General features: G+C 42.8%; 3 protein-coding genes across 31 annotated transcripts in view; 1 reads left to right on the top strand and 2 right to left on the bottom strand.

The window, feature by feature from the left end:
- Positions 1-3,604: 3,604 nt before the first annotated feature.
- Positions 3,605-43,623, bottom strand: GEMIN8 (gem nuclear organelle associated protein 8). The gene is made up of 5 exons (XM_069972449.1): positions 43,534-43,623; positions 38,666-38,710; positions 29,349-29,383; positions 27,038-27,476; positions 3,605-4,378 (listed from the first exon to the last, which is right to left on the bottom strand). Exons 3-5 carry the CDS (start codon positions 29,349-29,351, stop codon positions 4,122-4,124), a joined length of 699 nt encoding a protein of 232 aa, XP_069828550.1. The 5' UTR covers positions 29,352-29,383; positions 38,666-38,710; positions 43,534-43,623; the 3' UTR covers positions 3,605-4,121.
- Positions 43,624-47,166: 3,543 nt separating this feature from the next.
- On the top strand, positions 47,167-78,107 carry TFG (trafficking from ER to golgi regulator). Of its 4 annotated transcripts, XM_069971077.1 has the most exons (9): positions 47,167-47,256; positions 47,874-48,025; positions 57,651-57,860; positions 62,068-62,151; positions 74,269-74,415; positions 74,530-74,697; positions 75,420-75,557; positions 77,062-77,160; positions 77,333-78,107. In XM_069971077.1, the coding sequence occupies exons 3-9, from the start codon at positions 57,677-57,679 to the stop codon at positions 77,704-77,706; spliced, it is 1,194 nt and encodes a 397-aa protein (XP_069827178.1). In that variant the 5' UTR covers positions 47,167-47,256; positions 47,874-48,025; positions 57,651-57,676; the 3' UTR covers positions 77,707-78,107. The 4 variants fall into 4 exon arrangements, with proteins under 4 accessions (XP_069827178.1, XP_069827180.1, XP_069827177.1 ...); XM_069971079.1 differs by lacking the exons at positions 47,167-47,256; positions 47,874-48,025 and adding an exon at positions 51,877-52,048 and having other exon boundaries at positions 75,420-75,545; XM_069971076.1 differs by lacking the exons at positions 47,167-47,256; positions 47,874-48,025 and adding an exon at positions 51,877-52,048.
- A 7,780-nt stretch (positions 78,108-85,887) lies between these two features.
- Positions 85,888-121,896, bottom strand: part of ABI3BP (ABI family member 3 binding protein) — a 234,331-nt gene continuing 198,322 nt past the window's right edge. For all 26 annotated transcript variants that reach the window (XM_069971043.1, XM_069971056.1, XM_069971054.1 and 23 more), the window contains 6 exons: positions 121,426-121,534; positions 101,253-101,332; positions 99,553-99,582; positions 96,254-96,415; positions 90,525-90,647; positions 85,888-86,871 (listed from right to left, as the gene is read on the bottom strand). In XM_069971043.1, coding sequence (XP_069827144.1) covers positions 86,756-86,871; positions 90,525-90,647; positions 96,254-96,415; positions 99,553-99,582; positions 101,253-101,332; positions 121,426-121,534 — 620 coding nt within the window. In that variant the 3' untranslated portion in view covers positions 85,888-86,755. The remainder of the gene's footprint in view (positions 86,872-90,524; positions 90,648-96,253; positions 96,416-99,552; positions 99,583-101,252; positions 101,333-121,425; positions 121,535-121,896) is intronic.

Genomic DNA, 121,896 nt, shown 5'->3' with positions numbered 1-121,896 from the left:
CGCTCCAGAAAATGCCCTGGCAGATGATGGCAGAGGGATGCTCAGTGTCCCTCCAGTGCCCTGTGTCCCTCAGTGTCTTGATGCAGTAGTAAGTGCAGGGGAAAAAACACTTTGGGGGACATATATGAAAGGTCCGGTCAAGGCGTACACCATGGAGAAGGTGCAGATTTGGCGTACACCTGCCGTATGCCCCGTTCGCCTGATGGGCAGGCAGGGGGAGCCTGACAAGGTGGGGAGGAAGCGTGGCAGGTGTAGATTTGGTACGCCTGGCACAGGTTCAGACGCCCGGCTGTCCAGATTCACGTGTGCCTCTTAGTGAATCCTGCCGGGAAAAGGGGGCGGGGCCTTATATAACACTGGCGGTCTTCATAAATCTCCCCCTTTATGTGCAAGTGTATAGTGGTGATTTGTACAACTTTTTTTTTTTTTTTGGGGGGGGGGGGGGGGGTAACAATACTTAAATAAAAATTTGTGCCGGAATTCTCCATTAAAAAGAGCCACCAGTGCAACCAGGCGGTAGAGAAAGCTACTTGTATGCTGGGCTGTATAGCTAGAGGTACAACCAGTAGCAAGAGGGAGATTGTGATCCCGCTGTATAGAGCTGTGTCCAGTTCTGGAGGCCTAAATAAAGTTCAAGAGGGAAGTGCTTTAAGAAAAAACTGAACAAAGGGACACAGAGTTAGTTGGGGGAAAGATAAGAGGCAATGCGAGAAAATATTAGTTTACTGAAAGAGTAGTGCACTGTATATATATATATATATATATATATATATATATATATATATATATATATCCTAAGATAATAAGAAAGGAATTACTAAGAAGGCAAAGTGGTCTTTTTCTGCCAACAATCTTCTATGCTTCTATTTACACAGAGCACTACTATAGATGCCACATGGGAAAGAAAGACTTATTGATGCACAGGTTCTGTAATGTCCATAGTCAAACAGCAGCAGCACAGCAAGGAAGGGGTGACAATAAGCACTGTGCAGCACTGTGGACTTATGGTAGTAGGTACACTGGCATTTACATAACAGACAGCTGCCCTGAACTTTATGGGTGGTGACAAATAAAAGGAAAAGTTTGAGCTACCTTTCAGGAGCAGTAAGGATCATCTTCTGCAGGCAGACTGACTCAATCTGCAAGTGCTAAGCCCCACCCCATCCCTTTATGTGTTTTTCCAAATGTGATCTGTAATTTATTTACAAATTTATCAAACAGAGGTGAATTGCTTTAAATGACAGTGACCATTTAAAGTGACTCTGTACCCACAATCTGTCCCCCCCAAACCACTTGTACCTTCGGATAGCTGCTTTTAATCCAAAATCTGTCCTGGGGTCCGTTCGGCAGATTATACAGTTATTGTCCTAAAAAAACAACTTTTAAACTTTAAGCCCTGTGTCAAACAGCCGTGACCTAGAGTGATTGTGCATTAGGCTGGCACACCCTCTCTGTCCCTCCTCCCCACCGTCTTCATCATTAGGAATGCCCCTAGAACATTTTCTCCTGTCTGAACATTGCACAGGTGCCCTAATGATCCAGCCCATGTGCCGTGCTTACACAGGTGAGGAATAGGAGACAATCTGCCAATGGCATTCCTAAAGATGATGAGGGCAGGGAGGAGGGACAGAATGGGTGTGCCAGCCTAAGGGTACAAACACACACACCGTATATGCAGCAGATGCGCAGCAAATACGCAGCAGATTTGATGCGGTGTTCAGTTATTTAGATCTAATCTGCTGCGTATCGCAGCAGTAAATACGCTGCGTATACGGTGTGTGTGTTTGTACCCTAATGCATACACAATCTAGGCCATGGCGGTTGGACACAGGGCTGCAAGTTGTTTTTTAGGACAATAACTGCATCACTGAACAGACCCCAGGACAGATCTTGGATTAAAAGCAGCTATCTGAAGGTACAAGTGGTTTGGAGGGGACAGATTGTGGGTAGAGAGTCGCCTTAAACGGTGCCATTGGGGACAGGGACTTATTTGAGTCAACAGTGACTGTAATTAGCTACAGAATAAAGTAGTCCTATATACCTACAGGGAAATATAAATATATATATATATATATATATATATATTGAATTCAAACTGTTAATCCTTTTTTTTCCCCTAGACTATGAAGTAGTAGTGGAAAATAGTCTATAATACAGAACTTAAGACAATAATTCAGCTTTTTATTTTTCTAGCAAAACTTACGTAGCCAAAGGCACATTGTGACCAATAAGAACACAAACATGCGTTGGTACTTTTTAGGCAGCACTATGTTTACAACAAAAATGCAAATTCTCAGATTTTGTTAAAAGCAATGTATCAGAAAATTATCTATTGTTTAAATACAATAGGTTAAACATATCTTTCAAGAATTTTGGTGACGTTTTTGCAGTCTTCAGTGTGGCCACTAGGCGTAATATTAGGACGAGACATCCTGTTCTTCCTGTGATGACAAGAAAGTAGCTCTATACAGAAGTACAGCAGTACATAAAAAGGAAGCTCAGCCTCCTCTCCCTTTGTGCAATACAAAAATTAGGGTCTAAAGAGGTTCATTGTATCACTAAACGCTGTTAAAACAATAAAATCTAGATGACACATTCACTTTAAGGCTACATATAGACATCATAGGAAAGGTCCATCATTGATTTGCCACAAATTTTTTTAAAAAAATCTGTGTGTATTAAGCTTGGTTCACACTAAGTTTTTTTTTTTCATCTGTTTTTGCAAAAAATGGACGCATGTGTGTGCATCTGTTTTGATTTGTTTGTCCATAGACTTCCATTATACACAACGGCTAAGTTTTTGTGTACGTTGAAAAAAACAAAAACAACAAAAAAAAAACAGATGTTTTGATCTTTTTTTATAATGAAAGTCAATGGAAAAAAGGATGCACACAAAAGCAAAAAAAAAGCAAAAACAAAACAAAACAACAACTTAGTACCTGCAAGGCAAATGGTAAAATACACAGTGAAAATCTTTGACAATTCTGCAAGCTGCATATTTGAGAATTTTCAGGATTTCCTAAAACCCATGCAGGTCTTTTCCTTTACATGAATTTTGTAAACATATTCACCACTGTAATTTGTTCAGGTTTTTGAGTCCGAAATATATATGAATATGTGACTTGTACTTCTCTTTCCGGCTCAAGTCACTTCTGGTTTTGGCACAAAAACTGCAGTGGCAGTTTTCCAAAACACTGCCATGTGTGAAAACCAGCATCATGCTGTTTCTGGAAGAAAACAGACATTTTATTCTTAGCCTCGATAAGGTACATTGCTTTAAGGTTTTCACAGGAATAGACTGGCGCTGGTGCCACAGTCATCTTTTTAAACCGTGGCCCGCTTCCCGTGCGTGACGCTGGTCTATTCCTGAACACCGGCCCAGTCTTAAGCAATGGCAGTGAGCCCGCCCGCCCCCAGTGTGACAATCTGCCCTCCCCTTTGTGACGCGGCTCCACTGATTCTGATGGAGATGCGTCAGAGTGGCAGGCGCACCGTCACACTGAGGGCGGGCGGGCCCACTTCCAGTGCTTCATGCCAGGCTGGTGCCCAGGAATAGACTGGCACCATGCACGGGAACTGGGCCGCAGTTAAAAAAAAGAGGACCACAGCAGTGGTGCCAGTCTATTCATGTAAAAACCTGAAAATGATGTACCTGATCGTATGTTTGCTTTAAATAAACCAATACAAAACAGCTGTCTAATGTTTTTTCTAAAGCAGCCGCTTGCTAGTTTTAGCAACCTATAAGCAAAGTTTGCCAAACTGATAAAATGTAACACCAAACGCTCCGCTCCTATTATAAAATACTGTAAGCTGTAAGTTACAGTTGCAACATTATTAATTAGAACCTAATGGCCATCTCTCACTCACATTCTTTATTTTTTGCACACGTTCAAATACAGTTCATGTATAAAAAAAAAGGTAGAATGTAAATATTACAAGTGAAAATACATAATGTAGATGAAACATTCAGTACCAAAATTAAACAGTTCAATGTGGAAATCTATTGCTTAGTATATGAACACCCAGCAGTATGATTTACTTTACAAGCTAATACAGCTGTTGGGTTTTGACATAGCTGTTATATACAGTAATGCAAACTGTTCACATCTCTTCCCTGACACTTATAGCTTTAATGGGATGATAGGCCAGTACTTCGGTTGCTTTTTATCACAATGTCTATCAAAGTTGAGTTGCATTGCAGTTTCCATTCCTTGGATCTGAGCGGCATCTTCGCCAAAAAGCTTCTTCATTTCTACTCGACGTCTTTCTCCAGGTCTTTCTGAAGGAGGCTGGGTTGATCTTTTAGTGGGGATGTGTAGATCGTGACCGGCATCTACGTATTGCTCATGGATTTCTTCTTCAAGCTTCTGCTGCCTCTCTGAAATAGAAAGGTAGATTTTTTTTTAGAAAAATAAAAAGCCCATTGCCGCTTTCCACATACGCATTTAGAATGTGTTCCACACCAATAGCCGCACGACATTGCCGATACTTTGAAATGTATGAATTGAATGGCCATTAGATTTGTCACCACTGTACATTGACCAACATAATACAAAGTCATTTCAATTGACCACAAGGTGCTTCTTCGTGGGGAAAATGTAGTGATTTCCTGCCATGTTCTTTTCTCTTTGAAAGCACACTTGTAACTAATGTAGGTGCCAAAATCATGTTTGAGAAGCTGCTTTCATTTTCTTTGAAGCCCCTAGCCACGTTGTTCATGGCGATGCAGTTTGACAAAAGTCTATACCAGTGATTTAATAGAAGTTACAAGTTACAGATGGTGAACTGAGAACACAAGTTCCATTTGTGAAGCTTAGACGGATGACCCATTACATTATATTGGTTGAACATGGCCATACTTTCAATAAAGTGCTGAAAACTCATTTGTAAGTTTATTAATACAAACCTATTGTTCACAAAACATCTGATACATCATCTCTATTCTGCATTGTAATATAAAAGTCTATTCCTAAAAATGAAAGATGACCAGTTCCCATTCTCTATCACTGATGGAAGAAAGGCTGTATTCACACAGGGTAAGGCCATGTTCCCACTGCGCAAGTTTTGTAATAATCACGACCGTCGTAACAATCCCTTCTAAAGGAATCTCGGCCGGAGTGTATACACATAGTATACGCCCTGGCCATGATCCTTAGCGGCGCCACAAGAAACTGACATGTCAGTTCACACAATGGAGTCTCCATTTTGTGCAGTGAGGAATTCGGATGCGAGTGCGCACGGATGTGTCCACATCCGAATTCAGCAGCAGTGAAGATCATTTAGCCGGTACTGCAGTACCGTCCGTTAAGCGACCCGGTGTCATACAAAGTGGGAACATGGCCTAAAAGTATGCTATGGCCCAGCTTTAAAATTCACATCAAGCTTTTACAGAATCCACTATAAACTTTTTTATACTATTTTTAAGTGCGGTTTAAATCTTAAAGTGTGCTTTAATTAGATACAGGAGATGTCACTTCCGGGAGTATGATGTGGCCTGGTTCTGGAGATCTAACTAGACTGCAAGCCCACAAACGCTTCCAGCTGCAACACTGGCGCCTACCCCATAGCTCTGTAGAGAATTGCGCTGCCCCCTCCATGGAACCAATGGCCCATGCCACACCACAGCCTGAAGGCACTGCCAGTTTCCAGCAGGAAGTTTGTGATAACCTTGTTCGATCCCTTGCAGGTAATCTTTCAAGCATCTGTTCGGGGGGCGGCATCTTCTCATTTCATGACAGCCCCCCAATCTCTCATGCCTGCCCTAAGGGACAGAAAAAAACACAACCTCCTGCTGTTTCGCAGCATACTTTAAGAAAAACAAAGTGTGTCACGAAAAATATGGGCTCATATGGGTCTGTAGGCGAGGGTGAGGGATTTTTGAGGGTTGGACAGACATAGGTAGGAACGCTAACTCGGGGACAAGTTTTAATTGGAAAACCCCTTTAATTAAATATGTTGTATTGTATCAGTACAACAGCCAAGGTGAGACACGCAAAGATGATGAGTGTTTCAGACCCAAGTGTTTGCCTCAGTTGTGTTGCTCCTTCATACGTTCTTCCTGGTATCATGTCTCAGATTTGCAAAATTTTTCTGTCAGCACAAATCTTTACATTAACCACAGTAAGGTCAATCTGTGATCGCAAACTTCTAGCAACCAAGCTATGGTTATACTAAGCACTTCAGAGTCCAACACAGTAAAATCTCCAGTTAATCTGCTATCGGTAGCTATAAAAATGGGATAGTGACCAAATGATCCATCTTTCAAGCAGAAACACTGTCATTTTCCTGCTGCCATAAAAGACTGTGGCCCCAATTTACTGTGTAAACTAGAAACTTGTGTATACTGCCCGTAGCAACCAATCACAGCTCAGCTTCAGGCTCTGGTAAGCTGTGATTGGTTGCTAAAGGCAGTTTACACGATTTGATAAACAGGGGTGTATGACTATACATAGGTGGGCCGATAGGGGATTATTACTAAACGGGGGGGAGTGAGCGGACAGGGGTGTATGACTATACGGGAGGGGGGGTGGGGTGGATAGGGGTGTGTAACTTTACAGGGGGCACATAGGGATGGCAAGCGGATAGAGGTGTATTGCTATATAGGGGGTGCAGATAGGGGTGTATTATTGTACAGGGAGGTGCATGCTGGGACCTGTAGTCCCCTCAGTAACAGTACAGGGCTGTAACATAGGAGGAATGAATGTGGCAGGATGCCACACACAGCAATAACTTATCCTGCCTGCTGCAGCACATCTATTTCTCCTATGTTACAGCCCTGTTCTGTTACTGTGACTACAGGGCAGCTACTCCTCCAGCCGTGACATGCCGGCGTCACTGCACACACAGCACAATAACATGTGCAGCTCTCACTGGCCGGGTGTGTATGAGGGGCGCCGGACGGGTCCGGATTTGACGGGTGGGGGCATTGATGGGACAGGTGCGGTGGGACAGGGCCTCGGACCGGACGAATGGGGGGGGGGGGGGGGGGGGAGGGTGCACGGACAGGATGGGGGGGGGGCGCTTAGACTGGACACTCGGGCATTTTCACCTGGGCCCTGCTGCTCCTCCACCTCCCGCTCTGATACCGGCGTCCCTGCACATAACGTGCAGCGCTCGCGCCGTGCGGGGGCGCTCTGACGGGACAGTTGAGGGGAGACGGCGCTCTGACAGGGGAAAAATACAAAAATGCCGCAGATACCGTCCTGGCTAAGTTGAGGTCGGTTAACCGACGCCAGTGACTGTATCGGTATTTTTGCGGTATACTGCCCAGCCCTATTTTATGGGAAGTTCAAAAGATGCGATCAAATGCGTATTAACAAATTTTCGTTAGTGGTTTGATCATTGCCTGCATACACGGAAAGATTATTGATTAAATGCAAAACGATATAACGAATATTCACACAAAAATCTTCCTAACTTGACAACTAATCTTAGCCCTTAGGAAATCTCAGCTCTTTTACATCAGTCAAGCCCTGTGTAACCTATGGAGAGGGGAGGGGGAGGAGAGAGATTAGTCGCCAGCAGAGAGCAGAAAACCAACTATTACACAGCGGGACCTGTGTGAAAGCAGGTATTCAGAGGTCAGTGCTGACTTCAGAGGAGATAGCCTGGTGATGTAGCTGTAAATTAACTCTTTGTTGTCCTGTTTTGGTGCCTCACCTCCCCTCCACCCCTCCTCTCTCCATAGAAAACCATGAAGACAGGAAGGAGAGCTTCAAACTGCTTTTTCATGATAAATATGCATAAATTTTCGGCTAATAAACCCAATTACAAAGTTTCTTAAAATTGCTTGTACTACTGATTTTTGCAAAAAGAATTTAAACAACAGTGACACTTTAAGGCACAATGAGACAGAAATTTCTTTGTAAAAACTGATGCTAGACTGGAGGCCAGAACCAGACTCGTCCTAAGTGATCCCCAGCATAAGAGGTGAATTTAGAGGACCTGCAAGAAGCCTTCGCACACAGCAAATCCTGGCATGAGTCATAATTTCCCTGGTAAATGGCAGCAGATGCACAGTTAAAGCATACAAAAGGGTGATGAGGGGGAAGTGGGAGGTGGGATGTGGGAATGTAGAAAAATCTCTTGTATCACAAGTGCCAGGTTGGAAAAAGGAAAGCATCAAGTGGAAAAAATGAAGTGGTCCTGCCAAGCCATGAGCCAATTCCTGACAACCTCATTTTTTGAAGCAAGAGTATTTGGTTTTAATTTTTTAAACATGTTTCTATCACAACAAGGCAGGTCTGTGTACTTGTGTGCATGTATAACTGTTGTCACAGAAGCGTATCTGTTGCTGTACAGGAACACGGCCACTGACATGAGAGCTCTGTATAGGAAACAACAAAAGTTAAAGGGGTTATCCAGATAATCTTTTGCATATTTAAAAATATCCACGTTACTCTCCTAGTCAATCCCTGCTGCTGACAGTGTATTTATTATGTGTCCAAACACATGCAGGAGAAGCACAACAGCAAGAATTGTTATTTGTTGGGTGAAATTGTGGAAAAGAAAAAAAAATTATTTAGTTTCCCAAACCATCAGATTTAATAATGTGTCTCATGCCATTAGTTAATCTGGTAGGTTTTTTCAAAGGACAAAACTAAAACCCAATCTTCCCGCCACACTAGAGATGGCTGATTCTTAGAATGCACAACCTGTAAAAGAAAAAAATAAAGATTAAAAAAGTTTAGACAAAAAAAAAAGTATGGGTGAGTCAGGTTTCTGGGACGGAAAAGCGGCAGCGAAAATGGACAAAAAAAATCTGTCATTTTTTAAACATTTATAAACTAGCCCCACTGCCTTTAACCATTAGACCCAAAAAGAACAATCTTGCTTTCACGTGTTCACAAAATGTTGCACCATTTCTCTTTGGACCAGTCAATGTGTTTCTTGGCAAATTTTAACCTATTCAAAATGTCTTTTTTCAAACACAAAAAAAAGCTTTGCAGGGAGATCTTGTTTTTTTTTTTTTTTTTTTTAAACCAAATTTTATTGGCACGAGTTTGCAGAGAAAGAGAACATAGCAATACAAGATGAACAATGATACATATAACATACCAAAAAGTTCCGCGCTATTCGAGTTGTTCACCCTATATAGTCCAGGTTGCATAGTCCTCGTATTTTCCATTTTTTGTGGCGTTCACCACTCTAGCGTCGTCACATCTGCACAATGTGGTGCCATAAACCATACATAGGTCTATATAACCGTTAACAAACATAACCAGCCGTTAACATAAACATACAAAAACACCCAAAAACATAAAAATATATAAAGGCCAAGGAGATCCCCCTTCCACCCTTTTCCTTGTCAGGTAATTTTTAGTGGACCCAGTGTGTCCTTCAAATCTTCAGTATAATACCATTCAGTATGTCTAAAGGGACTCATAAGGTGTTTGATCTCTTCCCTCGAGAAGGTGTGGATTATAAAGGTTCTCCATTTTGCAAAGAAAGTTTTTGTGGACTGTTCCTTGTTGAGAAGTGTATGTATCTTATCCATGTTAACCAAGTGTTTTAGAGTGTCACTAATGTCCTGTATCGATGGGACCTTGTCTATCAGCCAGTTCCGCAATAAACACTTAACCACAACCAGTAATACATTGTGAATGGCTTTATTAGCTACGAGAGGTGGTTCGGGATCATCCGACCGTTCACAGGTATAATGAAGCAAGCAACTAACCGGGTCAATCTTAACAGACTTTTGCCATATTCGCTTAATAAAATTTCCGACTTCATTCCATAGCGGGGTCACTTGTGAGCATGCCCATAGGGCGTGGAATAAATCCGCCTTGGGAGTCTTGCACTTAGGACAGTGACGTAGATAGTGTGCAGGAGCCTCTTTGTAAGTGAGATTGAAGGCATAAATGGCCCTGTGAATAAGCCGTATGTGCATCTCTCTCCACCTCTCGCTTACAATGGATTGGCGAACAAGCCTTATACCCTGACAAATTTTGGTATGTAAGTCAGCGTCCTCTATATGCATCGACCAGGCTGTAAACAGAGTGTGACCTAACCTGTCCAAGGTGTGTGAGGCCAGATGTTTATAGGAATCAGATAAGGACAGCTTAGTACCTGTGGTCCCCATTAGCTGATCAAACCTGTTGGTTCGCTCAGCTTTAGCAAAATCTAACACTAAGCTTTTACAGTGACTTATAAGCTGTAGATATTGGAGTCTGTGATGTTGCGGAAGGTCAAATTTTGCGGACACATGTTCCCAAGAGTGGAGAGTTCCCCTCTCGACATCTATCAGATCGTTAACAGATAGAACCCCTTTGGATCTCCAAGTGCCGAATAATTTATTTTGATTCCCTAACGGGAAGGAAGGTGAGTTCCAGAAAGGCATGTACTTGGAGATACAATAAGGTGTCGAGTACAGTTTCCTGATTGCTTTCCACGCGGCTATGGTATCGGTCATTAGCAGACTAGTCCTGATGGGGCGAGGTAAGTCTGCACGTTTGGTATGTAAGAGCGCTCCAAGGTTCCATGGATGTGCAAAGCTGCGTTCTAAGGGTAGATTGGAGTACCATGATGTGCCCCAGATCCAATCCCGTACATGTCTAGACAGTGATGCCAAGTTATACAGTCGGATGTCAGGGAGCTGCAGACCCCCGCTACTTTTAGGTAGGCAGAGTTTCCTGTATGCTATGCGTGGACGTTTACCTTGCCACAGAAATGCAATAAAAGCAGATTGCAGCTGCCTGACATCCAAGTGGCGTAACAGGAGAGGTAATGTTTGCAAGGGGTATAGAAGTCTCGCAAAGCTCACCATTTTAAGTAAGTGCGCTCTGCCCGTGAGAGACAATGGCAGGGTTCGCCACCGCTCTAATTCCCTAACAATTTTAGTGATCAGTGGGGCGTAATTGAGTCTATAGAGGGATTGGGGATACTTGCCTATTTTTATCCCCAAGTATGTGAGGTATGTGGATACCACCTCTATTCCCTGTGGGGGTGTAAAAGACGAGGTGCGAGTATCCAGATACATCAGCTGACACTTTGTGGGATTTATCTTATATCCTGAAAAGGATTCATATCGGGTGAAAGCAGTGAACACTTGATGAAGGTGTTTGGAGGGGGACTTTAAAAAGAGCAAAAGATCGTCGGCAAAACAGGTAAGACGGACCTCCCTTTCTCCTACCCGGATCCCCTCATATACTGAGGAGGAGAGGAGGTGGCGTGCTAACGGTTCCAATGCGAGATCGAACAAGAGTGGAGACAGCGGGCAGCCCTGACGTGTGCCTTTCTGCAGGTGGATCACATCCGACAAGAAGCCCGTTGTAAAGACTCTGGCCTTGGGTGTTCTGTACAAGGCGTTAACATAGGATCTTAACATGCCAGAAACCCCAAAGCGGTCTAGTACTAGTTGCATCCAACTCCAGTTGATGTTATCGAATGCCTTCTCTGCGTCAATCCCTAACAAGGCAGGGGGTTCCTCGCCGTCTCCACTCCCCGCCACCGTATCCTGTACTGCCAAGACCGTTCTTATATTAGTAACTGCCGCTCGCCCCGATACAAAGCCCACCTGGTGAGGACCTACAAGAGAGGGGAGGACAGCGGCTAGCCTATCCGCCATTATTTTTGACAATATTTTGACATCTTGATTTATCAATGATATCGGGCGGTAGGCAGTAGGGTCGGAAAGATCTTTTCCTTGCTTCGGCAGCACCTTAATATACGCCATATCCCCGGTAGGCAGGTTTTCTTCCCTAGCTAATATATGATTATATACTGACAGCAAAGTGGGTGTGATGTCTTGTCTGAGGGACTTATAAAATTCACTAGTGAAGCCGTCAGGCCCTGGCGCTTTGTGAGTCGGTAAGTGTTGAATAGTGTGTTCGATTTCTTGTATTGTCAGTGGTGCATTTAAAATATCTAATTGCTCCGGGGTAACTGACGGGAGATCTAACAGGTCAAGAAACGCTTTACCCTCTGAGATGTTTTGTGTGCCTTGGGTGTACAGCGTTTTATAATATTGCTGGAATCGGGAATTAATAGTTTTGGGATCATGTTGGGGGGTGCCATGTTCGTCTCTAATGTACGATATATTTGTTGTCCGTCTTTGGCCTGACGCAAGATTTGCCAGCAGTCTACCGGCCTTGTCTCCAAATCTGAAGAACTCAGCCTGTTTTTGATCTCTAATGAAACTTTCCAGCACATCTTGCGCCAGATCAAACTCCTTTTTGGCGGCAACCCACTTCTCTTTATTATCAGTAGTGTGGATTTGTAGGTAATTAGTGTATGCCGCTCTTAGGGTTTGTGTGGAGGAGTTGAAGTGTAGGACTGCAGCCTTCTTTTTCGCAGAGTAGTGAGAAATAATTCTCCCTCTCAACACAGCTTTTGCTGTTTCCCACATCAGAAAAGGATTATCTGTATGTTCCCTATTGTCTGCACAATATTCAGCCCACCACCCTTTCAAAAACAGGAGAAAATCTGCGTCTTTGGCCAAAGTCGTGGGGTACCGCCACAAGATGTCTGTGCCTTTGGGATAGTCCGGGCGGATGGTGATGCTGATCGGAGCGTGATCTGAAATAGCTAAGTCATGGATTTCCGCTGCTAATATTTTGGGTAGTAGGTGTGGTGACAGGAGCAAGTAGTCTATACGGGACCACATGTCGTGTGCGTAAGAATAGTGGGTGTATTCCCTGTCATCGGGGTGAAGGTGGCGCCAGGCATCAACTAGGTGGGTGGATGTGAGGATGGTTTGAAGGAGTTGGTCCCTGCTAGTCATGGATGTGTTGGGGGTACGTGTGCGTTTTCTATCTTCCAGATTATGTAATACCACATTAAAATCCCCTCCCACTATTAAACTGCTCCCTTTGTTTTGCAGTACCTCCGACTCTAGATGTTGTAAAAAGGTCTTACTATGATCATTTGGGCCATAGATATTAAAAATGTGCAATTTACCTGAAGGTGAGTCAAGTACCACTTGTGACATCCTGCCTTGATCATCCGCTTCCGAGTGCAGAATAGTGTATGATAGCTTCCTGCTTAACAATATCATTACTCCTGCCTTCCCTCTCACCGCCGAGGATCCCAGGACATCACCCACCCACAGCTTCTTCATTCGAAAAAATTCCGACTCGGTTAGGTGAGTTTCCTGGAGCAACGCTATATCCGTTTTTAACCGTTTTAGATGTCTAAGCACGCTCATCCGCTTGTTAGGGGAATGTAGTCCCTTAACATTCCATGATGTTATGTGCGTGAATGGGTTACCTCTGGGGGGGTGATGTCACTGGATCCAAAACAACCAGACGTCAGCAGGTGGGGTGAATCTCCTTGGCAACAGAAAAAAACAATATAACCATAAGTACATACAATTTGTACAACATGAAAACGCCACAGAATCGTGACAAAATAGCAGATAATAGTAATGACATTAGTCAAATAAATCAAAGTACGAGTGAAAGTAGTCGTGGACTTCACTTCTTTCGCTGCCCTGGAGGAGCCTCGTGAACTCCCCATAATAACCTAAATTATCTGAAATAACAAGTATGGCGCCCCAGCCCTCCCCGGGCCCTATTGGTTACCCCATAATATCAGGGAGATATGAAATCAACTAGGCCCCATTCGAAACTAAACATAGAGTAAGAGAATAAAGGAGTAGAGAGCTAAACCATAACTATACTATTATAAGCCGTAGCACAGCTGAACCCGCATAAGTGCTTCCAAGCACTACAATACTTATCACATGTCCTGGATCAGTCCATTGCTTCTGGGGCTGAATGCGGACTTTGTGTACGTCTCCTCTTGATCGTATCAGACGGCACTGCAGAATCCACCTCTTTCTTCAGCGAATCCACAAAAGAGGACGCAGCCAACGGTGATCGTAAGGTTTCCATGGATCCATCTTGATGAAAGATCCTAAGGACTGCCGGGTACTGTAAAGCAAACTTGACCTGATGTTTCACCAGTAGCGTGCAGATGGGTGCGAATGCCTTCCTCTGTTTGGTCACCTCAGCCGAGTAGTCGTTGAATAGTAGTACCTTCGCACCACGTATGGCGACCTCCGCTCTTGTCTTCTTGTACGCTTGTATAATCATTTGTTTATCAGCAAAGTTGAGAAATCACCTGACGCGGCCTGTTCCCCAGGCGTTTGGTCACTGCGTCTGTCACTGATGGAGGGGGGGGCCCCATACGGTGGGCTCGTTCTACTGGGCAGGAACCGGTGAGGCCCAGAGCAGCCGGTAGTTCGGCGGAGCATATCTGTAGTAGTTGTGACACTGGCACCGACTCGGGCAGTCCCACCATCCGCAGGTTGCTCCTACGGGAGCGATTTTCAAGGTCCTCTGTTTTCACCCTAAGGTATTCACATTCTCTGACTACATTGATCAGGCAATTTTTAGTCTCCATTAGCTCCCCCTCCGTTCTCTGCATCCTCCCTTCCAGCTCTGAAATCTGAGTAGCATGCGTTGTCAGTGTGTTTTGCATTTGCGCCAAAGATGTGGCCACTGTAGATTCCAGAGAGGCAACCAGGTCAGGCACCAATATCTTAGCTACCTCTATCGCCATCTGTTTGCAGGTTACCTGTAGCCCTGGAAGAAGGTCCTCTCCCCCTGGGGTGAAGAGATCTTGTGAGGTCGGGAGCTGAGTATCAAGCTGACTAGGCACATGGTGTATCTGCGCCACAGTTTCTGTCAGCGGTGCTGCTGGCGCCATCTTGCCTCTCTCCGCCTCCCTCTGGGGCCGTGGATCGGCGGCTGCAGCCGGCTCCCCGCCGCGGGTAATAAACTTCTCCATCCGATTACCGGAGCAAGGATGGAGTGATGTGCGGGTTTGGAGACCCTGGCGAGCGATGTGAGTGGCGGGGCAGCCCTCGGCAGTCGGGTCCGGGGACGGAGCTCTGGCGCGCACGTCCTCACATCAGCGAGCCGGAACCGGAAGTCTCGAGATCTTGTTTTTAACTTGGCTTCAGATCTTCTGTGATCTTTCTGAGGGTGATCACTAGAGATGATCGAACAGGGCCGAAGTATAGATTCCTACCAACCCAAACCATCGGCATTTGAGTCCCACTGCCTTCCCGTTCCGTGGGGAAGGTGGAGACTGCCCGAGTACCGCCTGGACTCGGGCTCGCAAAGACCTGAACCTCGGCCCTGTTCGATCATCTCTAGTGATCACTGGCTGTACCTTTGGCATTATGGCTGTCCTTTAATCCATTTGAATAACAGTTCCCTGTTTCCTTCTACATCTTTCAGGTATTAGTTGCCACTTCAAGGTATTTGTGATAATAATAGCTGGGCAGCCTATTATATGCTGCACTCCATTATATGTTTTAACCCCTCCAAACAAGTTGTTTTTTTTGTCAGAACAATGTCTGGAACAACCCATTCAGATAGGCTGCTTCTGAAAGCCGTAGCTCTACTACAAATGTAGTATCACCACTTGCCAATAGGAGGGTTCATAAGCATAAATAGCGGGGGAGGAGTGCTGCCAAGAAAAGAGTGTACCTGTCCACTTCACCTTATGGGCATTGTGACTGTTAGGAGGCAGGATCATGTGACTGGCTATGACTATTCAGCATCAAAGCAGGGGAGCAGCACCCTTAGGGCCCTATTCCACCGGACGATTATCGTTCAGATTATCGTTAAATCGTTCGAATCTAAACGATAATCGTTCGGTTGAAATGCAGTTAACGATTAACGACCGAACAAGAAATCGTTGATCGCTTTATAAGACCTGGACCTATTTTTATCGTTGCTCGTTCACAAAACGTTAGCAAACGTTCGCATTGAATAAGACATCGTTCGGTCGTTCACAGTAGATACGAACGCAATAGCGAATAAATAGCGAAGGAAAAACGATCGCAATTACGATCATAAGTAACGATTATCGTTCCATGGAAATGAGTGAACGTTTCAGGTCTTTCGCAATAGCAGTTGTTTGAGATCGTTAACGATTATGCAAACGATAATCGTCCGGTGAAATAGGGCCCTTACACATGGCCAGAATTCTGAGCCATGTTTGTGGTCCCCATAAAGAGCTAATCCTCTATACTGAATATTTAAAGTGACACTGTCACCCCCTTTTTTTGCATTATGACTTCTCTACACAGGTGTAAAGGGTAAATTTTTCATACCTTATTTTATATCATATGTCACGGTGCTTGTTCCAGTAAAAAGGGATCTTTTCCATCTGCGGATTGTACCACCTTGGCGGGGCCATATAACCCTCCCCTGTGACTTCATCACTGTATAGGCCCTGCCCCCTCGACGACCATTGGAACAGGCCAGCCTTAAGTTCTATGTGGCAATGACATCAGATAAGGGTGTGACCTACTAGGGCGATGCAGCCATGAAGCCCTGCCTAGGTAGCACAATCCGCAGATGATAAAAGATCACTTTTTACTGGAACAAGCACCATGACATATCATATAAATTAAAGGGGTTCCCCCCAAAATTATTTTTGCATTAATACGTTGCTCACCCGTAGCTTTCTATCTTTCCAATATAAAGTTATTATGGATTCTGCACAGTTGTGCTGTTATCTAGGTGCACTCACCCCCACAGATTGCATAGAATCATCAGCTCTCAGTCCACTCCGACACGCTCCCTGCTCCTGGCCCCGACCCTCCGAGACGGCATCACATGTCCTCAGTCTTTTTAATGAGCCGGGTTAGCGCTTCTAACCCACCACACTGAAGAGAGGGAGAACACAGAGACAGTGACAGCAGCTGCTGCTGTTCACTGTATCCCTTCTCTGACAGCAGCCCCCCACTGTGTGCACCCCCTTGCCCGGAGCTCACCCTGTATCCCCCTGTAGCTCACCCGGAGCGCCGCCCCCACCCTCAGAACAGGCCGTGCCACCCTCCATCGCTAATCCCCCCCTGCCCGGAGCTCAGCCCTCCTGCGGCTCACCCGGCTGTAGTGAGTGCAGCAACCCCTTGTAGAATTAGAGCTCTCAGCATGCTCAGCCTTCTCTCCGTGCATGCTGAGAGTTGTAGTTCTGCATGAGGGGGCCTCCCCCCCCCTTCACTGAGCTCACGGTGGCCAACCGCGGTCCACACAACACTTTATGCATAAGATATATCATGACAGAACATGGGACAGACATCTGTCGTTCTTCTTGTCATTACAGTAAAAGGTTATTATATGAAGATATATAATGAAGATATATGCCACTGCTATGTCAATATAACAACTCTTCGCTATTACAACTCCGCTATGCCACTCACTCAACTCCGCTATGCCACTCACTCAACTCCGCTATGCCACTCATTCAACTGCACTATGCAACTCACTCAACTCCGCTATATCTTGGTGATATCAGCTCTGCTACATCATGGACCAATCAGGCATAAGCAATGCATGATGGGAGATGTAGTTTTCTGGCCAGCACCATGTTGGATATAGATCGGCTTTTCAAAAAACTTGTAACTATGGAATGGAAGCAGCTAGAAATACAGGAGACGGCTCAAAATTCTCAGGGGGACTTGGTGAGTAAGACTGGCTAGGTTTGGTATCATTTTATTTTTTTGGCTCTTGGGGGGAATACCCCTTTAAGGTATGAGAACTACAAAATTTACCATTTACACCTATGTAGATAAGTCATAATGCAAAAAGGGGGTGACAGTGTCACTTTAAGGTGGAAAACTCCTTTAACAAAACCATAGGGTATGTCCACAGGGGAAAAAACACATCAACGACTTTTCCACAGGGGCAAATTTGCCCTTGCAGTTTTTATTGCAGATCCACAATGTGTCATTGATGTTAAACAGATTCCATGGGGATTTTTTTCTGCAGTGCATGGGATGGCATTTCTTAGAATTCCTTTCACTTTGCTGCTGATGTGCTGCAAATGTTTTGCAGAAAATGCAAAAAATAATCTATGCAGCACACATCTAACGTGACTGAAAACGTACCTTGCCCTATATGTTCCACCAAATCCTACTATGCTAAAATGAGCCATAGGTGCTGACAAAGTCTATTTTCCAAGAACTGGGATTCTACAACAAACTTGATCATGAATTAATATATATATATATATATATATATATATATATATATATATATATATATATATACACACACACACACACACACACACACACACACACATACACACACTACCGTTCAAAAGTTTGGGGTCACATTGGAATGTCCTTATTTTTGAAGGAAAAGTACTGTACTTTTCAATGACGATAACTTTAAACTAGTCCTAACTTTAAAGAAATACACTCTATACATTGCTAATGTGGTAAATAACTATTCTAGCTGCAAATGTCTGGTTTTTGGTGCAATATCTACATAGGTGTATAGAGGCCCATTTCCAGCAACTATCACTCCAGTGTTCTAATGGTACAATGTGTTTGCTCATTGGCTCAGAAGGCTAATTGATGATTAGAAAACCCTTGTGCAATCATGTTCACACATCTGAAAACAGTCTAGCTCGTTACAGAAGCTACAAAACTGACCTTCCTTTGAGCAGATTGTGTTTCTGGAGCATCACATTTGTGGAGTCAATTTAATGCTCAAAATGGCCAGAAAAAGAGAACTTTCATCTGAAACTCGACAGTCTATTTTTGTTCTTAGAAATTAAGGCTATTCCATGCGAGAAATTGCTAAGAAACTGAAGATCTCCTACAACAGTGTGTACTACCCCCTTCAGAGAACAGCACAAACAGGCTCTAACCAGAGTAGAAAAAGAAGTGGGAGACCGCGTTGCACAACTAAGCAAGAAGATAAGCACATTAGATTCTCTAGTTTGAGAAACAGACGCCTCACAGGTCCCCAACTGGCATCTTCATTAAATAGTACCCGCAAAACACCAGTGTCAACATCTACAGTGAAGAGGCAGCTGCAGGATTTTGGGCTTCAGGGCAGAGTGGCAAAGAAAAAGCCATATCTGAGACTGGCCAATAAAAGAAAAAGATTAAGATGGGCAAAAGAACACAGACATTGGACAGAGGAAGACTGGAAAAAAGTGTTGCGGATGGATGAATCCAAGTTTGAGGTGTTTGGATCACAAAGAAGAACGTTTGTGAGACGCAGAACAAATGAAAAGATGCTGGAAGAATGCCTGACGCCATCTGTTAAGCATGGTAGAGGTAATGTGATGGTCTGGGGTTGCTTTGGAGCTGGTAAGGTGGGAGATTTGTACAGGGTAAAAGGGATTCTGAATAAGGAAGGCTATCACTCAATTTTGCAGCGCCATGCCATGCCCAGTGGACAGCGCTTGATTGGAGACAATTTCATCCTACAACAGGAGAATGACCCTAAACACACCTCCAAATTGTGCAAGAACTATTTACAGCAGAAGCAGGCAGCTGGTATTCTATCGGTAATGGAGTGGCCAGCGCAGTCACCAGATCTGAACCCCATTGAGCTGTTGTGGGAGCACCTTGACCGTATGGTACGCCAGAAGTGCCCATCCAACCAATCCAACTTGTGGGAGCTGCTTCTAGAAGCGTGGGGTGCAATTTCTCCAGCTTACCTCAACAGATTAATAGCTAGAATGCCAAAGGTGTGCAATGCTGGAATTGCTGCAAAAGGTGGATTCTTTGATGTAAAAACAATGTTATTTCAAATACAAATCATTATTTCTAACCTTGTCAATGTCTTGACTCTATTTTCTATTCATTTCACAACGTATGGTGGTGAATAAGTGTGACTTTTCATGGAAAACACAAAATTGTTCGGGTGACCCTACACATTTCCTGGGTGGGGGAGGAGGAGAGAGGTACAGCTTGGTCAATATGAAGAGTATACATAGCTTCAGCAAGAAATCCATGGGAACAACTTTTGTCTTAAACATGCGACTGAAGAAACGTGGATAAAACCACAAGCAGTATTCCTTAGGGGAGGTTATAGACCCCTCCAGAGGAACAGTAACAAATACAGTACAACCAGCATAGAGGAAAACATACTTAGGTCTATAAAAAAGAATTAGACCAGAAGATTTCACTTCAAGGGTACAAACACACACACCGTATACGCAGCAGATCTGCAGCAGATTTGATGGTGCAGATTTGATGCTGTGTTCAGTTATTTAGATCTAATCTGCTGCAGATCTGCTGCGTATCACAGCAGAAAATATGCTGCGTATACGGTGTGTGTGTTTGTACCCTAAGGGTGCGTTCACACCTACAGGATCCGCAGCAGATCTGCAGCATATCCGCAGCAGATTTATGCTGTGTTTAGTTATTTAAATGAAATCTGCTGCAGATCCGCAGCAGAAAATCAGCTGCGGATCCGGTAAGTGTGAATGTACCCTAAGGGTACGTGAACACATCAGCTCCAGTTAGTGAGCACTTCCTGATCACTTGCATACGTGAAATACAGAAATTGCTTGCCACACAAGCAGGAGCTGACCTAAAAGTACGGCTGAAGGTGCATTTAACCTGTACCTGGAACTATGTTTAGTTATGATGTGTGGAACTATTACACATAACCTGGTATTTAGCAATGCTTGTGTCTGGTATACAGGAAAATTTATGCTATATCCTATTTAATTTATGGACAACAATATGGAGCAGAAAAGCAGATCTATTAACAGGTATTTCCTATATTTACTTTCTATACAGGAAAATAATAATAATAAAAAACATGGTTCCTGTTGAGCCTTGTACCCCCTGAGGGAGCAATTTCCCATCAGCATATTGCAGAGATAAGCAGCTGCCAGGGACTGAGAAGACTCCTCATTATAACCTGTTCAGTCTGGATGGTTTCATGAGAGTTTCTTCTCTGTGCATATCTATGGTAGGGGGTGGCTGCCTGCTAGGTCATAAGCAATATGGGGAATTGCAATGGTCAATTAGGGTAAAAAGATGGACATCTTCCTCCTGACATTTATCCCTATTCCTGACATTTAAAGCCCTATAACACAGGCCTATCTGGAGGAGCAAGCGAGTGCCGACCTGTCAGATCAGCATTCACTTGCTTCTCGTTCCCCGTTCGCTGCCGGCGATATTACATGCGCCAACAGTAAGTGGGCAAGAGTGGGGAGGGGGCGCAGGGAGCTGCAGGAGGCGCTTCCTGGGTGATTTTTAGATCCTCTAGGAAGCCCTAGGAGGTAGTGGCAGTCGGCTGCCGCCGCTCCTGTTGCGCGGAGTGGGGGCCAGCAGACCATCACTATCGTTCTAGTTTTTTTCAACATGCTGAAAGACAAAGATCAGCTGATATTGTGTATAGGTGATCCTTGCCTTTTAACAGGAGCTATCACGCCAAGCAATTATGGCCGGTAACAGCCAAATATGTCCGATAATTGCTTGGTGTAATAGGGCCTTTCAAGTGTACCTGCCATTAAAACTTTCAAATTTAAAACAGTAGATGTGATATAAAGAAAGTGCAATTTACATTATTTTTTTTTGTTATGAAAAACATGGCACTTCCTGTGTTTAGAATTTTTTTTATTTTTACAAAGAGTCCGAAAACAGGAAGTGCCGTATTTCACAGGTCATCTGACCCCTATCAGAGAAGGCAGTCATGTGACTGATGGACACATTGAGCTGTGACTCTCTGTACTGGCCAGAATTCCTGTGTTTAGTCTTTTTTTTCCAACCAGCACAAGTCAGATAATCTGCCAGTTCGGAGACGGGACCTGGATTTCTGGTAAGTTCAGCTTTGTTTTACAGCATGATGATAAAAAAAAATAAGGAATGTAAATTGCTAACTTGCTTTATATCACATCTACTGTTAATTTAAACTTTAAAAGTTATAACAACAGATACACTTTAAAGCCTTTTTACACAGCCTGATCCACACTCTAAACGAGTGCTGATCTGCTAGATTTCTGCCTGCCTACCAATCCTTGGCTCAATAATCTGACAGTCAGGGCTGCACAAACATTGCTAGCGATGTCTGTGCAGCTCTTTCCTGTCATTGGCAGCAGATTATCCTTTAACATGTTAAAAGTCAGTTAACACACTGTTTTAGTAAGTCTTATTTTGAGCTGTAAATGGCTGTAAAACTGACAAAAAGCAAAAAATGGCTGAACTGAGCGTGAAAAAAAAAAAAAAACAGCTGAAAGAAAGGCCAAAAAAATGTCACATGAACACAGTCTTAATGTTAAATTTAGCTTTGAATGGGAACTTAATATAACTACTAAGGAATGAATATGGATAGATGGATGGATAACCATAAATCTGCACGCACAGAGTATTTATTTGGAGAGCTATGACTCCATTTTGCTGTGTTTGTCTCCCTTTTGTTTCTTCAGAGCTTCCAGTTCTCTCCTACTTAAAGAGGCCCTATTGAGTCCTGTCAATGGAGCCTTTCTAAGCGCTCTGTACTGTTGTTATGGAAACTTTAAAGAGTGGGATTGCAATGTTTTAAAGGAAGCTGAACATCATGATGTCTTGGAAGAATTATCAGTGATTCTATAAAGCTAAAGCTGTATCCCCCCTTAGTGCAATGTGCTCTAGGCTTACAGGGAATATGCGCTCGCTGCAAGGTATTTCCCCAGAAAAAGAGAAAATTGGCTTGGACATGAAACAAGTGAAGGGAATTTCTGTCACCTTACAATAAGCTGTCTCATCCTGTATAGTACAACATTGCAAAAGTAGTAAGAAATGAGACAATAAAAAAAAAAAAAAAAAAAAAAAAAAGGCTATTCACACGGACACAGTCCAATCTCCATTAAGTAATCTGGGGATTGGATTGGAATAATGTTATAAGGGGGAAGCGAGTGCCGACCTGTCAGGTCTGTGCTCGCTTGCCCCTCGTTCCCCGCTCGCTGCCTGTGCTATTACACACACAGACATTGAGCAACAGAGGAGCAGGGGGAAGGGCTGCAGAGGGCAGCAGGAGGGGCTGACGGACAATCGTGTCAGCAGTGATCCTATTACACAGAGCGACAAGCAGCCGACCATCACTGACCTGATCGTAATTTTTCAACATGTTGAAAGATCACGGTCAGCGATATCATGCAAGTGCAGTCTTCTGATTCAGTGGCGTTGGTGGAGTGAGGCAGGGCAGTCGCTGTGTTCAGAGGAGTTGTGCGCTCGGACCGGCTGGTGTGTGACAGCTGACAGCATGAGGCTCCAAGCGGTGGATGACTAGTACCAGACACGTAACGTGCAGCGCTGCTGAGACATGTCTGGGGGTAGATGAGGGGGAGTGGGGGGCCTGGCTGCAGCAGCACCTCTGTACGGATCGTTTATTAGAAGCCATGATCAATGCCTGCCCTGTGCCTGGACAGCTGTGAGCAGGGGCTGCAGGGTATGGGACAGTTACTATGGGGACAACAGCAGGGGGTATTAGTACTATATGTGGGGGGCACACCAGTAGGCTCACTTTTTGGTTCAAAATATTTTTTCCCTATTTTCCCCCTCTAAAACCAGAGAATGGTTTATGGAAGAAGCAAGAAATTTTTTTTAAATTAAAGATTCACATGCAGGTACAGATTTGACAAAAATAACTGACTTGTTTTGATCAACAGGTGATCTTACTCATAGTCCCTATAAGACTAGGACTATGAGTACGATTACCTGTTGATTGAAATGCATCAGTCATTTTTGCCAAGTCTGTATCTGCATGTGAAGCTTCACTAAAGAATAAGATTTTTTACCCGGGATCGCTGGCTCTTTCCATATACTGCTCTCTGTGGAGGGTGGATTGCTAGCTCCTTCCATATACTGCTCTCTGTGGAGGGTGGATTGCTGCAGATGTGGTGAGCTGAACTTGTACGTCTTATAAAGCAGAAAATATGGTAACTAAAACATCACCCAATCTCCATCACTCCAACCGGAGCATGTAGCACCCTGGACAGCATTTATTTAAAGCTACAGGGGACTTTGATGGGTCCTCTGTGGCTCCAAGTTCCACCAATATTTTTATATTTAAAGGGAACCAATTCACCCCGTGGCCCCAGGCAGAAACTGACATACAGTGACATAAAGGTCAATATACTTACCACATCGCTCCTGGTCCCGTCCCGAATCCCGTTGTTGACCTGGAGAAATCGACGATTCTTCTTTTCGCGCCCATTATGGTAATGAGCCGAGATGAGTCCAACTTATTCATGAGGTCCTCTTCTCGTCGCCGCCCATCCACGCCTTCTGGAACTTGATTGACGTCTTCAGTCTTCTGACGAATTCCCGCGCAGGCGCAGAAGAGGTGACGGGACCATCGCAACGGCGCCTGCGCGGGAATTCGTCAGGATACGTGCTCGAGACAATCGGCGCACGAGCAGTAAACAGTGAAGCTGCGGAGTGGCTTCAATTGTGAACTTCGCATGCGCCGAAAACGACCGTCATGGCGCCTGCGCAGGATCCGGCGAGAAGAAAGAAGACGAGGAGGAAGAAGACCCGGCGTCAATCAAGTGTCGGAGGCGGGGAGAAGGCTGGACTTCGGGCCCGGCGGCACTCATTACCATAATGGGTGCGAGAAGAAGAATCGGAGATTTCTCCGTGTCAACAAGGGGATCTGGGACGGGACTTAGAGCGATGTGGTAAGTATATTGACCTTTATGTCACTGTATGTCAGTTTCTGCCTGGGGCCACGGGGTGAATGGTTCCCTTTAAGGAAGAATATGTCTGGTCACAGTGTTATCCTATAACCCTCTGGCTGCGTTATGTACATGATGTCTTTGTCCTATGGACCGGGATTTCTCCACAGTTAGATGAATATGTTAGCCATCTGAATGACCATCATTCGTTGACAGAGTTCGCCTTAAAATACAGCAAGGGCTGCACAGACATCGTTAGCAATGTCTGTGCTGCCCTTGCCTTAAGGGTAAAATAGTAAACTTTATCCATACCTGTCCCCAATCCCCAGTGTTCTTCTAGTTTCTGCCCGCTCCCCGCAGCTGGCAATGAAGCTTCTGAGCTGGTCTCTGAAGTGACAGGCCGCTCAGTCAATCACTTGCTGCGGCAACATTTATAAGCGTAAACAGTCGGTTTTGTTCTCATTTCTGATGGATATCTTGTTATATGTACTCATGATATGTTGTTATTTGTTGTGTTCATTTTTGATAATGTAGTTCTTGGTTTTCAAATTTCTCAATCTACTATTTTTCGGTCTACTCTCTAATTTCTCAGTCTACTATTTTTCGGTCTACTCTCTAATTTCTCAGTCTACTATTTTTCACAATCATGGAAATGACCGGGTGGAATAATAGCTTATTATTGCTTTACAGTCAAGAAAACTAGAAGGATCTGTAGCTCTGATATTATGAGACAAATATCAGAAAAAAAGTTGATGGTCAAGAAATTTGTACAGATGAGATATTCATCAAGCATGATGAACAAAATTTTTTGAAAGCTAAAGAGTCAGGAATATTTCTGTAATGCCGTCATCAAGGGGGAATCAGGTGATTGATCCCACAAGGGGGTCACCGATTAAAATAAGGGGATGGTTTTCTTGCGATACTAAGCAAGTTGTAGATCTATTAATATAGCCCTGTAAGTTAAAACGAGACTACTTCAACGCAAAGTATATTGGAGGCTTGATGCATTAAACCCCAAAAGGTTTAAATGAAGTATGCAGTATGGATATTATGTGTATGTAAATGAAGTATGCAATTGTAATGTTTTCCTTTGAATACTTACTATGTTGTAAGTTTTGTATTTTGGTTAAGTTTGATGTACTTTGACATCCTCTTTGTTTTTACCAGAGATAATCTCGCAAGATGTTAGGTTAACTGGTGGTGGGTGCACTTTCACTACGCATGACAAAGGGCACTTTGCCCTTAAAAGATTGCTCACTCAACGTGGTTGCATCATGCCAATTGTACAAATCCTCACTGTGAACGTCGTCTGAAATGCCATGTGCTCCATATAGAATAAAGTTTTTTATGGACAACTAGGTTCTCCGGACACTGGAACACTGGGTGATGGAATATTTATATGGCTATGTGTATATGCTGCATAATTACTAAACACAAGTTTTAATTAAGAGGTAAAAAAAAATAAGTGGTTATATGCATGTTTTTTGGATGATTCAGCTCTATAAGAAGGGGCTTCCTCTCAGGTGTGCCTTAAGTGACACTGTCACCCCCTTTTTGCATTATGACTTTTCTACACAGGTGGAAAGGGTAAATTTTGCCGTTTTCATACCTTATTTGATATCATACATCATGGTGCTTGTTCCAGTAAAAAGTGATATTTTATAATCTGCGGATTGTGATACCTGGGCAGGACCTCACGGCCACAGCGCTACTTAGCCCCGCCCACATCACCACCATATGCCCTGTCCCTCGGTGACGTCATTGGTGCATAGACCCGCCCCCTCTGTGACCATTGGTATGGGCCGACCTAGAGGGGGTGGGGCCTAGACCATTAGGGCACAATTTATGGCGGCACATCTGGGTTACAGGGTGGTGCACGTAAAATGAATAAATCCTCATGTAATAGTCCAAAACAAATTCCGGCACCTACCAGTCGATGCTTGAAGTATTTACTAATCACTTATCCAATCGTAACAACATGGCATGCGTTTCGGCATGAGGCAGCTGATAAAGCCTGACGCTGAAACGCGTCCTGTGCTATGTTGTTACGATTGGATATGTGATTAATAAATACAAGCATCGACTGGTAAGTGCCACTGAGGGGACGGGGCCTATTGTGGTGATGTGGGCGGAGCTAAGCGGCGCTGCGGTCATGAAGCCCTGCCAAGCAGCACAATCCGCAGATGATAAAAGATCACTTTTTACTGGAATAAGCACCATGATGTATGATATAAAATAAGGTATGAAAACCGCAAAATTTACCCTTTGCACCTGTGTAGAGAAATCATAATATAAAAAGGGGGCGACAGTGTTACTTTAAGACTCCCATGAATTAAATTCCCATGAATTAAATTTACACTATCTTCCCACACTGCCTTTATTTGGCCGTTTGACAGACGTCTTTTTTGGATAGCCCTCATTTTGAGGCCATTGTTATTTGTATAATCAAGGCCATCTTTATAAATAAAATAATGGCTTTTATTTTGCTTCAAATGGCCAAAAAAAGACGCTGTGTGAACATAGCCACCCTCTGCAAATCAGATGTTTGACTAGGGTGTCAGGAGCTAGAGCTGCAGCGTATGCTTCAGGTTGTCTATGCAGCAAGTATTTAGTCACCATTACATATTTACCACCAAAACTTGCATGTAATGTAACCAGTCCTTACTTAGCTCTTCTCGATGTCTCTCCGTCTCTGCAAAGTATTGGCGCAGCTCCTCTGTTATCTCCATGTTACTCATGTCACATTCTATTCCTTCCTCCTCAGAATCAGAAGACACAGCCTCTTCTTGTTCCATCGCAGACTCCTCATCTTTAGAGCATGATACCTTTAAACAGGGGCGATCCCTGCGTGGTTGCACAGGGTGTTTCGGTGGCCTTGCATAAAAGGAAGGATAAGAGGACTCCCCTCCTTCCCAATCTGTATAACGAGTATTATGGAAGGTTTCAGCCAGGTACCAGGGGGGATAACAGGTAGATGCCACGGCCATTCTGTATGCTCTCTTATGCCTGTACAGCCACTGCATTGCTTGACTGTAATGCTTCCAGTACCTAGAATATACCCGTCCAGCATACCAGGGCTCAGATTCTTGAAAACGTATGCTTGCCTAGGAACAAAGTGACAATTACAAAAAAAAAATACTTATGGTTCTGTGCATTACTATGATATAACACTTAATCTCAGTAAACATCATCTATTCTAGTATCTGTTACGGATAGGAAATTGTTAACAGAGTATATTTTGTTATTCCTTAGGTCCCGGGGAAAAACACTTTAGTGAGATGACACAGCACATTGAAGTAGTTGTGTGAAGTCCCAAGCTTAAAGGGGTGGCTTTGTGGCAGGTATTTCTGCATGTTCCATAAATTGTGTATGGGGTTGTATGCAGAACCAGACTACAGTGTTTGCTTGTAGTCTGTTACCATGGAGACATAGGGGTCTGTAAAAGAGCTATAGAACAAAAATGTTTTATTCTGACCTATTACATTTAAGATGCATTGGTGCAATAAAAAATGGTTGTGAATGTAGACATAGCCTTCAAATATTTTTTATCTTTGACATGAAATGTTCTACAGCTGTAGTAACTCTCAAGTGCCTTGATCACTGCCCTGTATCATTAAATCCACAAATGTCAAACACTATCTTCTGTATAACATGTCAGGGTTGTAAGAACGAGACATTTTCACGTATAGTATAATTTCTACTTCCCATACATTCATGTAAACCAAAGCGTCAAAGCAAACATCCAACTTAACATTTGGGACTCTTCTGAAAGCCCCAAACACATCTGTAGAGCAGCTGTCCAGCACTGTTAAACATACTAAAATGACATACGTGTGTTATCAAACTACTAAAACTATTCCAGAATATTGTGTATAACGGTCTACAATACCGAACAACAACAGAATTGTAAGTGATGTAAAGAAACAGCCCTACTACTACTACTAAGATTACGGACACAGCTGTTGTTCACACGGGAGGATGGGAAGATATGTAGACACTGTGGGAAAACTGTACTCCACATCCTGCTGTATATGGTTCCGGACTATGAAACTTCAACCTCCAGTGTTTACTATCGGCAGCCCGGGACAGATCATTACAGTTCCTTAGGAACCTCTCATGGGCCTTAAGGGTACGAAGAGAAACTCTGACTTACAATACAAACACAACAATAAAATCCATATGGTGATTATTATTATTATGTATTGGTAAGAGCAATGGGAAATAGATGATCTCCTCTCTGTACATACAGCTGGGACCACATCCTGCTCTCACAGTACATGGGGGCTCTATTTGTTGTATTAATGGCATTTAACTATTAAATATAAGTCCCCAAACAAGTGCACAACCCCAATCTGTTAAGGAACTTCTTAACGAAGCAGTTCACAAATTTTTTTTTCTTGCCCCCCGACCCCCCTAGACGCTGGCGTTTATACTCACTGCAGGTGATCTGTGTCCCACGTCGCGGCTCCGGTCCAGTTCTGCGGCACCATTCAAATCCGATCACATCAGCCGCTGCTGTGACTCCTCTTCTGTGATCCTGTGATTGAACACGCTTCCATAGAGAATGCATTGAAGCACATGATTTCCATCGTTCAATCACAGGAGAAGGGGAGAGCGCGTCGGATATGAGCGCGCGTCGGATTTGAACGACATCCCAGGACCAGAACAGAGCCGTGGGACACCAATCACATGCGGTGAGGGGGGGGGGGGGGGGGGGGCGGTGTTAGGGCAATAAAAAAATCTTTAAGCAACTCCTTAAGGCCTGTTTTCATATGTAGCATTTTCGGTATGTTTTCGGTGAAATCCCAGCAAAAAAAAATGCACTATTTGACGTTAATGGCAGTAAAACTGTGTCATTGTTTCCACAACTACCAAAATTGCGTCAAAATTGCATGAAAAATGCATCAAAAATATGATGTATGAACACAACTGTAAGATGGGAACAGCCCTATCATAGAGCATATATTACTACTCACCATTTTAATGACTTTTTTAATCAGTTCTCAAGATCCTATAATGGAAAAAAAGAAAAAAACAGAATGAAAGCATTTATGGCAAAGTTATACATTAAATTAGAATTAGTTACCAACTGCACAAGACTTTTTGTTGTTTTTGCCCCCCACGACCACAGAAAATGAGGTTGAACACTCCAGACAAGAAACCTGGACCCACAACTACTGCATTTCCATATGCTCCAGACCGACCTTACCTTCTCATTCAGATCTTCAGATTGTTACTCACTCACAAAGTTTCGTAATAAAAAAGAACAAACAAACAGATGAATTGGACCAAAAAAAACGAATCAAACGCCATATCTTCTCATCTGTTTATTGCTCTATTTTCATTCTGAGTAATGAAATCTGAGCTGTGATTCATAAACCTGGGCTGATGAGTGTGAACTGAGTTTAAGACGTAAAGCCAAATTACACTGCAGGTTGCCTTCTCCATCCCCCAGTGTACACATCAAACAAACCCACAGGGTACAAGAGTGTCTTTTTGGCTTCCATCAGGTTGGTATGTAGATATATATAATTAATTTTTTTTTTTTTTTTTAAACAGCCAGGAGGCTTCCCTTACAAATATACCACACGGTATATACTGATTTAGGCTATGTGCACACACTGTTGAACTTACAGCTCTTTTTTTTTTTTTTTGGGGGGGGGGGGGACTGGACGGCTAGTCATTTACAACAAATAACGGCCGTTTTTATGACAGCGGACATTATTTGTATAACTTTTATAGACTAACGGTCGTTATATGACGGCCGCCCAACAAAAGTCATTTTGATGGTGTGTGAAGATAGCCGAATACTGCAAAAAGCGTAAACAGTCCTAGACTTGCATAGATTTTTGCCCAAATCATAAACCATACACTATGGGGGAGATTTATCAAACATGGTGTAAAGTGAAACTGGCTCAGTTGCCCCTAGCAACCAGATTCCACCTTTTATTTTCCAAAGAGTCTGTGAGGAATGAAAAGTGGAATCTGATTGGTTGCTAGGGGCAACTGAGCCAGTTGCACTTTACACCATGTTTGATAAATCTCCCCCTATGACTCTCGTCACATCACATGTTGTTGGGTGTATACACATCAGCAGGGTACCACTCACTCAGCCGAGGTCAAAGGAGTGCCCTGTAGGTCTACTTTTAGCTAGTATACGTTGATATACATTTTTGTGTGGTACACAACAGCACAGTAAATTATAGAAAAATATATGCCTATACAGTGAGCCCATCAGAGGTTCTCGTTGGGAGATCTTCCTGCTATAGATCTCCGACATGGACTTGGGCAGCTTTAGCCTCAACAAATTTTAGATCATCAAAGGCGAGAGAGAACGAAGCCAACTTGATATAGTGAAAATCCTACAGGGCATTGACTTAAAGTGGGCTGACTGTCAAATGCAAAACAACTCCTCTTGAATACAATGCAACTCAATGCTGCAATTGTGCTCTACTCTGAATAGCAGACACTGAATTCATTATACATTGTAACTCATCCCAGAAGAGATGACGGCTTTTGTGCATCAAGATCAAGGTCTTGTGTAGCACAGGGTGCGCTTTATCATGTGTTTTCCAGAAACACTACTGCACAAAGAACCAAATCTGAGATAAGGAATGGCCAAAGCCACCGACTACCCAAGAAAGAGAGAATGAAACACTTTCCGTAATTCATTGTGACATAGACCATAAGAGATCACAGTGTATAATATATACTGACACGTTCCAGATATGCAATATAAAGATGGATATATCCTGGAGTTATACTTCCGTCTTCTGTCTCACAGGTCTTGGCTTCTTTCCCAATTCCTTTTCCAGATCTATTTCTTGGCATGGTTTCTTTGGCCGTTTGCCTTCAATTCTACTTTTGACTACTAGATCTTGTAACTTGCTTCAGTAGCCTAGCAATATTATTTGATCAAAATGGTCTTGCCTTCCTGTTTGACGGCACTAAAAGATGGTTGTCTGTAAATATCCAAGTACAGAACTGGCCAATCACTATTACTAATCAATCATATTCCTACGATCAGAACAACAACTGCCCACTATGTATAAAGGAAACCAAATGGTAGCACAACTGGCAAAAGAAGCTACACTAACAATAGACACACTGGGAGGACATTAAACATGGCCTAAGGCTGCCTGGAAAACATGGATATAGCCATAGGCTGTTTCCATGTTTTCCAGGACTCCCTAGGGCCGCATCCAACCTCTTTAGCCACCGCCAATCGAATGCCAAGAGTTTGGGTTCAGACAAACCCATACATACATGAGGTTTAATCATCTTTACTGGGGTTGGCCACTTTATAGTGAAGTTGTTCAGTGTACACAATTACTAAGTGTACTCACTGCACTTATTGCCACCAGCTCACTATGTGCCAGTGGTAACCTCACCTCCAGGCTGTTCTGTCCTGCTCTGTGACGATTCTGTCCATAAGATGGCTGACAAGGAGGAGCATGTAAATTCTGAAAATTCTGGAAGACAATCTGGCATGTATGAACAACATATGTTTAACCCCTTAACGACCGCGGGCATACATGTACGCCCCCGCAGGTTGGACCTTAACACAAGCAGGTGTACAAGAACACCTCTCTGGGGTAACGAGCTATGAAGCGAGCTCACTTCATAGCAGGTGAGGACCAGCTGCTATCAGCAGCCAGGTCCTCACCATCAATGACAGGCTGCCGCGATTGTGCAGCCACCCATCATTAACTCCTTAAACACTGCTATGCAATGGAAACAAGAATCCCCTCCCAAAATTTGCTGAATTGCATTTTTTATCCCAATTTCACTCCATAAATGATATTTTGGGGGTTTCATCATTACTTTATGGTGGATTGAAAGTTGCCATTATAAAGTACACCTGTTCCTAAAAAAAAACAAGCCCTTACATGGCCCTGTAGATGGAAAATTAAGAGTTACAGCAAGGAGGAAAAACGGAAATGCAAAAATGAAAATTGGCACGATCCACTTAAGGCCACTTTAGGCTCTGTCTTTAAGGGGTTAAAAAGGCAAAATGTGCATGGCTGTGTCTATGGGACTTTATTAAGGTGAATTATTAAAATGTAACAAAAAGTGAACAATTATTTAAATCAAGTTTTACATTTTACCTTTTGGATTCATTTTTGGTGATTTTTTTCTTTCTAATTTTACGTTTATATCTTAAATAAAAGCTGGAATCTTGCAATTTTCCCTTAACCCACTGCGACTTCTAACACTTTCTGTTGTGTAGTATGATCACCACAAGCAGAGATAATAGATATAACACCTCTAATATAAAAATAGAGGGAGAGAACACAGGAACTGACAATAGGTGATGGTTACAGTTCTCCACCTCCTCCCTGCAGGTCGTAGAGCATGCCCAAAACACTGTCTCCCACAGCAATAATACAGCTATAAAAAGTACTCCGGATACAGGTTGGGAAGAGCTGCACTGGTCATGGGTTTTAAAAACAGATTTTGATGTGTGATGGTAAACTGTGTAGTCCATCCACATAAAGTCGGGTGCCTTCAAGTGGGCCCCTCTCTGCACTGTTCCACTGAAAACAAAAAAAAAATCCATTCATTAGAAAATGTAGAAATATTAGATCAACATTTCTTCTAAAAATGCAATACAGGAGAGTAAAGAGCGCTGCACCTCACACCTATGGCTGACACTAGTGCCTCACGGCTGCATAAAAAACATCAGAATTTTGTGTATGAATTGATCAAGCCACACTGCCCCATGTACCGCGTGCAGGTATTTCTTCTAAAAACCCTTGGCTGGAAAGCTACTATTGCACAAGATCAGTAGAGATCCTTTTACTGCTACACAACTGCCCATAGTAATGAGGTAAACACAAGTATCCCCCACTAGAATACTATAAGCTTTGGTTGCTTATGCAGGGGATTCCAACAATAATAAAATAAATGCTAAACGTGCATAACTTCCTCAGAAGGATTTTACAGTATTAATGGAAGGTTACAATTCGAGAGGAAAGAAAAAAAATCACAATGGTTTATAATGGGTGTGGGCCCTCCTTCCTTTATATTTATTGTCTGGCACCATCTAGTGGAATAAGAAAGAATCAAGAAATGGCTTTTAGTACTCCGACCTGTAATCCTGCCAAATATAAGAGCTGGGATTTATAGCTAAATAGATACCAGCCAACCCACTGCTTTTAGAGCAGAGTGGTGGTAGGTAACCTACACAACGAGCTGCCAACAATGAGAGGGAAAGAGCAGCATATGAAAAGAAGGTGGCATATTTGTCAAATAAATGTATGTTCAAAAATCTTTAACTTAACCACCCCTATAAGCCGAGATGGGAATATGCCGATAGGGAGCGTTCACACGTACTGGATCTGAAGCAGATTTGCTTTGAATATGGGATTTCAAATCTGCTGCAGATCCTGTATGTGTGAATGCCAAAAATATTAATTTTCACATTTCCCCTTATATTTAATATATATGGACATAAGCGTTCAGGGGCATGTTAATGGACCGTGAAGTGCAAATGAATTTTGTGGAATATTATCAGCTTCTGGTGCCACTTATTTATAGTAAAAAGGATCAGAGAGGTTTACAGCTATCATAGCCGTTTACCAGGATTGAATTTCAGCAAGCTGGCAGTACAAGTAGTTTTTGCCTGGACAACACCTTTAAAAGACAGACGGCAGAACAACATGACAGTAGAATTACTAGAATATGATGCATGCAACTTTAAAATGTTATTTTCTGCAGATATCTTCTGCTTGCCACTTCTTGCCCTAGGAAATGCCCGATCAGCCAATCATTGGCTTAGATGGGTCAGTCACCACTGTGACAAAAGATTGGCTATCGTGCATTTCCTTGTGTTGAGAAGAGAACACAAAATGGTGAGCAGCTGTGACTGGGCGCTGGTGGGAGAATCAAGGAAGGTTGTAGGTATATTTTTCAGCCTGGGAGTAAATAAAAAAAGTAAAGGCGGCAGAAACTACACTGAGAACAGGTCAGATATAAGGGGTTATCCAGGAGTAACAAAAGAAAAGCTTCTTTCTTGCAGCACCACCAAGTTGTGTGTGGTATTACAAATCAGCTTCATTCACTTCAATAGAGCTGCCATACCAGACCCAAACTGAGGACAAGAAAGCGGCCATGGATAATCCCTTTAAGTTTTTTCTACCACACACATTTCTGGAATAATTTCACATAGGACAAGGTAAAACGCCCTAAATAGAAAGTCTCCATTTAGGTTATGGACGATTCCCAATTTTAATCTTGCTCTTCCGAATTTTGTGTAGCAAACTAGAGAAATACCAAAGCTAAATTCGCTCATGTATAAATTTAGGAGACATGATTTTTTTTTTAATGTTAACAGAAAATCCCACACACCTATACATGCTGACTGTCATCGCTGGGGCGAATGAGATTTTCCAGCAAGATAAAGTAACATGTCACACAGCTAGAAATGTTCCACATTCCATCCTCCACAGCGCCCCCTCCAGCAGCTAGGGGATGCAGGAGGCTTCAGACCATCTAGCTGTGGTTACTCTGGATATTAGCTGGTGGTCATTATAATGTGACTTCACTGTATATTATTCATTTCATAAGAAAATAATAATTTCACCACTAGCAGAGATATGGCATCACTCCCGTCAAAATACGGATAACAATAAGCCTGGTGTATTCTCTCAAGGATACTATTAGCCCACCAACAAAATATTTTTGCCATTTTTGGCTAATGGAATAGCGTTCCTGTCCCAATTCTATGCTGCCCTTTAAAAAGACTGACAGATCTCTTTTACCGGGCTATTTCCTACTTGAAAAATGAATCCCTCCACAGGGTGGGGAACAGCACGTTGGTCAGTAGGATGCTCACTAATGTATAGAAGTCCCATAGAGAAGAATGAATGGAGCACTCCCTGTGCTGCATTAATTTTCAGCTCGCTATCCCCTATCCTGCACTACTGGGAAAACCCTCTCACAATTGTGTTTTTTTTTTATTTTTATTTTAGCAGATGGTACTAAAAGTCTCAGAAAGCATAAGGGTATGTGCACACTACGGAATTGCGACGGGAAACCCGCCCGTGCATAGAATGGAGTCTATGACACAGATGGAGACGCGTGCAGCCTCCAGAGTCTGAGTGGGTGCGAGCTGCGGAATCCGCGACGGGTTTTCCATTGCGATTCCGTAGAGTGCACGTACCCTTATTGTTTTTAAAGACAGTCTTTGAATGACAATGTGCAAAAGTAAAAGGGTTCTTCCTCTTCTGGCAGCTTTTCAGGATGATGCACTAAGCTGGCTGCACGACACCCTGGGGAGTGTGCAATGATGGGAAACAGCCGAAGTTTATAAGCAGTGATATAATGGCTGTGATCTAAGCTTCAGGATCTGTGTTCTCTGGTCGGCTGCCCATTCACAGACAGACTCAAGACTCACAGGCACTAAATCTTGTCAGTGCTGACGGCGCTGCCTCTTATCTTTACACATGTGATGAATCTCCCCCAGTTAGTGACATTGGTTCCAGCTAAAATAATTACAGTGTTAACAGCTGCTGTCCGGACGTGTATAGTAAGGTACTGCTGCACACTGTAATACACCTGTAGATCTGCCAGGTGATAGTGTTTACCACTGAGCAAATGTACTGTCACATTTAACTAGAAAATGTTGCCTAAGCGGGCATTTGCACGTCCCGTGATTACAGTCCGTGTACAGAAACACAGTACACCCGGCATCATGAATCGGTACAGTAGTGCGAAGATTTTCAGATGGATATAAAGGCGCAGCAGTCCTTTTCTTGAACCGTGGCCCGGTTCCCACAGATGGCTTTGTTTCATTTCTCCCGCCCTCAGTGGGAGGAAGCCCTCGCCCCTCTATAATGGGGCTCCATTGCTTCTAATTGGGAGGTGAGGGGATTCAGTGCTTCTAATAGTGGGGCGGGGTGGTATGGGTTAAAAGTGCCACATGGGTAAGGGGGGCAGGAATGGTAACAGGACTGCTGCACTGTGGCGTTGGTTTCCTACAGGTGTAGTAGTATGTATTTCTGCATTGCTATGTTAGTTTAGTACATTTGGAGGAGAATGTGTTGCTACATTACGGTGTTGGGTTACTACAGGTGGAGCAGTATTTATTTCTGCACTGCTGTGTTGATTTACTGCAGGTGGAGCAGTATTTATTTCTGCACTGCTATGGTTTTGTAGTACAGATGGAAGAGTATGTGTTGCTACATTGCAGTGTTGGGTTACTACAGGTGGAGCAGTATTTCTGCACTATTGTGTCGATTTACTACAGGTGAAGAAGTATATATTTCTGCAAAGTGGTTCTGTTTTATTACTGGTGGCGAAGTATTCATTGCTGAACTGTGGAGCTGCTTTGGCACTACTAATGGCTATTATGTGCACTATGCGGTGGTATTTGAAGCTGTACTGTAGTATTTGTTTTTGACACTCCAGCATTAACATAGATTAAGCTCCGATGATAAAGTTTGTGTGTGTACCTTCTGCTTACCTGTATTAGCTAATAGGACCAGCATAGATTTTCAGCCATGCTCATGCTGCCTACATTTGCTGGTGGTGAAGTCCAGCTAAGTGAACTTACTAGACTCAGTATCATATGTCTCAGGGGAGGTGTATAACTACTATTTATCTTGATCCTATAAAGGGCAGCAGCAGTGGTATACAGATCTGGGTGGGGAGGGGTCTGAAAGGTGATAATGTCATCCTGTAGTCAGGTGACAAAGATCAGGCTAATTCTTCTGACACATTAAGCACTAATGGTGCGTTTACACAGAGATTTATCTGACAGGATTAGACTATAAACAGGGAACAGATCATAAAGGAAAGACTGAGATTTCTCCTCTTTTCAAATCCGTTCCTGGCTTTGGCTTCAGAAATCTGTCAGAGAAATCTCTGTGCAAACACAACTTTAGATTTCTGGGTCAGATTGGTAATAACATGTCCCATTACCATAATAAAATGCATGGATACAGCTGTGTGGAAATTAAACAGATGAGAGGAGAGTTATGAAACTGGTGTAAAGTAGAATTGTCTTAAGGTGCGTTTACACGTAACGATTATTTTGCAAATTTGCACGATAACGATCGAATTCGAACGATAATCGTATGTGTAAACGCAGCGAACGATCAAACGACGAATGAGAAATCTTTCAACATGTTCTCAAATTGTCGTTCACAAAAAATTCGCAGATCGTTCCGTGTGAACAGTCGTTCGCCGATTTAACCAGTGTGTGAGATAACAAAACACAGTAATCACTGAACTCAAGGAGAACAGCGAAAAAAATTCCAATGAAGTACTCAATCAAGAGTCTCCACTGATGCCCCCAAAAATTTAAATATGCAAAACAAGAGTCCGTGGAGCCTCAGTTACGAGTCTCAAAACACGGGATAGCCAGATATCTCTAGCCTGTTGCCAACGGGGTGCCTCCATGATGGGGAGAGCACCACACCACCCCGATAAATAACCCCTCAAGTCCCACTCAGTTGCGAGTATTGGAACATAGACAGTGATTACTGTGTTTTGTTGGTTGATTTGTCATTGCTCCAACTAGCCAGAATCCTACCCCACACTGACGAGGGGCAAATACCCCGAAACAGCTGTCTGTGGGTGGAGGCCTGCCTTTGCAAGCCCTTGTCATGATCGCAATACTCGCACCTTGAGTTAGACATTGACAAAAGGGGCCACCCTGTTGTTTCCCTGTCTATGTTCCAATACTTGCAACCGAGTGGGACTTGAGGGGTTATTTATCGGGGTGGTGTGGTGCTCTCCCCATCATGGATGCACCCCGTTGGCAACAGGCTAGAGATATCTGGCTATCCCGTGTTTTGAGACTCGTAACTGAGACTCCACTGACTCTTGTTTTGCAATGTGTGAGATAGGTTTAAGCGATCGCAAAACGATCGCAAAATGAATTTTCCGTACGATATATCGTACCGTCTAAACGCTGATCGTTATGAAAAAAAATCGTTACTCCGACATCGTTAATCGTACGATCGGGCCAATTATCGTTTTGTGTAAACGCACCTTTAGTTCCCCCTAACAACCAATCAGATCCCACTTTTCATTCCTCACAGATTCTTTGAAAAATGAATGGTGGAATCACCACTTTACACCAGTTAGATAAATCTCCCCCATGGTGCTTTGGGATGACGAGTGTTCTTGACATGGGCAACAATGATGTTGTCACCAGAGGTAACCCAGGCAGCATCAAACTATGTGCCATTATGCTGGTTTATTCTCTGTAAGATACAGCACAGGCTACAGAGTAAGTGGGTAATAGACAAGAAACAAAGCAATAAATACATAACAAAAATCTCACATGAACTCTGTCTGTCTGAATTTCTATTCAACTCTTCAGTCGTGTCTGAAAAAAAGAAAAAAACAAGCAAACATTAGGCTACACTAATGTTAGACTCGGCCGTGTCACACAATGGCCGCTGTTCTTGCAGCATCTGAATATGGCCTAAATTTAGACTTAAGTTTTCCAATTATGTCCTTTACTTTCTGCATGGTCTCCTCAAAATAGAGAAGACCACAGGGGCTAATAAATCACTGTTACAGCTGAAAAGGCTTTTAAAGGGGTACTCCAGCAAAAATCTTTTTCTTTCAAGTCAAGTGGTTTCAGTAAGTTATATAGATGTGTAATTTACTTCTGTTTAAAAATCCTAAGTCTTCCCATACTTAACAGTTGCTGTATGTCGTGCAGGAAGTGTTCTTTTCTTTTCAGTGTGACACACTGCTCTCTGCTGACATCTCTCGCCGTGACAGGAACTCTGTCTCGGTTTTTTATGAATCCCCATAGCAAACCTCTCCTGCTCTGGACAGTTCCTGTCTCGGCCAGAGATGTCAGCAGAGAGCACTGCATCAGACTGAAAATAAAACAACATTTCCTGCAGGACATACAGCAGCTGATAATTATGGGAAGACTTGAGATTTTTTAACTGAAGTAAATTACAAATCTTTATAACTTTCTGACACCAGTTGATTTGAAAGAAAAAGATTTTTGCTAGACGACAGGATTTGCTGCTACTCTGGACAGTTCCTGTCTCGTCCAGATATGTCAGCAGAGAGCACTGTGTCAGACTGAAAAAAACATTTCTTGCAGGACATATAGTATGGGAAGACTTAAAGGGGTTGTCCAGCCTAAAGCTTTTTCTTTCAAATCAACTGATGTCAGAAAGTTATACAGATTTGTAATTTACTTCTGTTAAAAAATCTCAAGTCTTCCCATACTTATCAGCTGCTGTATGTCATGCAGGAAATGTTTTATTTTCAGTCTGACACACTGCTCTCTGCTGACATCTCTGCCCGAGACAGGAACTGGAACATAGGTTTTCTATGGGGATTCATAGAAAACCGAGACTCGGCCAGAGATGTCAGCGGAGAACACTGTGTCAGACTGAAAATAAAACATTTCCTGCATAACATACAGTAGTTGATAAGTATGGGAAGAATTGAGATTTTTGAAATAGAAATAAATTACAAATCTATATAACTTTCTGACACCAGTTGATTTGAAAGAAAAAGATTTTCGCTGGACAACCCCTTTAAGATTTTTAATTAAAGTAAATTGCAAATCTATATAACTTTCTGAACTTTCTAAATACCAGGCGTTGTTGTGAATCTTCTTTTTATCCTCCTATGTCAGCCCTAACTACTTTATTCTTAAATTATTATAATTTTACCACATATTTAAGGTGGCGACAGTCAGATATGATTCCTATGGAAAATACCAATATTATCAATCTTATCACTGAGTGGGTGCAATTTCTAAATGTTCCATGAGATGAATTTTTAGAGGTCTCTGAAGGAACCCTCTATGTAATAGCTTGCCTCTCCTAGTAGTGTCCTAGAGCAGCGTTTCCCAACCGGGGTGCCGCGGCACACTGGTGTGCCGTGAGAACCCGCCAGCTGTGCCGCGGGATCCCGGTCGGAAATTAGAAACTGTCCCTTTAATATCCCTAGAAGCTGCGGCCGCGCAGCTTCTAGGGATATGCTGATGGATTGATGTTCCGCCCGCTCACACAGTGAGCGGGCGAAACATTCAATCGCGCACAATGTCAGAGCAGGACCTGTCAGCGTCCTGCTCTGACATTGACTCCCATAGGCCGCGGCACTTCATGCCAGCAGCCTATGGGAGGCCGGGACGTGACCTCTCCGGCAGGCGTGATGATGTGACGTCATCACGCCTGCCGGAGGTTCAGTCGCCGCGGCTCACAGGACGGAGCCTGAAGAGGAGGGAGAACACACAGCGCCGATTAGGTGAGTATGATGGTTTGTTGTTTTTTTTTTTTTTTAAACTATTGGTGCATATTGGCATACTGCAGGGGGCATTATATGGGGGCATACTGCAGGGGGCATTATATGGGGGCATACTGCAGGGGGCATTATATGGGGGGCATACTGCAGGGGGCATTATATGGGGGCATACTGCAGGGGGCATTATATGGGGGCATACTGCAGGGGGCATTATATGGGGGGCATACTGCAGGGGGCATTATATGGGGGCATACTGCAGGGGGCATTATATGGGGGCATACTGCAGAGGGCATTATATGGGGGCATACTGCAGGGGGCATTATATGGGGGCATACTGCAGGGGGCATTATATGGGGGCATACTGCAGGGGGCATTAATATATGGGGGCATACTGCAGGGGGCATTAATATATGGGGGCATACTGCAGGGGGCATTATATGGGGGCATACTGCAGGGGGCATTATATGGGGCATACTGCAGGGGGCATTAATATATGGGGGCATACTGCAGAGGGCATTATTAATATATGGGGGCATACTGCAGGGGGCATTATATGGGGGCATACTGCAGGGGGCATTATATGGGGGCATACTGCAGGGGGCATTAATATATGGGGGCATACTGCAGGGGGCATTAATATATGGGGGCATACTGCAGAGGGCATTATTAATATGTGGGGGCATACTGCAGGGGGCATTATATGGGGGCATACTGCAGGGGGCATTATTATTATTTTATGGGGGCATACTGCAGGGGGCATTATTATTTTATGGGGCATACTGCAGGGGGCATTATTACTGTATGAGGGCAAAGCAGGGGGCACTTGTACTCTGGCCTCATGGCCATAGTACGTCTCATTGTACCCCTTTATACTGCAGTTATATGAGCCACATAATTATCAGCACCATATACTGTGGCGCTATACAGTGCACATCACCACAGTATATGGTGCTGATAATTATGTGCTCATATACGTGGGACTGTATGTATGAGTTTTCATGGGACTGTTTATATATATATATATATATATATATATATATATATATATATATGGGAATACATGGGACTGTATGTATGAGGTTACATGGGATTGTATATATGAGGGGGTTATCCTTTTTTATTTCACTTTTTTAGAATGAATAATTTATTGAAAGGATCTCTGCCCGGCATATGTCACTCTTGAGGGCTTAAAAAGCAGCTCTTGTGGTGATAAGAAGCTGATTTAAAACCCCCAAGAGTGAACTCCGTGAACTATATGTATAACATGTCCTGTTTTAGTGTCATTTTGTGCCATTTTGGTTGGTGGTGTGCCCCGGGATTTTTTAAGTATAAAAAGTGTGCCGCGGCTCAAAAAAGGTTGAAAATCACTGTCCTAGAGTAACCTCTCTCCATAATCTGGGAATTTCTATATCAGAAGCTGTGTGTTGGGACGGCAGGGTGGCTCAGTGGTTAGCACTGTTACTTTGCATTACATCTGCATGGAGTTGTATGGGTTTCCTCTAGGTGTCACTCGCTCTAATGCTGCATTTACACAGAACGATTATCGTGCAAATTTGCACGATAACAATCGAATTTGAACGATAATTGTACGTGTAAATGCAGCGAGCGATCGAACGACGAGCGAGAAATCGTTCATTTTGATCTTTGAACATGTTCTTAAATCGTGGTTTGTCGTTCGCAAAAAAATTCGCAGATCGTTCCGTGTAAACAGTCGTTCATCGATTAAAGGGGTAGTGCCGCGGTAAAAAATTATTCACAGACTAACACACATTACAAAGTTATACAACTTTGTAATGTATGTTATGTCTGTGAATCACCCCATTTCCCGTGTCCCCCCACCCCCGCACATGTACCCGGAAGTGTGGTGCATTATACATTACCTGATCCGTGTCGAGGGCCGTCCGCCATCTTGTGCCAAACGTCATCTTCGGACGGACGGCCGAGTCGCTGCCGCCCGTCCACCCTCCGCCTCGTCACAACTGTGCTCAGCATCGGATGACGCTGCAGAGGGCGGCTGGCATTCGGGACAGTCGGAGCTGTTCGCCGTCCGCCCGAAGAAGACGTAGAAGAGTATAGCGCACCACACTTCCGGGTACACGGGTGGGGGTGCTGGGACACGGGGAAGGGGGCCATTCACAGACATAACATACATTACAGAGTTGTATAACTTTGTAATGTGTGTTAGTCTGTCAATAATTTTTTACCGCTGCACTACCTCTTTAAACCCATGTGCGAGATAGGCTTAAGCGATCACAAAACGATTTTTCTGTACTATATATCGTTCCGTCTAAACGCTGATAGTTATAATAAAAAAAAAAAAAAAATCGCTACTTTAAAATCATTCATCGTACGATCGGGCGAATTATTGCTCCGTTTAAACCCAGCATTACATTATGTATTAAAGAATTATTACGAATACCCCAAAAAAAAAAAAAAAAAAAAAAAAGTCTGACATTTTAAAAACTACATAATAAAAATCATGTTTTTCAAAAACTTTGTTGCAAGATGTTAGTGGGTGCAGCGTTACAGGGGCCTCCCCATACAGAGAGCAGGGGCAGCAGCAATGCTGAAATCCACATCATAATCAGCACCAATATCCGCCTGGTGGATTGTGCAGCCAGTCTGTTTTCAGCATGGGCTTTGCAGGTGTGAACACGCACTTATATGATTTGTAGATGGTTTTACATAGTGTAACTACTGACAGTAACCTATATGTGTGAGCATGACAAGTATGAGTGACCACTCCACTCCCCAGCACAGGAAGGAGGGAAGGAAGAGCTCACATACTGCTTCATGTCACTGCTGCCTGAGCCAGACCCCCTATTACTGACCACTGCATCCCCGAGCTGTGACTGCAGCTTATGCAGGAGGAGTAATAGACACTGCAGCAATGTCTGTCATCCCGCCGCTCATAGTGAAGAGCCGTACCTCAGCAGCTGTGCACCAGGGAGCAGCATGAGCCGCAGGCTGTACACACCAGGACCTTCATGCTTCCACAGGCTACGTCCTAGTGTGCGAAAGGACCTTTGATGACGTCATGGCCATGTGATCAGTGACATGCCAGGGATGAGTCAGACTCTAGGTGGCGCTGTTGGACAGGTTTCATGCAGTTCCTTCTTGATTACCTGCCACTAGTCACATGACGAAGTAATAGAGATGTATAAACAATAACGAGGATAGTCTGTATGTCCTGAGGCAGCTATATACCAGCTGACATTGCTTCAGGTAATACTGACTTCTAATAATTGATTGCATTTCTGCTTATAGTAAAACTAAAACTGCATGCAGTACCTGTTGTGATTGAGAAATCACACTTCAACTGAACTGCTACATGTGAACAAAGCCTTAGGGCCAGTTCACACGGAGTAAAACTGCAGAAATCCTGCGGCGGAACTGGAGAGAGGAGGAGCGCGAGCCTCCCATAGACTGCCAGTATGACACGGAGGCTGGCGGGATTCCACCAGTTTTAGGGTTCCTTGACACACACCGGATCCTCGAATTTTATGCTGTGAATTTTGCAGTGAATTCTGCTGCGGATCCAGGGCCAGTTCATCCCTATGAGAATAAATACAGCGGAATTTAAATCGAGTATGTAAGTTAACCCCACGCCGGCCGGAGCATACATCACCTGCTCCACGCTCCGGCTTGCTAAGGGGGTTCACTGATTGGCTGAGCCGTCCAGTCGTGGGGTTCTCGGCTGGACGACTCAGCCAATCAGTAACTGCGTTGGGGCAGCGCACCGATTGACTGAGCGGGACGAGCAGACGTCGGGAACCCCCTTAGCAAGCCGGAGAGTGGAGCAGGTGATGCATGCTCCGGCCGGCGTGGGGTTAACTTACATACTCTCAGCGGGATGTCAATCCCGCTGTGAGTATTTATTCTCATAGGGATGATCTGGCACTGGATCTGCAGTGGAATTCACTGCAAATTCGAGGCATGAAATCCGCTGCGGTTCTGGTGTGTGTGAAGGCACCCTTACTCTGTGTGAACTGGCCCTTAGGGAAAAACAACTCTGCTGTCTGATGTACTAAGCTCTGCACTTTAGCCTTGTACACATAGCTCTGCACTGTATACTTGTACTGTATGTGTTGTACACATAGCTCTGCACCATATGCTTTGTACACACAGCTCTGCACCATATGCTTTGTACACACAGCTCTGCCCCATATGCTTTGTACACATGGCTCTGCTCTGTAAGCTTGTTCTGTATGTTTTGTACACACAGCTCTGCATAGCTCATAGAATAGATACCAGTGTGACCCAATGACCCCTCCATGACCTGTCAGAATGTAGTTCATCAGGTTCTACCAAGGTATGTATTGTCTCACACTCAACAGAATCTGTGACAAAGGCTTCTAATGGAGACTCTGGTGCAGATGTGAGCATAGCCATAGTCTATTTTCACAAGACAGTATTTTGCATCAGTATTTATCGCTTCGTCTAGACGCTGATCGTTATATAAAACCAAATCGTTTCTTCAAAATCGGTAAACGATTGATTGGGCGAATAATCGCTGCGTGTAAACGGACCATTACTAAACGGTGTGCTCCTGTTATGGTGCGTTTACACAGAGAGATTTATCTGCCAGGAATGGATTTGAAAAGAGGATAGATCCCAGTCTTTCCTTTATGACCTAATGCTGGATTATAGTCTGTTCCTGGCTTTGGCTTCAAAGATCTGTCAGATAAATCTGTCTGTGTAAACGCACCATTAGTAAATCAGGCATGATTTTATTTAAAACTGATGTACGGGTACACCAGTCTTCATAAATCCCCCCATCTGTTTTTCACTTTCTCTCATCTGATCTGATCCTTTATATAACATTACTTATCACAAGATTGTGGAGGGGGACAATTGATACTTTATAGATATAAAAAGCAGCTAGTGAAATTAAAGGGGTTATACAGCGCTACAAAAACATGGCCACTTTCTTCCAGAGACAACTCCACTCTTGTTTCCAGCTTGGGCGGGGTTTTGCTGCTCAGTTCCATTGAAGTAAATAGAGCATAAAGCGACTCCGTATCCACAATCTGACCCCCCCAAACCACTTTTACCTTCGGATAGCTGCTTTTAATCCAAGATCTGTCCTGGGGTCCGTTCGGCAGGGGATGCATTTATTGTCATAAAAACAACTTTTAATCCGGCAGCGCTGTGTCTAACGGCCGGGGCTTACATTTGTATATGCATTAGGCTGGAACCACCTCTATGTCCTTCCTCCCCACCCTCCTCATCATTAGGAATACTCCAGGCAGATTGCTTCTTATTCCCCACCTGTGGCAGCCAGGCACATGGGCTGGATTGTTAATACACCTGTGCAAAGCTCATACAGCAGTAAATGTTCCTGGATCATTCCTTATGATGAGGAGGGTGGGGAGGAAGGACAAAGAGGTTGTGCCAGCCCACTGCATATACAAATGTAAGCCCCGGCCGTTAGACACAGCGCTGCCGGATTAAAAGTTGTTTCTATGACCATAACTGCATCCCCTGCCAAACGGACCCCAGGACAGATCTTGGATTAAAAGCAGCTATCTGAAGGTACAAGTGGTTTGGGGGGTCAGATTGTGGGTACAGAGTCGCTTTAAAGGGGTTATCCAGCGCTTTAAAAACATGGCCACTTTTTCCTCTCTCTTGACTCCAGTTCAGGTGCGGTTTGCAATTAAAGGGGTTGTCCAGCGAAAATCTTTTTCTTTCAAATCAACTGGTGTCAGAAAGTTATATAGATTTGTAATTTACTTCTATTAAAAAAATCTCAAGTCTTCCCATACTTATTAGCTACTGTATGTCATGCAGAAAATGTTTTATTTTCAGTGTGACACACTGCTCTCTGCTGACATCTCTGGCCGAGAAAGGAAGTCTGTCTCAGTTTTTTATGAATCCCCATAAAAAACCTCTCCTGGTCCGGACAGTTCCATGCCAGCAGAGAGCGCTGTGTCAGGCTGAAAATAAAACAACACTTCCTGCAGGACATACAGCAGCTAATAAGTATTGGAAGACTTAAGATTTTTTAACTGAAGTAAATTACAAATCTTTATAACTTTCTGACACCAGTTGATTTAAAAGAAAAAGATTTTTTGCTGGATGACCCCTTTAGGCTCCATTTACTTCAATAGAACTGAGTTTGAAACCCCACCCAATCTAGAGACGAGAGAGGGGGAAAAGTAGCCATGTTTTTGGAGCGCTGGATAACCCCTTTAATTGCAAACCGCACCTGAACTGGAGACAAGAGTTGTGTTGTCTCTGAAAGAAAGTGGCCATGTTTTTATAGCACTGGATAATGTGAGACGGAGACATGGAATATTTGTATCCTAAGGGGGGATAGCAGAAGGAGCAGGAGACAATGTGAATTGGCACAGAGGCCATTTTTCTTAACTTCCTGGATTTCTATCTGGCAGAACCGCACAGATACGGTAATACATTGTATAGACACATCTATATAATTTTTAATGTACTTTTAATAGAAAACAAATTTTCTTTATGTATAGTTCCCCTCTAATTGTAGGACAACCACTTTACCATTAGCATGTTTATTATTTACTGTTATTTTATCAGATGCTCGAAGGATCTGTTGTACACCTCAATTTCAGCATGCCCAATCCGTCATTTCCTTGGAAGATCAATAAGAAGGCAGCTCTGAAGGCGATATAATATACGGTAAAATGTCAAACATATCCAGCATGAAAAACCATAAGTGTCCATTCACATCTACAGGATTTGCTGTAGAATTGATGCTGTCTGTGATTTGATCATTGACTAACCGAAATATCTGCAGCAGATTCTATCTTTGTGAATGGACCCTTAAGGTATGTTCACACATAACAAAGTTCTCAGCTATATGTTCAAACATGCTGCAAAGAAAGTAGGTGTGAATGTACCCTGAGAGGGAATCTGTCAGCCCATCTGTGTGCTATGATGGGGCAATAAACCAAATCAGGTTATCAAATCAGGTTTTTATCCTGGGCCAAAGTGTCAGAGAGGCGGACCACAGCATTGGACCCCCCTCCCCTCAGGCATGTTGGAAATTGTAGTTTTTTAGCAGCTGGAGGGCTGGTCTGACACCTCTGGTTTATGCTATCAATCATTCACCTGTAGCTGAGGGACTGATGAATCATGGTGCATTAGTTCAGTATTTATCTCACTGTCCGAGATCCTTGTTACACGTGGAATATCATTGATTACAAGCACTTCTACCGCCATTGTGAATCCAAGTGACCTCATTTTAATTGCAGTTTCTCAAGGTTACCTGTTCTGTCATCTCATATTATTTACAGGCTGCATATAAAAGTTTTTATGCACTAGCCTGGAGAGACAGAAATGGCTGCACATCACAACCATGGTTGACACGAATGCCTGTTCAGCTACATGAAAAACCAACATCAGAAGGATCATCCTCGATAAAGCAAGTACGCGAAACGCGCGTCGGGTGAGTGGTATGGTGGCCGTTGCACTAAGGACACATGGACACATCTAAATATGTACTTTATGGTTTTGCATGCACTCTATATAGCACTATGCTTAAAGTGTCACTGTCGTGAATTTTTTTGTTGCAGAAATCAATAGTCCAGGCGATTTTAAGAAACTTTGTAATTGGGTTTATTATCCGAAAAATGCATTTTTATCATGAAAAAGCAGTTTGAAGCTCTCCCCCCTGTCTTCATTGTTCTCCTATGGAGAGAGCTAAAGAAAAGACCAAAACAGGACAACAAAGAGTTAATCTACAAATCCCTAACGGGATATCTCCTGTGACAGTCACCAGTGACCTGTCTGAGCTCGGATTACAGCTGTCACCCAGCTCTGTGCCTGTAATCCTCTGTTATCTGCTTTCTGCTGTCAGCTAACTCCCTCCTTCCTCCTCCCCCCTCCCCTCTCCCTAGAGCAGACAGGGTACGACTCATGCAACAAGTCACAATTTCCTGATTTTTCAGAGTGGATGAAAAAGAGGAAGGAGGGGGGGGACCTGGGAAAAGGCTTTTTACATGCAGATAATGGCAGATTTGGCTAATAAACCCAATTACAAAGTTTCTTAAAATCGCCTGGACTATTGATTTCTGCAAAAAAAAAAAATACGACAGTGACTCTTTAAATGTAACTAATTACATGCCCAATGCCCAGTGCTTCGTTTGTGTAAATTAATTTATTCCCTTTGTATTTTGCATATATATTGTTTTGTATTATTTACCACCACCATTGTTCTGGGGATCTGTTTATGTGTCAGTTCCTTTACTGTTTTAAATTTTTGCTTTGTAAATATATATTTTTCTATATATACAAATAAAGATACATGACATATATATTTTGTGATTTTTTTTGGTCCTGCATGTTTTGTTAGTGGGGTGGTTTTTTCCCCTTCCTTTTTTGGTTTAGGTATTGTAGTGTGCACAAGGACCCTAGGATATTTATTGGATCATATATAGGTATATATACTCAGTTTAACCCTCCCAGAATTACACAGAAACTACAAAGTTGCAGATACAACTGTCTCAGAAGGGAGGGGGATGAGGGGGAGAAGCTATGACACAATTTTTTGTGTCTTCAGCAGAAAGCTGTGCGCCCATGTCAATTCTTTGGGCGGGGCTGATGACGAAATCTGCCTGAACTTATAATGGAGCCTATTGAGTCAGCGGCGAGGGAAGCGGGTGCGCGTAGGGACGAGCGGCGGATTCCGCACAGAGTATTCCGCCAGAATTACTCCATGTCCATATACCCTTAAGGCTGGAGACACACACAGCAGTTATTTGGAAAACTGCCAGTGCAATATTTGTGCCAAAACCAGAAGAGGATCCAACAGGAAATAGAGGTCCAAGTCCTCCCTTTATATTTTCCATCCCATTTGAATCCACTTCTGGTTTTGGCACAAATACTTCAGTGACAGTTCTCCAAATAACTGCTGTGCGCGCCTTCACCTCAGTAAACCATTGCCAATCTAGCAATTCGGCACTTGTTTAAAGTTTATGATCGGGTTGTCTAATAGGACCCTAAGGCCGACCCTGGTAAGACCTACCCCTCCTACACTTTCCCCGCCTTCAAAAAAAGTGTGGTCTACTGCGCCCCAAGCTGGTCAAAAATTCCACTATGGCGACCATGGCAATTTGGATCTTTAAATTCTGTCTCTATAATTGATTTTTGTGCCACCAATCACCTGTAATATATCCACAGATTTCCGGTTGTGTCACTGCAGGTCACAGTGGGGCTCCTTTTGATTTCCTTAGAGGCAATTCAGTGCAATTATAAACTGTGATTTCTAATGGTGCGTTTACACAGAGAGATTTATCTGACAGATTTTTGAAGCCAAAACTAGGAACAGACTATAAACAGAGAACAGGTTATAAAGGAAAGACTGAGATTTCTCCTCTTTCCAAATCCATTCCTGGCTTTGGCTTCCGAAATCTGCCAGATAAATCTCTCTGTGTAAACGCACCAAAAGGCTATGTTCCCACTGCCTCATAATATCAGTGGAAGGTGACCATCTTGTTAAATAGACAGCCGGAAATAATGACCATGATCATTATTAGTGGCCATCTATGTTACAAGATGGCCGCTTCCCGATATTTTCCCAAAATGAAAACATAGCCCACACATGCAAATAGCATTATAACATATCAATAATTTTGCCACGATTCTGGCAAAATCATGTAGAAAATGCCTTGTGTGAACATAGCCTCAGGGTACGTTCGTATCTGTTGCGTTTACACAATGAAGGATGGCAAGACAGATGTTAAGAGATTAAATGCTGCAATGAAGAGATGCAGTAAGGCTGTGTTCACACATGGCGTTTATATTGCATTAATGATGCCATTTTATCTCTATTTTGCAGTGAATTGCGCAGTATAATACCAATTTTGCGCAGATTTTGATGGAATTGCGGCAAAATAATCATGCCATAAATGCATCATTAACACTGAATAAACGTTAGGCCCCGTTCCCACTGAGGAAAGGTAGTGGAATTCCGCGACGGAATTGTCCGCCGCGGAATGCCGTTAGCCTCCCGCTCATAATGGGAGTCTATGGGAGGCGCGCGCTCCTGCCCTGTCCGCGCTGAAGAATGAACATGTTCATTCTTCAGCGCGTACAGAGCAGGAGCGCGCGCCTCCCATAGACTCCCATTATGAGCGGGAGGCTAACGGCATTCCGCGGCGGACAATTCCGTCGCGGAATTCCGCTACCTTTCCTCAGTGGGAACAGGGCCTTATGTGAGAACTCTGCCTGAGGGTCCATTTACACAGAAAGATTATTTGACAGATTATCGGCCAAAGATCTGAAGCCAAAGCCAGGAATGGATTGGAAAAGAGGAGAAATCTCAGTCTTTTCTTTATGACCTGATCTCTGATTATAGTCTGTTTCTGGCTTTGGCTTCAAATCTTTGGCAGATAATCTTTCTGTGTAAATGGACCCTAAGGGCGGGTTTACACTACGGAATTCTCGCGGACAATGTCCGCGGAATTCCGTCAGCTGTCCGCCCGCACATCTGGGCGCCTTTCCGCCGGCCCTATAGACACCATTCTATGGGCCGGCGTATTCCACTATACGCTGAAAGAAGTGTCATGTCACTTCTTTTAGCGGATTGCGGAATACGCTGGCCCATAGAATGGTGTCTATGGAGCCGGCGGAAAAGGGCGTGCCCGTGCGGGTGGACAGCTGACGGAATTCCGCGGACATTGCCCGCGAGAATTCCGTAGTGTGAACCCGCCCTAATGGTGCGTTTACACAGAGAGATTTATCTGACAGATCTTTGAAGCCAAAGCTAGGAACAGACTATAAACAGAGATCAGGTCATAAAGGAAAGACCAATATTTCTTCTCTTTTCAAATCCATTACTCGCTTTGGCTTCAAAAATCTGTCAGATAAATCTGTCTGTGTAAACGCACCATAACGCAATGAAATGATGTGCCGCTGCAAACAAATGATCAATTACTGCAATTAAAGGATGCATTCACATTGTGTTTTCATTGGGTCCCATGAAATATGCCCATGCAGCCAGCCAGCCAGCCGTCCTCTTCTCCATGGACCTGACCCTCAGTGTTCGCTTCCCCGGCTGACCACTGGCTGCCACTCATCCCCTTATTAGACTACAGCCTCCTATGGGGATAGTTTATAATGTAGAAGAAACTGAACACGGTAGAGACAAGCTAATGCTTTTTGTTGAATGAATTGGTATCAATAAAGTTACATGGAAAAAAAAAACTAAACTTGTTCTCCGGAGCGCCTGCGCAGCGTGCTGGCGCTCATGCCACGTACAGAATGCGTGTTGGGTCCGTCACCTGTGGGGCTGCTCCTGATTTCTGATTGGTTGTTAGAGAGGGGTGACGCCAGCAGACAGACAGCGGACAGAGGGCAGAAGCCGTACAAGTGCTCCAGTCATTGTCCTGCTGCTGTCCCTCGCCGGCCTGTGTGTGCGCCGCTGCCGGCCTTGTTTCTTCCAGCGGAGGAGCGCGAGCAGCTGCGCCAGGTGAGTGAGGGGTGTGCGAGGCAAGAGCGGGGGGAGCCCGGGGTGTGGCGGAGGCTTCACCGGGCCAGTGCGGGGCATGTGCGGGCCTGTCAGTGCAGCCAGTACAGGGGCCACACCCCAGCCCGCCCCATAGTGACAGGCAGCCGGGGCCTCTAGGCTGGTGCGGGACTACACGGCCCATCATTCCCCACCAGGTATATTCCCTTATCATTCCTCACATGGACTGAGATTTTATATATATATATATATATATATATATATATATATATCTCAGTGTCAGTCACTGGGCTGTTGGTGCTGCGGCTGTATAGCAGCGCCTGCGACGTGCTGCGGCTGTATAGCAGCGCCTGCGACGTGCTGCGGCTGTATAGCAGCGCCTGCGACGTGCTGCGGCTGTATAGCAGCGCCTGCGACGTGCTGCGGCTGTATAGCAGCGCCTGCGACGTGCTGCGGCTGTATAGCAGCGCCTGCGACGTGCTGCGGCTGTATAGCAGCAGCGCGGCCCCCCCGCGGCTGTATAGCAGTGCCCCCCCCCCCCGCTGCGGCTGTATAGCAGTGCCCCCCCCCCCCCGCTGCGGCTGTATAGCAGTGCCCCCCCCCCCCCCCGGCGTGCTGCGGCTGTATAGCAGCGCCCGCGGCGCCCCAGGGGCAGTCTAGTGCAAGGGGCTTCACTGGGGATAAACCTGTCACTTCTCCAATATTGCTTATATACTATATACTATCCATACTGTTACCGGAAGCATTTCCTTCTCCAGCCACACCAATGTAGATCCCTTAGCATCGGTTTACACCATATGATCATCACATTAGAGGGATGGCCAATCACAGGCTGTCACAGTGACTTATTGTCATCTCTATGGACACAGTGATGGGAGGGCTGAAATCATATTATGTTGGGCATGATGGAAAATCAACACCTCACCCTTTTGTTCTGGGAGAGATAAGCTGCAGCCAGAGCTCTCTCCTCATAGAGAACACAGTAACGCTTGTCCATGCCGTGTATGGGGAAGATGGGCAGCGGACGGGAGAGATTATAGAAGGTGTTTGGCCAGCATAAGAAAGGGACAAGATACAAAGGAACAGAGAGACAGGAAGTATCAGCTGTCAGTGTCTCCCAATGGCATACAGACTGGACTACTGTCATATAGTCTGACTTCTATAAGGTTTATGTTGCTGCTGTAGAGAGACATAACCAGCTGAATAGGTATGAAGTGGAATATTCATTCTCAGATCCAATTTTCCAAGTTCTCCCCAACACGTCCGATATAAAGACACCTCTGCAGGACTAGGGAAATCCTCAGCACATGAGATACTGGGGCGGAATCATACTGACCTAGATGGGTTGCTGTATAGTTTAGCTAGGACAACCTCCATTCCTGAGGCTGCACGCCTGGCAGCTGGAATAACCAGTTGTCAGCTGGAATAACCAGTTAGGGCACTAACTGTTCACATGTTCCATTATGATGCCGGGAGCTAAGCAAGTGTTTACATCTTTGCGGGACTGTACACCTGTGGCACTCCTGGCATCATAATGGTACATGAAGCTGGGACGTTCATGAATCCGATCCGTTGCAAGTCTTCCTTGTGAATGCCCCTGTACTGTAGACCTGTGGTTCCCAAGCCTTCTGAGGCCGGGACCTAACTTTAGTCGAGAACTGTGCCTAGCTCCATTAGAGAAGTATACTCCTGTATACAGTGTCTGCTCTTCTCTCCCCTCCTCCTGTCGGCTGCCTCTATACTCGTTATCGTTTACCTCTGTCATACGATCTTCTGCTACTTTGATATTCATGGTATTCCTGATACTCTGCACAGCATGTGCTGCAACCAGCACTAATACTGATGGCAGCACTAACTATCACACTACTACCAAGAGGTGGGAGGTCACATGAGGAGCGGCGCCCATCTTTATTGGCTCTTGCATATTCCTGTGGCAGAGGGACCTGTAATGAAACCAGAGCACATGAAGAATGGTGTCCGCAGATTAACACATCCGTGACCCACCTGTTCCCACGGCAATATGACATGAGCCCGCCCCTCCCTGCCCGCATACTAATGCATGCAGGGGGTAGGCAGAGGAAGCAATGTGTGGTTTGCGGCGGCCCAACATATCAATAGAAAAAAAGTATGTGATTATTTTTTATTTTCAGTTCAGCAAATGTATAATGGTCACATAGACTGTATTTACAGAAAAAAAAATATACCCAATCCCCCCCCCCCCAATAATGTGGCCATACAGTGGTAGATACTAGTATTATATGGGAGCTCTGCAGTCAGTACAAGTGATCATCGCAGTTACAGTGACTCACATGATGTCCTCTATTTCCATGTTTAGACTCTTTCATGGTTCCCCGATTTGTAATAATGCTTTTATGCAGTATTAGTGTTCCATGTGCCCAATAATGGTAGTAATTACCTCCATATAGTAGTAATGTCCCCCTGTACTAATAATGCTGTTTTTGAGCACATGCTGTACTCGGCTCTCTCTGGCAGCTCTAGAGGAATGAATAGAGCCGCGGGTCACATGACATTCCCGCGGCTGTATTCAAAACAAAGGAGCAATGGGCCCGATATGGAGCCTACAGCTTCGCCCAGCTCCAGTCTGTGACCTCCTCGTAGATCAGGGATGTGGAACCTTCTGCCCTCCAGCTGTTGCAAAACTACAATTCCAATCATGCCTGGACAGCCGAAGCTGTAGTAGTTTTGCAACAGCTGGAGGGCCAAAGGTTCCCCATCCCTGTCATACATGCTGATCAGATTAGTCTGACATGACAGATTCTTTATAAACCCATGCGGGTGCTGTGTGATAAGATTATTTTCATGAAGATACTCCAGTATAGCATCTCTTATAAAACCCTCAAATACTTGACCCACTATAGATGTTAGACTTACAGGCCTATAGTTTCCAGGATCACTTTTTGATCCCTTCTTGAATATTGGTACAATGTCATGTGGAACAATCCCTGTTATCGTTTTGATTTCAAGCACATTGTTATGTAGGGGGATAAAATGGTAAAAACACTTTATAGAAAGAGTTGCTATCAATTGTTGGGAAAACTTCAGTTTGTTTCACTGCCAGGACAATATTTCTAAATATCCATACGTTCTGATATTCGAAACCTGACACATAGGAAAAATGCCACCCAGCACTTCATAGGAAACTATTAGAAGGTTAGACAACTATAACCTGCTGATGGCTTCCCATTGAGCATGGGGCTCGGAGGATGAAGGTTACATTTTATCTTCATCCTCAGCGTCCTTTTCATGCAGTTTTAATATAGTCCTCTCTGTAGTCACACTGTCAGTATCTGCCAACAGAGGGACTGATCTGCAATCAGATATAGTTGAGCGTCCTGGCCTGTGTTGGAGCTATGGTCTGGGGGTAAATTAACTGTCTAGAGACCAGCAACAGTTGTTTTTGTTCAATTCCTGTGATAGAAATGAAATATAGTTATTTCTTTTTTTTCTTATTGTATCATTTTTAACCCCTGTACGCCCTGGGCTGCCTACGGGTGTTCAGAGCGGGGCCGCAGTCCTGGGTGCCGCATGTAACCCTGGGCCGCGACTATTAGCGGGCACTGTCCGATCGCCGTGCCAGCTAATAAGGTAATCGGATGCAGCTGTCAAAGATGACAGCTGCATCCGATTACCTGATGCAGCACTTTCCTGGTGCCTAGTGGGGTGGATCGATCCTCCGGACGTTTTCCTGGAGGAGCGATCCACAAGTCTATGCCGTCCGGGTGTCTGCTCCAAAATGGCGCTGATCCCGGCTCGGCACTCGATTGCTGCCGGCAATCAAAGTGCCTATCTCATTGATCTATGCAGCATAGATCTCAATGAGAGATCAGAGTGCATATACTAGAAGTCCCCCAGGGGGACTTCCCGTATATGTGTTAAAGTAAAAAAAAAAAGTGTTATTAATAAAACTCCCTCCCCTAATAAAAGTTTGATTCACCCCCCCCCCCCCTTTTCCCATGTTATGAATAAAAATAAATAAACATGTTTAGTATCGCAGTGTGCGTAATCGTGCGAACTATTAATTAATCACATTCCTGATCTCGCACGGTAAACGGCGTAAGTGCAAAAAAATCCCAAAGTGCAAAATTGCCCATTTTTGGTCACATCAAATCCAGAAAAATTGTAATTAAAAACTATCAAAAAGTCGCCTATACGCAATCAAGGTACTGATAGAAAGTAAACATCATGGTGCAAAAATTGACACCTCACACAGCCCCATAGACCAAAGGATAAAAGTGCTATAAGCCTGGGAATGGAGCGATTTTAAGGAACATATATTTGTTAACAATGTTTTTTTTTTTGTTTGTTTTTTTTACAAACCATCAGATACAATAAAAGTTATACATGTTACATATCGATGTAATCGTAACGACTTGAGGAACATATATAACAAGTCAGTTTTACCCCAAGGAGAACGGCGCAAAAACACATACCCCCCAAATAAGAGATGCATTTTGAATTTTTTCCTGCTTTTTCAGTGTACTTTATAAAAAAAAATTCAGCCTATCATTGAAAGTACAATTAGTGGCGCAAAAAATAAGGGCTCATGTGGGTTTCTTGGAAAAAACAAACGCAAAAATTGAAATTGGCCCGGTCCTCTAAGGGTTAAGGCCATGTTCACACACTGTATTTGTTAGTAAAATAACGGCCGTTGTTAACTGACAGTACTTGATTGCATTGACGTGTATAGACCAATGGCCATAGTGTATACACCCTGTATACCTGTGGCTGCACGAAATAATTGCCTGGTCTGTTTTGTACGGCTGCAGTTTAGTGAACAGAGGCTGTACAAAATAGGCTGTGCTCACAGTGTAAAGTACGGTTCCCGGCTGTACTTTACACTGTGGTCTCTGGCAAATTGGAGTGCAGACACGCCCAAATGTGCCCGCATCAAGTGATGTTCATCCGGCCGATACTGCAATATACATACATCGGCCGTTGTGTGGGCTCCATTATAAGTCTGTGTGACTCATCTGCTACAAGTTGGTGTGAGCAGGGCGCCAGGGAGTAAAACAATGCTGTATGTCACAACACTGTGACCCTGACTGATCAAAACTTGTGACACATCTGTGTGACAGGTAATCTTTTAAAGGGTTTCTCCAATTTAAATAAAAGATTGCCTTCTATGGTGTAAAATTAAAAAATAAAATACAATATATTCCTTTAGTATTGTTAATGGTGCTTTTTGCAGGGTTTACCCTGGCCTCTGTATGATGCCTAAGCTACACTGTGTTTGGAATGTCCTCAGGAGAGCCAGGCCAGCTTACCATTGCGGTAGACCAGTGCACTGGACTTGTACTCTGTTTTTGTTTGATCCCCCTAGCAGCTTGTAAATTTTTTTTTTTTTAATTTATATTAGAAAACCCTTTAAGATCTCATGCTCAAAGGGCTGTTCTATTCTGAGGGCTCCTGTGCCCTGATCTTCATAGCTTTTGCATTAGCAGTAGTCTTGTTTGGTGTTGGGGCTAAAGGGCTACGACCATTTTTTTCATGACTGACCGTATTTTTTTTCTATTGCATATAATAAGGGATTAATGTGGTTTGAAAATTATATTATGTCTAAATGATCTTATTCTATTCCATAAAGCTGCCTCAGTCATCACGGAGTCCACCATGAATGGACAACTGGACCTAAGCGGCAAGCTGATTATCAAAGCTCAGCTTGGGGAAGACATCCGCAGGATTCCCATTCACAATGAGGACATCACCTATGATGAGCTGGTCCTGATGATGCAGAGGGTCTTCCGAGGGAAGCTCTTGACTAATGATGAAGTTACCATCAAATATAAAGATGAAGGTGTGTTTCTCCATGATTCATTTATTCGTGTTCATATTCATTGTTTATCATAAAGCCACAGTAAGTCTTCAGTGTTAAAGAGAATACATGGTCAGTCACCTTTTTATAAGTGGTAAATACATTTGTTCTGCTGTTCCTAACATTATAGTAAGGCTCCTTTCACTCCAATGATAAATGAAGCCTTCCCATTATGCAAATTATTGTCACATTAAAGGGAGCTATACTGTTGTACAAGAAATACAAGTTCTTAGGTATCTCAGTGCCACCTATTCATTTTCACCATATAGCCCCCAATGATAAGACTCCTGATAAGACCTTGTGCACATGCGTATCTTGCTGCTTTTATCTTTGACCCTGTATTTTCAGGTGTGGCTCCAGATTTATGTGGGTCATAGGGTAATGGTCACACCTAAAATTGTGTTTCTAAAATGCTGTGCTGTAGAGTACTTTATTATTATTGGGGAGCCTGATAGTATTTTGTGCTGTCTGTGAATAGGTCAGAACATATCTACTGACATATTCCCTTTAACCCCTTAATGACGAGCCAATTTGCATCCTTGTTTTTAAAAGGGGGTGGTTGTCTTTACACCTTTTACCATGTGGTAAAACTGACATGTTATCTATGTTTAAGTCGGTACGATCACGATATCCAATTTATATAACTTATAAAATTTTATTTCACTACTTTTAAAAATTAAAACTATAAAAAAAAAACATCGGTCTTGTTGTTTTTACACAGTTGACCGTGCAAGATCATGAATGTAATAATTTAATCCTTTGCTCAAATGGTTTTTTGTTTATATTTATTTAAAAAATAGGAAAAGGAGGTGATTTTAAACTATGCATCAGATCGACTTTCCACAATCTTGCTGTGGGGAGCTGATACGGCTATGAGACTACCAATGCAGGTATGCTAAGCAGTTTTAATTCTGCTGTCACTTCTGCGCCATCTATGGGTATATTCATACTGAGCAAAAATGGTGGAATTCGCGAAATCCTGCCATGCTCAGTGTCCTGCAGTGAGTGAATGGGAGGGTGCACGTCCGCTTCCTCCCCTTTCCACTCAAAGAAGTGACATATCACTTCCTCGAGCGGAGAGCCGCGGCAGCAGAGGAGTGCGCTCTCTCCCATAGACGGGCAATAAAACACTTGAGACAGATTCCAGGATTCCACGACGGAAAGTACTGCAGCGGAATTCCGCCTATTTTACTCAGTGTGAACATACCCTAAGTGGTTAAATAGCTGACTAGTAGGGGCAGCCCCCAGCTTCTGATCATAGCTGAGAGCCACAAGGTATAGAGAGGGGTCACTTTGTGTACCCTCTATACCCCCCTAATGGTGTCATGCCTGGTATACCTAATTAGGACAGTTAAATTCAGCTGTCAAACATGATGGCTGCCTCTAACTGTCTTGTGTCCCCCTCTCCCTGGTGTATAGTGGCTGGATCTCCCTCCCCCCCCCCCCCCCCCCCCCCAAAAAAAAAAAAAAATCCCCAAAAAATCCCAAAGTGCAAAATTGTGCATTTTTGGACACCTCACACAGCCCCATAGACCAAAAGATAACAGTGCTATAAGCCTGGGAATGGAGCGATTTTATGAAACATTTAGTTTTTTTGAAAGGTTTAGATTTTTTACAAGCCATCAAATAATATAAAAGTTATACATGTTACATATCGTTGTAATTGTATCGACCTGAGGAACATGCATAACAAGTCAGCTTTACCATAGGGCGCATGGCGTAAACACAAAACCATCCCAAATAAAAAATATTGCGTTTTATTTTCAGTTTCACTGCATATAATTTTTTTTTTCTAGTTTCACAATATATTTTATGCAAAAATTAAGTCATTGCAAAGTACAATTAGTTGCACAAAAAATAAGGGCTCATGTGGGTCTGTAGGTGAAAAAATACAAGTGCTATGGCCTTTTAAACACTAAGGAAAAAAACTAAAGCAAAAAAAACAAACAGAAATTTGCTTGCCCCTTAAGGGGTTAAAGCTCTTTTAGGGTCCATTTACACAAAAAGATTATCTTACAGATTATCTGCCAAAGATTTGAAGCCGAAGCCAGAAACAGACTCTAAACAGAGATCAGGTCATAAAGGAAAGCCTGAGATTTCTCCTTTTCAAATCCATTCCTGGCTTTGGCTTCAAATCTTTGGCAGATAATCTGTCAGATAATCTTTCTGTGTAAATGGACCCTTATGCTGCGTTTACACAGGCAGATTTATCTGACAGATTTTTGAAGCTAAAGCCAGGAACAGACCATAAACAGGGAACGGGTCATAAAGGAAAGGCTGAGATTTCTGCTCTTTTCAAATCCATTCCTGGCTTTGGCTTCCAAAATCTGTCAGATAAATCTGCCTGTGTATACACACCATTATATGGGCCAATTATTGGGCAAATAAGTCTTTTGTAGGCTGATTGGATCTTACATGCAGCTAGTAAAATTATCGTTAGTATCCAAACATTTAACCTGTGTAAACAGTGATGTGCAGCTGAAAATTATGACCTTCATGAGCCGCATGATTGATCAAGCTGTGTAAGGGCTGGTAACCCACTGACCAGCCAAGTGTGCCTGTACAATCCACCACAACTAAGGACCTTGCTTCACTATCCCAAGGGTATCTCTGGATTGGGTCAGGGATGCAACGTAATCTTATTAGTTTCCCCAGTTGCCATATATAGCAATGAAAACCACACCTTTTGACCAACTCCATACCTGACAGGCCGAGGGGTTAACATGTTTCCCCAGCATTAGAGAGTTGATCAGTAACTTAGACAGTGAGCGGACATATCAGGAGAAGCTGGGAAGTTTGTAAATGAATATATTTGCTAAATATTTAACTGTATAGGTGCCTTTTGATATAGCATGCTGGAAGCTTTTATGGCACATATACCAAACATACATAGTAAACACAGTAAGAATATTTAATGTGTCTGTCATAGAGTAGGGCAAATCTCAGGAGCCTGCATAAAAGTTTGCATTTGGAGCTAACCTATGAACTGGCTTTATGAGGTGCATGGAGGGGCCTGCCTCTGTTATACTGTATGTAACTATCAGCCCATGTTTACCTTTAGGATTTAGTCACTGGAGCATTGTATGGCTTTGTCCTTTCATGTCTGGCATAGGTTTACAATGTAAAAATTAATATGTTAAGCAAACACCCTGCACAGGCCAACATTTCATCATGCCACATCACCATACAGCGTGGAAATGTAAACTAACCAGGATTTCCACAAGGTGGAGCCAGCAGGATGTTCTCTACACTATGGGACCGTCAACTCAACAGTTTTCCTTCTGTATATTTTGTGTTGATCAGAATGACAGGGTGTACTGCTGCTCTTGGAGAGTAAATCTGCCCTTTATGATGAAACTCTGCCCTGGGCTACAACAAAAATGTAAACCAGCCCCACAGATATCATTGCAGGAATGCATATACGTATGGTGCATGATGTTCATCTTTTCAGATCTAGAAAAACCTTTTATTGTTCTTTTGTTTCAGAGAGACGGGTGGTCAGTTCTACAATCTGGGAAACATGAAGAACCTAGCCTTGGTTTTTCCCTTGTCATTACATTGACTTATAGGGCCACTTAATATGGTGGTTTTGGTGGTTTCCTTAAAGGAGCCACCCCTTGGCTGGGTCCTTCCCGGAGGGATGTCTGGCTAGTCCTGTGTTTTGAGACTCTTTGATGAGGCTCCACAGGCTCTTCTTTTGCATATTCGTGTTTCCCAGGGGGCAATGCACACTGTATTGAGTGCTTTCTCTAGAAGCCGGCAGTGTTTTCTTTGGATGGTCTCCAGAGATCAGCGATCTGTTTCTCTTATGGGTTACTAGGCATTGCTCCCATCTAGACAGAATCCTGCTCCACACTGATGAGGGGCAACACCCCGAAACAGCTGTATGTGGATGGTTACCTGGCCTTGGTTTTTCCCTTGTCATTACACTGACTTATAGGGCCACTTAATATGGTGTTTTCCTTACAGGAGCTTCACCTTGGCTGGGTCCTTCCCGGAGGGATATCTGGCTAGTCGTGTGTTTTAAGACTTTGAGGTTTCAGGGACTCTTCTTTTGCATACTCATTAACTATACTGTGAAAGCCACCTTCTTATTCAGGCCAACTTGCACATGTAAATGACACACAACTGGTAACTTGTTTTTCTACTGTCTATTAATCTTTTTGTATGTTTTTTTTTCTGTCTACAGATGGAGACCTTATTACTATTTTTGACAGCTCTGATTTATCCTTCGCCATCCAGTGCAGTAGGATATTGAAACTGACTCTGTTTGGTAAGTGGAAGCTTTATGCTACGTTCATCATTAGGGATAGGTTCTCACTCCTTCTGGGCTATGTCGAAAAGTCTGTTCAGCACCACAGACTTACAGTAACAGACTTTAACTGACACAGACCGAGACCTGTGAGATCCCATTGACTTCAGTATTTCAATCTGGTGTCCAAATACTGCCTGCAGTGGTGAACCGTAAACTGCAGCTAAGCTATGGTTACAGGTCACAACAGATAGCTCATCAGTCTGTTTTTCCTGAGAAATCCCCTTAACCTTTGATTTGTCTGAATGACATGTCAAATGTTGTGTAGAATTGCAGTGTGTCTTAAAATGCAGCAGTTGTGAATTAGTCAAAGAGAGTGCATGGCAACTAGGGATGCACGATGCACTGAAATATCGATACTACTATCGATATTTCGGGCAAAAAAAACGATTCAATACCAGGATTTCCTGGTATCGATACTTCATGTTACGCTGCATAATAGTGCAGTGCATAAAGTACAGTGCAGAGAACACGGCCGGCGGCTATCTGAGCGCCGGCCGTGTTCTCTGTATGCCTCTCCCTGCCCCCTGCGGTCACCTCCGCTGCGTGGCTCTCCCTCAGCTCCCAGCGGCGCCATTTTCAAATAGCCGGCACTTGTGTAGATGCGGCTGTCACACTGACAGCGGCATCTAACCACTCCGTATGCAGCAGGGGTCGGCTACTGTGTGTAGCAGACCCCCGCTGCCGGTGTCTCTCTGATAATAAGAGTCCGGCTCGGCCAGACTCTGTTATCAGGGAAATGATTTATGCAGCGGAGCCGCAGCTGCACAGAGGTCTGGGGGCTGGGGAGAGAAGACTGAGAGCAGGAGGTCCCGGAGAGGAGGACGGAGGAGGCATGTGGATGTGCAGCACATGTGAGGATAGAGCCGGCTGGCAGGGGGGGGAGGGGACGGGGCTGTGAGGAGCAGACATCAGTGATGTGGGGGGTGACAAGGGGGGGGGGTCGGCCTTGCTCTGGCTATAGTCTGTGTGCGATCCTGTGTGACCTCCTCTTCCTTAGCAATTTTGGTGATTGGTGCAGATAGCAGCTGTGTGGGCAGTCAAGGTATCTGATGCAGCAGAGCTGTCTTAGTGATAGCTGATGCAGCAGAGCTGTCTTAGTGATAGCTGATGCAGCAGAGCTGTCTTAGTGATAGCTGATGCAGCAGAGCTGTCTTAGACAGATAGCTGATGCAGCAGAGCTGTCTTAGACAGATAGCTGATGCAGCAGAGCTGTCTTAGACAGATAGCTGATGCAGCAGAGCTGTCTTAGACAGATAGCTGATGCAGCAGAGCTGTCTTAGACAGATAGCTGATGCAGCAGAGCTGTCTTAGACAGATAGCTGATGCAGCAGAGCTGTCTTAGACAGATAGCTGATGCAGCAGAGCTGTCTTAGACAGATAGCTGATGCAGCAGAGCTGTCTTAGACAGATAGCTGATGCAGCAGAGCTGTCTTAGACAGATAGCTGATGCAGCAGAGCTGTCTTAGACAGATAGCTGATGCAGCAGAGCTGTCTTAGACAGATAGCTGATGCAGCAGAGCTGTCTTAGACAGATAGCTGATGCAGCAGAGCTGTCTTAGACAGATATCACTAACTTTATTTTTAACACAATAAAATAAAAAAAGTCCAAAAATTGGTATCACTGTAATAGTGCAGGGGTATTATATTTCTACCACTGTATTTTTTATTTTTTTTTATACTTTACTAAGTATCGAACTGGTATTGAGTATCGAAATAAAAAAGTTAGTATCGGTATCGAACTCAAAATTCTGGTATCGTGACATCACTAATGGCAACACACGCCACATGCCGGCTGCCCAGTCCGACTGATGGCAGGAGTTGGATTTTATTATGTCTTTGAAGCTCAACTCCTCTTTCCTGATGGATCAGATGGCCTGCCTTGGCTATAATTCAGTTGTCAGGTCTTGGGACTGAGACCTGATGCGATTTTAACTTTTGATGTCAAGACGACATGTCAGAATTGACTATAAATGAGACTAACATTTTACTGTTAGATAATTATTTTTGAAAGGTGACTTGCTTTATACATTTTAGTTCATTTAGATATAGTTAGGGGCAATCAGCTGACCATTGAGCAACCTCTTTAAGGGTGCCTTCACATGTACCGTATTGCTGCATATTTATCGCTCTGAACCTGCTCGAAAGTAGCTGCATTTTTTGTGGTGTTGAACTCGCATGTGAAAATCATTGGCAAATCAAAATACTCGCATGTAAAAATTGCACCAAACATGCAGCGAGAATACACATATATTTACTTGATAGCAATCAGTATCGCTGCAGATTTATGTGTGAGAAACTTGCAACGATACGGTACGTGTGAAGGCACCCTTAGGCTACACTCACATGTGCCCTATCACAGCGAGTTTCTCCCAGTGAAATCCGCCGAGATACTGATTACCAATAAAGTCTGTAGCACTCAATTCTCACAGCGAATTTACATTCTAGTGCGAGAATGGAGTCCAGAGTGGTGTAAAAGTTAAGATGCAGAGCGGCTGTTATATTAAAAAATAATAAATTAGTCAATCTTGCCTGTCTGCGCTCCCACAATGCCCTCCAGTGCCGTCCCCGGGTCCCCCGCTCAGTAACAGCCTACTCAGCCAGTCCCTGGGAAGGTTACCTAATTGGTCCTCTGTGGATAGTAATCTATGGGACCGCAGTTACGGGAACATACTCTTCCTTATACAACCCTCCTTCATTCAAAAGTATTCCTATAGGCCTTATTACATGGAACGATTATCGGCACTTGCACTTTATTTTGTAAACATATACCTCCCCTCATGCTTGGTCTCCCACCTCCCAGGTCTTTGTTTGTTTTTATATTTAATTTTTCTTTCTTGTCCTTATTTGTTGTTGCGATATTTCTCAATAAAGTTCTTTTGTACCAATTCATTTGATATTTTTTATCATTTGTATATCGGATGGGTCTTATAGGTGTTTAGTTCTTCCTTATACAACCCTCCTTCATTCAAAAGTATTCCTATAGGCCTTATTACATGGAACGATTATCGGCCGTTACGGCTGATAATCATCCTGTGTAATAGAACACAATATTACACAATATTACACACAGCGGGAGTGAGTGAGACCCCCCCCCCCCCCCCGGCTCTCTCTCACTCCCGCTGTATGTAATATCGGCGGCCCGAGAACAAGGAGCGCTGTGAGCATCTGCATATCCACTATATTGATGGATGTGATATATAGATATAGATATATTATATAAAAATTTCGTCATCTTGCTTATGTTCATATGCCATGGATGTGTATTTTGGATCTTAAAAGGAAAAATACCTGTTTACACAGATGCTAAGCTTCTCACAAAAAAGCCTCCCCTTCAAATGTTTTAGCTGTATAGTCTGGGCATGTATGTATAGTAGTGTAATAGAGCAGTCATCAGCCCTTTTAACACTTAAGGTGCCCATAGACCTTCATTAGCTGTCCCACTCCTCCTATGCTTGGCTAACCATTCACATGTTCTAAATTGAAAGACTAGGGTAAGGCCACTGCGGTGTGTGTATGTTTCCCCTTTATCAGGATTATCTTTACAAGAACTAAACTATTGGAGAGTTCTAGTTCATCATGCTGGATCCTTGTATTCAAAGTGTCATGAGTCACTTAGTGTCATGCGTGTTAGGAGGCTCTTATACACACTAGACCAGTCCTGTCAAACTCTGGCCTACAGCGCCATTATTTTTTGCCCGCCTAGGAAATCGATTGAATTTCTAGAGCTGGCCCGCCGATAGGACATCACTACAGATTATAATATGGGCGATGTGCTAAAGGGAACGTGTCACCCCTTCCTGTTGGGCCCGCTGCGGAGATACGACCACCGTGGCGGGACTGGCAGGATGGGGTAAGCATGGGGGCCTTATCCAGGGGTAGGGTGGGTTCCAGGGGGGACAGGTTCCCTTAAAGGAGAAGTCCGGCCAAAATTAATTTTTGATATGTTGTTACTTATGAAAAGTTATACAAATTTCTAATGTACATTAATTATGGGAAATGCACATATAGAGCTATTTCCCTTAATTTAGTAGATCAGGAAGTGTTAGAAATATCTCTGAAGAAGTGACGTCACGACCCAGGGTGTAATTCCTATGGAGTGTCCAGCAGGGGGCGCTCTCTATATAGAAGTCTATGGGACTTTATTGTTTCTATGGGTTTCTATGTAATGTAATGTAATGTAATGTAGTGTACAGTGCTTTATTGAATGAATACATCTATGGAATACTTTGGGGAGCAAGTGTCCTTGCTCCCCAAAGTATTGCATAAATGTATTCATTCAATACATTCAATACACAGTAAGCCCGCCGATCCGCCGCATTTCCGCCGAATTTCCGCCGATCCGCCACACGCTGATCCGCCGCATTCCCGCCGATCCGGACCATATACATTGAACTACAGCTCCCATCATCTGCTTCTAGTATGAACAGGTGATGGGAGCTGTAGCTGGGTAATGGATATGACATGCCGCCGGGCGCAGGGGGGAGCCGCTCAGTACACAGGAGCGCTCCCCCCTCCTCCTCCTCCTTCCGGGATAACTTCCGCCTATAGCACTGCTGAGTCCCTGCCTGGCCGCCGCTCTCCGCTCTCCCCCCCATACATACCGGCTCCCGATGCATCCTGGTGTCCGCGCTGATGCCGGGAGCCGGTATATGTGAGCGGAGAGCGGCGGCCAGGCAGGGACTCAGCATTGGTATAGGCGGAAGTTATCACTGAAGGAGGAGGAGGAGGGGGGAGCGCTCCTGTGTACTGAGCGGCTCCCCCTGCGCCCGGCGGCATGTGATATCCATTACCCAGCTACAGCTCCCATCACCTGTTCATACTAGAAGCAGATGATGGGAGCTGTAGTTCAATGTATATGGTCCGGATCGGCGGGAATGCGGCGGATCAGCGTGTGGCGGATCGGCGGAAATGCGGCGGATCGGCGGGCTTACTGTGTATTGAATGTATTGAATGAATACATTTATGCAATACTTTGGGGAGCAAGGACACTTGCTCCCCAAAGTATTCCATAGATGTATTCATTCAATAAAGCACTGTACACTACATTACATTACATTACATAGAAACCCATAGAAACAATAAAGTCCCATAGACTTCTATATAGAGAGCGCCCCCTGCTGGACACTCCATAGGAATTACACCCTGGGTCGTGACGTCACTTCTTCAGAGATATTTCTAACACTTCCTGATCTACTAAATTAAGGGAAATAGCAGTATATGTGCATTTCCCATAATTAATGTACATTAGAAATTTGTATAACTTTTCATAAGTAACAACATATCAAAAATTAATTTTGGCCGGACTTCTCCTTTAACTGTTAGGCCGCAGGCAGGGCCGTTCTGAAAATTCCAGAAATGCTGCTTGTGCGCTTTTAATGTATATCATGGTTGGCCCTCGACTTTGCACAAGCTTTTAATTTTGTCCCACTGTCTATTTGAGTTTGACCCCCCCTGCTCTAGACGAGTCTCTTTTTCCTGATAATTCTAAGGGCCGTTCCCTCCAGTGATAGGACGACTCCCATCTTAGCCTGCACATCACAGGTAACAGCCAAGTTACCCCCCCCCCCCCGTCTGCTTGATTGACACCTGGAACCCCAAGCAGGGTCAGGTATGGAGGGGGAGTAGAGAGGTGTTACAGCTCACTGCTCTTCAGGAGCTCAGAGAGAACTCTTGACTATAGAGTAAAAGCATTTTCCTACATTGTGTCAGCACGAATAGATAAATGTAAGGTACCAGGTGTCTACTTGACCTACCAGCTATGTAACCGTGTCAGCAGATTGGAATGTGAATTGCAGCTGACTGATTCCCTTTAAGTTACTATATAGACATGTATAGTAAAATTGTTGGGCTACTCCTATCTGTATTCCTCCGGGATCTTCGCAAGTTAGACACATTGACCCTCTGTAAGGGTAAGGAATAATTTCCGAGTACACACAAGGATCTGCCACTAGGTGGTGGTAGTCATGTTATCCAGAACGTCTAGTCATGGCCATATCCTGCTCTAACATTAATATGAGGTTAGATTATTAAATCTTTGTATTGCGGCCTATTACTGCCATCTACTGCTATAAAGTAATACAGTACATATATGGTGTTTTCTGTTTAACCCCTCCATTTGGATACATTCGACTCATATTTTATTCAAAAAGCTTGGGCTCTGGCATATGACTGCCTATATTGGCAGGTGACTCCAATGGCTATGCTCTTCAGTACAATGAGAATTTAGGTCTTTGCTGATAGCAGTTTTCACATCTACAAATAAAACCTATATTGCAAAATAACAAACCTCTATCTATTTTCTGAAAGTAGTCGCCTAGCACATAGTCTGAATGCTAATAAAATTTGGTATTTCTGAATCAAATTTGATTAAAATGGATATTTAGACAAAAATTGGAATATGTAGAAAACTGAAGCACCTTCTTAATGGTAAGAATACACACTGCATAGCTCTAGGTGTGATCCAACCTGATTTATAACCTTTCGGAGCAAAGCTGCATCTTATATGTCCTTGGCTGTCCAGTTGGTTCCTAGCATGGGCATAGGAGATAAGGTTATGGACTAGTAATGGTGGGGGACCTGTCAGTGGAAGTGTAGGATTCTGTTGTGCTAGGCCCACCCTGTCTATGTATTGTATGATTGCTCTGCTCTACATTATGTAAAATTATATGGCAACCTTTTACAGGGCTCCAGACTAAAAAATTTACCTAGGAGCCATTGGCTCCTAACCTGAAAAATGTAGGCGCCAAATAGAATATTTGGTTGCCCAACATTTTAAAACATGTAAAATTAATGTTATGTTAAATGGGACTTACTGTGTGCAGAGGCCACGGCAGCCTCCTCCTCCTTTAGATTCTCTCTTTTCTTAGTTTGAAAACGTTCCACATGGAAACTTGCAACTTGACAACCATATACAGTCTGACTCAGTACTTCAGCTTCACTTGGCTAGCCTTTTAATGAGGCTTACTCTTCTGAACTTGAACTTAAAAGCTTGCAACTTGACAACAATATACAGTCCACTAGAATGTGTGAGGTGGTCTACAAGTCAGGTTCTGAGTCAGTGTATATACATACAGACACTGAGGGAAGTGGTACTGTGCAGTGTGTGTGTGTATATATATATATATATATATATATATATACACACACACACTGAGGGAAGAGGTACTGTGCAGTGTATACATACAGATACTGAGGGAAGTGGTACTGTGCAGTGTATACACACACACACACACACACACACACACTCTGAGGGAAGAGGTACTGTGCAGTCTATACATACTGACACTGAGGGAAGTGGTACTGTGCAGTGTATACATACACACACACTGAGGGAAGTGGTACTGTGCAGTGTATACATACACACACACTGAGGGAAGTGGTACTGTGCAGTGTATACATACACACACACTGAGGGAAGTGGTACTGTGCAGTGTATACATACACACACACTGAGGGAAGTGGTACTGTGCAGTGTATACATACACACACACTGAGGGAAGTGGTACTGTGCAGTGTATACATACACACACACTGAGGGAAGTGGTACTGTGCAGTGTATACATACACACACACTGAGGGAAGTGGTACTGTGCAGTGTATACATACACACACACTGAGGGAAGTGGTACTGTGCAGTGTATACATACACACACACTGAGGGAAGTGGTACTGTGCAGTGTATACATACACACACACTGAGGGAAGTGGTACTGTGCAGTGTATACATACACACACACTGAGGGAAGTGGTACTGTGCAGTGTATACATACACACACACTGAGGGAAGTGGTACTGTGCAGTGTATACATACACACACACTGAGGGAAGTGGTACTGTGCAGTGTATACATACACACACACTGAGGGAAGTGGTACTGTGCAGTGTATACATACACACACACTGAGGGAAGTGGTACTGTGCAGTGTATACATACACACACACTGAGGGAAGTGGTACTGTGCAGTGTATACATACACACACACTGAGGGAAGTGGTACTGTGCAGTGTATACATACACAGACACTGAGGGAAGTGGTACTGTGCAGTCTATACATACACAGACACTGAGGGAAGTGGTACTGTGCAGTCTATACATACACAGACACTGAGGGAAGTGGTACTGTGCAGTCTATACATACAGACACTGAGGGAGGTGGTACTGTGCAGTCTATACATACCCCCCCCCCCCCCCCTGCACCCCACACGCACTGACTACCGCACCTGGCCGCCATCACAACAGACACTACCAATCAGCCGCCCAGGCCGCGGTCCCCCCACACAGATTAGTGGCCGGCCGCCACCCCTGCCGTCCCTCCGGTTGTACTCACACACACTATCCACAAATTGGTGCTGCTGGGGTGCACTTGAAGAACCGCCGGGTGAGGAGAGGCGGGAGAGAGGCGCTGGAGGAGTGTGGCGCCTCTGCAGCCGTCCGTCCAATGAATGACGGACGTGCTGGATGACGTCACTGGAGAAGCGTGTCCCCGCACACGTCATCCAGCACGTCCGTCATTCATTGGACGGACGGCCGCAGAGGCGCCACGTGCTTCGGTGCAGCGTGCGGAAGTCCTTAAAGAGACAGCCGCCGCCGGGGCCAGTCGCAAATGGCGCCCAAATTAATAAATCTTGGTCGCCATCTGGAGTCCTGTTTTAGCTGAAGAATAATAATACATTTATTAATCTGGGCGCCATTTTCAAGATATCAGTCGCATTGGCGACCATTTTGGTCGCCATCTGGAGCCCTGTTTTAGCTGAAGAATAATAATACATTTATACAATTCCATCCTATTTGGCAGCACTTTACATAGCTTGTCATCACTCAGATCAGTCTCTCTCCCTATTTGGGATCTCAATCTGAATCCCACATTCACCTGTGTATTTTGGATATGGGAGGAAACTGAAATACCCAAAGGAATCCTCCACAAGCACAGTGAGAACATACAAGCCTCTTGCAGATGTTGTCCTTGCTGGGTCTCTCGGAGCAGGAGCCAGTGTCTCTATGGAGCAGTTTTCGCTTGTGCAGGGGGGTTCCTGAGTGCTGGGACCCCCCCAGATGACATTCAGATGCCCTTTAGTGCTATGTACTGAATGCTCGGAGAGCCCTTTCTGACAAACACATTTTATGTTGCTCGTATGTTGTGGATTTTCTTTGTGCACATTTTTCTTGCATTGCCTCAGTTTTCCCTGCTCCACATTACAGTTGTTCTCTCTTGGCATCATGTTGTCTAATTATATCATCCAGATGCCTTCTCTGAAAACCTCATACAACATCTTGTTGTCAGTTTCATGCTGAATAATGAGGCATATAAAACTTAAAGCTTTGCTTACTTTTTAATTGAACCATGGAAACACATGGGTTACAATGGCCTCAAACATTGCAGTCATTCCTGACCCGTCTGAGGGTGAAGAGACCTGCTTTGGTGTTAATGGTTTGGTGGCAATAGTTGTTTTGTGCATCTCCAGTTTTACAAGAAATGTTGGCAATATATTTTTATTTTTATTTATTGTATTTGGACATGCTGTTGTGAACAAGTTTGTGTTGGGAGGGTTGCACTTTATTGGACAGGTTCCTTCTCTGGCTGCTAGGCTGCCATCTTTATTGTGTTGTAGGATTCCATGATACTGACTTCTGCACTGAAGACGGCAACCTAGCAGCCAAAGTAAGATGCTGCATAGCCAGTCCATTGACCGGTCTAATTTGTTGATTTAAAGCAGGGGTGGGGAACCTCCGGCCCGCGGGCCGCATCCGGCCCCTGAGACCTCCCGATGCGGCCCGCAGCTCCCCTGTGATGCGCGCCGCTCTAGAGGAGGAAGGAGCCGGCATACACAGCATCCTCCGGTGTCTGTGACAGCTGCCGGACACAGGAGGATGCTGTCTATGCCGGCTTCTTCCCCAGCAGAGCGGCGCGTGTCTTCAGTCTCCTGCGGGCCGCGCGCGATGACATCATTTCATCGCGCGCCGCCTGCAGAAGAAAGACCGGCACAGAGGACCTGGGACAGAAGAGGACATGGGCAGCGTGGGAACGGAGGTAAGGTGAGTGGGATGTTTATTTTTTTATTTGGGGGTTAACTAGGCCACCAGGGACATGCCTGATGGGGGTTAACTAGGCCACCAGGGACATGCCTGATGGGGGTTAACTAGGCCACCAGGGACATGCCTGATGGGGGTTAACTAGGCCACCAGGGACATGCCTGATGGGGGTTAACTAGGCCACCAGGGACATGCCTGATGGGGGTTAACTAGGCCACCAGGGACATGCCTGATGGGGGTTAACTACAATAGCAGGGGAACTAGGGGAACAATACTTTGCCTTGCCCTGGGTGCTGTAAACCCACGCTACTAACTGCCGCACACGGTATGCGGCCCTCGAATGATTTTATTAATGCCCGACCGGCCCTCGACATGGAAAAGGTTCCCCACCCCTGATTTAAAGGGTCACCTCTTCTCTCCCCGCCTGACCGTAACATGTGCTCCCTAAAGGGTACCTATTGCAAAGAAATCTGTGTAGGTTGACATACGTCCACAGCTAATGTCAGGATTTGCCATGGTTGGCTTTATCTTCTGGTTAAGGACAATGTTCCAGTCCACACAGCAATAGCTGTAGGATTCAGATAGTCACCGCACATCTGTAAGATGTATATTGAAGGATTGTCGACTTCTATAATTGCTTTTTGAAGACCATTTTGGAGAATTGTTATGCGGATTGCCATCTTTTTCCTTGAACATCTGTTGCAGGATTAAAATCCTTTGTCTGAAGATCTGCACAGCATAGTCCACAGTTGTAGTTGTGGAGGGTACAATAGGTAAACCAACTGGGTACCCATACACCCTATTTAATAAGCCAGAGAACATACCCATTTGTACACTTTTTTTCTTTAGCATCTTCCAGCTCCTCTTTTCTCAGTTTTATATAAGTTTAATTAGGAATAATTAATTTCTCTCATGTTTTTTACAATGGAGACATACAGATTAGCATTAAAGCGTAACTGTCATTTCAGGCCAGGTCATTTTTCTGAAAACATTAAATATCTATAGTACAAGCGATTTTAAGAAACTTTGTAATAGGTTTTATGTACTAAAAGAGTTTCCTTCTGTATTAAATATCTATAGTACAAGCGATTTTAAGAAACTTTGTAATAGGTTTTATGTACTAAAAGAGTTTCCTTCTGTACTGAAAAAGCAATCTCCTAGCCTCCCCCCTCACATCAGATGAAGCAGGATTTCTGTCTCCATTATGTGGCTATGGAGAGGGGAGGGGCTGTTAGGAGTGACTGAGCACGGAGCAGTCTTGCACAGCACAACACCCTGCAATCTTCTCTCAGTAAGTTCATAGACAAGCACTGACCTTTCTGACACCTGAATTTAGCGTTTTAGGTGCCCAGAGAGTATACAAACAGCTGACCTTCATGTCACCTCTTCCTGCTCCCTCATCTCCCTCGGCCCCTCCCCCCTTCATAGGCTTACAATGGAGAGAGCAGAGCCCGTCTTCACTGGCTTCTCTGTAATGAAGACGTGTTTGCCTAATAATGCACAGATAAGAAGTCAGGGGGGGAGGCAGGGAGATTGCTTCTTGAGTACAGAAGGAGGCTTTTTTGGCTGATGAAACCTATTACAGAGTTTCTTATACTACTGATTTCTGCAATAAAAAAAAACATGACAGTTACGCTTTAAGTGTTTGAAGAGCCTTTTGCACAGGATGACTATTGCCCATGTGTAAGGCCACGCTAGGCTGTCTTTCCACATTTGCATATGACAATAAGCATATTGTTTATCGTAGCGGTTAGCTGTATAACTCTGCATATATTTTTGATGCAGTACCGCACTGTGGAAGGGGGCGGCATACAGGCCTTATTACAGTCATAATCTGCCCAATCAGGCCAATCCAGCATATTCTTGTTCTATGTAATTAAGACAACGATCAGCTGCAGAAATAGTCACCGTACATTAGTTGTTGTCCTGCTATGAGTTGTAGAAGAAATGAAAATCTTATCACAGCTCAGATGTGTACCACCTCTATAACTTTGTATATACTTGTAATGTTTTTGTACTCATGTATGTATTCTTTTGCCCCTTAGTTAATGGACAGCCTCGCCCTCTAGAGTCCAGTCAGGTGAAGTATCTTCGACGGGAGTTGATAGAATTACGCAACAAGGTCAATCGCTTGTTGGACTGTTTAGAGCCGCCTGCTGAACCTGGGATCCCAGTCAGCATACCGGACACAGGTATTCCTGCCTCCTTACTTTGTCCGTCAGATAACACCACCATTGCTTGATGCTTATGTTTTCTTATTACCTTTTTTTTTTATTTTTTACTCTTTTTCTTATCTAATGAACCAGAAACTGTAGATGGTAGAGAAGAGAAACCTGCTGCTCCCGACTCTTCAGTCAAGCCCTCTAACCAGGTTATGGCTGCCAGCATGTCTGCTTTTGATCCACTGAAGAATCCAGAGGAAATTAACAAAAATGTCATGTCCGCCTTTGGACTAACAGAGGACCAAGTCACTGGTGGGTCTTGAGATGTAATACAAAGCTGTGAATGTGATATAACCTTTTATAGAAATCCCAAGTGGCCATGTCTTAAGGATTACTTTTAAATGTAGTTAGAGGTAATGGTGTTAAAAAATCTGCGATTGTGGGATTTCTCTATAGAAAATCTTCCAGTGAAGCTAATTGATGATGGAAAAACATTTGTACCGTTCCTTCTGTGGTGGTGATGTGAATTAGTGACTAAATACGTTTATTTATTTATTTTTTTAAATGTTGCGAGTGGCTCACTAATAGTAATAGTGGAGAGTCTGAGTCGCAAAGCGATAATGTCAGGCAGCTTCCCCCAGGAACCATATATTCTAATAAGAATTATTAGGGGGGACCCTGCTCTCTATCAATTACACTGTGCATCAGTGCGGGATCAGAGCAGGGGATCAGGAATTGCAGGGCTTAGACAGCCCTGCAGTTCCTAATGAGAATGTCAGTGGCAGCAGAAGGACTTGTCTCTTCCCTTATTGCTGCCAGTCAACATAAGTTGGTGTAAAAAAATTATTATTTTTTTTTAAGCACATTACTTAACTAAGGTTCTTTTACTCTCTGGAAAACCCCCTTAGTACTTCAGCAGATAAATACATTTCAAAATGTATGTGACAAATGCCTTTTTAGGATGACAAAACAAAGAAAATTGTTGCAGAAAAGGTCTTTACCTACCTATGTTAAGACTTGTCTCTCATATTTAGGCCCACCCAGTGCTCCAGTAGAGGAACGTTCCAGTACACCAGATAGTATTGCCTCTTCCTCCTCAGCTCATCCGCCAGGAGTCCAACAACAACAGCAACAGCCGTACCCAGGAGCTCAGCAGCCAGGTCAGATGGAAGGTCAGCTTATATGTTTAACATGTACCTTTCTCTTAAATAGTATACACTGCTCGGTGACTGTTCTGTCAGAGCTTTCTTTCTGGCTATTGGCAGTAATATATATACTGCTTGCTTACAGATGGCAGCCGGCAGCAAAAAGTACGTGTAGTGGTGGTCTTGTGACATCTCCCCTTTTATACCTATGGAGCTTGTCCAGCTATGCTCAGATTTGTGATGTCCATTACCTCCTAAGAGCTTCACTTTGAAACTCACGAATAGTGGTTTGCAGCATGTATTTCTGGAATATTGGTGTTGAGCTTCTTTTCAAGCCAGCACTTTCAAAGCCAAAATAAAACGGATTATCTGTCTCAACTGAGACTATATTTCCTGGTTTATCTTTGTTTTTCAGAACATGTTTTCTGTGCACAATGCATTATATTTGTGCTTTGTAATGGGAACACGCCTGTCTTGTATTACTCACGGGAGACTTTCGATTATTTCAAGGGAAAAAAAAGAGGACACCAAGTGTTTGGTTGTGTGCTTATGTGATAAACCAGCAGTAGAGATCTGTCTGATTATTCATAATAATAATAATAATTCTATATATAAACTCAGATTACACAGAAATCGTCTGTTTTGGTATGTGGAGGAAAGCAGAGTACCTACACAAACATGGGGAGAGCATACAAACTCGGCAGAAGTTGGCGTGGGCATTAATCCCCAGACCCCAGTGCTACAGGGGAACAGGACTGCTGTATAAATCTATGTTTCTATAGAGCAACTGTGCCAAAGTCTTCAGTATACAGCTATGTCTAATATAACAGCTGAGTGCTAGAACAGCAGCAGCCTGGTGATCAGAAGCGTTCTGCTCTTATGTCCATAGCTGCAATATTTAAAGTTGAAGCTGTCTCCTATAAAATGAGACAATGGCGTTCTTTCTCCTTATAATTGAAAGAAATGTCTGGAAAATGTTTGAGATTATCCTTCCAGTATACACAGGATAAAACCTTGTCTCTGGTTTATGTTGGCGTCTTTCTTGGCAGCACTAATGTGACTGATCCTTCTTGTCGCCAGCCTGTATTTATGTGGGTAGCATGCCATTGTGTTCTGCTCTCATTTGGAACACTTTAGAGCATTGTAAATGTGTAGACTCCTCTAATCATATTTTAGCCCATGGGTAGGAGACTATGTATGTGCTAAAGTATGTTAAAAATTATTTTGCATGTTATTTTCCATTGTATGGAGACTATTCCTGATTTATTTAATTTCAGATGTCCCCAGCAAAGTGCATGCTATATTTATTTCTATCATTATGATTTGTTTTGCTTTCCCAGAAAGCTAAAACAGTGGATTATGGATTCTCACCTTATCGTTGAAACTGGAGGAACATTTATTTTTTTCAACAGGAACCTAATTCTTCTCTCTGTGCAGCATGTAGTTCTGAATCTAACCTCATGGGTAGAACTGCATTGTTCGTGGTGTAGACTGTACTTTTAGTCATACGAAAATACCTTTAATTTTATAGGGCAAATCTATCAGCAGTATCCACAACAGCCTGGGTATCCAACAGCCCAGAGTCAGCCTCAGGCTCAGCCCCAGCAGCAGTATGGCATGCAGTATCCCGGTAAGTCTTCATCATTGTTGCACAGTCACACTAGCAGCAGTAGACTTTGTGTGCCTTTTGGGAGCAATGAAATGAAGTTAAGCATGTGTTGAGGATAAACTACATTAATACTATGTACAGTAATGTATGGTTTTCTACAGCAAAACTTTGAATGTGTGTTTATATGTTCCAGGTTATAATCAACAAACAGCCCAAGCGGCTCAGCAGTTCCCAGGTTACAGTCAGCAAGCTGCTCAGGCTCCTGCCCCTGGCTTTCAAGGCCAGCCACAGCAACTGCCAGCCCAGGCTCCTCAACAGTACCCAGCTGGCTCCTACCCACCACAAACCTACACTACACAAGCGTCCCAGCCTGCTAACTATAATGTCCCCCCTGCTTCTCAGCCTGGCATGGCACCCAGCCAGCCAGGGAGCTATCAGCCTAGGCCAGGATTTACCCCTCCACCTGGTAGTACTGTAACTCCTCCTCCAAGTGGGCCTAACCCATATGCCCGTAACCGTCCCCCATTTGGTCAGGGATACACCCAACCAGGACCTGGATACCGATAATTGCACTATTACCAAGGCAAAGGCTGCTAGATCTGTTTCCATCCCAACAGACTTCAATGTAATGCTTACAATTGTAATCTTGCTTCAGACAGCAGAAGAAAAGCATTTTGTGCTTTTTGGTGTTGTCTCTCTTTACTGGAGGAGAAGACCAAATGATTATTTCTTGCATTTGATTGTATCTGCTCTCTAGTTTAAAAATTAAATCCACGATCAGAAAACAAGTGTTTGACCCAACTAGTCAGCCTTGTCAGATACGGGAAATCTGCAAATTAAACCCCCCACTTATTTGGCTTGTTTTTAATGATCTGATGTGTTCATATAGAGCTCTTCTGAGTTATAAACTAGGTATTATGTACACATTCTAACACACTGAAACCTAATAAAATGTTCAACTCGTTTAATCCTTGGTGGCGTCTGAATAAACTGTGTCCTCTTTGGAAGTGGAACTGTGTTCCTGTTGTTGGAGCTTCTGTATTTTGGGATCTATAGAATTATAGCAAAATCTGCACTTCTCAAGTGGGCCGTTTGGACAGGTTTTGTTTAAAGATGAACAAAAATAAGGCATGTTATATACAGTTGTGCTCAAAAGTTTACACATTTACAGAATTTTTGCTTTCTTGTCCTTTTTTTCAGAGATTATGAATGATAACAGAAACTTTTTTCTGCTCACTTTTAAGTGACTGGGTGAAACCATTTATTGTCAAACTACTGTGTTTTCTCTTTTTTTTTAAATTGTAATGACAACTAAAACATCCAATTGACCCTGATTAAAAGTTTACATACCTCAGTTCTCAATTGCCCCCTCTAACGTCAATGACAGCTTGAAGTCTTTTGTGGTAATTGTGGATGTGGCTCTTTATTTTCTCAGATGGTAAAGCTGCCCATTCTTCTTGGCAAAAGAGCTCCAGCTCCAGCAAATTCCTGGGCTGTCTTGCATGAACTGCACGCTGGAGATCTCCCCAGAGTGGTTTAATGATATTGGGGTCAGAAGACTGAGATTTTGCCACTCCAGAACCTTCACTTTGTTCTGCAGTAGCCAATGACAGGTTGATCATGACAACCAAAAACATCCAAAAGACCCTTATCAAAAGTTCACATACCCTTGTGATTTTGGCCTGATAACATGCACAGAAGTTGACAAAACTTTTGTCTATAACTGACAGGAAAATTTTTGGGGTGCAAAGAAAAACCCGCAAACATCAGCTAGAATACAGATCTCTGAAGACTAGCAGTGTGGCTGTTTCAAGATGCAGACTCAGGCACTTGAAAAATGGCTGCATGGTTGACTCACCAGAAGAAAGCCATTACTGTGCAAATGCCACAAAGTCTCTTGCCTACAATACACCAAACAGCAAAGAGACATGCCTCAAAACTTCTGAAATAAGGTAATTTGAAGTGATGAGACCAAAATTGAACTTTACATTTGGAGAGTTGCCAACAAGGCCTGGCGGGCAGGGTTCTCTTCCCCCGTGTACCAGTCTGCCATTTGCCTTCATGTCATGTGTTTTGATCTTGTATTGTTCCTTTTTGTTACCCCCATCGCTTGTATAGCGCTCTGGAATTAAGGGCACTTTATAAATAAATATGATGAAAGGAACACCATTCCTACTGTAAAGCTTGTAGGTGAATGGCTGATGTTTTGGGGATGTGTGAGCTACAAAGGCACAGGAAACTTGGTCAAAGTTGAAGGAAAGATAAATGCATAATGTTATTAGCAAATACTGGAGGTAAACTTGCACTCATGAGTGCGGAAACTGCGCATGGGACGTACCTGGACGTTCCAACATGACAACCAGCCGAAACACAAGACCAAGTGAAGGTTCTGGAGTGGCCATCTGAGTCTCCTCACCTCAGTAGCATTGAGCTGTTCTGGGGAGATCCCAAGCGTGCAGTTCATGCAAGACAGCCCAGGAATTTACAGGAACTGGAGGCTTTTATTTGCCAAGAAGAATGGGCAGCTTTATCATCTGAGAAAATAAAGCGCCTCATCCACAATTACCACAAAAGACTTCAAGCTGTCATTGATCAGGATAATTTGGATGTTTTTGGTTGTCATTATGATTTAAAAAGAGAAAACACAGTAGTTTGACAATGAATGGCTTCCCCAACCACTAAGTATGAGTGGGGAAAAAAACTTGTGTGATCATTCATTCAAGAAAGCTGAAATTCTGCCGAGGTATGTAAACTTTTGAGCACAACTGTATGTAGACAGGTCAAAAAGTGGAGGTTCACTACAGGAAATCTGTGGGTCACCCCATGTCTGCTGATGTCAAACTGAATATTTTCAAGCACAGCTGGAAAATTATGACTGGGATGACAGAAAAAGCTGCAGTCATTATTCCTTCTGCAGCGTTATACAATTCCTAGCTTTATAGTCACAATGTAGAACCCATAAATAAATTAGTCTTTTGGTAAGGCTCTGTTATGGAATGTATGGTGCCTACCTGCAACCATCTAAAAAGCAGCCGGACTATACACTATACACTGGAATGAATAGATGTACACTTGTTCATCACCTCAAAAAGACTAATATTTGGGATTGGTAACATAACCAGAAGTGTTTGCTACATGCCCTAGGTTCACTTACAGGCTGTACAAAGAGAGAGATGGTTGGGACAGACTAATGTTTCCTCCTGCTCCTTTCTGCAGCTCTCCTACACAAACAATACTTTGAAGTAAAACAGTTATTCTGCTCACTGACGTCACATGGGTATTTTGTTCTGAAGACTTTAACCCATTAAGGACAGAGCCAATTTCGATTTTTGCGTTTTCGTTTTTTCCTCCTTGTGCATCAAAGGTCATAGCACTTGCATTTTTCCACCTAGAAACCCACATGAGCCCTTATTTTTTGCGTCACTAATTGTACTTTGCAATGACAGGCTGAATTTTTGCATAAAGTACACTGTGAAACCAGAAAAAAATTCAAAGTGTGGTGAAATTGAAAAAAAAAAAACGCTTTTTGTTTATTTGGGGGAAATGTGTTTTTACGCCATTTGCCCTGGGGTAAAACTGACTTGTTATGCATGTTCCTCAAGTCGTTACGATTAAAACTATATATAACATGTATAACTTATATTGTATCGGATGGCCTGTAAAAAATTCAAACCATTGTCAACAAATATACGTCACTTAAAACGGCTCCATTCCCAGGCTTATAGCGTTTTTATCCTTTGGTCTATGGGGCTGTGTGAGGTGTCATTTTTTGCGCCATGTGTTCTTTCTATCGGTACCTTGATTGCGCATATACGACTTTTTGATCGCTTTTTATTACAATTTTTCTGGATTTGATGCGACCAAAAATGCGCAATTTTGCACTTTGGGATTTTTTGGCGCTTACGCCGTTCACCGTACGAGATCAGGAATGTGATTAATTAATAATTCGGGCGATTACGCTCGTGGCGATAGCAAACATGTTTATTTATTTGTTTACTTTTATTTATAACCTGGGAAAAGGGGGGTGATTCAGACTTTTATTAGGGGAGGGGGCTTTTTATTGACAACAACACTATATATTTTTTTTTTTTACACATATACTAGAAGCCCCCCTAGGGGACTTCTAGTATATACACTTTGATCTCTCATTGAGATCTCTGCAGCATAGATATGCTGCAGAGATCAATGAGATAGGCACTCGTTTACTTCCGGCTGCTGCAGCCGGAAGTAAATGAGTGCCGAGCCGGGGACGGCGCCATCTTGGAGCGGTCCCCGGCCGGCTTCAGAAATGGAGATCGCTCCTCCGGGATAACATCCCGGAGGAGCGATCTCCGCCACTAGACACCAGGGAGACTCTGGATCCGGTAATCGGATGCAGTTGTCATGTCTGACAGCTGCATCTGATTACTGTATTAGCGGGCACGGCGATCGGACCGTGCCCGCTAATACCTACGGTCCCGGGCTACGAGCGGCACCCGGGACCGCCGCGGTTCAGAGCGGGGTCGCCGTGCGGCCCCGCTCTGAACGCCCTTACCGGCAATAGGGCGTACCTATACGCCCTTTGTCGTTAAGGGGTTAAAGCACAACTATAAAAAAAAAAAATTATTTTAATTTTTAGTTAGCCTAGGTCATGATAATTTTTGCAATTTATTGTAATGACGAAAAGTGAACCGTTTTTTTAAATACATGCAGATGAATGTTCCCTCAGAGCTGTGTTTGGCTCTGAGCTACTTGTTCAAAACTGTCACATTCCTGAGAATCCGTACTCTGCCTGAGCAGCAGCTTTGTATGGATTCTCAGACAGGTACCCGCCCAAGTCCCGCCCCCTCCATCCATACCTTCCCTGCAGCCCTGGCACTGTGGCTGCTGTCTTCGTGGCTGCTGTCTTCATGGCTACCCTGCTAGTGTGGCCGGTCCCCCCTTCAGTCTCATCACTGCTCATTCATGACGACTGGTGTCTGGCAAGGGTGTGCCTGAGCCAGCTGTGCCCTGGGCACCCCTCCGGCGCCGGCCGCCATGTTACTGGGCCCTCTGCAATGCCGTCGTTACTGCTGCTCCCCCCCCCCCTCCCTCTCATGACACCCAGTGTATAGTTGGCAATAGTCCCGAGTACGACGTGATAAGCCCTGTCCCCATCGCAGTAAGCCCCGCCCCACAGTGGGCGCTGCGGCTTCCCGCGATGGGGCGGGGCTTATAGCTTCATACTCGGGACTATTGCCAACTATGCCAGTGCCGCTCCCATGCCCGGTGACAGGTCCTGGAGCCCTGCCACAGCGGGCAGGGGTGCGCCAGAGCCGGCGGGGCTGCTGCCATATACCTGGGTCTGAGCAATGGCACTCTCTGCTCTGCCCCCGCGTTTGCCGGGCCCCAGTGAGCCTGGCTCACTCCTTCTTCTCATCATCCACCCTCACTCTCATCATTCACTCTCATGCTCATCATCCCTCTTATTATGCCCACTCCCCCCTCCACCTTGCCCCCTCATCACCTCTTACACCCCCAACCTTTCTTCTCCACCTTGCCACCCCTCTCCATCCCCCTTCCCCTTCTCATTCTCAAAAAATTTGCACACAAAAAAAAAAAGTTGATAGGGGAGATTATCAAACATGGTGTAAAGTAAAACTGGCTCAGTTGCCCCTAGCAACCAATCAGATTCCACCTTTCATTTTGCAAAGAGTCTGTGAGGAATGAAAGGTAGAATCTGATTGGTTGCTAGGGCCAGTTTCACTTTACACCAGTTTGATAAATCTCCCCCGAAAAGTTTATACAATTCTCCTCCACTTGCTTTTATTTCAGTTAACCACCTAAAAGGGTTAATAAAGGTCCCATGGCTTGTTTTGAATTCTTTGAGGGGTAAAGTTTCAAAATGATGTGCTTTAGGGTACAAACACACATGACGTATCCGCAGCGAGTTTCTCAGGTACTGTTTAGTCTCCGGTGGCTGGCGGGTTAACGAGGCGGGCTGCGGACAAACTCGCAGCATGGATGATCATCCCTGCTGGGTGTTTGTCTGCCATTGACTAAACAGGGACAGGGTCCGCAGCGAGTTTCGCTGCGGATACGTCGTGTGTGTTTGTACCCTTAGGGTGCATTCACACACAACAGATCCGCAGCAGATTTGATGCTGTGTTCAGTTATTTAGATCTAATCTGCTGCGGATCCGCTGCAATACAGTGTGTGTGAAGCTACTCTTATGGGGTTTCTATCACACTTCAGAAATAAACTAGTGCGGAGGGCGGGGCAGGGGAGGAGATAAGGTGGAAGGGGGAGGAGAGGAGACCACGCCTACTTTCAGTCAGCCAGAATCAAAGTTCATTTACTCTTCTGAGCCAAACAGCTAGTGATATCTCAGCAAGCGCACAAGATAGGAACGCAGTTTATGGCTCTTTTTAAATTTAAAGGCTTTTTATCTGAGAAATTTCATTTTTTGCCTATCTAAACTATAGTTACGCTTTAAAGGCACATCCATGCAGGGTAGATTTGTTGAAGGAATTTCTGTATCTAAAAAGCAGGGCTGTGGAGTCGGAGTAGGAGTCGAGGAGTCGGAGTTGGAGTTAGTATTGGCTGGAGTCTGAGTCGGGGAAAAAAATGTACCGACTCCAACTTTAAAAAAATCTTAAAACAATTTAGAATTGAGTTTTGATATGAATTTTATAAGTTTTGATCATCAATATATTTTATGAGCAACATTCTAATAGATCACTGGCTCTATTACATAGGGATGGTCAGGGAAAAGTTGTCAGCCACTATTTGGCAGTTTGTTTCTAAGCTGGAAGAGTCCATTGTGTGGGGGGAGATCTGTGATGTTCTCTTCCTGGATGCTGGATGACTGTATATGAGCAGCAGTTTAATATGAAGATATCCTGTGTAATATAGAGGAGGAGGAGAAGACATAAGTAGTGTAGCTGTAACCTCTGTCCTCAGTGTGGTGTTTTCTCTCTGGGAGAAGATTGTGTGTTTTTCTTCAGTGTTCTATGGCAGCAGCTGTGTGTGTGTGTGTGTGTGTGCGCTTTGGCTGCAGCAGGCTGTGTACGTGTGTGTATATATGTGTGCTATGGCTGCAGCAGGCTGTGTGTGTATGCTATGGCTGCAGCAGGCTTTTTGTGTGTGTGTGTTTATATGCTATGGCTGCAGCAGGCTTTTTGTGTGTGTGTGTGTGTATATGCTATGGCTGCAGCAGGCTGTGTGTGTGTGTGTCCATGTGTGTCCGCGCTATTGCTTGCCCCCACAGTGACCCTCAACATTACTATGTGTGACTATCAGTATGGCTGACCCCTCTGTATCACAGGGATTTGGCAGTGTTAGCAGTGTTTCTTTGTGTATGGTGAATATTATTTAGAAACATCCAAGATTGTCAGCAGGAAAAACCACCTGCTCCATCTAGTCTAGTTCTGAGTTGTTCAGGACATGGAGACTGGCTAAATCCTCTGCACACACAGAAGAAGCTGCTTTATGTACAGTATTCCTTTATTCACTCAGAAGTTGCACCAGGATCATGTAGGACATTAGGGAGAAGCTGCTGAGCCAGTGTGATAAATAACTCCCCTGGTATATGACTGGCCATTTATGAAGGAGCAGGAGTCGGAGCCCTGCTAAAAAGTCAATCCCATACCTCTCATTGAGCTTGTTTCTGTCCCTTTTGCATGTATTTCTGTAAGTCCAATCAGCTTAACGGAGTTAAAATGTCTTTGTTGAATATCATGTGAATTTATCATTAATCTCTACACACAGGCAATACATTCCCCTGCCGCTCTTAGAGGGGCGGCTTTATATACACAAATAAAGTCCATTCATTGCAGCAAACTAATCAAATGATTGCTTTTAGATTACCACTATAAATCAAACATTTTGGATCTTGAGACCATAACTAGAGATTGCATATGAAGCCTCAAAAATGTGGATAATAGATATTAGTGAAGGGGTAAATTGATCAATGTCTACGCCAGACAACAAAAATTGCTAATTTTCAAATAAAATAAGGCTTTTTTTTTTTTTTTTTTTTTTTTTTTTTACACCAGATAACTGGTATTCAAGCCCTGCTACGTTTCTCCCCAGAGCCTTTACATTTAAGGGTCAGTCATTGCCGATACAAGCTGGAGCATATCTTTCTTTAAGGACAGGAGCTACTACTTTGTCCTGTACAGCAAAAGAAAAAAAACAAAAAACTCTTGCTTGGTGTAAAAGGAGTTTATGGTGCTTGTAGGAAGCCGCACAATTAGTATACAGTAGGTAGACAGCTGAACCGTATATATTTTGCACAGGTAGATGGCAGTACACTACTGTAATTCATAGAGCTGCTACTAGCCTGCCAGTCAGTGAATACAAGTCAATATTAGAGCTGGATGGATCTACTTTCTCTACCCTGATTCACATGTAACCTATTGTGGGTCGGTGTTATATTGGCCCAGGAAAAGTTGTGTATCAAAAAGATTATAACTGAAGGCCACTTTAAATTGAGTGACCACTTTATACAAAGGAGTAAAGTCAGGAGAGGACTAGCAGTATAGCACAAAACATCAATGTGGATATTTGTCAGGCTAATGTATTTTTCCTTTGTAATCTGCAGCCTTTCATTGGTCTGGTATAACTCTTTCCAGGGAATCGGACCACTTACAAAGCAGAACTACTTTGTTTAATGCAAACTAATTGACCCCCAATGTTTAAGATTTAGACTTGGCCATTCCTACCATCCTTACCCCATATATCGAGTGGTAACGTTTCATAAGAGCAACACAAAATACAACAGCAGTGTTTAAAAAAACGATCAATATCTTTATTGTAGAGTTCATATACTGCTCTCTTCAGATACAAAACCAGGTTGCATTTGGAAATAAAGCTATACTGGATATACTGTACATTCTGTAAAAAGTTAATTACAAATCTATTTATAAATCACATGCTTATGTTAATCTTAAAATATCTGCAGCCATTAAAGTAAAATGTAATCTTGCACCAAAGTCTAAACACATGTAAGTACCTGCCTTGTTTGTTTTTTCCATCTAATGTCACAACACTGTGAAAGAACCTGCGAAGAGATGCCTATTGCCAAATAGGACTGAGACTGGGGGATAGATGGGGACTTGTTGGTCACTGAAGGTATGTGCATAAAATGTGATGGTAGTGATTTTCCTGCCTTACAAGGTGTCAGACTTTGCTAACAAACAGGAAATACTTTCACCGTTCTATGATGAAGAGGTTGTATAGACTGAAATGACAGACACTTGATGAAATAAATTAAAACATTGGCGTTAATGACACTAGATGAAAGTTCTCATGGAGAGAAACATTAAACCTTGCTCTTTAAACTATGTAGTTGGATAAAAAATCTGCTTCAAAATATTTCTTACAACATTGTGATAAATAACATAGACGCTGCTTTTCTTAAAATACCAGAAACAGGGAGCCAGCTTCCCGAGGTTTTCTCCTATGAAGACAATATCCTTCTCTGTATATTGATAAATATGGAAGCAGTCTGTTAACTTTGTAACATGTAGAACTATTTAAAACATATCTTACATTAGTAGAACTGAGAGTAGATTGAAGCTAGCACGGTGTCTATAGAACGGATGGTGGTTGATGATGTAGATGAGTCCATGAAGTCATTGTGGTATCACTGTTCTTACCACTTCCCAGGTATAGATATTCCACATTCATACCAGTGGACATAGCTGATGTGTGTACGACCACCAATCTCCCCAAATTCAACTGGCTGCTGGCGGACGGCTCTGTAGAATCCTGTGTAAATGTGATATTATTATAACACAATGTCAATTTCTCATCTGCTCTGTATTGTTTTCATTGTGCAGCTGTCTTTGTGCAATCCATAACCGTAATGCTGTGATGAATAAATAAAGGACATATACATGGATGTAGACACTAATGGTTCATCTCTGGTTCAGTGTATCCTTGTCATGATTCACTAAAAGAAGTTGATGATCCAGCACTATATAACATCTTGCAGTCTTTATTTCATACAATTAAAAGCACCATCACAAGTTCAGCCAGACATCTACACGTTTTGAGCACATGTGTTCTTAGTCACAGATGAGCGCATGATCTCGTAACGTGTGGATGTTTAGCTGAACTTCCTGATGGTGTATGCCACTTTTAAAGGGAAACTAACAGCAGGGTAGACCAATTTAACCTGCTAATATGTCCCTATTGCACAGGAGATGCCGAGGAGGTATGTGCCTGGTGCAGTGAGCACTGCCTGCCTGCATAGTGGCAATCCGGCCTGCCCCTGGCCCACCTGCTCCATTATCATTAGAAAGGGGTAGATCAGGGCCATGGGGGGTGGGCAGCACAACTAACTGCACCGGAGCGGTGCCGAGGAGGAAGGTAAGACCTTTCTCCTGGGTGTCTCCTGTGCAATAGGGACATAGCAGGTTACATTCATCTGCCCTGCTGATAGTTCCTCTTTAATTGCATGAACTTATGCTGCGTTTACACAGAGAGATTTATCTGACAGATTTTGGAAGCCAAAGCCAGCAATGGATTTGGAAAGAGGAGAAATCTCAGTCTTTCCTTTATGACCTGTTCCCTGTTCAGTGCCTGTTCCTGGCTTTGGCTTCAAAAATCTGTCAGATAAATCTGTCTGTGTAAACACACCATTACAGTGCTGGATCATCTACTTTTAAGCAAAGAGAGGTTTTTTGTTATATGCGTGGTGCTTTATATGGACTGTGAATCAGAGTAAGGAGCCTCCTAGTGCACTTGCGCTACACCCGAGTGCAATTCCCAGCTAATCACTATTTGGAAAAGAAGCACAGATGGTGTAGTGGTGTAGTGTAGTTTTGGTGTAGTGCAAGAAAACATTTCCTAACCTTTTTTTTTTCTATTTGCATAATGGGTTCCCTTTCTCGATCTTGTGTGGTGCCCCAGTGGTCAAACCCCCTGCAAACTGAGACGTATCCCCTATTTAAAAATATACTGTGAAGAAATGGTAAAAAAAAATTGCACCAAACTGTGCTGTATGGACCAGGAATAAGATACATGTGACGTTTGGATCTGTGAAGATTAGAGTTGAGCGCAACTCATCATGCTTGAGTATGATCATTCGGCGTTTTCTTACCGGTGGATGCATTCCTATGGAGTCCTGGAAAATATGGATACAGCATATGGCTGTAGCCATGTTTTCCAGGCAACCCTACAGCTGCATCCAACTTTTTTAGCCACCGCTATTCAAATGCCAAATGATCGGATTTGAGCATGCTGAATTGCGCTCAACTCTAATAAAAAAAAAATGTGCCTGTTTAATCGTGACATAAGGTGATTGTGTGACCATGTGTATTAAAGTACCATATAATAACCAATCTCTGTTGTGCACTGTAAAGAATTGCTTATGACTAGAAAATATTGCATGTAACATGTGCTGACAACTATCAATAACTTACATATTTCACCAATCTACTATTCTTATGGATTTGTGTAGTATGCTTTTAATTAACCACCTTATTACATGACATTTTTCCTGGAAATGAAACCAAGCCTGCCCTCCCAGCTAAACTATTTTAATACATGAATCTCTTGGCTTTATGTCTTTCATTATATCCTTGTTTGATTAAATGACACCATATATTTTACTATATTATTACTCAGGATGATATAATATGGAATACCATATTTTTTCCAGTGTACAACTACAAGTACTTCCTATAATCCTCATTCTTTCTAACTTTCAATTAGCATGAAGTCAGCAAACTAGAGTAAACTGTGTAAAATAGGAATACTTTTGTGTGCTTCGGCAACTACAATCTTATCTTTATAAAATATACACCACAGGTAGATGCTGGCTACATCCATGTACCATTTTTGGTGTAGTGTATGGATCAGGATTTGAGATTAAACATGTAGTAAGACTGATAATTTTGGCACTATCTGTATGAGTGAACATACCCATAATCTGGTGTCATTAGCTGAACACGGGTGTAAATCATGTACACAATTTGTTGCATTTTTTTTTTTTTTTTTAACTAGACAGAGAATGTATTTATTCCTTTTTAGAGCAAGAAGAAGAGGAAACATCCAAAGATCCAAATCTGTTTTAAATAAAAAAAAAAAAAAAAAATGATATATATGTTAGGCACTTATAGTCCTGTGCCCAGGGTAGCAGTGTTAGGGTGCGTTCACACCTACAGGATCTGCAGCAGATTTGATGCTGTGTTCAGTTATTTAAATGAAATCTGCTGCAGAAAATCAGCTGCAGATCCTGTAGGTGTGAACGCACCATTAAAGGGAAACTGTCACCGAGACAATACTATTTAATCTATCACCATCATATTATAGAGAAGGAAGAACTGAGCAGACTGACATATAACTTGTAACATGTTGATAGAAATCCCTGCTCATTCTGTGTTAAGGTGTCACTGGATGGACTCGATTCTTAAGCCTATAACATCAGACGTTTCAATCAATAAATTACAAGTTATACTAAATCTTTTTCCATAAAGATATAATATATATATATATATATCTATATATATATATCAATTGGCTCAGCTCCTTCTGCTCTATAACATGATGCCAATAGGTTAGCTAGCATTTTCATAGTGACTAGTTCCCTTTAAGGGGGGCAGCAGTTTAGTGAATAATAGGAAAACAAAACTTTAGATGTAAATGCTGCTGGCATGCTGTGAGCTGTAGGGGAAAAAAAATTATTTATCCATATGGTTGAATCCACATGGATCAGAACTGATGAGCATTTGTATTAGTGGTGCCCAATGAATATAGGCAGTCACATTCACCCATTAAGTTGTGGATTTGTGATTTATTTCATTGCCTTCTGTGTTATGTGTGAGATCGTCAGTGAATCTGCATGTAAAATGCGATTTTTGCTGTGTATTTCTGAGACATCTGAATTAAAAAAATTTGCATACTTGTGGAATTGTGGTAATGGGTTATATTTAGTCCAAGTGTCTAAGGCAACACCGACTGTTTATACAGCCCTGATTCTGATATTCATATTAAGGCTAGGCTCTTACTATGTAAAAACATAACAGCCGTTATGATCTACATAGCCATAGTGGCTATGTTCCCACACAGTATTTTTGCTCAGTAGTTTGATCGTTATTTTGGAACCAAAACCAGGAGTGGATTGAAAACACAGGCTATGTTCGCACACTAATAAAATTGTGTGTGTGAGTGGATGGCCTTTATTTAATGGCAAAACAATAGCGGTTGTTTTAAAATAACAGCAATTATTTGCCATTAAATGGCGTCCATCCACTCAATTTTATTAGTGTGCGAACATAGCCTTTCTGTGTTTTCAATCCACTCCTGGTTTTGGTTGCATAATACTGACCAAAATACTGGGCAAAAATACTGTGTGAGAACATAGCCTATAGAATGAAAAAGAGCAAAGGGAAAGAATATAAAAAATTGTTATTTACCTTTCTTGGGTTCCAGTTCATTGGACTGTATCTGCTGTCCTGTCCTCCCTTCAAGAAATGAGTCTACAAACTGACAGTGATCTTCCCCAAATCCTGACTGATCACCTATATTATAAAATGTGCCTGAAAAATGACAAAGAAAAACTCAAATAGTGGAGAATTTATCAAAGCTTTCACCAGAAACCCAGTGTAGAAAAAGTTGCCAATCTTTGCCCCACACCGTCATTTTTTGTGCAGTGCTCTCAAATCTTTGCACAAAAAGAAAAGTCACAAACTTTTAAGCAAATAAAATATTGCTCAAAAATTTGTGACAGACTAAAAAAACTAACAAAAAACCTAAGCAAAACCATTTAAAAATTCCCCCCATAGAATTTTAAAATAATTTTCTTTTTTTCACTTTTAATATCTATAAAAAAAATAAGTAATAACATAAATAAAACTTTTACCATAGTAGGGGCTTACAGTTTACAGGTTATTATGCAAAAAGGTGATTTTTTTTTTTCCCACTTTTGGCTCACGTTTTCTTTATCTTCACCTTCTAAAATGTCTGACACAGACGTATGGGAGCTTACTTTTTATGGTATTCTTTAATTTATTTGTTTTATTTTTATAGACAGACTATCAGAGCAGTCACAACAAGCCCCAAGGCCTATCAGAAGCCTGGAAATGATATGACAACTTGGTAGCACCCTGCAATTACATTGCGTGAGTGCCAGTAAGGCCACTGGACCACCAGTCATTACCATCTTCCTTACCTGACCTAAGTGAATGTCATGGGGTCAGGAGAGGGGTTAAATAGGGGTTTCCATGTCTGCTCTTTTATACCATGCACCATGTGGAATATGTAGGTACAGTAAATATTAACCTAATATGGAATAATATTTATACTGAATTATTGTCTCTATTTGCTCGCACTGTATGACATGTTGTAATACTTGGACCCAGATGTATACATCTGTGTAAAATGGAAACTGGTGTAGCTAACCAGGGCCGTCTTTCCCATTGGGCAGGGTAGGCGGCTGCCCGGGGGCCTATGACCCAGTGGCAGCCGCCCACCCTGCAGAAAGGAAGGGAAGCTGATGAGCCACGCTGTGCCCCCTCTCCCCAGTATATTACAGGCCGCACTGACCAAGCGCTCTCCTCTCCTCACATAAATAAGCTGCAGGGCCGCCCTGTGATGTGGGCGGCTGAAGCTCCCCCCCCCCTCTGTTAAGCCCCGTCCACTGTGGACTGGTCCCATGTTCCTCCTGGCCTGGGACTTCCTGCCCCCAGCAGGCCTTGGGATGGTTATGTGCGGGCCTCACAGCAGCTGCAGCCTGTGCTGCCATAGCAGGAGATCAGCAGTGTGGAGAGCAGGAGGCTACAGGCTGCTAACCTACAGCTACACAGTGGCCTCCAGCTACAGGGCTTCCTGACCATCCCCCTCCTGTCCTGGGCTCCACTGCAGGAAATGTCAGGTACCTGGGGTTGTAGATAGCAGAGAGGTCGGGACAGAGAAGAGGGAGGAGTGTGCAGAGCTGGGCTGAGAGAAGAACACACACACACCCCTACCCCTGTTCCCCCATAGCTGCCCCCTCTCCCCCAGGCTGCTTTGCCCCTGTCCACCTGTAGCTGATCTGTACCTCCCAAGCTGCAATGTGCACCCCTCCCCCCCAGACTGCTGTGTTCTGCCCTTCAGGCTGCTGTACCCCCATACACTTGAGGCTGCTGTACCCCCATACACTTGAGGCTGCTGTACCCCCATACACCTGAGGCTGCTGTACCCCCCCCCCCAGACTGCATGTATGGCCAGGTTTGCACTATGTAAAAACAAGCCTAACATGTGTAAAGATTATTTATATATATAATATATAGTGTGTGTGTGTGAAGATTATATATATATATATATATATATATATATATATATATATATATAATCTATATATCTTTACACATGTTAGGCTTGGTTCCTGTTTGTGGTTTTGTTTTGTTTTTTCTGCTCCTGAGCATTGAAGGAGAGGAATGAACCCCCCCCCCCCCCCCACATATGCTGCAAAACTGCTCCAGATAGAAGGATACACACATACAGAACAATATACACCCATACAGAACGATGCACACCCATACAGAACCATACAGTACAATATACACCCATACAGAATTATACAGTACAATATACACCCATACAGAACCATACAGTACAATATACACCCATACAGAACTATACAGTACAATATACACCCATACAGAACCATACAGTACAATATACACCCGTACAGTACAGTATATACACCCATACAGAACCATACAGTACAATATACACCCATACAGAACCATACAGTACAATATACACCCATACAGTACAATATACACCCATACAGAATTATACAGTACAATATACACCCATACAGAACCATACAGCACAATATACACCCATACAGAACCATACAGTACAATATACACCCATACAGAACCATACAGTACAATATACACCCATACAGAACCATACAGTGCAATATAAACCCATACAGTACAATATACACCCATACAGAACAATACACACTCATACAGAACTATACAGTACAATATACACCCATACAGTACAATATAGACCCATACAATACAATATACACCCATACAGAACCATACAGTACAATATACACCCATACAGAACCATACAGAACCATACAGTACAATATACACCCATACAGAACCATACAGTACAATATACACCCATACAGAACCATACAGTACAATATACACCCATACAGAATTATACAGTACAATATACACCCATACAGAACCATACAGTACAATATACACCCATACAGAACCATACAGTACAATATACACCCATACAGAATTATACAGTACAATATACACCCATACAGAACCATACAGTACAATATACACCCATACAGAATTATACAGTACAATATACACCCATACAGAACCATACAGTACAATATACACCCATACAGAACCATACAGAACAGTATACACCCATACAGAACCATACTGTACAATATACACCCATACAGAACCATACAGTACAATATACACCCATACAGAATTATACTAGTGATGCACGATGCACCGAAATATCGATACTACTATCGATATTTCGGGCAAAAAAACGGTTCGATACCAGGATTTCCTGGTATCGATACTTCATGTTAATCTGCATAATAGTGCAGATTAACATGAAGTATGGTGCAGAGAACACTGCCGGCAGCTACCTGAGCGCCGGCCGTGTGCTCTGTGTGCCTCCCCCTGCCCCCTGTCGTCCCCTCCTCCACCCGCACGCTCTCTGCTCCCGGCGGCGCCAAATTTAAATAGCCGGCACATAGCGATCGCTAGTGCCGGCTATTTTAAAGGGTAGATGCCGCTGTCATAACCGACAGCGGCATTTAACCCCCGCAGGACGCCGGCCCCGAGTCTGCTGCATATGGATCGGCCCCTCACTGCTAATGACTGCGGCCCGCAATCCCGCGGGCGGCAGTCATTCAACCATTCCAAATACGGGACCCGCCGGTGCTGCGGCAGCGGTCCCTTACACCAGCCAGTTCCCCAACCTCCGGGTCCACAATCCTGTCGCCCCCCCCCCCCCCTTCCCACGGGGCCCACCGATACAGTGGCACAACAACTCCCAGAATACCTTCTTGTGGGGAGTTGTTGTTCACAAGGAGGCATGCTGGGAGTTGTTGTGCCAGGAGGCTGCTTCCTCCTTGTGCACTACATCCCCCAGCATACCTCCTTGTGCACTACAACTCCCAGCATACCTTCTTGTGGGGAGTTGCAAAGCACAAGGAATTATGCTGGAAGTTGTTGTTCACCAGGAGGTATGCTGGGAGTTGTAGTGCACCAGGAGGTATGCTGAGAGGTGTAGTGCACAAGGAGTTATGCTGGGAGTTGTAGTGCACAAGGAGGTATGCTGGGAGTTGCAGTTGCGCGGCAGCAGCCTTTCAAAACATCCCAGCATACCTTCTTATGCATTACAACTCCTAGCATACCTCCCTGTGCACTACAACTCCCCACAAGAAGGTATTCTGGGAGTTGTTGTGCACAGGGAGGTATGTTTGAGGTTAGAGGGGAATTAAAAAATGTAAAAAAAAGTGTTTTTAAAATAAAACAAAAAAAAAAATAATAAAGGTTCTAATAATCCCCCCTTTTCCCTTTTTAAAAAAAAAACAAAAAAAAACATACATGTATTTGGCATCCATTACATGTAAAATTGTCCGAACTATAAAATGTAACAAAGTGATCAAGAAGTCACATAAATAAAAATGTTGTGCATGGGGGGAACATATCTGTAGTAGAACTTTTTATTTAGTATCGAATTGGTATTGAGTATCGAAATCCGAAAGCTGGTATCGGTATCGAACTCAAAATTTTGGTATCGTGACATCCCTAAACCATACAGTACAATATACACCCATACAGAACCATACAGCACAATATACACCCATACAGAACCATACAGTACAATATACTCCCATACTGAACCATACAGCACAATATACACCCATACAGAACCATACAGTACAATATACACCCATACAGAATCATACAGTACAATATACACCCATACAGAGCAATACACCCATACAGAACTATACAGAACAATATACACCCATACAGAACCATACAGTACAATATACTCCCATACTGAACCATACAGCACAATATACACCCATACAGAACCATACAGTACAATATACACCCATACAGAACCATACAGTACAATATACTCCCATACAGAACCATGCAGTACAATATACACCCATACAGTACAATATACACCCATACAGAACCATACAGCACAATATACACCCATACAGAACCATACAGCACAATATACACCCATACAGAACCATACAGTACAATACACTCCCATACAGAACCATGCAGTACAATATACACCCATACAGTACAATATACACCCATACAGAACCATACAGCACAATATACACCCATACAGAACCATACAGCACAATATACACCCATACAGAACCATACAGTACAATATACACCCATACAGAACCATACAGTACAATATACACCCATACAGTACAATATAGACCCATACAGAACCATACAGCACAATACACAACCATACAGCACAATATACACCCATACAGAACCATACAGTACAATATACGCCCATACAGAACCATACAGTACAATACACACCCATATAGAACCATACAGTACAATATACACCCATACAGAACCATACAGTACAATATACACCCATACAGAACTATACAGTACAATATACACCCACATGGGGCTGCACTGCACAAGGTTGGGGGTAGGGGGGATGCGGGGACTTGATCTTGGGTCGGGGGGCCCAGTTCACAGCTATGCCCAGGGGCCCATCGTTTTGTTAAGACGGCCCTGTAGCTGACCACAACAACCAATCACAGCTCAGCTTTTGGTTCTGGTAAAATGAAGCTAAGCTGTGATTGGCTGTTGTGGACAGTTTACGCCAGTTTCCATTTTAGGGTGCGTTCACACGTACAGGATCTGCAGCAGATTTGATGGCGCAGATTTGAATCTGCAGCAGGTCCGCAGCAGACACAGTTTCATAAATCTGGTTGGGGGATAACTGATGGCCGAATGATTGTTAGGCCGTCAGTTATTGAAGGTGTATAGGGACCTTTACAGACTGAGCAGATGAGATTGTGCCAAGAGATTACAGTTTTCCTTGTGTAGTAATACAGAGAATATTATATACACAAGATTACCTGAAAGGGTATCGCTGAGGTAAATCTTATATCTGAGAGAGTTACAGAGCTGAATTCCAACAAACTTCTTATACCAGGTTCTCTTGACATATTGTTTTCCTCTGCAATCTGAATAGGAATCTGCTTTGAATTTAATTTCCGTCCATATAGCATCCTTTCCTCCTATATAACAAACATAGGCTCAGTAGCAAAAACAGCTTGTAAGAAAAGAAATACATGATTTTAACTTTAAATGATTTTTACTTTAAATAATGTCAAGATCAGTGAGAGTATATACTGGATGAGCTCTTTCAGCATTTTTTTCTTTTTACGTGTTTTACTTATGTGTTTGCCTTCTTACTAGGGATGGTCCGAACCGAGTTCGGTTCGGGTTCGTACGAACCCGAACTCTCGGTAATGATTCCCGCTGTCTGCCCGCTCCGTGCAGCGGTCGGATCCAGCGGGAGGACCGCCTGGAAAACTGGGATATAGCCATAGCCATAGCCATAGGCTGTATCCCAGTTTTCCAGGTGGTCCTCCCGCTGTATCCACCCACTCCACGGAGCGGGCAGACAGCGGGAATCTGATGCCGAGCGTTCGGGTTCATAGGAACCCGAACCTCGGAGAGTTTGGACTATCCCTACTTCTTACCATGCCTACAAACCATAGTTACCATGAAAATGCTGTTTAATCAATAGGATCATGGGTGAAATCCAACATGGATATAACTCTTCTCTACCCCATCTTCTTCTGTTGAGGGAGAGTTGAGAAACCGCCATGGACGTTGGACAGCCAGCTGAATTTTTTCCACAGATTAAGCAGGGAAATTATTCAGCTGGTTCCCTCTGGCTTTCCCAAACCAGTTGTTAAACCTTGGAGCAGCACAGTATACATGTCAAGTTTATCGGGCACCATTTGTATTAGAATGAATTTCAGGAGGCACCTGTATTATATTGTCTTTCAGGGGCACAGTGTGTATTATAATAATATAAGGGGGCATGATGTGTATTGCATTTATATCATGGCTAATGGTGTGTATTATGTGAGAGCCCGACACTCACCAATAGGTTTGCTTATTTATTCAAGTGCAGCAGTCATATTTACAGCAAGTACGTGTTTCAGACGGACGTGGCTTTCATCAAGGCTAAGCTGATGAAGGCAATGTCTGTCTAAAAAAGCGTACTAGCTGTAATTATGACTGCTGCACTTGAATAAATAAGCAAACCTATTGGTGAGTGCCGGGCTCTTCTATGTACCTAAAGGCAAACCAAGAATATTCTTATAATTAACAAAAGTATGTACTTAATCCCATGTATTATCCAGCACATGTATTTAGCTGTTGTATTTTACCCCCACAATAATGAATTTGTGTTATCAACATGATTATATATATATATGATAGAAGTCTATATGAGGCCAAAACCAGAATATATATTGCAAAGAGTGTACAGGCATATGCTTACACTAATAAAATCACTCTCTTCCACACATGCGATACAGAATTTCAGTTTACAGACCACATCTCATAACTGATGTCATTCTGGAATGTACCCCCTTTGTTCTGTCATGTTCTTAAATCTAATTTATTTTCTCTAAGCTCCATGGCTGCCCTTTGAAATACCATGGGAACTTTAAGATATATAGTTGTTGAATAGAAATAATACTATAGTTTAAATAGTCGTGACTTTCTAACTTATTTATACCTTTCATTTATTTCAGCAATACACTGTGGCAGCGGGTGTTAATGTCAGATTTTTGTACTAATCTAAGCAAGCAGCAAAGGAAAAAAAAATTAACCTGTGGGTTAATGTGCTGTTATAATAATATAAAAGGGATGAACATTTTAAGAGTTATAACACTTTGTGTGTGCCTTCTTTTGTGTATCTGTATTGATGGACGATAAAAAGCAGGTGCTAATTTCCCACTCAAGAATTTATATATATTCCTTATAAAGTACTATAAATGATAAATAGAACTTTATGAGTATATATAAGATCCTTATAAAGTAGTATAAATATTTACATGTTAAGGCCGTGTTCACACAATGTATTTTTTTTTTCAAACAACGGCCAATCACATTAACTACTATGGAGTCTTATCTGGAGTGTATACACACTGTATACACTCCATCCGGGATTCCATGCATCCACACAGAAAACTAACATGTCTATTTTCTGTGCAGACAATGTAAAGTTTGGCTTCGGACGTACTTTACATTGTCTGCTGTGGCTAGTGGAGCACGGGCACACACGAATGTGCAGGCATTCTAATGAAAAAGAAGCAATGTTCACTCGGCCGGTACTGCAGTACATCTCTGTAAAAAGGCTGTGTCTTAGAACGGCTGTTGTTTTGCCATGTGTGGATATGGCCTAAAGGGGTATTCCGCTCAAACATAACTTTTGATATCGTACAAAAGTAGGTATAAAAGCCGGCACTGCTGACACAAACTCTCACATACGGAGGTACAGCGTCTGGACCGTGGCACAGTAATTACTGATGTTCGGGGTGCATGGATAAGAGTCAGAAGAACGGAATGGAAACAAGGAGAAATTAATCCGCACTCACCGGTATGGTGTCTTCAATCTTTACTGATGCACAGAACAGCAGGGAGGGGAAGAAAGCACCTGCCCAGCTCCATTCTTTCCCTTCCTGCTGATCTGTGCATCAATAAAGACTGAAGACACCATACCGGTGAGTGCGGATTATTTTCTACTTGTTTTGATTTCTACTTCTTTTGATATGTTGCTGCCCATGGTGAGACTTAATTATTCCTTCCATACATTTTATTATCTATTCAGTCTCCTTCCCCCAGTTCTCAGCTGCTGCTTTCTGCTGAAAACAAAAAAGTCTGTGTGTGAGCTTTTCTCTCTGTCTCTCCCCCCTCCCTTCTGAGACAGTTGATGTAAACAAGTCCCTGATTGGCTTCTCTCTCAACATTGTAGCTTCTATGTAATGCTGACCGATCCCTGGCCGTTTTAGAGGATAATCGTTTGGTGTAATACGTCATGTTAAAATACCATGATCAGCTGACAGGCACAATGTCGGCTGATCGTGACCCTTCAACATGTTGAAATGTAACGATCAGTGTAGCGAAAATCTACTGCTCGTCAATGTGTGTAAAAGGAGCCCGGCAGCGCTTACTTCCCCCTTGTATCGCGTTTTGATACACACTAATTACATAGATATCAGGATACCCTCCACCCCATAACAAGGTCGCTAGAAGTAACCATGTTTGGTGTTACAATACGGATATTACTTAATACATTTGAACATGAAGAAAACATTCACCATAGTAATGGGCAGGTTTGGACTATTCTTACCTGTAACTGGTTCACTTACTCTTGGGTCAGCTGCAGGAAGGAAGGAATACTTAGTTAATTACTGTACAATGACGGAGGATATTCCATTTTACTATTGTCTAGGGATGAAAGAAGAAGCTCTAGACTTAGCGTTCTGCAATGCGCCTTCAAAGCTATGAAATAGGGAAAAGCCTATACACACATGGATATGATCCCAGCACATTTCTCAGCACAAAGAGATTACGACCAGATGTGTAGTCAGCTGGAGACGTTGTCCTGGAACACAAATCTCTCCAGGATTCCCATGGTGCCTAATATTTCTAAATTAGAACTTCAGATTTTCAGCTGTCTTCGGAAATCTGAGATTGTACAATCAGGAACTTTCTAAATGAATGTGTTTTGCGTCACTTTAGCTTTTTTGCATGAAATACATTCAGCTGTTTATTTTGTCTCCACATAATGTGTGTTCTCCTTGTGCTTAAAGTTTATACAATTGTCAATTATTATTTTTTTCTTCTTTATGGAAAACAAATACATAATTGTTCATACTGTTGTTGAAGGTTCCAGCCACAGCATCCACCAGCAGTTCTGTCATGTTTGACAGCAAGCATGGTGCATCATGAAGCTGCGTTATACACCCCCACTCCTTACAATGCAGATCAACATAAAATACATTCCTTTTGTGATTTGATTTGGGATTGTTGGCATCCATGCTACTAGACATCTGGATCCAAAACATTTGACTTAAAGGGGTTATCCAGTGAAAATCCCTTTCTTTCAAATTAACTGGTTTAGGACAGTTAAAGGGGATGGCCACTTTATAGTAAAATTTCTCAGTGTACAGTATTAGTAAGTGTACTCACTGTACTGACAGCAGCTCCCTGTGTACCTCAAAGAGCTAAAATCAGGCTCCTCTCCTCTAGGCTGGGCTGCCCTTCTCTGTGGTGTTTCTGTCCATAAAATGGCTGACATGGAGGAGCATGTGACCATGCCCCGCCCTCCAGTGTCCACCATAGGCATATACAGGCTCAGTGGTTGACACTGGGGGGCGGGGCATGGTCACATGCTCCTCCATGTCGCCTTATCTTATGGACAGAAACACCACAGAGCAGGACAGAAGGGGAGTCTGATTTAAACTCTGTTAAGTACACAGGGAGCTGCTGTCAGTATATACAGTGAGTATACTTACTAATACTAGCCAGAATCCTGCTCCACACTGATGAGGGGCAACACCCTGAAACAGCTGTCTGTGGATGGATACCTGGCCTTGGTTTTTCCCTTGTCATTACATTGACTTATACGGCCACTTAATATGGTGGTTTTGGTGGTTTCCCTACAGGAGCCACCCCTTGGCTGGGTCCTTCCCAGAGGGATATCGGGTTAGTCATGTGTTTCGAGACTCCTAAATGAGGCTCCGCGGGAACTGTCCAGAGCAGGTAAGGTTTTCTGTAGAAATTTGTTGCTGCTCTGGACAGTTCCATATCTCGAACAGAGTTGTCAGCAGAGAGCACTGTGTCAGAAAGAAAAAAAAAAAACATTTTCTGCAGGACATACAGCAGCTGATAAGTATGGGAAGACAAGATTTTTAAATAGAAGTAAAATACATCTATATAACTTTGTGAAACCAGTTGATTTGAAAGAAAAAGATTTTTGCTGGAGTACCCCTTCAACACTCATTTATCTACAGACACTGCCCAACAGCAACATAGGAAAGACGTTACCCGATTCTGTGTTGAATTCCACTGTGTTACTGCTTGGTCCTTCACCAAGAGGATTTTTTGGTATCACTTGGAACTCATAACTATAAAGAGAAGAGAAATTACAACCTTAGTTAGTGGTTTCCCTACAAATAGTCTCATACACAGGGCTCTGTGCCTTCACTATGTGGGGCCGGCGCTGTGCCCACACAGTTTGGTTAACCTGATAACTATAGAAAAAATTGTGTCATGGTTTTAATTATTGTAAATATCTTTACACTTTCCTTGTAGGAAAATTAAAGTGAGATCACAATAAACTGGGATGTGGGAAGCTTTTTCCTAAGTATAACTTTACATAAGCATAACAGGTTTGGATCCAGTAGTGGAAAAGAAAAAAAACCTCTGCAAAACCCATCTTCACAAATCTGTTCTTGCTTTTACCAATATACATGTAGGGGACACAGAATGCAATATAAACTTGGTAAAACATGTACATACTGGTTAGCATGTACACATTCAGATGGATGGATGGATGTCTTGGATGTATTGACATACAGGATTGATTGTACTACAATCAGTCTAGACAAGAAGAGGTGGAGTAAGAGGTGTGCATGCTGTGGCTCAGCATCACTTCTCTGGCACTTCAGCTTCCAAGGAAAGATGCAATTTCATAACAGCAAATGACCATCAGACTGTCCGTTCCATGACCCGGCCGGGTCAGGGAACAACCAGTGTCAGAAAAGATCATTACTGCTGCTGAATTCGGATGTGGGCGCATCCGAATTTCCAGCTGCAAACGCTCCATTGTGTTAACTGACAGGGTTTTCTGTGGCTGCTATTTAGTGAATAGTGGCCGCAGAAAACTGACATGTCAGTTTCTTGCACCGCCACTAGGGATCCCGGCTAGAGTGTATACTATGTGTATACACTCCGGCCAGGATTCCCTCAGCGGCAGCACTATGTAAGTACCGTAGTAATCATGGCCGTGATCACTACGGTACTTACGTAGTGTGAACATAGCCCTATACCGGGTACAGACCTGACAGATTCTCTTTTATTTAGAGACTTAATGGCACTTTTAAATAGCTATAAGGACTGATCGATTCAATTACCTTTACTATTCAATGATTCTGGACGTTTTGGCAGACAGTACAAGTGTCTAGTATCCAAAGCAGAAAATGTATTCTTTTCCCAGCTGCCCAGAAAACTGCTGTATGTTCCAGCTGCATATTGCTTAATCATTTAAACAAATTGATCTCTGACATTTTTATGTACTCTTTTCACTCTTTAAATCAGAATTTTTGTACAGACTGGGTAAAATATAATAAAGTCTGCATCTCATCCCTAAATCTGTATCTTTCATAGAAACATGCAAATAGTTGCTCACTACCATATGGTATACATACTATTTTATAGGCCTGTTTTATTTTATAGGACTTTTTTTCTCTTAAATAGACACTGTTATAATAACCTTCAAAGTCTAAATCAGCAGGGGATGTAAAATAAAGCATTTTTAAAATGTATATGAATTATTTTTTTTAAACTATCATGCTTTAAAGTGACTCTGTACCCACAATCTGCCCTTTCCTAACTACTTGTACTGTCGGATAGCTGCTTTTAATTCAAGATCTGTCCTGGGGTCCGTTCGGCAGGTGATGCAGTTATTGTCCTAAAAAACAACTTTTAAACTTGCAGCCCTGTGTCAAATTGGCGTGGCCTAGGGTCCATTTACACTGAAAGATTATCTGACAGATTATCTGACAAAGATTTGAAGCCAAAGCCAGGAATGAGGAGAAATCTCAGGCTTTCCTTTATGACCTGATCTCTGTTTATAGTCTGTTTCTGACTTTGGCTTCAGATCTTTGGTAGATAATCTGTGAGATAATCTTTCCATGTAAATGGACCCCTAGAGTGTCTGTGGATTATACTGGCACTGCCCCTCCATCCCTCCTCCCCGCCCTCTTCACCATTAGGAATGCCCCAGGCAGGATTTTTGATCTTTATCACCTGTCTGAACACTTCACAGGTGCTGGATCGTCAAGGCACAGGTGCAGTATGCACAGGTGCAGTATGCACAGGTGCAGTGATGAATAGAAAAAAACCTGCCTAGTGGCATTCCTAATGGTGAAGAGGGTGGGGAGGAAGGACGGAGGGTGGTGCAAGCCTGGGCACAGACATTCTAGGCCACGACAATTTGACACCGGGCTGCAAGTTTAAAAGTTGTTTTTTAGGACAATAACTGCATCCCCTGCCGAACGTTCTCCCGGACAGATCTTGGATTAAAAGCAGCTATCCGAAGGTACAAGTGGTTAGGAGGGGGCAGATTGTGGATACAGGGTCGCTTTAAAACAAAGCTATACTTACTTGATCTAGGTCCAAACTCCTGACGGCAGCTTTTTACTCTTGTGCTGGTCACAAAAAGAGACTAAACACATGAGGTCCCGCTCACCTGCGCTCACAGACAAGGTAGTCATTTGACTGGTGGATACATTGAGCCGTGATTCTCTACTGGCAGTGACTTCCTGCATTTGGTCTATTTTTTTCAACCAGCACAAGACTAAAAGGCTGCCTTCAGGGGACTGGACCTGGATACAAGTAAGCCAGCAATTTATTTTGGTTATAAATGACCCAAATATAGGGAGAAATGTCCAAAACAACTCCCTTGAACTTAATTTCATTTTTGTAATTACAATGTAATTGCAAATGAAAAATTTAACTACATATGATCTGACAGATGTTTTGTTATGAAAATGTCAGGGCGAGGTGGGGGTGGGATGGGCTGGGAAGTCCTATTTTTATTTTTTGACGTTTTACTCAAAATGAATCCCATAAAAAAGTGTGTGGACATAGTCTTACTTAAATAGATGGATGGGAGAATAAAAACCAAAAGATATTTAAAAGTGAACAACCCCTTGATTGTAATGGGTACCACAAAAGGCTTTCCCCTTTAGTGGCTCTGCATAAGAAATGGATGTCTTCAGGAGGATCCTCACATGTGCCTGGGGGTGTTCCTAATGATGAGAAGGGTGGGAAGGAAGAAAGGAGAGGCATCGCAGACCTGGGGCAAAGACACACCAGTATGACAATGCTGCAGATTAAATTAGATCATTTTTTGCTGTGACCAAGGCACCAGGCGCATTTTACAAATACAGAGTTGCTTTAAAGTCGATCTGTCCAAGCAGGACAGATCTCTTATTTTTTATTCTACTGATGTACTGGGCATAATTTGGGTTTGCTTTCTCTGAAACCACAACGTGATACACAGCAGTTTGAGGAATCAAAGTAGTGATAGGATGATAATTAGATTAAAGGGGTCATCTGTGCTCCTCTAAGGGGCCTATTCCACGGAGCGATAATCGGCCAAATCAGCCCAATTTGGCTGATTATCGCTCCATGGAATAGAGACAACGATCAGCCGATGATCGTGTTATCGGCTGATCGTTTATTTAGGTGAAAACCTAAAATCATCGCTCACCGACCGCGCATCGCTATGGAATAGCGGTGCGCAGTCGGTGACCGACGATTTCATAAAACAGCATACATTACCTACTATGCTGCAGGGCTTCTCTTCCGCTGCTAAACAAGGGCTGCAAGGACATTGGTAACTATGTCCCTGCAGCCCTTGCTAAACGATTATCGGGCCGTGGAAAAGGCCCAGTAAACGAGCGCCGATCTATCAGATTGGCGCTCATTTACATTGTTTATCGGGCCCCCATCGGCCTGTGGAATACCACCCTAAAACAGTATATTTAATGTTCACCTTCCCTATCTCAAGCACATCTGTATGGTGATAATCTGTTTGCACAACACTGTGACAAAATAATTTCACAAATTAACTTGTCTGCCACCAATGGGGGAAAGGCATCAGAAGTTTAATATGACTCAAAGAAACTAATAACTGGCACTTTGATAAACATTGACTGAAGGATTGTGCTATATCATTGTACATATCAGCACCAGGCGGACATTCCCCTGGCAATCAATGAGGGAAATGTTTTAGCATTTCCTGCAGGACTTACAGCAGCTGATAAGTATGGGAAGACTTGAGATTTTTAAATAGAAGTAAATTACAAAAAACAGTTGATTTGAAAGAAAAATATTTTCGCTGGACAACCACTTTAATGATTATTTTGTAAGCAAAAGTATCCTTACTCAGTTTCTACTTCTCCATCTTCACTACTAGGACCTCAAACATGGGTTACCTGTCAAACACCTTGGTGTCAAGAGCTGACATTTAAAAGGTTCACTGCTGTACTGTGTGATCTTGATATGGATACTTAACAGCTGTAAATACAATTGGTTTGGGAATTAAATGGCCAGAAAAGAAACTATGTAAATTAGAAAAACACCCTTTACTTCATGCAGAGAAGATTTCAAAAATAACATTAATAAAATGAAGTAGGTGAAAAGTGTTTCCAGCGCCAGCTGTATAAAATGGACCACTTGTTTTGAAGGGACAATCCATCATTGTTAAGGATGTATTATTAAAGAGTTTATAGTCCAAAATTCAATTTGCATCTGCTGCATACTTGACACTAAAGTCATCACTATAATTCTTTTTACAGTGAAATTTGACCGCTGAACAAAGGTCAGCAAAGCTAATATTGTTTCAAATAGTGAAACTGTGTCTCTGTGAATCCACTCAGCATTATAAAACATCCATAAAACGTAAACCGAGGACAAAATTGAGTGTTACTAGTTCTCTCTAATACAAGTGCAATGATGCTTGTATTGGGTAAAGCAGGTGTCTAGACCCTGAAGAAAATGTGTGACTGGCACAGAGGGACATAAAAATAAGAAATAATGTCATACTTACCTGCCCTGATCACCTTGCAGCTGCTGTTCTCACACTCCCAATTCCCACCTCAGCACTGCTTACTGGTAGAGATGATCGAACATTGGGATTTTTGCGAACTCGAACCTTCAGCATTTGATTCCCGATGCCTTCCTATTCCGTGAGGAAGGTGGGGACTGCCCAAGTACCTATTACATAGGCTATATCCCTGTTTTCCAGGATGTACTTGGGCAGTCTCCACCTTCCTTACGGAATGGGAAGGCATCGGGAATCAAATGTTGAAGGTTGATCAAACCAGCAAATTTCCATGTTCCATCACCTCTACTTATTGGTTCCTGTGATGCATTGACCCAACAATGGCTAACTCCAGGAATGTGTCGGAGACCAAATAAGAATAGCCAAGAATAGACATGGGTATTTTTATTTAGTCTCTGGGCCTGGTGTTCCTGGAGTTGGTCATTGCCCTGGATCCTGCATCTTATGAAGGGGTAAACCCCTAAAATGCATTCATCTGTCTTAATAAAGCTACATTATTTATAAGGAGTATTATTGCAAGTGATTGGAAGCACAGAATCTGGTAGCTTAGTTAAGAAATAAGAAAGCCGGTTTTAACATATGATCTTTTTTAAATTTCACAGTGAACATTATAGTTAATATAAAACAGATACTATACCTCATATGGAGTATATCATTAAACATCACTTTAGAGACTAATCTGCCAGAGGCAATAAGTCAGTGCTCAATAGACTTGTTTCTGATTTCCAGTGTTTCCTGGCATGCTGTAATACTCGGAATTATAAAATTGATATTGTAGTTTGGGTTTAATGGCTTTGTGTACTTTTATGGCCATTTTGGCTGTCCTTTTGTCAGATAGTGCAGTTGGGTGAAGCATTAAACATGAATTACATGTTTATCAGAAAAAAATATAAAAAACTCATGTCATGTTCTTCAAATAGCATCCTGAGTCAGCCTGCATAATGCGAACCAATGAATTCTGAGTAACAACAATATTATGAAATTCCATTCTAATATTACAGGATGGATAACATCTTGGAAAGTTCAGTGTATGACCTAAAAGATCTTAAAATATTACCTACTTGAGAAGACAACAGTATTATAAAGGTCACACGGTAGGTTGGGGCCGGTTACATTAGGGCCCAAGTGTGTCATGTTCTGCCTCTAGTCCAAAATACTATACTATATATACTCATATACTATAAATCATATACTATAAATCCAGGCTCTAACACTAAAGCATCCACTTATAATGCCTACACTATGTAATAAAATACTTATTTAACAATAGAATACATTGAAGCTGTGTTTACTCATTGTATATTTACTGTGAATGACTGAAATCAAGGTAAAATTATTCTTTTTTTTCTCTCAAATCTGTTTTTTTTTTAATTAAGGTATAAAAGCAAATACAAACAATTTGCAATTGGTTTCACTCTGTGAGTCCCACAGCAAAATCAGCTGTGATATGCGGTACAGTTATGCCTTATGGCTCTGCATTCTGGCAGCTGATTTTCAATCCGCTGCTAGAATAAAGCCACATCCTACGTAACTAATCATCTGCTGGGCTTTTAAACAAGATAATACATTATCTGCCCTCGCCCCCACCTGTTTTTCTGTCTCCTAGGTCCCACTCAACCGATCACTGCACCTGGCGGTACCACTGGCTTAGTGGGACGTCAGGGACCCAGTAAAAGCAGATGGGAGCGCGGGCAGAAAAGGCCCGGCAGATGATTAGTTAATAGGATGGGTGTGCAGAGCCTTAGGGCATAACCGTATTTCGCAGTGAATTTTGCTGTGGGACTTGCAGCATGAAATCCAGTGTGAATGCAGCTTAATGGGATTATCTGGCACTTAAAAACTTTTATATTGTACTGCCCTTTTATAAAACATAACAAATATCTTACCTTTTCACGCTCCCCCCGTGTCCTAATGCAGTGTCTCCTGGTCCCCGCTGACCGCAGCCATAACCACTTCCAGTGATTGCCCGAGTGGGCTGTCACTGCCGAGAGGATCTCGGCAGCTGCGACAGTGAACAGGGGACCTGGAGATGCCACAGGAGGACACCTGGAGAGGGTGAAAAGGTAATAATAAGATGTTTATTATGTTTTATACAAGGGCAGCACTAAATCAAAAATATTTAAAATATTGCCACTGGTGCATATAAAACAATAAACATCCTATACTTACCTCTCTGCGCTCCCCCAGTGTCCTTGCGATGTTGCTGTTGTCCCCCGGTGACTGAGGAGCATCCACCTTCAAGACGAACTCAGAAGTGAAATTCTGCCCAGCCAATAAGAGACGGGACAGCCCCACAGCCAGTGATTGGCTGACCAGGCTGTTACTCCCAAGATGAGTTTGTCTCTGAAGTGATGGCTCTGCAGTCAGCGGGGGACACCGACGACACCAGAGGAGGACACTGAGGGAGTGCAGACAGTTAAGGATAACATGTTTATTGGTTTATATGCACCAGCAGCAATATATTAAAGAATGCCGACCACTAGACGACCCCTTTAACTCATTCATCCCACAAGTACATGAAAGCAGATGTACAAATATAAAGTTGAATATTCATTTTTCTGCCATTTTTCCTCCTTTTGTCCAATATGCCATAAGATCTGATTCATCCACTAATTTCGAATTCTTCTTACTTTTATGGATTTTGTAGATCAGTGTTTAATTTGTGCAATTTTTTTGTGAGCTAAAGTTTTTATTTTATAATAATGGCCATTATTTCTAGAATGATGACCGCACTATAAAATAACAGCCGGTATTCGGGCTCAAAATGACAGTCGTCCTAAAAGAGGGTCGTCAATCGGCACAAAAAGACAGTGTGGTAACATAGCCATAAGGTGCAAATCTTTCCATTATAGCTTCTGCAGGTTCCACTCCTGTTTTGGCCAAAAATATTGAGCAAAATACTATGTGTGAACATAGCCTCACAGATGACACATATTAGTACTCTTTCAAAACAACAGATTGTACCAGTTAAGTTTTTTTCCGCCTTTTCTAAATACCTTTGATTTTCATGTTACCTGCATTGTGAATGTTATCTGCATAGAAAATGTTTTATGTTCAGTCAGAACCAAGAACAATTTCTGCCTTTGTGTATCTTTTGAACTCTTTAACACCCACTGTGGAAATGATACAGACATCCACACATTCTCAGTTGTCAAAAGGAAACCATGTGAACCTGAGTGAAACTTTGCAGTGATGAAACATTCATGTTGTAAAAATTCCAATCCAAGGATAATAAATGTTCATTCCAGTTGGTATACACCACACAGGGCCCTGTTCTTCTACTGATCTATGACGCTTTTAAGCACTGGCACTTCATTTTTTTCAGGGTGTTTCATAATATGTAAGCACTCATCAAAACTGTCTACATACATTTGCAATATAAATTCAGACTATTCCTAGTAATGTCCATGAATAAATATTAGTATGAGGCATATTACATTCTAACTTATTACATTCTATTAATGCTACATAAGAGCTCCATAATTCAATAAAAAAAAGACTTTTGTTATGAGCCCCCCACAAATATAGGCAAGGTGATAAATGAACAAAACACAGTAATCACTGAGCTCAAGGAGATCAGTGAAAAAATTCCAATGAAGTACTCAATCAAGAGTCTCCACTGATGCCCCCCCAAAATATGCAAAACAAGAGTCCGTGGAGCCTTGGTTGCGAGTCTTAAAACACGGGATAGCCACTGATCTCAGTGATTACTGTGTTTTGTTGGTTGATTTGTCATTGCCCCAACTAGCCAGAATCCTGCTCCACACTGACGAGGGGCAAATACCCCAAAACGGCTGTCTGTGGATGGAAGCTTGCCTTGGCAAGCCCTTGTCATGATCGTAATACTGGCACCTTGAGTTAGACATTGACAAAAAGGGGCCACCCTGTTGTTTCCCTACTTACGTTCCACTACTCCCAACCGAGTGGGACTTAAGGGGCTATCTATCAGGGTGGTGTGGTGCTCTCCCCATAATGGAGGCACCCCGTGGCAACAGGCTACAGATATTTGGCTATCGGCTCCGCGGACTCTTGTTTTGCAAGATGATAAATAAGTCACAAACCTCTGTTGCCTCCACTGTCCCTGTCTTTCAAACTCTGCTATGTGCAGACATCCCCCAAGACCTTATCTTTGTAATACACCTAACATCTGCGTGCTCCAGTAATACTGTACTGTACATACGTCTTGTCAATGCAATGGGTCCTAAATGCTGCAGGGCAGCGCACTGACTGGCTGAGCACCAGGAGCCGCTGGGAGCCCTCGAAGCAAGCCAGAGCGGGGACCCAGTAAAGTATATACCCAGGCCGCGTGGGTTAAGGGCTCTGACTTTGACATACTCGCAGCGGGATGAAAAACCCACTGTGAGTATGTCATCCCATTGAACTGAATGGGCAGGTGTCCGCAGTGGATTTTGCTGCGAACTCGATACAGTACATGTGAATGTACCCTAATAAAATATCAAAACATTTTCCCAAATTTAGCTGTTGTACACAAGCAGAGATGAGCGAACCTGACGAAACTATCAGCATTTCAATCCCACTTCCTGGAGGAGGTGGATACAGCCTCAGGACTGCCTGGAAAACATGGATATAGCCTATGGATACTTCCCCTGTTTTCCAGGCAGTCCTCAGACTGCATCCACCTTCTCCAGGCAGAGAGATTCAAATGCCAATCATCGCTCGGGCTTGTACAAACCCAAACTTTTGGCAACAGGTTTGCTTATCTCTATCCATAAAGTCAAAATAGGCTGTTCCTTTTAGGCTCCATTTAGCACGGTCACAGCGTTGTCAGTTCAGTAGCATAGGGCTTCAGCTGCTTCTCAGCTCACTAGATCGTAATTATCTTGTAAGAGGTTAAGTTTTAGTCCATGATATACATCCACTTTACGAACCATATATCACCCGTATATCTCAGACATGTGAATGCAGCCTGATTCCCCTTGCAAATATTCCTGTGGTAACCTTGATGGGCCAACCAACCCTACCACCAAGGAGGCACTAGGACCAAGATAATACACGTTAGAGCAGAAGCTGGATCAAGGGCTATTGTATATGGTTGTGAACATTTTCCTACCGTTTTATTTTTTTTGGAACCATCTTTGATATTTAAGTACAGGTTTGTTGCACTGAATTCAGTGTAGCCTATCAACTGGACAACCTATCATCTGGACACTCTAGGTGTGCTGGTGATCTAATAAATTTCCATGAACAACTTGAGAACATCAGGTTAATTTACATTGTCACTAAAATAACTGCTAAGTGAGCTAGCTACAGATAATAGGAATTCAATGACAAAAAGAAAATCCTGTTAAAGAACTTTACTTGATGCTATTTTTAATAGAACACAGCGCACTAACTAATTTACCACATGTGACCATGGCAAGCGCAGTACATTTCTTCCTTTCTAAACTGTGCACATGTAATACATTTACACACTGAATTTCAAAATTTGACTTTGAAATCTAAGGACAGAGGTCTATACTGAGATTAGAAGTATTCAGCATGCCATTTATGTTTGGACCAAGCACAGCTTTGCCCTTCAGTTCTGTCACACTTTTGGCATACAGTGAAGTATACACCAGCTTTTACATTGTTAGTTTTTGCTAGCATAGATATCTTTTCCATCCCCCCGACCAAAAAAAAAATGTGTGTGTGAACAACTTAAAATAACAGCCTTTGTTTGCTAAATAAGGGCCGTATTACACGTCCCGATCCCCGATTTGTAATGTAAACGATCGCCAATCTGCTAGATCAGCGTTTGTTTACTGAGCTTATTACATGGCTCGATAATCGTGCATCAAGGGCTGCATGGACATCGTTGGCAATGTGTATGCAGCCCTTGCTTTAAGGCTGGGATCAGACTACGTATATTTCAGTGAGTATTGTGGTCCTCATATTGCAACCAAAACCAGGAGTGGATTAAAAACACAGAAAGGATCTGTTCACACAATGTTGAAATTGAGTGGATGGCCGCCATATAACAGTAAATAACTGCCATTATTTTAATACAACAGCCGTTGTTTTAAAATAACAGCAAATATTTGCCATTAAATTGTGGCCATCCACTCAATTTCAACATTGTGTGAACAGAGCCTTTCTGTATTTTTAATCCACTCCTGGTTTTGGTTGCAATATAAGGACCACAATACTGACTGAAATATACGTAGTGTGAATCCAGCCTGGAAGTATAAAAAAGTATAACCATACTTCTCCATGCTCCCCAGTGCTTCTGTCCGCTTCACAGTGTCTTCCTGGCTTCTCCCCTATCCCGCAGCCATTGGTGGAACTTCAGAGCCCGTCTGTGAAGTGACAGGCTGCTCAGCCAATCACTGGCAGTGGTGGTCCCATCTCGTCCGGCTCTGAAGTTCCACCAGCGCCTGTGGACAGCAGGAAGACACTGGGGAGTGGCAGAACTGAGTAGCGTGGAGAGGTATGTATATATTTTATTATTTTCTTTACATAGTCATAAGCCTTCAATCATACATCACTATTACACGTAGGGATGTGGAGTTGGCGGTTGATAATTTTTGGTCAGGACCAAAAGATACGATCAGCCGATGGTCGTTGTCTTTATTACACAGAGCGATAAACTGCCAATCAGCCTGATTCTATACATTAGTGCTCTGTGTAATGCTGCATTTACACAGAAAAATTATCGTTCGAATTTTCGCAATAACGATCGCAATAACGATTTAAGTGATAATTGTTCTGTGTAAACACAGCAAACGATCAAGCGATGAGCGAAAAATCGTTTATTTTGCTCTTTTAACATGTTCTCAAATCGTCGTTCATCGTTCGCTAAAAATTCGCAGACGGTTTCGTGTAAACAGTCTTTCAAAGATTCACCCTATGTAAAAGATGGGTTTAAGCGATCTTAAAAACGATTGCATTAACGATTTTTCTTACGAATTTTCTTACGATTTTTCTAACGATTTATTCGTCTAAACGCTGATCGTTATAAAAACCAAATCGTTGCTTCAAAATCGTTAAACGATCGGTTGGGCGAATTATCGCTACGTGTAAACGCAGCATAAGGGTCCATTTACACAGAAAGATTATCTGACAGATTATCTGCCAAAGATTTGAAGCCAAAACCAGGAACAGACTATGAACAGGGATCAGGTTATAAAGGAAAGCCTAAAATGTCTCCTCTTTTCAAATCCATTCCTTTGTTTGTATATGTCATTCCTTTTGAATCTTGCTCCTGGCTTTGTCACAAAAACTGCAACAAAAACTGCAGTGGCATTTTTCCAAAAATTCTGTGTGTGAAAATACCCTAATAGTGCTAAAAAGGGAAAGTATTCCCAAATGCAAAGTATTAAAATGCTTTGCTGTGTTCCATCTTCTGGAATCTATTTCTGTTTTTGGTGCCAAAAAAACATAAGGGAATAGAAATTCTAATGAAACATAAGGCTTATTTTAAGGTTTGTTCACACCGGTTTTAGTATCCTGTTCAGACAGATTGTTGACTTTTAGGCCATGTTCCCGCATGTGCGAATGCTACAGATAAAATTACCCTTGTATATTGTCAAACCTGTCTCCTGTAAGGTGCCATAGTGCCTGAGAGCGGATAGTCAGGGCAAGTTTAAGATTTTAAATTGTATCATTCAAAAGAAATGCTCATGGCACTCACTTACCACTACAACTGTGATCATGTTGCAAAGACAGACTGATTTGCTCCACCTGCGCTTTCTCAAGGCCAAACCCCACCCTAGGGGCCGTAGGCTGTATTCATGTTTTCCTGGACTTCCTAGGGCTGCATACAACCTTTTTCAGCCACCAGTATTCGAGTGCCAAACATATGGACTCGAGCTGCGCTCATCTCTAATGGTAACCAGTGCTATTAGTTTGTGTAAATCTCATATATTTTCTCAGAACATATATGTACAGTGGTCCCTCAAATTAAAATGGCCTCAGGTTTCATAATTTTTAACATACAATGGTTCAACCAGGTGTTAGGGAAAGCCAATCATATGCCGGGCTGTATAGCTAGAGGTATAACCAGTGGGAAGAGGGAGATTGTGATCCCGCTGTACAGCGCTCTAGTGAGACCAACTAGGACATTGATAAAAAAGAACGAGTCCAAAGACGATCTACAAAAATGGGGGAGGGTGTCGGGCATAAAACATGTCAGGAAAGACTTAAGGTTTTAAATGTATATAGTCTGGAGGAAAGAAGGGAAAGGGGGGACATGATCGAAATCTTTAAATATGTTAAAGGTATATAAAAGGTTAAAGGGTAGTGAGTTTAGAAAAAAAAACAGAACTCAAGAACAAGGGGACACAGTGAGACTTTAATTGGATAAACATATATCTATCCTAAGATAATAAGAAGGGAAATACTAATAGGGCAGACTAGATGGACCCAGTGGTCTTTTTCTGCCGACAATCTTCTATGTTTCTATGATTTCTGATTAGTAAAATGAGCAGGAAGAGGACTGTACCGCTGCACACACCTCTTCCTGTTCTGTGTCTATGAGACCTGGAGTCTGTCCAGGTTACATGACACAGAACCGGGAGTAAACACCCTAAGTGCGTATGTCTCCCAGCTCATTCTCCTGATTGGTTGTGGTCTGAACACTCAGTAATATTGTTAGGTTCAATATCAATATATGTTGCCTGTTTGCTATCAAAACTTTTTTGTTGTAATCTTTTGAAGTCAAGTATTAAAAATTCAAAGCCTAAGTAATAAAGGTAAAATAAATAGAATTTGTATTTAGGAACTACTAATGTATCACATTTACCAACTGACAGCACAAGACCATGCAGGATGTGTGCAAAAAAAACCCCCCTAAAAAACCTGTACATGTTAAATCTACCTTAAGAAACATGCAACTCCTGACCTGGCAAAAACCTGAACTCCCACATAAGTAAAATTGCCTTATTCTTTGCCAAATTGGCACATTTGCACCAAAATGAACAGCCCCTTGCTTCAGCATTACTTAAGTGAAACTGTAAGTATACTGATGCTTTTAGGATGTGGACAATCTGGAAAATCAACCAGTGGCAAGTACAGTATTCATTCTTTCCAGAGACCACAAGTCCCCTCCCAGAGAACCCCGTAGGTCTAGCTTTGTTCATGGAATTCTCGTTAACAAACAACCAAATAAATGGAGTAACATCAGCTCATAAAACTCATACACAAACACAATTCCATTTTTTCTCTGCCAGCAGTCCTCTAGCTTTATAATTCATGGAAACTTTGAAGTTTTTTTTTCACTAGCTCAACCATAATTAAAAAATGATGTTGTCACATGTTTGCTCTAAATGATCTGAAAAATCTAGAACATTGTATGCATGGCATAAAAGGCAATACACAATTTTCAGATAGAATAAATAGAATGTGTTGCTTGGGACTGTTGCCATTCTAGAACCTAAAGTCATTGCCTAGCTTACTTGGCTTTTAGGCTATTTCAGTACTATGACTAGCCAGTTATACAATAAAATAGTGTACAATACAAAGATATATATATATATATATATATATATATATATATATATATATATATATATAAAAATAACAAGTTTCATTTACTTGAAGCATTACTGTCATTTGCAGTAACTTTTGACATTATCGCAGACTTGTCAAAATTACTGATAACACCAGGTCTCACTCTTGATACCCACTGAGATGGCAAGATAGAGAAGTGTTAAAGCGACACTGTGCCCACAATCTGTCCCCCCCAAACCACTTGTACCTTCAGATAGCTGCTTTTAATCCAAGATCTGTCCTGGGGTCCGTTTGGCAGGTGATGCAGTTATTGTCCCAAAAACAACTTTTAATCTGGCAGCGCTGTGTATAACAACCGGGGCTTACATTTGTATATGCATTAGGCTGGCACCACCTCTCCGTCCTTCCTCCCCACCCTCCTCATCATTAGGAATGCTCCAGGAACATTTACTGCTGTTTGAGCTTTGCACAGGTGTATTAACGATCCAGCCCATGTTCATTATACACACAGCTGAGGAATAGGAAGCAATCTGCCTGGAGCATTCCTGATGATGAGGAGGGTGGGGAGAAAGGACGGAGAGGTGGTGCCAGCCTAATGCATATACAAATGTAAGCCCGGCCGTTAGACACAGCGCTGCAGGATTAAAAATTGTTTTTATGACAATAACTGCATCACCTTCCGAACGGACCCCAGGACAGATCTTGGATTAAAAGCAGCTATCTGAAGGTACAAGTGGTTTGGGGGGGGGGGACAGATTGTGGGTACAGAGTCACTTTAAACTAAATATGGAGTTTGGATGATGGGCTGAAAGTAATGTTCAATAAATCACCAATGCACTGGCCAAGTAGATGATGCTAGAATTTGTATCTGTCCTATTCTAATGAAACATGTAAAGATGATGCCTGAAATGAACACAAAGCAATGAAACGTTGCAGAATTGGGAATTATTTTGGATATTGAACCTACATGTTAAATTTCCTCAAGGTCCAAATTACAGGACGGACCTTATGCACATATATTAAATGTCTTGAATCTTTGTATGCTATATGATCAGATTTGCCATGCTGATAATATGCCAACCACTAGGTGCCGCTGCCTGCTCCAATGGGGCCTTCATGATAATAGAGATTCCACACCGACATTGAAGCACGTCGGTTCAAGACCGGATCTCTGGGCAGGTAGGCAGCACCTGTAATGTCTGTCCAAAAAGTATTTTTGAAAGACTTGTCTATACTGTAATTATGTAAAGATGTATAGTGGAAAAGCATTGCATCCCGTGTTTTCTTGTGTGAACAAGACTTTACCCATAGATTAAGAATAAAGTATGGATTTTATGGTCCAATTGTGCTGCAACGATTTCTGCTTGGACAATATATAAAGGAAAACCTACAGGTAGACCAAGAACATCTCAAAAGCATCAGGATAGAATACTCACAGGAATGTGGTGAAAGCAGGAGACCATGTGACAGAACTGTACAAAATCAGCTAAATAGAATGGGATTTACAGAAGCAAACACCTAAACTATGAGCCAGAGTGAGTGCCTGCGCTCACTTACAGAACCTATTACACAGCTCAATATTAATGCAGCAAGGGCTGCACGGACTTCTTTAGTGATGTTTGTGCAGCCCTTACCTTTAGTGCAAAATAATAAACATTATACATACCTATCCAGGCCCCTGTGTTCTACTTGCTTCTGTCTACTTCCCACAGCTGTCGCTGGAACTTCTTAGCTGGTCTCTGAAGTGACGGGCTGCTCAGCCAATCACTGGCCATGGTGCTGCCCTGTTTCGGCAACTGATTGCCTGAAAGGCCTGCCACTTCAGAGACTGGCTCAGATATTCCAGTGGTGGCTGCTGGGAGCAGGCAGAAGCTAGGAGAGAATCAAGAGCGAGGACAGGCATCTATAAAGTTTATTATATGTTTATACAAGGCTGACGATTTCTAGGCAGGATTAAATGACATGATCAGCCAATGATCGTTTTCATCAGCTGATCATTGTCTTTATTAGACGGAGTGATAATCTGCTGAATTGCCCTGATTTGGCAGATTATTGCTTAGTGTAATAGGGCCCTAAATATGGAATTTGGATGATAGGATGAAAGGGATATTCACTAAATCACCAAGATGCATTGGCCAAGTAGGTTAAGCTAGAACTTTTATCTGTCCCATTCTAATGAAACATATAAAGATGATGCCTGAAATGAGCAATTTCCCCACTTATATTGGGTTACATGTCAGGTGAAGAAGCAGGGAAGATGCACATCATTATCACACAGGTTACAATTTGGACCCTGTTTGGATTCAATTAATAGAAAATAGGTTTGATGATGATGAAATAATTTTACATGATGATAATGTATCTAATCAAAGACTTCATGGAGAAAGTCTGAACCAAAGAATGCAGGCTGTCATACAAGGACTGAGAGCTAAATCTTTTAGTAATGTATGTGGAGTATGGGTATCTGTGAAGATTGCCATAGGACGCCAGCTTCCTGCATGCCAGAAAACAGTTGCAGCCAATTAATACAGTTGTCCTGGAGCCCCAATTAGAAAGTCTATTTACAGCTTATGGTTTCCTGCTCGCTACTAAAACAGACACAGTCAATTAATATAGTAATCCCAAAGCTCCTGATAGAAAGTGGATTTACAGCTCTCTGCTCCCAGGGTTGTGATCTCCGTTCAACTTTTCCTCCAAGCCACGGAACTACTGTTGTTTTTAGAAGCTGTCATGATTGATTTAACTTTGTAAGTGGAGTATTAAAGGGAAAAGTGAACAAATAAGTCAAAAGTCTTGCCTAGTGTTGTGTTCTACAGATGTGAATCACTTTATTCTCTGCAAGAGTGACATACAGAGGCGTAACTCAAAGCCAATGGGTCCCAGTGCAAGATCTATCACATGGATCCTCAACTATAGTCTTCATTTATAGTGATGGCCTCCTCATATTGGGAAGAGAGACTTTATGGGCCCTGGTTACATACTTGGTGGGAATTTAAGTAACACTATTTGAAGCTGAAGTTCATCTACCATAAACTGTAGTGTCATGGTTAGGAACTCAATGGAGATACTAACCCTGGGAGATTTCCTAGTAGTTGGAACTTCTGAACAACTGTACTAAGGGACTGCTATGAAAACCTGAGAAGCGAAAAGTACTAATTTGAATGTTTTTGTTGTTGATGGGACCAACATTTTTTCCCTCAACATGAATCCATATTTTTCTTCTACTTTACATGGAAAAACATATAAAAAATTATGTAGGTATGTGTTGTGATGTCGGAATGTTTAACCATTGTTTTGTGTCAAATTTGTGTGTACAGTGGTGTCTTGGATTACGAGCATAATTAGTCCCGGGACTGTGCTTGTAATCCAAATCCACTCTTATACAAAAGCACAATTTCCCATAAGAAATCACTGAAATGCTGACAACTGGTTCCACACCCCAAAAATAATGATTTTTTTATTCTGAATAACATGTAAAAAAATGAAGCAAAGATATAGAAATGGCTGAATATGGTATATTTTAAGTTACTGTACAGTATAGCAATCAGCATGTGGTGTATAATGTATAGTAAGTGCATAAATCTGAGTGTGAGTGCAGGCACAGTATAGCAGCAGTGTGTATAGCTGAGTGTGAGTGCAGGAACATTATAGCAGCAGTGTGTATAGCTGAGTGTGAGCGCAGGCACATTATAGCAAGAATGGAGAGGATGGGAAACACAAGGGCTGACAGAGATTGCAGGGAGCATGAGGGAATGAGCAGGACATATGTGGGCACATACATGCAGCACTCTCTGTCCGGACAGAGAGAGGTTACAACTATGAAGAGATTACCCCCACAGTCCTGTTCCATGATGTAAGCCCCAGCCTAAAGTGGATTTGCCATGATTTGGAAGGTGAGGGAGACTTCCTGGGTCATAGTACAGTGCTATAGACCACCCTGTTCAGGCCACGACCCTCCCCTCCCCTCCCCTGCCCCGCCTCCCACCCAGTACAGGGAGTTCTTAAACCAAAGCAATGCTCTTAAACCAAGTCACAATTTTGAAAAACTGTGAGCTCTTAAACCAAAACACTCTTAATCCAAGTTACTCTTAAACCAAGGTACCACTATATTTGGGTACGTGCTAAACAATCTGGAGGAACATCCTCTAAGTGTAGAGATCCCGTAATGTTTGCCAGTGGTTTAACAAGTATGTTGAAAGATTTTGTGATTGCAGAAGGAGAATCTGATTTAATCCTGACGGAAGGCACTTTATGAATGACATGAAAATTAAATAGTGATTTTTTATAGCTGGCATTAATAAGTGGTTTTTAAACTCCAACTAGCTTTTGTATAAACATTGGGTGTCTGGATCACACATTGCCAGGCAAGTAGCCATTCTTCAAATCCCACTTTCTGTTTGTTAGCCGCCAGTGGAAAGTCCTAAAGGGGGTCTGGACAATATTTCCAAAACAAGCAGCTGAATAAACAGCACAAGATTCTTTTTGGCAGAGATGGGCAGGTGTTGGTGGAGCAGCAATGCTTTTAACTGTAAAACACTCACGAAAAACAAACATGCTATGTCCATTTAAATGACGGCCACATGGCTCCTTCTCATCTGAGAATGGCAAAACTAACATTTACAACCTGCTGCGCTAAAGGGCTTTGCATCTTCCATATTACAGTAAACTAGAGGAATGGCTTGTCACCTATGTTTTTATAGTTATATGACTGGATATGAAGCATTACATGGTGCAGAGCCAGGATATCTGTAATTCTAATTTGTATAGGATTTAATTAACCCCTTCTGACTGCCCACTGTGTTTTGATACATTTGATGGGCATTGCTGCAGTGGAGCAAGGTTGCGGCTCCGGGGCTTCTCCTGCACTAAGAACCGGAGCTGATACATACAGTACAGGTTCTTGGGCATCCACCTGAGTGCTAGCAGGGTCAGAGGAACCTCCAATCCTGGTAGTTTAACCCTTTTAAGTGCCGCGGTCCGTTAATGTCCTGTATGAGAGCTCAATAAATATTTGTATTCATGATGAACACTGTCGTGAGTATATATTCTTGAAGCCGAGACAGCAAGTACTACTGAAAAGGTATTTCTCATATGTTTTTTCCACACTTCTGACTTTGAAGTATACAGTTTAAGTGGGCTTGGTAGAGTCTGAACAGGTGAGCAAGGATTTTGTTCACAATAGTAGTGAAGTGCGTTGTTTGTTATTTTCTGTAGTGGATAATGTCCATGCACACCGTTGTTATTGGTGCTGGTTGATCCAATTGACCATATATTAGTATATAACAACCGCACTCTACTCCAGAGTTCTTGCTTAATTAGCCATCTTTTTATTCATGTACAGTTTTTTTTATATACATAACAGATATGATGCATTCATAGTAGTTAGTATACCCAATCAGGGATGTTTCGGTCGAATTACCTTTTTCAACCAGGCATACTAGAATTGTGAACAAAAGGGGAATATATTCCCAGAAGAATCAAAGAAAAGCCTGTATCATGTAATAGATGGTGTGCAGATGGCGGCCAGAGCCTTTTGTTCACAATTCTAGTATACTTGGTTGAAAAAGGTCATTCGAACGAAACGTCCCTGATTGGGTATACTAACTACTATGAATGCATCATGTTGGTTATTTTCTGTGACTTGTTTCAGACAGGGCATAATGCATAATGCATATGCATGAAAAAGCCGGCTACAAATGTATTAATCATTCATGAAACTAAAAAGGCCCTTTTGACTGTTTTTTTTTAGGGTTTGCCATGAAACAAAATGTATACTTTTCAAACCAATCTAATGGTCATTAAATCAGGAGTGATGACGAATGCTATAAAGGTATGTAGCTCTGTGGCAGATGTTATAGGGAATCTTATCCTGACCAATTGTGGAGACACCAATACCCACAATGTACGTTGTCCACTTACCTTGTATCTGGTTTTAGGTTTTCCACTGTAGAGTGTGTCTGATTTGTGGTTATTATTGAATGGTCTTTTCCAGGCAGTCCGCCATTTTCTTTGGAAATAACATTATACTCTGAAAATAAGCATGTTTAATAAATGGTTTTCTGTGTGAAATAAGACACAATTGAACAGCATCATCAATTAAAAAAAACTTGCCATCACCAAAACCTGAGACTGTTCATTTTAGTTCAATCCAGCTGTTATAACATCTATATAGCATAGTTATATAGCATAGAACCAGATGTAAATTTAAATTTACAGTTGGAGGTCTTCAACTTTTAAGTAATAACAAAAAAACAATTGGTGAATTTAGGCCTCAATAATATGTATATAATTCCTGCCAACTGTGTTTTTTTCACCAGATTTTTTAATCTATTGTACTGTACATCACAGAAAAATTGTGGCACACTGATAAAAAGTGGTGTATTGTGCTCC

The sequence above is a fragment of the Dendropsophus ebraccatus genome, chromosome 5 (genome assembly GCF_027789765.1).
Source record: "Dendropsophus ebraccatus isolate aDenEbr1 chromosome 5, aDenEbr1.pat, whole genome shotgun sequence".
In the NCBI taxonomy this organism is placed as follows: domain Eukaryota; kingdom Metazoa; phylum Chordata; class Amphibia; order Anura; family Hylidae; genus Dendropsophus; species Dendropsophus ebraccatus.
The sequence above is the reverse complement of the archived record's forward strand: the minus strand, read 5'-3'. Positions and strand labels throughout refer to the sequence as shown.

Coding starts and splice junctions, on each gene's coding strand:
- TFG (XM_069971077.1), top strand. CDS start 57,677: ATGAATGGACAACTGGACCTAAGCGGCAAGCTGATTATCAAAGCTCAG. Junction 62,152..74,268: donor ATTGAAACTGACTCTGTTTG/GTAAGTGGAAGC, acceptor TTTGCCCCTTAG/TTAATGGACAGCCTCGCCCT. Junction 74,416..74,529: donor AGTCAGCATACCGGACACAG/GTATTCCTGCCT, acceptor CTAATGAACCAG/AAACTGTAGATGGTAGAGAA.
- GEMIN8 (XM_069972449.1), bottom strand. Junction 4,379..27,037: donor GAGACATCGAGAAGAGCTAA/GTAAGGACTGGT, acceptor TTTCTATTTCAG/AGAGGCAGCAGAAGCTTGAA.